Here is a 144,179-nt window from a genome sequence, read left to right on the forward strand (position 1 = left end):
GCAAGAGAATAATGCTTTTATACTTGCCCTCTTAATATCCTCATCCTAATTCCTTTATAAAGGGTTTATGTTTTGAAAGCAATGTTCAGGTTAAAATACACAAGCAGGTCCCTGCTTGAAAGTTGACAATCTTTCGCATGATATGAAAGAGGCGAATGGTTGGAAAGAAAAAGGAAAGCAAGCAAATGCAGGCACCATTTTTGATAAACCAGAGAGCTGCCAGTTTTTTCCTGCCCTGCTTCCTGTCCTTATTTATTTTGAAAGAAGAGCCTCACATTTTTAAAAAGCCACTTTGTCCAGCATTTTGTCTCTTGCCAAGAAAAGTCTTTGGTTTAGGCTTCTCTTAAGGGCAAACCAGGAGGATCAGTGGAAAAACGAGCAGCCGCTCTTTATGATGCTGTACAGGTCTATCGGAAATCCTTTGAAAGCTTCTTCTTTAAAGAAAAGGAATACTAAACATAAGACTTTTAAGCTGCATAATAGGGATGTTTTTTTAACTAGGAGAGTTCAATTTTTTCATAGCTGGGATCTATAGTCCAGCCAATCTGCAATGCCAGTTTAGTGAATGTTCCATAATGGTTCCTACTGGCTGTTGGGAATTGTGGGGGTTGAAGTCCAAAACACCTGGAGGGCGGAAGTTTGCCCATGCCTGGTGTAGATTCACCCAAAGCCTGTTTTGCATCCTTTTCATCTTCCTATACAATGTTCTGTTTTTCTCTCTCTCCTCTTCCGACTTTCCCCATTTGCCTTCAAAGTACTTCACAGGTGCAAACTGGGTTCAAAGTGAAAAAGTAGTTTGCACTCATTTAACTCAGCACAGGGAAATGGATAGGAGGGAGGACAGAACCGTGCCATTCCCAGTAAGATCGAGCAAAAGCAAACTGCTACAGCCTCTTCTATTTTGCGTTTTCTTCTCCCTTAATAATTTTTTTCACCTTGATGTTTCTGAGCTTCACGTTTCCTGAAATCTACCTGTGAAATGTTGGACATATTACCCGTGTTCTGGGGAGGAAAAAAATTACTCTCAGATGGACGCTTTCATAAACATTACACAATCTTGGCTCCTGGGCCTGTGGGAAAAACCAGTTCCTCTCAAGCATGCCTGGCTAAACTGACAGCTCCGAACATGCCAGATCCTGCCTGGTTTTGCTCATGTTTATAGTCCTTTTGGTTTCCCTTGGGAAATCTCTGGGAAATCAAGGCTACTCTGGGAAAGTTGTATAGATGGGAGAGAAGAAAAGGATCCCTGCCTCTTAATTCTAAAACATTTTTGAAAAAGAGCACCACAGCCTAGAGTGGGAACATTCTCTCTTTTTGCAGCATTCAGATACTGAATTATCACTTGTCACATACTCTCCAAATGTCCCAGTTTGGTTGGGACAATCCCAATTAATCCTCCATCATCCCACTTTTTGGTTACTTTTTAAATGACCCCGTTTCCATCTCCTTTTCCCACTTTACTCCTTTGTCCCTGGCTTATTTCAGTTCCTACAAATTGGTTTCAAAGTCCAAAAAAGCTGCACTCAATTAATTCCAGGATAAAGCAGAATGTTGCATTTCCAGTAGGCTTAGGCAAAAGCAAAATGCTGCAGCCTCTCTTTGCTTGTGAGTTCTTCAACATCAGTAATTGTTGTCACCTTGAATTTTCTCTGATGTCACTCAGCTACACATAGTAGATTTAAAAATGTCCCAGTGTCTCTCTCCTCTTCCCGTTGTCCTTCTTTGTCCTAAGTTCACTTCAAATTGGTGCAGAAGCAGTTAAATGAAGGGTTCGAGAGGAGTGGAGAAAGTGGAATCTTCCCTTTTCCCAGTCGACTCAGGCAAAAGCAAACTGCTGTAGTATTGTTGGGGCTCAGCAACAGGATGCTAGGGAATCCTCAGAGGACGAGGGGATGATGGTTTCCCTACTGAGTCTGTGTGTGATCAGGCTGAAACACAGGCTGGATTGCAGGCCTTAGATCAGAGAGAAATGTTGGCTGTTACAGAGATGTTTGGTTGGAGAGTTTTCCCATGATATCAGATTAGGACTCCTCACGAAGGGAGTGAAGGGTAGATTAATTAGACAGCCAGAAAGACTCAGTGAGAAGCCCTTGAAACTCCATGAGAAGTCTCCAGGTGTAAAAGAGATGGCTTTTGGCTTCTTGGTAGGGCCTGAGCTTAAATTGTAATGTTTTCTTGGGAGTTTCCACGCTATCATAGAATCAAGTTCCTGGACCAGCTGTCATTATCATAAATTTTGTCGCCTATGTTTTCCTATGTTCCTGTAAGAGTTTTTCTTTGGAAAAGCTACTGTTTTAATGCTTATGAATTTATGCCTATGATCTTGATTTCCTGGATTCCTTGTACCTTGCCTTCATGGGCTATTGAACTTTGTATATATGGACTACTATTATTTTATAGCACCTTTTCTACTGCTTTTGGGGAATTTCCTATTTCCCCTTTTGTACATGCTTTTCTAAATAAACTGCTGTAATTAGATACTACCGGACTCTAGTGTGGTGCTGGGGAGGAAAGAGTGATCTCAATGCTAGAGTGCAACAGGTAACTTCCGGTTTGTGTGCTCTTCATCCTAAATGGCTTTAGCCATTCTGAGCATATTCTAATGTTTCTTGGACACACATGTAGTTTTCACAAAATTCGAAAGGGTGTGTTGTTACAAAAGTTTTGTTAAATAGGAGTAGTAGCAGAACACATTTTGATTGTATTCTGCTACATTTGCGCGACCAGAGATGGAGAGACATAGCCATATGGGACCCAGCTGCACAATTCGCCTGATGGGTGGCACTGGGTGTTGCCCGCACACAAGCATGGTATTTTGTAGATGAATTCACCCCTAAAGCCAAAGTAGAATGATGTCTTTGATGAGGTCTGTTATTTTTGGAAACTTAACAACTAAGAATAGGGTAAAATAGGAAGCAATTAAGGTAGAACATAGATGCTGGCCAAAGAATAGATTTGTCTTATGTGTCTTTAAGCAATTCCTGATTTAAGACAAGTTCTCACCAGGGTTTTTTGGCATGATTTCTTCAGATCAAGGGGTCCCTTTGGTTTCCTCTGAGGCTGAGAGAGTGTGACCTTGCGCAATGGGTTTCCATGACTGAATGGAATTCGAACCCTAGTCTCCAAAGTCATAACCGCTCAAACCACTACATTATGATGGCTCTTGGTATTAGAGCAGTGGTTCTTAACCTTCCTAATGCCACAACCCCTTAACACAGTTCCTCATGCTGTGGTGACCCCCAACCATAAAATTATTTTTGTTGCTACTACACAACTGTAATTTTGCTACTGTTATGAATCGTAATGTAAATATCTGATATGCACGATGGATTTTCATTCACTGGACCAAATTTAACACAAATATCCAAATACATCCAAATTTGAATACTGGTGGGGTTGGAGGGGGATTGATTTTGTCAATTGGGAGTTGTAGTTGCTGGGATTTATAGTTCTCCTACAATCAGAGCATTCAGAACTCCACCAATGATAGAACTGAACCAAACTTGGCACACAGAACTCCCATCACCAACAGAAAACGTTGGAAGGGTTTGGTGGGCATTGACCTTGACCTCGCAACCTCTAAGGATGCCTGCCATAGATGCAGATAAAACGTCAGGAGAGAATGCTTCTGGAACATGGCCATACAGTCCAAAAAACTTACAACAACCCATTGACCTTCAGTTTTTGAGTTGTAGTTCACCTACATCCAGAGAGCATTGTGGACTCAAACAAACTTGGCACAAATACTCAATATGTCCAAATGTGAACACTGGTGGATTTGGGGGAAAATACACCTTGAAATTTGGGAGTTGCAGTTGTTGGGATTTATAGTTCACTTACAATCAAAGAGCATTCTGAACCCCACCAATGATAGAATTGGGGCCAAACTTCCCACACGGAACCCCCATGACCAACAGAAATACTATGTTTTCTGATGGTCTTTGGTGACCCCTTTGACACCTTCTGGTGACCTCCTCAGGGGTCCTGACCCCCAGTTTGGGAAACGCTACATTAGGGCTACAATATGAAAAAGTTTGCAAATGAATCTGAAAAAAAAATCAAACTTTTAATTGTAAATTGAAAAGAAATGTAAATGAATGTTGCCAGTCAAACTGTTGGGAAGCAAGAAGTTTGGCTGGGTTTCTAATTTCTGTTCCCCCACTTCGGCACAGAATAATGTTATATAATGGCGAGAACAGCTTTCTGAGCATGTACTGAACGGGTTTGATCACACTGCTCAATAAGGTTAGATCAATCACTTGAAATCATTAGATTGCACATATATTTGGAGTTCCAAATACATTTACGATCTAGGAATGTCAAAACTTCAGATGAGAAGGTGAAACCTGCAGCAAAAAAGTCAGCCTGTTCCTATAATTCTTCTCACGTGTTTTCAGCTCCTGGGTGTTGATTTACAAACACACATACACACATATCTTCTTACTAAGAAGGTGTTCTTGTGCAGAGAGAACATGCAAATTTGAATTTGCATTTCAAATATGAATGTCATCTAAGCCAGTGGGGTGGTGGCGGGGGACAGAATGCGGAAAAGTTGACTTCTTTTGATGAGTGATCCTAGAATGACTTTGGCACTTAAAGATTGTGGACATTATATTCCAATAAAGTAATTTTCCCCAAGCGTTCACGGTGGAGGAGGAAAACCATATCAACCTTGGAGAGTCTATTCTGTCGTTTACATTTGAGTAGCATTTAGCTAGTTTTGGGGGGTGGAGAATATTGAATCAGTCCCTGTTTAGAAAGAAGAGTGGAAGAAAGGCAAGGCAAGTGAGATAGCAAAGCCAGCAAAGATTTAAGCCAAGGTCCTGAACAGAAGCCACATCACTCGATACAGCTGGAAGATCAAGGGTCATTGTATATTATCGACTGCTGATAAGAGGTGAAAGACAGGGATGGAGCGAGCACCCTGGCAAACAAATGGGAGGGGAGCCGATTGAAAATGCGGAACACACAACGGTGATAACATCTAATCCCAACCACACAGATTTACAGCTTCGCAAGCCAAATCAGGTTATACAGTACAGTCCAAGATTCACCTCAAATTCTTAGCATGCAAAGTTTGAACAAAGGATTCCCCCAAGCAGGAATCAGCCAGCCCTTGAAGCTGCAAGGCTTTGCAGTCCTAACAAAGTGATTAATTGCAACATTGGAGCCCCTGGTGGCACAGTGGGTTAAACCCTTGTGCCGGCAGGACTGAAGACTGACAGGTAACAGGTTCGAATCTGGGGAGTGCATGGATGAGCTCCCTCTGTCAGCTCCAGCCCCCCATGCGGGGACATGAGAGAAGCCTCCTACAAAGATGGTAAAACATCAAAACATCCGGGCATCCCTGGGCAACATCCTTGCAGACGGCCAATTCTCTCATACCAGAAGCAACTTGCAGTTCCTCAAGTTGCTCCTGACATGAAAAAAAAATGCAACATACACTTGCCTCGAATAGACAAGAGTTCTTTCTCCCACCCTGGACTTTCCACAAATATATAAACCTCCTTTGCTTAGTTTCCTATATATCTCACAACATCTGAGTATGCCTGCCATAGATGTTGGTGAAACGTCAGGAGATAATGCTTCTGGAACTTTGCCATATAACTCAAAAAATTCACAGCAACCCAGCACAACCTTTTGAAAAAAATACTTTTTACCAAATAGGTTCCATAATAGAGTGAACAAATTCTATAGCCAGACTGATGTGAGATTTATGGGAACCTTGGGTTTTTCAAAAAGGATTTTTCAGTTCTAGGCTTCCTTGATCCCATGGCCTGGCCTCTCTGCTTCGGTCTCAGGCCAATGAGGATAAATCTCAGAGTGAAAAAAGGGGTATATAAATATATTCATTTGCTAGACGTTACATTTTTAAATTATTTGCATGGTGTACTTTGTAGGAAATCAGGAAATCAGAAGACGCTTACTTCTTGGGAGGAGAGCAATGTCCAGTCTCGATAAAATAGTGAAGAGTAGAGACATCAGACTGGCAACAAAGATCCGCCTAGTCAAAGCCATGGTATTCCCTGTAGTCACCTACGGATGTGAGAGCTGGACCTTAGGGAAGGCTGAGCGAAGGAAGATCGATGCTTTTGAGCTGTGGTGTTGGAGGAAAGTGCTGAGAGTGCCTTGGACTGCGAGAAGATCCAACCAGTCCATCCTCCAGGAAATAAAGCCCGGCTGCTCACTGGAGGGAAGGATATTAGAGGCAAAGATGAAGTACTTTGGCCACATCATGAGGAGACAGGAAAGCCTAGAGAAGACAATTATGCTGGGGAAAGTGGAAGGCAAAAGGAAGAGGGGCCGACCAAGGGCAAGATGGATGGATGGCATCCTTGAAGTGACTAGACTGACCTTGAGGGAGCTGGGGGTGGTAACGGCCGACAGGGAGCTCTGGCGTGGGCTGGTCCATGAGGTCACGAAGAGTCGGAGACGACTGAACGAATGAACAACAACAACTTTGTACTATGATTCATACTTAAGATATTGATATCTTCAAATGTTTTTAACAGGACATATGTGACAACCAACATCAGAGTGTAGAAAAGATGGCAATGGTTATTCACAATTCACAAGAGACATGCTCCGGCAGTTTCCTTTTGCTTGAGCCCTCTGGGAAGGATACGAAGAGAAGGATTCCTCTGCTGAGTGCAAATTACTTTTGCTCCTTGAGCTCCGTTTGCAGCAATTAAAGTGTGCTGAATACCAAAAGGGAAAACAGGAGGAAAGCAAAAAAGAACCATTTTAAACACAACTGAAAAAGTGGAGGTTGGAGGATTAATTGAGGCCATCCCTGCCAAACTGGGTCAGTTGAAGGAGTATGAAATATCATGATTAAACACTGGTAGAGTTGCTTAAACTGAGGAAAAGTGGGCGTAATAGTGTAACTATATATGAATAGTGTATGTTTATATGAATCAGTAAGAGCACCATCTAGAAAAGTGTTTATGGGCATATAATCCTCCACGGTGGCGCAGTGGGTTAAAGCACTGAGCTGCTGAGCTTGTTGATTGAAAGGTTGCAGGTTCGATTCCGGGGAGCGGCGTGAGCTTCTGCTGTCAGCCCTAGCTTCTGCCAACCTAGCAGTTCGAAAACATGCAAATGTGAGTAGATCAATAGGTACCGCTCTGGCGGGAAGGTAACGGCGCTCCATGCAGTCATGCCGGCCACATGACCTTGGAGGTGTCTACGGACAACGCTGGCTCTTCGGCTTAGAAATGGAGATGAGCACCACACCCCAGAGTCAGACATGACTGGACTTAATGTCAGGGGACTACCTACCTACCTTACCTAATCCTTCTATGGCCCCTTCAAAACTACCATATAATTATTATTATTATTAAACTTTATTTGTACCCCGCTAGCATCTCCCGAAGGACTTGATGCGGCTTACAAAGGCCGAGGCCTCAACATAACAACAACATAAAACAATACAACTCAACGCAAATCAAAAACATAAAGCAACATCAACAAAACATTACATCATAAACACAGTAAAACCAAGGCCGGGCCAAGTAGTGGGTACAGATTAAAAGTGCTGGGTGTGATAGGTGGCATATTGGATTTCAGGGCATGTGCAATGTGCAGAGGATCTTAAAACTCTAATAAAGTGCTTCTGGGATGTAGTGCTGAAGTTTCCTATTTCGGGAAGGCACATCGGAACAGCCAGGTCTTCAAGCTCTTCCTAAAGCCTGCCAACGTGGGTGCTAATCTGATGTCTTTGGGGAAGGTGTTCCAAAATCGGGGGGCAACCACAGAAAAGGCCCTATCCCTCGTCCCCACCAACCGCGCTTGCGATGCCGGTGGGATCGCGAGCAGGGCCTCCCCGGATGAACAAAGGGAGCGCCTGGGTTCATAGATGGAGATGCTGGTTTGAACTGGATTGTATCGTAGTGTAGGTTGGTGGTTCAAATCTGGGCATTATATTTCAATAAAGTAATTTTCTCCAAACATTCACTGTAGATGAGGAAAACCATACCAAATTGGGAGAGTCTATTCTAAGGAAGAAACCCCTGGTGGTGCAACAGGTTAAACCGCTGAGCTGCTGAACTTGCTGATTGAAAGGTCAGCTATTTGAATCCAGGGAGTGGGGTGAGCTCCCGCTGTTAGCCCCAGCTTCTGCCAACCTAGCGGTTTGAAAAAATGTGAGTAGATCAATAGGTACCGTTTTTGTGGGAAGGTAATGACACTCCATGCAGCCATGCTGGCCACATGACCTAGGAGGTGTCTATGGACAACACCGGCTCTTCAGTTTAGAAATGGAGATGAGGACTACCTCCCAAAGTTAGACATGACTAGATTCAATGTCAGGGTAAACTTTTACCTTTACTTTTAGACTCATACAATCCAGTTTCAAAGCAAATAATGTGGATTCTCTGCTTTGGTAATCTGGATTATATGGCAGTGTAGATCCAGCCTTGGTTCTTGCTATTTAAACAGTATACTCTGAGCAAAAAGAGAATGTGGTTTAGTAATTTGAGCATTGGTTATGGAGTTCGGGGTTTCATTCCTGGCTCAACCATGGAAGCTCACAGGGTCATACTCTCTCAGCCTCAGAAAAGGGGAAAGAGAAACCCACAAATTATTCTTGAGACATAGGTTTTGCTCCAAAATATCAGGATAGTTCTGACTTGGCAGCCCTAGTAAACAAACATTTATTAACACACCTGGAATCGGCCTAATTTGAGGTTGATGTGTTGACCCAGGGAGAACTGATAGATAAAATAGGAGGCATGTGCAGCCTACCTTTGGGCCATACATCTGTTGCTTATACCAGGAGTATTTTACACAGTTTTGTCTCTGAATTAGTACCTTCCATTTCTTCTGGTATAGCTATACCCAACAATATTTCAGACAGCACCAGAAATGGCAGTCTCCACACATATAGTTATAGATTTGGGTTGCTATAATTTTTCTGGGCTGTATGGCCATGTTCCAGAAGCATTCTCTCCTGACGTTTCATCCACATCCATGGCAGGCATTCTCAAAGGTTGTGGGGTTTGTTGGAAACCAGGCAAGTGAGGTTTATATATTTGTGAAATGTCCAGGACAGGCCATGCAGTCTGGAAAACCCACAGCAACCCAGTTATTCCGGCCATGAAAGTCTTCAACAACAGCTATGGATTTGCTTTTACATAAACATTTCAAGGTTGAAGGAGATCCAGGAAACACATGAGAGGCTGGCTTCCATGACTTGAGTCAACATTTGAGAAAGGAGAGGAATTGTGTTCATAGTAAGACTGGAGGAAAGAATGGAGGGCGTGAGAAGGCGGATGAGGATCCTTTCCATTATTCTCTGTGGATACATTTGAAAACCGCACACATTAGTTTATCTAGTCAAGAGGAGGTTGGCTCAAAACATTTTGCTTCCTGATGGAAATGACCAAACGGCATACCATTCTGCTCCCCAGTTCTGTGTTCAAAAGCTAAGAAGTCTCAGAATACCATATGAACAAACCAAGTGTCCTTCAATGTGTTTTTGTTGTTTATTAATTCAGTCGCTTCTGACTCTTTGTGACCTCCTGGACCAGCCCACGCCAGAGCTCCCTGTTGGCCATGGCCACCCTCAGCTCCTTCAAAGTCAAGCCAGTCACTTCAAGAATACCATCCATCTTGCCCTTGGTCAGCCCCTCTTCCCTTTTCCTTCCATTTTCCCCAGATCATTGTCTTCTCCAAGCTTTCCTGTCTTCTCATGATGTGGTCAAAGTACTTCATCTTTGCCTCTAATATCCTTCCCTCCAGTAAGCAGTCGGGCTTTATTTCCTGGAGTATGGACTGGTTGGATCTTCTCGTGGCCCAAGGCACTCTCAGAATTTTCCTCCAGCATCACAGTTCAAAAACGTCTCTCTTCCTTCGCTCTGCCTTCCTTATGGTCCAGCTCTTGCATCCATAAGTTTCTACAGGAAATACCATTGCTTTAACTATGTGGATCTTTGTTGCCAGTGTGATGTCTCTACTCTTCACTATTTTATCAAGACTGGTCGTTGCTTTCCTCCCAAGAAGTAAGTGTCTCCTGATTTCCCGGCTGCAATCTGCATCTGCAGTCATCTTTGCACCTAGAAATACATTTTCTTTCTGTATTTGCTAGTTATCAACCAGTCTGGTTGCCACAATCTTGGTTTTTTTTAATATATGTATATTTTACTGAAACCCAGCTTTTGCACTTTCTTCTTTCACCTTGGTTAGAAGGCTCCTCAGCTCCTCCTCACTTTCAGCCATCAAAGTGGTATCATCTGCATATCTAAAGTTGTTAATGTTTCTTTCAGCAATTGTAACTCAAGCCTTGCATTCGTCAAGCCTTGCAAGTCACATGATGTGTTCTGCATACAAGTTGAATAGTATACGGCCTTGTCGTACTCCTTTCCCAATCTTGAACCAGTCTGTTGTTCCGTGGTCAGTTCTTACTGTTGCTACTTGGTCCTTATACAGATTCCTCAGGAGAGAGACAAGGTGGCTTGGGATGCCTATACCACCAAGAACTTGCCACAATTTATTATGATTCACACAAAGGCTTTAGAATAGCCAATAACAGAAAACAGAAATGGATGTTTTTTCTGAAACTCCCTGCCTTTCTCCATTATTTAGCAGATATTGGCAATTTGGTCTCTCATTCCTCTGCCTTTTCTAAACCCAGTTTGTACATCTGGCAACTCTCTCATGTATTGATGGAGTCTACCTTGCAGGATCTTGAGCATTACCTTACTAGCATGTGAAATAATTGCCACTGTACAAAAGTTTGAGCATTCTTTAGCATTTCCCTTTTTTGGTATGGGGATATAAGTTGATTTTTTTCCAATCTGTTAGCCATTTTTGTATTTTCTATATTTGCTGGCATATGGCATGCATCACCTTGACACTTTCAATGTACCAACGAGTATCTGGGGACAGTAGGAAAGCTCATGTAACACTTATTATCATTATCATTATTATGTTTATCACGTTTATTTACTTACTTACTTAGGTGATCCCTCATAGTCCAAGGATGATGGTCCTCCAAGTTTGGTGTCCTGGGGGTGGGTTCGTAGGTGGCTGCATCTTCTACCACAGTGGGGGTATTGGTTTCCAGGTGGAAGGCGGTCTCGGTCGGGGTTGGCTTGACGCACCTTCCTCTTGGCACGTTTCTCTTTCACCTTCCAAATTCTCTTCAAATTCTGCAGCACTGCTGGTCACAGGTGACCTGCAGTTGGAGCGCTAAAGGGCCAGGGCTTCCCAGTTCTCAGTGTCTATGCCAGAGTTTTTAAGGTTGGCTTTGAGCCCATCTTTAAATCTCTTTTCCTGCCCACCAACATTCCATTTTCCGTTCTTGAGTTCAGAGTAGAACAACTGCTTTGGGAGACTGTGGTTGGGCATCCGCACAACGTGGCCCGTCCAGCGGAGTTGATGGCGGAGGACCATTGCTTCAATGCTGGTGGTCTTTCCTTCTTCCAGCACGCTGACGCTGCACCCTGCACACACGCACACATGCTTATTTAACACAGGGCTGGGCAATTGTGAAAGGCTGGGAGAGTACACAATCCCGAAGGAGACCTGGGAGAGTCATACCCTCACCCACTACAACTGTTACTATATATATATATTAGTAACAGTAATATTATTTGGCAATATAGATGAATATATATATGCATGCCCCTAAATGCCCTCTATGGCACAGGTGACACATTACTGACATGTTGCATGGCTTTCCTGGTCCTGTATTTGGAGAAATGTGGGGACAAAAAATATTTTTTTTAAAAAACACATTTTACTGAAGTGGGAGGTTGACGCTCTCCATGTATGTTGGCACATGTTATCCACTGAATGTTTGCTGTATATGTGTATTGTGATCCGTCCTGATTACCCTTTGGGGTGAGAACGGTGGAATAAAATTACTGTAAATACATAAAGTGAAAATGCAAGACTACTGAATATGTCCCCATGAGTGTTACCAGGGTCCAAAAACAGGTGCGTACTTTTTTTCATATTACTTAGGAAGAAGGGCCCAACATGGTTTGCCCATGAGGGGAAAGAACATATTTGAAATTAGGGTGATAAAGTCCAAGGCGTGGAGAAAGGTGGAATGTTTCTGTCTGCATCACTTCTGCTCTGTTGAAATTTTGTAGACTTCTAGGTTGCTGCATGTATTATTGCACTTGTTTATTGACAGATGGTTCCATAATGAAACACCTCCACCTTGTGGTTGCAATCTGAAACTGCACCACAAAACTGTAAACCAATACAAGCATATATGTTTGTGTCTAGTTGCAGATATTTTTGTAAAAGTATCCAAACAACTTTTCTATTGCCCCAGACTATTTTCTGGCAGTTCCCAGCTGCAACATTCTATTCCATTCCTTAAGTAGGCTTTATTTCAAAACATATTCAAACAGTAAAACTTCCTCTTGTCTTTGTTTACATTTTAATGGGATGTGTTTGTATCTTTTTATTAGGTATTTATTATGTTTTATAAACTGTTTTATTGTGTGCTTTAAAAACATAGTTGCTGCCTTTGTTGTTTGCATGAATTATTTCTTAGGGTACTTGGGTTTAACATGTTTTTCTCTCTTTGCTGGGAGAAAAACAGAATATTAATTAATTGAAAAAATAACACTATATAACACATTTTTTTCCTGGGTTATAAATGTCATTTCCAAATTGGTTCTAGCATAAAAACATCAGTATGCTTTTTGGACTTTGATGGAAGCAGATGTCATTTGGACTTACAACAGTTTTGCTTTGAGAAGCAGGAGTACAATTACGGTATACAATTTGGACTTTCATAAGATCTATACTTAAAGACTTTGGACTACGGACTATTGATTAAAAATGATGCCCTGTGTTCTCAACACAGAGAAAACACATCCTATCTATAGCTGAAGTTTAATAAGAAATGTGCCTGTATATTGAATTAATACAATATGTTTGTGAGTAAAGACGTTATTTTTCAAAGAAGACTTTTTTTTTATCTCTGAGTGCATATTTTAAACTAAGAGGTTTCAAGGGACACTATATGTTTGGGGCAACTGTAATTTCAACTTCAGCTTCAAATAAACATTTTTTTGTGTTTAATATTTTTTATTGAATTTCATTAGTTTGTGACACCGAAAGAGGGGGAACAATACGTAGATAGGAAAGCTTGGAAATTTAGTCCTTAAGGTCTATAGGAGCTTTAAAAGGGTAAAACATAAGGGGGTTAGGGAAGGGGGGGGGGGAGTGAAGTGAGAGGGGAAGGGTGTTGGGCAGGGAAATTGGGGGAAGGAAAAATGTTAGATACTTCCGTTTGGTCCACAGATGGATTGCATATTATAAAATATTGAATTGTCTTCTGTTGATTTGAATTCTACGTTTTCTATTGTTTATTTAGCTTATAATTGTTATTATTTGTCTTTTATTTCTGAATATTCTTTAGGTAATCTTTACAGTAAATCCAGTTAGTCTGTCTCTTATTTTCCATTAAACACGATAGCCTATCCAAGTCCATAAATTCTATAACCTTTTTAGTCCATTCATCCGCCGATGGGATTTCTTTGGTTTTCCACTTTTGGGCAATTAGCATCCTTGCCGCGGATGCGAGGTAGAAGAAAAATTTTTCCTCGTTGTTCTTCAGGGCCGAGTCTGTCATGTTAAGCAGGTAGTATTCCGGCTTCATTTCTAATCTTGTTTTGATTATTTTTTGTGCATGTTTATGGACGGTTAACCAGAATTGTTGGATTCCCTTGCATTTCCAGAACATGTGATAATAGGTCCCAGTCTCCTTCTTACACTTCCAGCACAGGTTCTTGTGGTTTTTATTGATTCTGGACAACAAAGCTGGCGTTAGGTGCCATCTATAGAACATCTTGTGGCAATTTTCTATGATGGATGTGGCCTTGGTGAGTTTAGTTTTCTTTTTCCAGATTAGCTCCCATTCTCTGAGCCAAATGGTCCTACCTATGTCTTTCGCCCATTTGTTCATACAGTCTTTTATTAAATCCTTTTCGTTGTTCCATTCCAGTAGGTTTCTGTATAATGTTGTGATCACCTTTTTTTCTTTTTTCATTATCTTTTCCCAAATGGTCTCAGTCTCGGAGAATCCTTTTTTGCTATCCTCCTTAAAACGTTCTCTTGCTTGCATGTAATGGAACCAACCTAATTCTTCATCTGTTTCTCTAAGTTCATCTATTGATTTGAGGCGCCATTGGGTGTTATCTCTTATTAGAAGTTGGTTATACCTGAGCCATCTTTTCCTAGGTAATTCCTTCTTATGGAAGGCCTCCGATGGCGATATCCATCTGGGTGTTTTCATATAAAAGTAGTCTTTATACTTTTTCCATACTTTCAAAAGGGCTGATCTTATGTAATGGTTGTTGAACGATCTTTCTATTTTGTCTTTCTCATACCAAAGGTATGCATGCCAACCTCTTCTTGTGTTCCATCCTTCTAGGGTTAGCATCCTTTGGGGTTCAAGATTGGCCCAGGCCACCGTCCAAGATAAAGCACATGCCTCAAAGTAGAGCTGTAGGTCCGGCATTGCCAGACCTCCTCTTTCCTTCGCATCAGTTAGGGCTTTGAATTTGACCCTCGGTTTCTTCCCCTCCCAAACAAAACTCAGGATATCCTTATTCCATTTTCTAAAACATGTGTTAGTTTTAATAATTGGAATCGTTTGAAATAGAAAGATCATCTTGGGTAATATACTCATTTTTATAACTGAAATTCTTCCTAGCCAGGATAGGTTGAGATACTTCCAATTTTTGAGCTTCTTCTGGATGGATTCCCAAGTCCTCTCATAATTGTCCTTAAACAAATTCACATTTGATCCCGAGATGGTTATTCCTAAATATTTAAACTTTTTTACTATTTCTAGTCCTGTCTCTTCCGTGATCTTGATTTTCTTCTCTGCGCTGACATTTTTGGTTAATATTTTGGATTTGTTTCGATTTATCTTGAGGCCAGCTAGTCTCCCGAACCTTTCTATCTTCAGTAGCCATTTTGTTGTTAGTTCCGCCGGATTTTCCACGATGCATACGACATCATCTGCGAAGGCCTGTACTTTGTATTCTTCTGAGGCAATCTTTGTTCCTTTTAAGGTGTCGTCCATCCTTAGATCATCTAGGAGGATTTCCAATACCATTATAAACAGTAACGGAGACAAAGGGCATCCCTGTCTGACTCCCTTCTGGATGTGGATTTCTTCTGTAAGTTGATCATTTACAATTATTTTTGCAGATTGTTTGGCATAAATGGATTGTATTACATTTATTAACTGGTGTCCTGCATCTATTTCTTTTAGCATGGATATTAAGAAATCCCAGCTCGTATTGTCGAACGCCTTCTCTGCATCCATAAAGAGAAGGCCGACTTCCTTTTGTCTATTTTGATCATAGTATTCTACTATATTTAAGATGCATCTGATGTTGTCCTTCATTTGCCTTTTCGGTAAAAACCCTCTTTGGTCCTCCTTGATTCTTGCTTTAAGCACTTCTTTGAGTCTATTGGCAATAACCATTGCGAAGATCTTATAATCGCAGTTTAAAAGCGAAATAGGGCGATAGTTTTGTACATTCGATGGGTCGGAATTTTCTTTGTGAAGCAGTGTTATATATGCTTCTTTCCATGATTCCGGCATATCACTCCCTTCTCTTATATTGTTCATAATTTCATTTAAGTATGTTACTAATTCTTCTTTGTGGAGTTTATAATATTGTGCCGGGAAGCCATCTGGCCCAGGTGCTTTGTTGCCTGGTGTATCGTTTATGGCTTTATTTATTTCCTCTTTTTTGATCGGGGCATTTAGGAGTTCTCTTTCGTTGTCGTTTACTCGAGGTATCTTTTGCTCTGATATGTATGCAATTATGTCTTCTTTCTTAGTCAAATCTTTTTTGTAAAGTTTTTTGAAGAATTCCCTAAATTGTCCAGCGATCTCTCTTTCCGTGGTGTAATTTTTTCCTTCTTCTATTATCTGTGTTATTATCCTTCGCTGTTTCTTCCTGGCCAGTTTCCTTGCGAGGAATTTCCCTGGTTTGTTAGCTTCTGTAAAATAATTTGCTTTTAGATATTTCAGGTTGCGGGCCATTTGCTCTATCTGTGCAGCGTTCATTTCTTTTCTTAGTATGTCAACTTCCAGGAGGATTTTTTTGTTTTTTGGCTGCTTCTTTAGTTGATTTTCTTTCTCTTGTAATTTGGCTTCCAATTTTGTCCTTTCTTCTCTCCTTTTTTTGTTTTTCATGGCTCCCTGTTGGATGTAATGACCACGCATGACAGCCTTGCTGGCCTCCCATACTATCTCTAACTTAGTGCCCTTATCTATATTGTCCTCAAAGAAGGTTTTTAACGTCTTTTTGCTGAGTTCTATGTCTTCTTTTTGGCTGATTAAGGCTTCGTTCAACTTCCACCTCCTATTTCGTGGACCAATTTTTATTTCTATTTTTAACGGACAGTGGTCTGTAATGGTTCTTGTGAGTATTTTGACCTTTCTGATTTTGGTTGTTAACGAGTTAGTTACCCAGCACATGTCTATGCGGGTCCATGTGTGGTGTCTTGCTGAATAATAGGTATAATCTTTGGTTTCTGGGTTTTTGAGACGCCAGATGTCCTGCAGCCCTAGGTCTTTTTTCAGTTGTAAAAAATTTTGCGGGAGTTTCCCGCATTTGGCTTTTTTCTCAGTTTTGTCCATCCTGCCATCCAACACCCCATTGAAATCACCTAGTATCATCAGATTGTCACATATATGTTCAGCTATCTTCCCTCTCAATTGTTTAACAAATGCCGTTTTTGCTCGATTGGGGGCGTAGATGTTACATATGAGTATATTCAGGTTATTAATTTTAATTTTGGCTCCTATCATCCGCCCCTCGTTGTCTTTAAAGGCTAATTCGGGATTCAAATTCTCCTTTATGTATAATGCTACTCCTCTCTTTTTTTCAAGGGAGGAGGAGTAGAATAATTTTCCCAAGCGATTATTTTCTAAATGTGGACTGTGTTTTTGGGCTATGTGTGTCTCTTGGATCGCAATAATATCACATTTGAGACTTTTGAGTTGATTGAAAATTGATTTTCTTTTATTGGGTGCATTCAGTCCATTTACATTGTTAGACACGATCCTCAGTTCCATCTTTGAGATTTATATCTAGTTCTATCAAGTCCTTCATTGTTTGATTTCTATGGTGTTGCTTGGGGTAATCCTCTGGGGATGTGTGTCTAGCTCTTTTCTCTCCTTTTTTCATTCCGAATTCTTCTGAGGGCTGTGTGGTTTCCATATCTTTCTCTTCCATCTGTGTGCCATCCTTCATGGTTGATTCTCTTGGTTCTCTTCTTTGTGTTTTAGCCTCTTGATCTTGTTCTCTTGTAATTCTCTGGTAAAGGTCCTTCGCTTTTTCCACTGATGTTATCCACACCTTTTCCCCTTTTATTGTCGTCATTATCCCCTCCTTCCTTTCCCATCGGAATTTGATTTGTCGTTTCTTAAGCTCATCTGTCAGGAAGTAATATGGTTTTCTTTTTCTCATGATGATAGCTGGTACTTCTCTTAAAATGGTAAATTTTTTGTCTTTATAGTATGTTGGCTGCTTGGCGTTGTTTTCCAGTATCTGGTCTCTAAGGTGTTTTCTTGTTAGGTGTACTACTATGTCTTGTGTTGTTCCATGTTTTTTAGCGTAGTTAGTTTGTACTCGATGTACTTTATCTATATTTAGGTCCATCTCCTCTATTGGCATACTTAAGATTTTAGAGGTTATTTCAGTTATTATACTTCTTAAGTTTTCCTGATTGTCCTCTGCTATATTCCTAATTCTTAATTGATATTCAGATTCCTTTATTTCCATCATCTCTTGTTGTCTGGTAAGTCTCGTTGTGATTTCTTCCAGTGTATCCAGTCTCTTCTTAGATCTCCTCAATTTTTTTCTGAACTTGGCTATCTTTTTTCATTACACTAATTTCATTTTGGATTCCCTCCATTTCTTTTTTGAAAGTGGACAGCTCTTCCTTAATCTCCTCCTTCACCTTCCCCATCTCCTCTTGTATCATTTTTTCCATCCTGGCCTGTTGCTTTTCCTGTGAGGATCTCATTTTCTCTTGAGTTTCTTGTAGTTTCGTTTGTGTCTCCTGCATCTTCGCTTGAGTCTCTTGTATTTTAGTTAGCTCCGTCATTAAGTCTTTTAAAGTCAATTCCTTTTCTTTTTCTTTTGGGGGTGGGGGAAGGTCCCCTTGTATTGAGTGCCGTCTTGCTGGCACCAGTTTGCTTTGTTTTAATATATTGGGTTTTTCCATCTCTGGGACACTTTTATTATTCTTTTACTTCTGCTCTTCCTATTCCTTCTAGTTCTTGATGTCTCCCCGCTTTGCTTGTGTTGTTTATATCACATTTACTTTTCCAGTATATAAGTACAGATTGTGCTCAAAAAGTTAAATTTGTATGTGCTATTACATGTTATACATTCCCTTAATTGATAACTTGTATTACATTTCAATTTTAGGTACATTACCATATAAAGCTGCATTTACACTTCCAGTCTGGATTCAATTGATTCAATGTTCTATTATGTTTCTATTTGTATTAGTAAGATTATTCTACAAAGTTCAATTCCAATATATGTATATATATATTATTAATGTTATCTCACAGTATATTCTTCTATAATTGTATTAGACTTATATTATACAGTTGAGTTAGGATTGTTGTCCACAATTAATAATCCACAATTAATATTAAATTAAATTAAATTAAATTTACTCACGTTATCTATGTGCAATATGAGGTAGTTGGCTTCTTAAATCGTCCCTTTCCCCAGTTGGGGTTCCTTTTCTTTTTCTTGAGCCTTGATTGGCAGCTCTTCTTTAGGATCTAATATGTTCCTCTGTTTGTATAGTCCTGTTTGTTTGATCTGAGTGGACCTGTTTGATATAGTTTAGTATAGTTGTTTAGAAGTCTTGGTCTTGTCTTGAGAAAAGAGAGGAGGAGAGGTAAGAACTGGGAAGAGAGGGAAGAGAGAAGAGAGAAAAAGGGAAGAGAGAAGAGAGAAAAAGGGAAGAAGAAAAAGAGAAGAAAAGAAAAAAAAGAAAACAAAGAGAAGGAGAAGAGAGAAAAAGGAGAAGAAAACGAAGAAAGAGAAGAAAGAGAAAGAAAGAGAAAAGAAAAAAAAAGAAAAAAAGAAAAAGAAAAGGGGGGGGGCTTCTTTAGGGCTTTCTTCTTATCGTGCTCTGCCCCGTCTGAGGCCTCGATCCAAAACTCCTCTCTCAATCTTCATCGCTGGTTTTCCCCGTAGTTGCTTCTCCAACTTCTCTGGCTCTGAAGGGTGAAGTGTATGCAATGTAGGCTGGGGGAGGTGGTGGAGGGCAGTGTAGGGCAAAGTCGGCCACGGTTTCACCCACTTCACCCACTTCTTGCTTTGGTCTTTGGTCTTCTCCTTCCCTTCCTTGCCTCTGCCTCGTCCCTCCTCCTATCCTCCTCCGTGCTCCAACTTTTTCGACTGTTTACTTCATTTCCCTGCCTTTCGGCTCTCCATGTGCTTTCCGGCTTTCCGGCAGCGTTTTCGGCGGCGTTTTCGGCGGGCGGGCGGCGTTCGGCGCTCAGCGTTCGGCGTTAAGCCGCGTTTTCGGCTCCTCGCCTGGCTCCCTTACTCGTCTCCGCCCGCTCAGAGTTTCGTCTTCTAATGGGCTGGTAGGTATTTTCTCTGGGTTTCTGTAAGGTTGTATTGTATTGTATCTAGGCTGCTAACTCTTGTCCTCTGTGTCCTTTATCTTGTTGAGGAATTGCTGGTTGTTGCTTTTCTCATTGTCTAATGAGGCGGTAGGCTGCTTGCCGTCCTTGCCGTCCGGCGTCTTCTCCCAGGGTCGTTCCTTTAGGGTTTTCAAGGAGTGTTTGAAAGGGTTCTTTGCCCCCTTCTCGCACCCCCGAATCTGCCTCTAAAGGTAGTTTACCAACTCGACTCTCCAGTCGTTGTTGGGGAGATTCTTGTGGTCTCTAGACCCTTTCTTGGGGGGAAGATTCAGCCCTGGGCTCTAAGAGCTCAGAGTTCTGCTGCTGCCTCCATCTTGCCTCACCGGAAGTCCAGCTTCAAATAAACATTTTAACACTCTGCTAGCCAAATATATTTTTGTGCAGTGGCATGTCTTTGTCCCTGGCAGTTCAAAGACATGGCTTATCAGTTTAACAGCTGAGTTACCTGTGTGCCATTACATGAATGCTTGTGAACATCATTTGTTCAAAGGGTTGACTTCTAACAAGGTTATGCCTTTCCTTGACTAGTGGTTTTCAAAAGGTGGTCTCTAGATGTTCATGGAGATCCACATTTGCCAAAAGGATATCACATCATTTTTCCTTTTCAAAAAGGTTATGATTGCCATTTTTTCCAAAATGCACATTGAAAGATTAAAATGACATATTTTCTGGAAAGAAATACTAACAAACTCTTGTCCTTATTAAATACTAGAATTTGCTATGCTAAATTATGGAAAAAACACAAGATACCAGAAATAGAAGATTGGCTAGAAAAGATACTTGATATAAGAAATATAGACAGACTCACCTATTTGATGTCAAAAAACAAAGGAAAACCGATAAAAGAAACAGATTGGAAAAAAATAACAGAATATCTAAAAGACAAAAATTATAAGATATTAACATAAATCGAAGATATTGACCCCAACCGAAAGAAAGGGTGATAGAAAAGGAAAGGAAGGAACAGAAGAAGGGCGAAAAAGAAAGAAAAATCTATTTGGGTGATGGGTAATAAATCATTGATTGATTGATTGATTTGGGTAATGGGTCTTTTGTGTGTGTGTGTGTGTGTTGTTGTTTTTTTGTTCTTTCCTTCCTTTTTTCTTTTTCTTTGATTTTATATAATACATTTTAATGAAAACTCTCAATAAAGATTTTTTTTAAAAAAAGAGAAAGGTTAAAATGGCATATTTTCATCAAGCAACATAGGAGCCGTGGTGGTGCAATGGGTTAAACCCTTGTGCCAGCTGAACTGCTGACCTGAGGGTCGGCAGTTCGAATCCACAAGACAGGTGAGCTCCCTTCTGCCAGCCCCAGCTTCCCATGTGGGAACATGAGAGAAGCCTCCCACAGGATGATAACACATCCGCGTGTCCCCTGGGCAATGTCTTTGCAGATGGTCAATTCTCTCACACCAGAAGCAACTCCAATTCGTTTCCGATCAAAAAAATAAAGCAACATTGCAAACAAAAGTACTACCCTCAGTCACAAAAAATAAATTTCTCGAATATAACAATTACTTTCAAAGTATGTACTGAAGAATTAAACAGGAAATAACCATTTCAAACCAGGAACAGAAAATTTTCAAATTTTGTGTAATTCTATATGAATCAATGAGATGGCACTTTTGCTATAAGAAAACTTTAAAAATTCAGAGAGGAGGACAATTGTTCTTCAAAACATAGAGACACCTCAAACTCCAAACTCGGGGTCTTTAAAAAAAAACGGAACAGGGCTGAAGACCCAAGAAATCAGTATTGAACTTCATCCAGTCTAACTCTTATGAACTTCATCCTTCTAACTTTATGATTATCTCAGCACTATCTGGAGAGTGAGAACTGAGTTAACCGAGGGCTTGCCCAGCAAAATCCCATTTTATTTGAAAGTCCACCTGAATAACAAGAAACAAGACCTCACTACCTCTGAGGATGCTTGCCATAGATGCAGGCAAAACGTCAGGAGAAAATGCCTCTAGAACATGGCCATATAGCCCAGAAAAACCTACAACACCCCAACAAGAAACAATGTTTATTTCATATTTTTAAAAAAGAACATTCACATACAAAATTCTGGCTACCCTGAGTTCCAGACATTCACCGGATAAGACTATCTGCTTTTTAATTCAGTTTTGAAATCTCAAGGGTAAAATGGAAAACCATAGTGCAATGGAGCCTTGAAAGAAGTATAATGGACCACAAGGCTGGGAAGGCAAGGTCTGCCAATGGAAACAGTTGCTGCAAAGCAGGCCCAAAGGCTGCTTAGAGCCAAAAGTTAAAGAACGCTGCATTACTTCATATAGGTACAGGTGGTGGAGATCCAGAATCGACAACAGCTGATGCATTTGACTGCCGTCTGGTGTCTCTCCTTTCATCTTCCTTCTTCAACTACCATACAGTGGTCTTGAGGTTGTTTGTACCCCATGGATAAATCACACTGCCAAGGCGGGAGTTCCTTCCGATGCCCTGGAATTAAGCTGAAGGAGACATGGTCCAGAAGAGAAAGCGTGTGGCTAGGCAGGTGCATCTTGGATTCCACACTTGAGGTTAGCAGGCACTGCAAAATCTGCAGGTGATGACAAAGAGTGAGCATGAGATCCCACATGATCAAGAGCAGTGTGGTGCATAAAAATATATGAGAGATGTATGGTTGGGGTCTTTATAGTCTAGAGATGCCATCCTAAGATGAAGCCTGGATGGACTGTAATTAAAACTACAAGAATTCATGGACTGTAATTAAAAGTTTCTGATGAGAACAGTGACAAATAAATAACTGTAAAACAACATGTTTTACACGTTATCAAAGACAATGGCTCTTTAAGTTATTTATTATTAATTTATTTACGATATTTATAGCCCGCCTTTCTCAGCCATATGGCGACTCAAGGCGGGTTACAGATTGGCACAATTCGATGTCAGGCATTCATAAAAGTGTCATTAAAAACCATCAACATTACAGTATAAAACATAAATAAAAACTGTTAAAGCATATAGTCATTGGGGTCATCTTGTTAAAAATGTTTTCCAGTAACATTGTCTGGTCATTCCATGTTCATTATTCGTAGTTCCGTTATATCTATTTCGCTGCATTCTCAAAAGCTTGCTCAAAGAGCCAGGTCTTTACTTTTTTTGGAAAGTCAGGAGGGAGGGGGCCGATCTAATATCTCTAGGGAGGGAGTTCCATAGCCAGGGGGGCACCACTGAGAAGGCCCTGTCCTTCGTCTCTGCCAATTGTACTTTCGAGGAAAGTGGGATTGAGAGCAGGGCCTCCCCAGATGATCTGAAGCTCCTAAATGGTTCATAGGAGAAGATATGTTTGGACAGGTAAGCTGAGCTGGAATCGTTTAGGGCTTTATAGGCTAAATCCAGCACTTTGAATCGTGCTTGATAGCAAATTGGCAGCCAGTGAAGCTAACGCAACCGAGGAGTAGTGTGTTCCCTGAGCGCCGCTCCTGTTAGTAACCTGGCTGCCCTCCTTTGGACCATTTGAAGCTTCTGAACAGTCTTCAAGGGCAACCCCACATAGAGTGTGTTGTAGTAATCTATTTGGGATGTAACAAGAGCATGGACCACAGTCGGCCAAGTCAGACTTCACAAGGTACAGGCACAGCTGGGCACACAAGTTTTAACTGTGTAAATGCTCCCCTGGTCAAGTTAAGGAAATGTTTACAAGGTTCCTTATGTTAAGAAGGAAGTCAACACAAGGCTCCTTAGGTTTATCAACACCAATTAAGGAGAGTCAATATCTGCCCGGAACTGAAATGAAGCTAGGATGTTTCAGGCTATAAAAACATCTATCATTCATTTACAATTTTAGAACAACATCAGCAAGAAATATTCCTATGTAAGAGACCTTCTAATATTCCACAAGTGTAGCGGACTGGAGGAGTCTGGTCCATCCACCACTTTTCTCCATGGGAAGGAGAGAGATGGTATATCTTTGGGAATGGCAGATCTGCAATGGAATGTGCAGTCTGGTCACTTGCTCCTTTTCTCAAGGGAAGAGAAAGGAGTGTGATTTTGGAGTCAAGATACATTTGCAGGGGGATCAGTTTCTGCTGTAAGGACCGTCTGTGCAGGGTTCCATATTTTGCACTTTAACAACACAACCAGTCAATGCTAAGGTTTCCCGCCAAAATGGAATTGCAGAAGAGAGTCTACTGAACAAGCCAGTACCTGCTGCATACCAGTACTGCCATCTGTTGAGGAGTTACGAAGGTGGAGGCATTACTAGGTTCTTGTGGGTTTTTTCAGGCTATAGAGCCATGTTCTAGAGGCATTTCTCCTAACGTTTCGCCTGCATCTATGGCAAGCATCCTCAGAGGTAGTGAGTTCAGACCTCACTACCTCTGAGGATGCTTGCCATAGATGCAGGCGAAACGTCAGGAGAAATGCCTCTAGAACATGGCTCTATAGCCCGAAAAAACCCACAAGAACCTAGTGATTCCAGCCATGAAAGCCTTCGACAATACAGTGGAAGCATTACTTTTTTTTCAACCCTTGTAGTTAGATAGTTTAGACCCCACCTTTCCTATCTAGAAAATGTAGTTCTTTGTTTTGAATAAACCTTTTGAAATGTTAAGGCTGACTCTGCTGCTTGTGGCTTAAGCTCAATGTGCCTTCTGCCACATGGATGCCTACTGTTGTGTGTGAGGCATCTGCTGTGCTTTGTATGGAGGACAGAGAAGATTTGGCCTTGGCTCCTCTCCCTAAACTAGAGAATTGAAGCTCACCGATCTGTTTGGGTTTGGGCAGATTCAGATTGTTCATCAGTTCCACAAAAGCTTCCTGCGGCAAGGTCAAACGAGGATTCAGGGTTCTCTCTTCTTCCACCGTGGAAACAGTCTGGCCTGCAAGAGGAAGGAGGGATTATAATTCATGAATAGCAGGACATTTCCCCCTATAATCCACAGATAATAATACAGACCAACCAAAAAAAATTTTTTCCTTGATGTATTCATTTCTAGGCCTGTTCCTGGGGTTATTTCGGATGTCAATTCAGAAAATTGCATTGGATAGACTACTTGCTCTAGATTATTAAATATGGTTTTTTTGTGGGTGAGCAGATGGTGACTACTGGATGTCATATGTTCTGTATCAGAAGTTGGAGCTGATGTGGTCTATCCAATGCAATTTTCTGAATCAGCAAAGTTGACCAAAAACTAATTTGTAACCCTTTTGATACTAACGTTGGAGCATGGTCCCTGGTCAAAGTGTTTCCTGGTCAAAAAAAGGTTGGGAACCGTAGGGAGACCAAGGTGCTTGTTTATAAAGCTACTGTCCTCCCAACCCTGCTATATGCCTGCGAAACGTGGACTATCTACAGACATCACATGCAACTCCTGGAATGATTCCATCAGCATTGCTCCCAAAAAATCCTGCAAATCTCTTGGGAAGACAAGCGGACAAATGTAAGTGTGCTGGAAGAAGCAAAGACCACCAGCATTGAAGCGATGGTCCTCCGCCATCAACTCCGCTGGACCGGACACGTTGTCCGGATGCCCGACCACCGTCTCTCAAAGCAGTTGCTCTACTCTGAACTCAATAACAGAAAACTGAATGTTTGTGGGCAGGAAAAGAGATTTAAAGATGGGCTCAAAGCCAACCTTAAAAATTCTGGCATATACACTGAGAACTGGGAAGCCCTGGCACTTGAGCGCTCCAGCTGCAGGTCAGCTGTGACCAGTAGTGCTGTAGAATTTGAAGAGGCACAAATGGCGGGCGAAAGTGAGAAACATGCCAAGAGGAAGGCGTGTTAAGCCAACCCCGACCGGGACTTGATCTTTGACTATTTATCTGAAATGTTTTAGGACTAATCTGCAGCCAAAGAGCCTTCCAGTGTGGTTTACGTGAGCTCAATCATAAACAAATCTAGTGGTTGAAACCAGAAATTACAAACCAGCAAAAAGTTTTTATCATGTAATTACTGGAGATTTGTGGTTTAAAAAAAACTTTCACCTCTAAGAAATAGATCAGGAGCAGTCTTTATCTGCATAGTCTCAGAGCTAGAAATCATCCAGTGGAACAAGCAATGAGACAAGGGAATATGTATTTCTTCAGATGTCAATGAGATAGATGATGCTTCTGATCTGATCAGGCTACGAAGGCAGGTGGAATTGGAGTCCAACTTCAGCTAGAGAGCCATAGTTTCCCCAAGCTCTGCTCCTGCACGGGATTCAGAAACTCACCTGTATAGTCGTGGGCAGGGTAGATCAAGCAATCTCCAGGCAGTGTGAAGATTTTCTCATGGACCGACCGGTAGAGGGTATTTGGGCAACCTGAGGCAACAAAGGAAACCAACTAGGTTAAAAGCCTCCAAGGAGTTCTTCCTCCAACCTTCGCTCCTTTGGCAAATCAGAACACCCACTCGGCCAAAAAGTTTCACTCATTTCTCCTGAGCTTTCCAACAAAGAGCAAATGAGTTCAGTGGGCCCCGCTCTTGACTGTGTGTCCCTGGCCTTGCTCCTGATCAGAGTTTGGAAAAGTCCACTGTGAGGCTACAACAGCCAGAATTGCTTGACTAGTGTATCCATCCCAGTGGCTCTGGAAGTTTCCCAATAGATCCAGCCCCACAAAGAAAGCCCACCTAGCTAGGAACATCTCCACTCAACTCTTCTAAGCAATGCAGTGGTTCTCGGGCTTTGTCCCTCTAGATCAGGCATGGGCAAACTTGGGCCCTCCAGGTGTTTTGGACTTCAACTCCCACAATTCCTAACAGCCGGTGGGAGTTGAAGTCCAAAACACCTGGAGGGTCCAAGTTTGCCCATGCCTGATCTAGATGTTAAAATCTATTATTTGGCCATGCTTCCTAAAGTTAAGATCTGACATGGTACCCATTTGAAAGAGTTCAAGTTGAAGGTGGAGCAAACTTGTTTTCTGCTGCTCTAGAGACTAAGACATAGAGTGATGGATTCAAACTACAGGAAGAGAGAGGGCAGATGACCATCTGCCAGAAGTGATTTGATTGTGCACTGCTGCATGCTTGAATAGATGGCCCTTGGGGACTTTTCCAACTCTGTGATCGACTAACACTGTAGGTTGTCGAAGGCTTTCATGGCCGGAATCAATGTGAGTTTTCCAGGCTGTCACCTTTGATCGCCAGAAACATGTCTTCGCATACTACGTATGTAAGGAAAAAGGGAGAATAAGAAAGAGGAAAACACACACAGAGAGAATAACAAAGTGATCCATAAAAATAGAGATCAAGGCCATTGTCTTGTCAAAGGCTTTTATGGCTGGAATCACTGTGTTGCTATTAGTTTTCCAGGCTGTATGGCCATGTACCAAAAGCATTCTCTCCTGACATTTTGCCCACATCTATGGCAGGCATCCTCAGAGGTTGTGAGGTCTATTGGAAACTAAGCAAGTAAGGTTTATATATCTGTGGAATGTCAGGACAGTAAATAAAGAGCAAAACTCAGGACAGTAAATAAAATCGGGACAGTAAATAAAGAGCAACATTCAAAAAGCTGGGGAATTCCAGACAAGAATCAATCAGGGCCAACTAACACCTCTCAACAAAGGATTCCCCCAGGCAGGAAGCAGCCAGGCTTTGAAGCTGCAAGCCATTAAATGCTAACCTATTGCAACATTCATATCTGTCTCAAGCAGACAAGAGTTCTTTCTCCCACCCTGGACATTCCATCTATATAAATAAAAATGTAATGTTCGTTTGTGGGATTAACATAACTCAAAAACCACTGGATGAATTGACACCAAATTTGGACACAATACACCTATCAGGCCAAGGAGTGAGCATCACTAATAAAAACACTGGCAAACACAGAAGAGACTTAAAAAGCCAAAAAATAAAAAAATACGTTACAATGCATGTGCAAAACCACATATAAACACATGCACACAAATATATACACACATATATGCACACACATGCAGATTTGGCCACAGCAACGTGTGACAGGGGACAGCTAGTAGATATATATACTTGCCTAGTTTCCAACAAACCCTTCAACCTCCAAGGATGCCTACCATAGAAACGTCAGGAGAGAATGCTTCTGGAACATGGCTTTACAGCCCGGAAAACTCCACAGCAACCCAGTAACACTGTCGGACCTCCATACCTTGCTGAAAATCTGTCCGTCCACAGCCTCGGATCAGCAAAGCATCCCCAGTGAAGGCCATCCCTTTGTCATTCAGCACATAAGTCAAGCAGCCATTTGTGTGCCCAGGGGTGGCACGGGCCTCCAAGGCCTGCAAAAAACGCAAGGCATAGCAAGACATTGAAGCCTTAAGTGCTGTTTCTACACCAGGATGATCCCATTGCCCAAAGTGGAATCCACGACATGCGAGTGTGAAGAAAAGTAAACTACAGACCACCTGCTGCAATGCAACCTGAGCCCTGCTACATACATAAAGGAGGACCTTCTTGCGCCAACACCAGAGGCACTCCAAGTGGCCAGCTACTGGTCAAAGGACATTTGTTTAATCAACTACCAAGCTTGCAAACTTTGTGTTTTTTGTTTGTTTGTTAAAAATGCAACACAACTGTTTGGTTTGCTCCTGACAGGATAAACAAAAAATGGAAAAGTATGAGGTAGATCCTATTAAATAAGAGGGCAGTGAGTGGGGTTGAGCAGGAGGTTATGACTCTCATAATCTGTCAGCCCAAGAGTTGTAGTCCAAATAAGTAAATATTCTAAGCTTTGCTTTGAACCCCAGCAATCATATTGGGTTTCAGAGATATAAGTGACGTACAAATGCCCCAAACTTCAGGAGATGCCCTTCCTGGATGAGGATATCGGCAGAAGCACCGCTGTCTTTGGCAATGACACTTCGGCAGCCTGGCAGAAGATCCTTCAAGAGTCCTGTGCCTGTGATGTGATCAGCATGGCAATGGGTGTTGACTGGGAAAGAGAAGGAAGAGAAAGAGGGAAACCTTATTTTATTGCAGAATCATAGAATCAAAGAGTTGGAAGAGACCTCATGGGCCATCCAGTCCAACCCCCTGCCAAGGAATATTGCATTTAAATCACCCAATGCTGGACCCAAAAGTGCAGTGGCAAAATCTGGTCCCCTGGAATCCCAAATTGGTCCCAAAGAATTTCTCAAGTGGTCACATCCAACTCACAAATCCAAGATTAATAGGTAGTTCCTGCATTCAAATTTTCTCACCTAAGTAAAGGTAAAGGTTTTCCCTTGACATTAAGTCTAGTCGTGTCCAACTCTAGGGGTGATGCTCATCTCAATGTCTAAGCCGAGTCTGCATTGTCTGCAGACACCTCCAAGGTCATGTGGCCTGCATGACTGCATGGAGCGTCATTACCTTCCCACCAAAGCATATCTATTGATCTACTCACATTTGCATGTTTTATTATTATTTTATTATTATTACTATTTAAACTGTTAGGTCGGAAGAAGCTGGAGCTAAGTGCAGGAGCTCACCCTGCTCCCCGGATTTGAGCCACTGACCTTTTGGTCAGCAAGGTCAGCATCTCAACAGCCAATACAGTCTTAGACACTTAGGAAGTGTCCGACATGTGATCCAATACAACAGCCAGCAGAGTGATCTTGTCTGCTGTGGACTCATCTTGTTGTGTTTCTAATAATAATAATAATAATAATAATTATTATTATTATTATTATTATTATTATTTATACCCCTCCACCATCTCCCCAAGGGGACTCGGGGCAGCTTACATGAGGCCAAGCCCAACAATGCAATACATCAATATACAACAAAACACAGCAATGGAATATACAGAATAAAAAACAATACAAAACCATTATAAATAGTACATCAACAATATAAAAATCACGACATTTAAGACAAGGAAATCAACTTCATTTCTATACCACCCTATCAGGGAAGTACAACAAAAGATTGGCAAACATTCAATGCCTGAGAAACATAGTATAATGCAGCACTTCAAATAATAAACAGGAAAATAGGCAACATCAGAATATATTTATAAAATAACTCAAAATAGCAGGTGAGAAATTTAAATATACAACATAATTGGGACACATTTCTCTAATAAAATAATTGGGACACATTTACACATAAGGCACATTTTAAAAGCAGCTGAAAAAGGTGGGATTTTGGTAGGGCTCAACATGAGACAAAACTCACCTGCATAGATCAAATTAAGCCCTAGTTGCTTCACCAGGGTTGAATCTCTCTTGGCCGTCTCCAGAACTGGGTCTATCAGAACTGCCTCCTTGGTTGTCACATCTGCCAGCAAGTAGGTATAGGTGAAGCTTGCTGATTCAAAAAGCTTGTAGGAATGGAACAAAAAGATATAGGATTAGCCCACAGATGACACGGATGGGAAGCTCTGGTGACACACAAAAATGGACGTCTGCTCACTTCCTGAAGAAACATTTGATTTAGAGTTCTGAATGAGAAAAAGTGTAAAATAATATTTGTTGTTGTCGTTGTGTGCCTCCAGGACACTTCTTGACATTCTCAGGCAACCATATCACAGGTTTTCATTGGCAAGATTTGTTCAGAGATGCCATCATACTCAGAGGCTGAGAGCTTCGGACCCGCCTACCTTCATAACCGTATCTCTCTCCACGTACCAACCCGGGCCCTTAGATCTTCGTGGAGGCCCTCCTTTCACCCCTACCAATCTCATAAGCTTGTCTTGTGGGCACAAGGGAAAGAGCCTTTTCTTCTGTGGCTTCCTGACTTTGGAACTCATTACCTGGAGAGATCAGGGAAGCCCCTTCACTAGAATAATTAAAAAAGAACCTTAAAACCTGGCTCTTCCTCTGAGCCTTTGGCGAATAGGTGCACAATATGACACCATTGCACCCCTCAATGCTTCTGTCACTGGAATACATGCCCTCCAAATGGGAAGTTTAGCTTCACAACTCTGTGTGTTTTTACGAGTTCCCTGCAAATTTATTTATTTATTTATTTGTTGCGTTTGTTCTAACAGAACAAAGCAAACAAACAGATAAAATACAACATTTGTGAGTTTGGTAGTTGGTTAATGTCCTTTGACCAGTATCTGGCCACTTGGAGTGCTTCTGGTGTTGCTGCAAGAAGGTCCTCCATTGTGCATATCCTGTACATGTGCCCTGGCCCATTGTTATTGTGATTTTGCTTATTGGAATGTTATTTTATGACTGTGTGTGTGTGTATTCCCTTTATGTAATTTTGATGATGTTGGTTGTTGCTTATGCTCTGGTTTTATTTTGCTGTAATATGTTGTCTGGGCTTGGCCCCATGTAAGCCGTTCCGAGTCCCCATTGGGAGGATGGTGGGGGGGTTTAAATAAAGATGATGATGATGATAATTATTATTATTATTATTATTATTATTATTATTATTATTGCCCAAGGTAACCTAATGAGTTTCTGTGCCCAAGGTGAGATTCGAACCCTGGTCTTCGGAACCATAGCCCAACACTCAAATCATTACACCATGCTGGCTCTTCTAACAGAATACACTTACATCCTCTATATTTATTTGACGGATTTGTATCCTGATTTTTTATAAACAAAACATATCCTCATTGAAGACTTGAACAATGATATCACACTGCTTTTAATCTAAGGACATGCTTAGTTTGGTTTCCTTGTTGTTGCCGTATACCTTCAAGTCATTTCCAACTTATGGCAACCTAAAAGTGAATCGATTATGGACTTTTCTGAGGCTGGGAATGTGTGACTTCCCCAGGGTCACCAAGTATCTTTCCATCGCTGAGTGAGGAAACAAACCAAGATCCCTATAATTCAACACTCCGGGCATTATACCATGCTGGGATTGATACCAACATTATTATTTTTTCAGAATTTGCATAAAAAATTAAAGACATTGCAATTAGTTAAATCTGTAATTGCCGGTAGCTATTTCATTTCATATGTACATAAGTCTCTTGATGTGGCAAGTTTTCTGATGTTGGCAATGAACTTTTCTAATGCTTCGAGCTTTATCTTCAGACATTTTACAGCCTCCTCCTATCAGTATTTTCCAGCGTTCGTAAATATCCATATCAATGTTATCACACATAATTTCCCATATGTTGAAGTTGAATGGCAAATGAATTGAGATGATATACTTAATCATCACCCAAATTCTATCACACCATGAACTGAGCAGATAATTGAGATGTTAAGAGGCTGCATAATATTATGCAACATGATTTTTGTTCCCAGGTTATAAATGTCATTTCCTTATTGGTTCTATTATAAAAACATGTGCGTAAGGTAAAGGCAAAGGTTTCCCCTGACATTAAGTATAGTCGTGTCTGACTCTGAGGGTGATACTCATCTCTATGTCTAAGCTGAACAGTTGTCCATAGACACCTCCAAGGTGATGCGGCCAGCATGACTGCATGGAGTGCCATTACCTTCCTGCAGAAGCAGTAACTATTGATCTACTCACATTTGTATGTTTTCGAATTGCAAGACTGGCAGAAGCTGGCGCTAACAGAGGGAGCTCACCCTGCTCCCCGGATTTGAACTGCCCACCTTTCAGTCAACAAGTTCACCAGCTCAGCGGTCTAACCTGCTGTGCCACCAGGGGCATTGAATGTTTGCCTATCTGTGTATGTTGCAATCTGCTCTGAGTCCCCTTGGGGAGATAGTCAGAATATAAATAAAGTGTATTATTATTAATCTGGTGCTCCTCAACGCTATCTTTGTAGTCCTCAACATCTCCAAATTACCCTTTTTTCTGGGGATGGGGGAGGATGGAGGAGTGAATAAAACATATTTCTTATTTCAAAATGACAGGTAGAATTCCAATTGACTCACTTTTAGATTGGGGAACTTTTGGCACTGCGCGGAGGGTTTCAGGAACAGGCCCATCCCACTTCAATCCAACAGCAATGTCAAGGAATATTAAGAAACTGCAAACTCAAAAAAGTTTCTGGGAGATGAGTGGAAAGATTTTAAAATGTAGGCAATTCCCTAGTTTTGAACAAGATAACTTCTGTAGGCTTGCTCTTGAATTAGTACGTATATATGTTTAAATGTTACTCCAGCCATATAGTTTTAGACAGCATAGGGAAGGGTTAATATCCCTTCGGTGTTTGTTTTGCTGTCTCTGCCCCTGTTCAGAAGATTTGCTGCACTTTCTCTCCCTGTAACAATAGGATTTTGAAAGATCTGGTTTGTTATGGAAACAAGGATTGGGGATAAATCTTCAGTTGAGACACTTTTCCTCCATAATAACTCTTCCAGGAGCGAATTTCCCTTCCGATGGGGAGATTTCTCTCACTTCCTGTTGTCTCATCCCCATTCTCAACTATGAGTAGTTTGTATATATTTATAACCAGGAACTGTATATATTTATAACCAGGAACTGCCTGTATTTGAAAAAAAAATGAAAAATTGGTTTGTTGTCATCAGGAAACCCTGATGGACTCTCACGGGGCTTTTTGATCATAAAGTTCCTCCTTGCTACAAGCTCCATATCAACTGCTGGATCTAGCTGTTCCTTCAACAGCCTGACTTTACACCATTTATCTCACTCTAACATATCTTCTCTCATGAGCTTTGCTCCTCCGTCGTCCTTGCTACCCTAGAAGGCCCCTTGATCCCTCTGCCCTTTCTTCCCCGGGGCACCCAAGGCACCTGAGCAATTCCACTTCTACAACCCACTCTGCACAAACCATATTTTCAGATAATCTGGAGTGCAGCTTGGAAATATGCAACATTCTGGGTGCTGTTGGATTGTACCTCCTAGCATTATTGGCATGTTGGCTAAAACTACTGGAAGTTGCAGTCCAGCAACATCTAGAACAGTAGTTCTCAACCTTCCTAATGCCGCGACCCCTTAATATAATTCCTAATGTTGTGGTGACCCTCAACCATAAAATTATTTTTGTTGTTACTTCAAAACTGTAATTTTGCTACTGTTATGAATTGCCATGTAAATATCTGATATGCAGGATGTATTTTCATTCACTGGACTAAATTTGGCACAAATACCCGATATGTCCAAATCTGAATAATGGTGGAGTTGGGGGAGGGATTGATTTTGTCATTTGGGAGTTGTAGTGGCTGAGATTTATAGTTCACCTACAATCAAAGAGCATTCTGAACTCCACCAATGATGGAATTGAACCAAACTTGGCACATAGAACTCTCATGACCAACAGAAAATACTGTAATGGTTTAGTGGGCATTGACCTTGAGTTTTGGAGTTGTAGTTCACCTACTTTGAGAGAGCACTGTGGACTCAAACAAAGATGGATCTGGACCCAACATGCCACAGATACTCAATATGCCCAAATGTGAACACTGGTGGAGTTTGGGGAAAATAGACTTGACATTTGGAAGTTGTAGTTGCTGGAATTTATAGTTCACCTACAGTCAAATAGCATTCTGAACCCCACCAATGATAGAATTGGGCCAAACTTCCCACCCAAAAACCCCATGACCAACAGAAAAGACTGAAAGTGTTTGGTGGGCATTGACCTTGAGTTTTGGAGTTGTAGTTCACCTACATCCAGAGAGCACTGTGGATTCAAACAATGATGGATCTGGAGCAAACGTGGCATGGATACTCAATATGCCCAAATGTGAACACTGGTGGAGTTTGGGGAAAATAGACTTGACATTTGGGAATTGTAGTTGCTGGGATTTGTAGTTCTCCTACAATCAAAGAGCATTCTGAACCCCACCAACGATAGAATTGAGCCAAACTCCCCACGACCAACAAAAAACACTGTATTTTTTGATGGTCTCTGGCTATCTCTTAGACACTCCTTCACAACTGTCCCCCCCCCCCCCCCCAGCGGTCCCGACCTCCAGGTTGAGAAACGCTTCTCTAGAGGGCTGCATGATATCCATCCCTGCCTCAAATTTGCATGTTTATATGCATTGTATGTCTTACTCAACACTTAACCAAGGGCTCTTCCTTGATAAAAGACCTTAGCACTTTGACACCAATTCTATGCTAGTTTCTTTTCCTTTTCTGACTCCTCTGTGCCTCTAGATTTTGAAAAAAAAAATGGCTTGTTGTAGAAACCAGGATGGATGGCAATGCTTCAGTGGAGACACCTTTTCCCTGTGATAATAACTTCTTCAAGAATGAATTTCCCTTCCTATGAGTAGATTTTTCTCACTTTCTGTTGTCTCTTAATTATGAGTCATTTGTAAGTCAGATGTTTGTAACTCAGAGACTGCCTGTATTGTATTGTATTGGAGAAATATTATTATTGTAAGAACTTGGAAAAAAGGTAATAAGACTGGAAGAGCTAAGATGAGACATTTTGCTACCCGATGCATCGAAAAGCACCCTCCTCCAAATATACAAATTCAGAGTCAAGACAAGGTAATATTTACAGGACTAGTCAGGGACATGAGAGATCTGAGTTCGAATCCTTGGAATCATGAAATTCGCAGGCTGATCTCGAATCTCTCGCAGACCTACCAAACAGGGATGTTGTTATGAGAATAAAGTGAGTCAAGAGATAAGAGTTATGTGTCACCTTGCCAGCACTGGAGGAAAGTGCTGTTATAAATGTAGAAATAAAACAAGCGCAAATAGACACAGCACTCTAAGGAAGTAAAATGATTTTGTTGCATGATGCAGAAAAATCCAGAAGCCATTTCACTGCTCCTTGCAGAAAAGATAAATACAATCAAAGAGCATTCTGAACTCCATCAACGATGGAATCTAATTAAACTTGGCACACAGAACTCCCATGACTAACAGAAAATACTGGAAAGGTTTGGAGGGCATTGACCTTGAGTTTGGGAGTTATAGTTCACCTACACTGTGTGGACTGAAACAATGATGAATCTGGACCAATCTTGGCACGAAAACTCAATATGCTGAAATGTGACAACTGGTGGAGTTTCGAGAAAACAGACCTTGACATTTGGGAGTTGTAGTTGCTGAGATTTATAGTTCACCTACAATCAAAGAGAATTCTGAACCCCACGACAGAATTAGGCCAAACTACCTCCACAGAACCCCCATGACAAACAGAAAATATTGTGTTTTCTGATGGTTTTGGCGATCCCTCTTACACCCCCCTCGTGACCCCCCCCCCCCCGGGGTCCTGGCCCTCAAACGCTGCCCTAAGAGATTTGAATACAGAATCGGAAGTCCACAATTCCTAATGTGTTTTGTCAATTGAACTAGCCAAGACATCTGATGTTGTTTTTTTTGGTCTGCTCTAACAGGCATGAGCATAATGTATACAATTCTAGACATCTATCTTATAGTGTATATGCAAATAGTCTAAACTCCAGAAAAAAAATCTGAAATCCCAAATATTTCTGCTTCCAAACATTTCAGACAAGGGTTACTCAACCTGTATATGGAATTCTTCAAAGAGGTTGCAAATTGAGAGCCACTCCCTACTATAAGAATTCTATGGTCCTCATTCAATTTCCCTTCAATTCCAAATATTTAACACTGTAGTACCTTGAAGCTTCAGTTCAGCATTTAGAAATGCAGCAGAGGACTACAAAGAAAAGAGCCAAGACATGCTACCAAACAGAGCAATTAGAATAGCTTCAGGGTGAATGATTTGCAAAGTCTTCTTCTTGGCAACGCTAGAAAAAACTTATTTTGAGGGATGCTTTTGGCTTCTATAGCCCTCAACTACTCCTCCATATATATACTCCTCGGGCTGCAATGAACATGCAAAACAGTGTAGCTATATGTTGAACTAGGATTTTCCAAGTCCGGACTTTGGATTCAATGAAAACTCACTGAATAACCTTGGGCAGGTCACTCTCTCTCAGACCCAAAAGGGGAATGCACTGGCAAGCTTCCTCTGACGAAACCTTGCCAAGAAAACTCTAGGGTCACTGGAAGGTGAAGTCATCCAAAGTGACAATGCATAGGAACATGATGCAAGTTTTAGGAAGTGAAGCGAAATCTCCATCTCCTGATTACCAGCTCCACCCTGCACCAATCTGCCATATCCTGACCTTAAACCAGAGCTTTCCAAACTTTCCATGTTGGTAACACGCTTTTTAGACATGCATCCTTTTGCAACACAGTAATTCAGTTTTTGTACCAAACTGGAGGTTAAACCAACCCCTTATAAGAGTTTAATACTACGGAATTGGCACACAGAGCCCCCATGACCAGCAAAAAAAATACTGGAGGTCTTTGGGGAAAATTCACCTTGATTTGCGGGAGTTGTAATTCACCGACGTCCAGAGTGTACTGAGAATCCAAACACTGACGGATTGGGACCAAACTTGGCACACATACCTGATATGCCGAAATGTGATTACTGGAGGGGTTTAGGGGGAAAAGACGTTATTTTCTGGGAATTGTAGTTCAGCCACAAACAGAGAAACTGGGACCTCCACTGATGATGGACCTGGACTAAACTTAGTACACAGAACCCTCCTGACTAACTCAACCTACTGAAGGGGTTTTAGGAGACTGAACTCAACATAGTGGGGGTTGTAGTTTAAGCTACATCCAGAGAGCACACTGAACCTCACCGACAATGCATCTAGAGCAAACTTGCCCAACATAATGAACTTTAAATACTGATGGAATTTTTCGGGGTTAACCTGGCATGATGTGAGTTGTAGTTCACCCACAACCTTATGCATTTGGTACAATTAAAAACTGTCTTTTTCAAATAACCTGGGCAACACTGGTACCCACGCTAGTATCAAATAATCTTTACTATATAAATGATGTTTACACTTCTTATGTACTAAAATTGATTCTTTTCTAAACGTTTCCTTTCTAGCCGCTCCATAGGGTTCCTCATAAACATCAGTGTCAACAAATTTTATTTTCTTAATTAGTGCTAATCACTTGCAGCTCAATCAACAGATGGTGGAAATTACAAAAGTTACAACAGTGTCAGAGGGGTCACCAAAGGTAGTGTCAGAGGGGTCACCAAAGACCATCAGATAACACAGTATTTTCTGTTGGTCATGGGGGGTTCTGTGTGGGAAGTTTGGCAATTTTATCATTGGTGGGTTTCAGGATGCTCTTTGACTGTAGGTGAATTATAAATCCCTGCTAACTACAACTCCCAAATGTCAAGGTCGATTTTCCCCAAACTCCACCAGTGTTCACATTTGGGCATATTGATTATCCGTGCCAAGTTTGGTCCAGATCCATCATTGTTTGAGCCCACGGTGCTCTCTGGATGTAGGGGAACTATAACTCTAAAACTCAAGGTCAATACCCACCAAACTCTTCCAGTATTTACTCTTGGTCATGGGAGTTCTGTGTGCCAAGGTTGGTTCAATTCCATCATTGGTGGAGTTCAGAATGCTCTTTGATTGTAGGTGAACTATAAATTCCGGCAACTACAACTCCTAACTGACAAAATCAATCCCCTCCAACCCCACCAGTATTCAAATTTGGGTATATTGGGTATTTGTGCCAAATTTGGCCCAGTGAACGAAAATACATCCTGCATATCAGATATTTACATTACGATTCATAACATTAGCAAAATTACCATTGTGAAGTAGCAATGAAAATAATTATGGTTGGGGGTCACCACAACATGAAGAACTCTTAAGGGGTCATGGCATTAGGAAGGTTGAGAAACACTTATCCACACTGTAGAATTAACACAGTTCGACACCACTTGATCTGCCGTGACTCGGTGCTATGGAATCATTGGATCTGCAGCTTGGTGAAGCAGCCACCACTCAATAGCACAGAAGTCTAAAGACTTTGTGAAACTATAACTCCCAGAATGCCATAGCTTTGAACCAGGGCAGTTACTGTAGTGTCAAACTGCATTAATTCTACAGTGGCCATACAACCTGATATGAAGGTAAAGATGATGGGACTTTGCCAGTGCAGATTAGGCCGTAGTAACATTTCTTCTTAGGGCCCTTCGAGACAGGCCCTACATCCCAAGATCTGATTCCAAGTTTTCTGTTTATCCCAGATTATCTGGCAGTGTGGACTCATATAATCCAGTTTAAAGCGGAATACCTGGGATCAAATCCTGGGATATAGGGACTGTCTGGAAGGGCCCTCAATCTGGATCTACACTGCCATATAATGTAATATAATCCAGACTATCCACTTTGTTTTTCCCAGATTATATGGCAGTGTGGACTCATATAATCCAGTTTAAAGCAGAAAACCTGGGATCAGATCCCAGGATATTGGGTCTGTCTGGAAGGGCCCTCAGTCTGGATCTACACTGCCATATAATATAATCCGGATTATCCAATTCATTCATCCCAGATTATATAGCAGTGTGGACTCATATAATCCAATTTAAAGCGGAATACCTGGGACCAGGTCCTAGGATATACGGCCTGTCTGGAAAGGCTCTCAGTCTAGATCTACATTACCATATAACAATCTGGATTATCCTCTATGTTTATCCCAGATTATATAACAGTGTGGACTCATATAATCCAATTTAAAAAGCAATATCTGGCATCAGACCCTGGGATATAGGACCTGCCTGAAAGGGCCCTCAGTCTAGATCTACACTGCCATATAATATAATCCGGATTATCCACTTTTAACCTGGTTATGAGTCTAAACTGCCAGATAATGCAGATCAAATATGATAATCTGGATATTCTATGGCAGTGCAGAAGAAGCCCTCAAAGTCTTTCAAAGGCCCCATCTTTGAAAGGGCACTGAATGCATCCACACTGTAGAATTAACACAGTTTGATCCCACTTTAAGTGCTCTGCCTCAACGCTATGGAATTTGGGTTTTGGTGAGGCACCACGGGAGGGCTACAGACCTTGCAAAAGCGCAACTTGGCTGATTCCACGGCAACGAGACAGGGCAGTTCCAAGTGGGGTCAACCCGTGTTGGGTCTAAGGTGTAGACGCGCCCTGGGATGCGGCTCACCTGTCGGAAGAGCAGCCCCTTGCGCTGGGCGGAGAGGACGACGAGTCCCCTCCGGCAGGGCGGGGATAGGCACGGCGGGGGGCTCCGGAGGACGGCGAGGAGGCCAGGCGGGCATCTCCTGGGCGGCCACATCAGGAAGGGATTCATTCTCTCTCTGGGCGGCCAAGCTCCCAGGACAAGCAGCAGAGCGACGCCCTCCTCCAGTTCGGAGGCTTAGGCAGAGAGGGCGGAGCGCGGAGGGGGGGTGGAGGGAGGAGGGGCGCAGGCGGGGCGCGCCTCCTTAAAGGGCCAGGCGCACAGGGCAAACTCAGGCCCCCCTCCGGGTGTTTGGGACTCTGTTAGGAATTGTGGGAGTTGAAGTCCAAACACCCGGTGGGCCGAAGTTGGCCCTTGCCTGATCGTGAACACATAAAGCTTACAACACCTAGGATTCCATAGCATTGAGCCATGGCAATTCCACCCATCCATCTGTATCTATCTATCCATATATCTATCTATCCATCTGTCCATCCATCCATCTACTTATGCATCCATCCATGTCTACTTACCTATCTATCCATCTACCTACCTACTTATCCATCCATTTTTCTATCTATCCATCCATCTATCTATCTATCCACCCACCCACCTGTCTACTTATCTACCTACCTATCCATCTATCCACCTATCTGCCTGTGTTCATCCATCTATCCCTACAAGATTTATCTGTCCACTTATCTCTCTCTCTCTATCCATCCATCCATGCATCCACCCACCCATCCATCTACTTATCTACCTACCTACCCATCTATCCTCCTATCTGCCTGTGTACATCCCTCCATCTATCCTTCCACCATTTATCTGTCCACTTATCTGTCTGTCTGTCTGTCCACCCACCCACCCACCCATCTGTCTACTTATCTACCTATCTACCTACCCATCTATCCATCTATGTGCCTGTGTTCATCTATCCATTTTTCCCTACAAGATTTATCTGTCCACTTATCTATCTATCCATCCATCTGTCTACTTATCTACCTACCTACCCATCTATCCACCTATCTGCCTGTGTTCATCCATCCATCTATCCCTACAAGATTTATCTGTCCACTTATCTATCTATCTGTCTATCTATCTATCTATCTATCTATCTATTGATCTAACTATCCATCAATCCACCCACCCATCCATCTGCCTACTTATCTACCTACCTACCCATCTATCCACCTATCTGCCTGTGTTCATCCATCCATCTATCCCTACAAGATTTATCTGTCCACTTATCTATCTATCTATCTATCTATCTATCTATTGATCTAACTATCCATCAATCCACCCACCCATCCATCTGCCTACTTATCTACCTACCTACCCATCTATCCACCTATCTGCCTGTGTTCATCCATCCATCTATCCCTACAAGATTTATCTGTCCACTTATCTATCTATCTGTCTATCTATCTATCTATCTATCTATCTATTGATCTAACTATCCATCAATCCACCCACCCATCCATCTGCCTACTTATCTACCTACCTACCCATCTATCCACCTATCTGCCTGTGTTCATCCATCCATCTATCCCTACAAGATTTATCTGTCCACTTATCTATCTATCTATCTATCTATCTATTGATCTAACTATCCATCAATCCACCCACCCATCCATCTGCCTACTTATCTACCTACCTACCCATCTATCCACCTATCTGCCTGTGTTCATCCATCCATCTATCCCTACAAGATTTATCTGTCCAGTTATCTATCTATCTGTCTATCTATCTATCTATCTATCTATCTATCTATCTATCTATTGATCTAACTATCCATCAATCCACGCACCCACCCACCCATCCATCTGTCTACTTATCTACCTACCTACCCATCTATCCACCTATCTGCCTGTGTTCATCCATCCATCTATCCCTACAAGATTTATCTGTCCACTTATCTATCTATCTATCTATCTATCTATTGATCTAACTATCCATCAATCCACCCACCCATCCATCTGCCTACTTATCTACCTACCTACCCATCTATCCACCTATCTGCCTGTGTTCATCCATCCATCTATCCCTACAAGATTTATCTGTCCACTTAACTATCTATCTAACTATCCATCAACCCACCCACCCACCCATCCAGCCAGCCGTCTAATCTACCTACCCATCTATCCTCCTATCTGCCTGTGTACATCCATCCATCTATCCCCTCCACCATTTATCTTTCCACTTATCTATCTATCTATCTATCTATCTATCTATCTATCTATCTGTTGTCTCTGTCTCTATCCATCCGTCCTCACTTATCCATCAATCCATCTATCTAGTCCTCCATCCATCCATCTACCTGTCTACTTATCTGTCTATCTATGTATCCACCTGGCCATTTAATCTGTCTACTTATCTACCTACCTACCTATCCATCCATCCATCCACCTATCTACCAGTGTTCATCCATCTATCATTTATCTGTCCACTTATTTATTTATCTATCTGTCTGTCTCTGTCTCTAGCCATCCATCCATCTAGCTTATCCATCAATCCATTTATCTATTCATCCATCCATTCATCTACCTGTCTACTTATCTATCCACCCATCCATCCACCTTTCTATCTAGCTATCTATCCATCCCTCTGTCTACTTATCTATCTACTTGTGTCCATCCACTCATCTATCTATTTATCTGTCCATCTATCTGTCTGTCTGTCTCTCTGGCTATCTATTCATCCATCCATCAATCCATACACCTATCCATCTATCTGCCTTTTCATTCATCTATCCATCTGTCTGTCTGCCTGCCTGCCTAGCTAACTACCTTTCTGGCCATCCATCCATCCACCTATCCACCTACTTATCTATCTGTCTGTCTATCCTTAGATCTATCCATCTGTCTACCTTTCCATCCACCTATCAATTCCATCCATCCCTCCATCCAACCATCCATCCCTCTATTATCTACCTAGCTATCTATCCATCTATCCATCTATCTATCTATCTATCTATCTATCTATCTATCTAACTATCTATCCATCCATCCATCCATCCATCTAGCTATCTCTGTGTGTATATACACACATAGACATACTCAGAAATACAAATAAGATACTTTCTTGGTTTGGAAACACAGGTCAGATAAATACCCCATATCCAGAAATCCAAAATGCATCAGAATAGAAAAATTGCCTATGGCCCCATCTACACTGCCATATAGTGGAGTTTAGCTGCATTGAACTGCATTAAATGAGTCAATACTGATCATATCATGCAGCTCAGTGCAGTTAAACTGCATTATTTGCAGTTTATCTGCACTGGGTTTCTATGGCTGAACAAAGATTCAAGCTCAGCTCTCTAGAGTCACAGTCCAACGATCAAACCACACTGGCTCCCAAGAGACAAGAAGAAAGCATTGAAAACTTTAGTGCTCTTTCAAATTAAACATTTCAAGATTCCACAGGATGTTGCCATGGCAGTTAAGACAGAATCATAACACTATCTGCAGGGTTCTGAAAAAGGCTTTTCAACCACAGTCGGCAAAGGATGGAGTTGTATTTTGTGCTGTTTTTCTACTGCTTTCTGTTAGCTTTTTTTGAGACATCAACATTCTAATCAACAGACTTTGTTGAAACGCCATTAAAAATGCCCCAGAAATCATTTTGGCTGCAATTTGAATCTACTACTCGGGGATTTCTTCCTCATTACACTGTTTTGGGTGCAGTGGCATTTTGCCTTCCTTATTCATAAAAGTAACTACGTGCGGTTAACCACACAGTTTGTGACTTATTAACTTCTGAACTCTTTTATACTTTCCCAAAGAAAACTTGAACTCGTGTGCCCAAGCAACAGCAGAGTGCGGCCAAGATGACAAAAGCTATTTATTTATGATCTGTGACCATATACACTGCCATATAATCCAGATTATCTGCTTTGAACTCGATTATATTAGTCTACACAGCTATATGATCCAGATCAAAGCAGGTAATCTGGATTTTATATGGATCTGTAGAAAGTACTAAGATGATATAAGGCTGGATCTAAACTGCCATATAATCCAGATTATCAAATCGGATAATCTTAATTATCTGCTTTAATCTGGATTATATGAGGCCCATTGTAGCCTCCTCTACAGTGCCATATATAATGCATATTATCTGCTTTGAACTGGATTATATGGCAGCGTAGACTCAGGGCCCTTCCACGCAGCGCTATATCCCAGAATATCAAGGCAGAGCACCCCACAATATCTGCTTTGAACTGGGTTATATGAGTCCACACTCAGATGTGGGATTTCTCGCCTTGATGTTCTGGGATATAGGGCTGTGTGGAAGGGCTCTCTGATAACCCTGTTCAAAGCAGATTGTGGATTATCTGCTTTGATATTCTGGATTATATGGCAATGTAGAAGGAGGCTCAGTTACACTTCAAGTCCTAGTATTCCATAGCACTGAGGCCTCTTTTACACTGGCATAAAATCCAGATTATCAAAGCAGATAATCCACATTGTCTGCTTTGAACTGGATTATATGAATCTACATTGGCATATAATCCAATTCAAAGCAGATAATCGGGATTTTATATGGCATTGCAGAAGTGGCCTGAGCCATGGCAATTAAAGTGGTGTCAAACTGCATTCATTCCACAGTGTAGATGTATCTTTATCTGACTATAACAAACATATAGGCAAAAAAATAGGAAGACGAATTATTATACTCCACTGTTCACCTTCTTTGTTCAAAGGGCAAAGTGGTGTTTCTATTTTACAAGGCTGAAAGTGCTTACTTAAGTTGGTTTTACTGCAATTGAAATGTATTTCAGAGATACAGTGACCAAAGATGGAAGGCTGGGCTTGTGTGTGCAAGGTAAAGGTGTGGAGTGTATTATCGCAAGCAGTCACACCCAAGTGCACTCTCTTAGTAAAATATAATATAGGGATTTACAAAACCATAATTGGAGGTACATCTAGATGTAAAGCACTTTGCCACCATGTTAACTGCCCTGGCTCAATGCTATGGGACCCTGAGAGTTACTTACTTACTTACTTAGGCAATCCCTCGTTGTCTGAGTAGGGTAGGCTTCCAAGGTCAGTGTACTAGTGGTGGGTCCATAGGTGACTGTGGAGCCCTATTCTTGATCTGCATCTTTTCCCACAGTGAGGGCATCGGTTTCCAGGTGGAAGGCGGTCCCAGTCGGGGTTGGCTTGACGGGCCTTCCTCTTGGCATGTTTCTCTCTTTCGTCCTCCATTCTTGCCTCTTCAAATTCTACAGCGCTGCTGGTCACAGCTGACCTCCAGCTGGAGCGCTCAAGGGCCAGGGCCTCCCAGTTCTCAGTGTCTTTAAGGTTGGCTTTGAGCCCACTTTAAATCTCTTTTTCCTGGAAAGATAAAACAAAATGGACTCTGATGAATTGGTATAAGTATATAGTTAATTGTTGTTATTGTTAGGCGATCCCTCGTAGTCCGAGTAGGATTGTCATCCAAGATCGGTGTACTAGCGGTGGGTCCGTAGGTGACTGTGGAGCCCTATTCTTGACCTGCATGTTCTCCTGCAGTGAGGGTATTGGTTTCCAGATGGAAGGCGGTCCCCGTCGGGGTTGGCTTGACGCGCCTTCCTCTTGGCACATTTCTATCTGTCGTCCTCCATTCATGCTTCTTCAAATTCTGCAGTATTGGAGATCAGCTGTGATCAGATCACAGCTGATCTCCAGCTGGAGCACTCTAGGGCCAGGGCTTCCCAGTTCTCAGTGTCTATGCCAGACTTTTTAAGGTTGGCTTTGAGCCCATCTTCAAATCTCTTTTCCTCTCCTCCAACATTCCGTTTTCCGTTCTTGAATTCGGAGTAGAGCAACTGCTTTGGGAGACGGTGGTTGGGCATCCAGACAACGTGGCCACTCCAGCAGAGTTGATGGAGGAGGACCATCGCTTCATTGCTGGTGGTCTTTGCTTCTTCCAGCACGCTGACGTTTGTTCGCTTTTCTTCCAAAGAGATTTGCAGGATTTTCCAGAGGCAATGCTGATGGAATTGTTCCAGGAGCGATGTCTGTAGACAGTCCACATCTCGCAGGCATATAGCAGGGTTGGGAGGACAATAGCTTTATAATCAAGCACCTTGGTATCCCTACGGATGTCCCGGTCCTCAAACACTCTCTGCTTCATTTGGAAAATAGCTGCACTCGCAGAGCGCAGGCGGTGTTGTATTTCAGTTTCAGTGTTGACTTTTGTGGAGAGTTGGCTGCCAAGGTAGCAGAAATGGTCAACATTTTCTAATGTTATAGTTTGTTGAGAGTTATAGTTCGGTGAGGCACTAGGACTTATTTGGCAGAGAAGGCGAAAGACCTTGGAAAACTACAACTCCCAGCATCTGAGCCTGGGCACTTAAAGTGGTGACAAACTACACTAATTAATTCTATTATTGATTCACCCTCTAATTGCAAGGCAAGGGAAGCCTAAGGGCCTTTTCACACAGTCATATAACCCAGAATATCATCCACAAATGGGTTATTTGAGTCCACACTGCTATATATTCCAGTTCAGAGCAGATAATGTGGGATTTTATTCAGCTGTGTGGAAGAGGCCTGAGAATGAATGGGAGAAACACCATTCTAATATTATTGTCTTAGTAAAACTGGGGGTAATGCCAAACAGAACACGCCTCCTTGTAGGCGAACGCGAACCGTACAGTTTTGTCCTTTCCTAGCCACCGTTGGGATAGCCTTCCGCGGCCTCCTTCGTTGGGCAAAACCATTCGACAAAGGAAGGAAGGGGGGAGGGGAGTAAATCCTTGAAAGTGGTTTCGCCCAGGCGCAGATTTGCTCTGCTGCCTCTGCTGCAGGTTTGTATATATATATATTTTGTTGTACTGTTAACACTGCTTCTGTTTAATTGCGTTTGCTATGCTGGATTGTGTTGTTTTTCTTCTTCTTATATGTAATTCAGGCGTCTATTATTATTATTATTATTATTATTATTATTATTATTATTATTAATTCTTCCAAGCAACCCAAATACTTATATGCAAAAGCAAACTGCTGCAGCTTTTCCTAACTTGGGTCTTCTTCCTCCTTAAGAACTTTTCCCATCTTGATCACTTTCTATTTTTCCTACTTTTGATAGTTTATACTAGTATAGTCACTATATCTTTTTTTTAAAAACTACAGTGGGTCCTTGGTGTCTGTTGGGATTTGTTTCCAGGACCAACAATTGATACCAAAATCTATGGATCCCCAAGTCCTATGATAGACAATAGTGTTCAATAGGGAAATATGAACCCTTTAAAGGAGAGGGTGGATGGCCATCTGTCTGGAGTGCTTTGATTGTGTCTTCCTGCATGGCGGAAAAGGGTTTGACTAGATGGCCCCCGGTGGCGCAGTGGGTTAAAGCACTGAGCTGCTGATCGAAAGGTCGCGGGTTCGATTCTGGGGAGCGGCGTGAGCTTCCGCTGTCAGCCCTAGCTTCTGCCAACCTAGCAGTTCGAAAACATGCAAATGTGAGTAGATCAATAGGTAACACTCCGGCGGTCATGCCGGCCACATGACCTTGGAGGTGTCTACGGACAACACTGGCTCTTTGGCTTAGAAATGGAGATGAGCACCAACCCCCAGGGTCAGACATGACTGGACTTCATGTCAGGGGACTACCTTTACCTTTAACATCTCCCGAAGGACTCGGTGCAGCTTACAAGAGGCCAAAGCCCAACACATCTGTGGAACACCCTTCCCGTGGACATCAGACTGGCTCCTTCCCTGATGATATTCCGCAGGAAACTAAAGACTTGGCTGTTCAAGAAGGTGTTCGAACAAGAAGTGCAATAAGTGGTAATGACGACAGGAATGGAACAACGGAAAATGATACTGGATTGTGGTTTAGACGATGACACGACGTGGAATGGCTTTTGTAGTATTGATGATGTTTTTTGATGATGATATTTTTGGTTAATGCTGGACTGATTATTTTAGATTGTGTCTTGAATTTTGAACCTTGTTCTTTCTATGTTGTACACCGCTGTGAGTCGCCCCCGGGCTGAGAACAGCAGTATATAAGCAAAGTAAATAAATAAATAAATAAACAATAGCATAACAAATACAACCATAAATAAACTCATAAAGCAAAGCAATAAACACTAAAACAATAACAATAAGCATTAGACAGTAACACCACGACGCATTTAAAAACTGAGGCCGGGCCAAATGTAATGAATAAAATTTGAAAAATGCTGGACATGACAGGTGAAAGGGATAGGTTTTTGGAGATAGGTGCGGTGTGCAGACGATCTTAAATCTTAATCTTAATCTTTCAACAGAAAGGAGGAAATCATGAAAATGAACAAGATCTGGCTACCAGTATGAAAAAATTCTAAAATTGCAACAGCAAAAACAGCAGAGAGGAAACAGGCAGGGATATCTAATTACCTTTCAAGAAGAGTTTGCTCCAGGCACAGTCAGCCCATTGTATGCTAATCAAGGTGGTCAGTTGAAATATTCACACCTAGCCCAACTGACAAAAGTCCTTTGTCCCACCCTGGTCATTCCACAGATATATAAACCCTTTTCCCCAGTTCCAACAGACCTCGCTACCTCTGAGGATGCTTGCCATAGATGCAGGCGAAACGTCAGGAGAAATGCCTCTAGAACATGGCCATATAGCCCGAAAAAACCCACAATAACTTAATCTTAAATCTCTAGTAAAGTGCATTTGGGATATGATGCTAGGAGTTTCCTATTCTCGTAAGGCACACTGGAACAGCCACGTCTTCAAGCTCTTCCTAAAGACTGGCAACGTTGGGGCTTGTCTGATGTCCTTGGGGAAAGAGTTCCAGAGTCGGGGGGCCACCACAGAGAAGACCCTGTCACTCATCCCCACCAAACGCACTTGCGACGCAGGTGGGATCGGGAGCAGGGCCTCTCCAGATGATCGGAGAGATTGTGTGGGTTCGTATAATTGATACCGAAATCTATGGATCCCCAAGTCCTATGATAGACAATAGTGTTCAATAGGGAAATATGAAGCCTTGGAATCCATTGGAGTCTCATCTGCAGTTTTTAAAGGAGAGGCTGGATGGCCATCTGTCTGGAGTGCTTTGATTGTGTCTTCCTGCATGGTGGAAAAGGGTTTGACTGGATGGCCATTGGAGTCTCTTCCAACTCTATATTATTCTATGAAGTCTGTCTGTTCTTATTCTCAAATAGATTAAAATTTTCATTGGTTGAAGCACAGAGTTGCCGAACTCTTGTAACAGGAATCTTTACTCTCATAAGAGTTTATAGCAGGGGTCCTCAAACTCTTTAAACAGAGGGCCAGGTCACAGTCCCTCAAACTGTTGGAGGGCCGGATTATAATTAGAAAAAAACATAATTTGAATTCCTATGCACACTGCACATATATTATTTGTAGTGCAAAAACACTTAAAAACAATACAATAATTAAAATGAAGAACAATTTTAACAAATATAATCTTATTAGTACTTAAACTGGAAGTATGGGCCTGCTTTTGGCTGATAAGATAGGATTGTTGTCGTTGTTGTGTGCTTTCAAATCGTTTCAGTCTTAGGTTGACCCTGAGCGAGGGCCGGGTAAATGACCTTGGAGGGCCAAATCCGGCCCTGGGGTCTTAGTTTGAGGACCCCTGGTTTATAGGGGTTTTTTGGGGAGGAAAAAAGCTGTTAATGGTGTATACATTTCGAAGGACATGCAGTATATGTGTGTGTAATATATACATATGTGTGTATTCATGGTGTAACCCCATTAATTTCTTAGGGTTTTCGTAGGAAGTACTCAAAGGTAGTTAACCAGTTATTTCCTCTGAAATTTAGTGACATATTTTGTGTAGAGCAAGACAAAGAAAGAGAATACACACATACACATACAGCTGCTCTGAGTCCCTTTGGGGAGAGAGGTGCAGGTTAGAAATTTATTATTATTATTATTATTATTATTATTATTTTACTGACACAAAAGCACAGTGTGTCACAGCAAACGAGATCTTTATGGTGGATTTCGTATCACAAAATCACAAGTCAAACACTTCCCAAGTGTCTAGGACTGTGTGATGTATGTATGTTATTATAAACACAACAAGATGTCCACAGCAGACATTCTGCTGGCTGTTGAATTGGATCACACGTTGGACACTTCCCAAGTGTCTAGGACTGTGTGGTGTATCAGCAAATAATGCGTGCAGATCCCAGTAAGGTGGCCTTCTGCAGCTGGCAGATCGTAATTTTGTCAGCACCGACTGTGTTTAAGTGCAGGCCAAGGTCTTTAGGCCCTGCACCCTGTGTGCCGATCACCACTGGGACCACCTTTACTGGTTTGTGCCAGAGTCTTTGCAGTTCGATTTTTAAATCCTCATATCGTGTTTGCTTTTCCAGTTGTTTTTCTTCAATCCTGCTGTTGCCTGGGATTGTGACATCGATGATCCATACTTTGTTTTTTAACACGATCGTGAGGTCAGGAGTATTGTGCTCCAAACTCTGTCTGTCTGAATTTGGAAGTCCCAGAGTAGTTTGATGTGTTCATTTTCAGGCTTGTGATCCCACCAGTTCTTTGTCACAGGCAGATGGTATTTGTGGCACAAGTTCCAATTAATCATCTGAGCAACAGTGTTGTGCCTCTGCTTGTAGTCTGTCTGCGCGGTCTTCTTGCAGCAGCTGAGGATGGGATCTATTGTTTCATCTGCTTCCTTGCAGTGTCTACATTTGGGATCTGTTGCTGACTTTTCAATTCTGGCTTTGATGGCATTGATTCGAATGGCTTGTTCTTGGACTGCCAGAATCAGGCCCTCCGTCTCTTTTTCCAAAGTTCCACTTGTGAGCCACAGCCATGTTTTTTCTTTGTAAATTTGGCTCTCAATTTTTCCCAGGAACTGTCCATGAAGAGCCTTCTTTCGCCAGTTTTCCCTTCTGCTCTGCATTGTGTTTTTACGGTATTCACTCTTTGTCTTTGGACTTTAAACAGTTTACTACTATTGACTTCCTTCAATGTTGGTTCTTGACCGCCTTTCACATAATCTGCCAATGCATGTTGTTGTTGTTGTTGTTGTTAGAAACACAACAAGATTAGTACACAGCAAAGAAGATCACTATGCTGCTGTTGTATTGGATCACACGTCGGACACTTCCCAAGTGTCTAGGACTGTGTGATGTATCGGCGAATAATGTGTGCAGATCCTGGTAATTATGTATTAGTATTATTAAAAGTGCATTATTATAATAATAATTATATTATTATTATTTGAAACACAACAAGATGAGTCCACAGCAGACACTCTGCTGGCTGTTGAATTAGATCACACGTCGGACACTTCCCAAGTGTGTGATGTATCGGTGAATAATGCGTGCAAATCCCAGTAAGGTGGCCTTTTGCAGCTGAAAAATAGTAATTTTGTCAGCGCCGATTGTGTTTAAGTGTAGGTCAAGGCCTTTAGGCACTGCACTTAGTGTGCCGATCACCACCGGGACCACCTTGACTGGCTTGTGCCAAAGTCTTTGCAGCTCGATCTATTTGTTTTATCTTTATTATTATTGTTGTTGTTATTATTGCCTAATTCTCTTCCCCTGTCTATAAATATTTTGTCTTATAGCATCTCCCAATCCCCAAACCTGCCTGTCGGTTAACCGAGAGTCTTCTGTATATATGAGTGTGTGGGTATGTTTGTATATATGATATATGTGTGCATCTCTCTCTCTCTCTTTATCAGTGCATGTGCCTAGATTGGAAGGAGGCAGGCAGACCCCACTCCCCTCCCTCCCTCCGTCACAGTGACGTCATTGGGTCTGCTCTCTGTTCTCTGCCCCTCCCTCCTGGAGGAAAGGACCCTTCCCTGTTTCCAGCCTCTGCTTGGGGATCCTCTGCTTGGCCGACCAGGGCCGGGATGCTGGGAGGCTTCCAGGCTTGGCCCCCCGAGGGGAGGAGAGCATGACCCGCCGAGATCGGCTCATGAAAGGCAGACCCCAGAGGCAGCCCGAGGCCAGGGGTGGAAAGGGGCCCGGTGAGTGATTGCAGACAGAGATAGAGGATGGATGATGATGGAAGAAGGGGCAGAAGGCCCAGCTGGGTTGCACGGATGCTGCAATCCTGTGCAATTGTGGGATGCAATGTGGGAAGGAGGGGAGATGCAGTTTGGATTGGGGGGTTAATAATTTGGATTCCTGCTTTGTATGGAAGGAGGGGAGGGGCAAGGCATTTCCCCCTCTCTGTCTGGATCTCCAAATAATAAAGTTTGAGTTTTTGCAAGTTTTTCGAGCTCTATGTCCACGTTCCAGAAGCATTCCCTCCTGACGTTTTTCGTCTGCATCTATGGCAGGCATCCTCAGAGGTTGTGAGGTCTGTTGGAAACTAGGAAAATGGGGTTTATACATCTGTGGAGGGTCCAGGATGGGAGAAAGAACTCTTGTCTGTTGGAGATAGGTGTGAATGTAGCAGTTGGCCACTTTGATTAGCATTTGACAGCCTAGCAGTTTTCAAGGTCTGGCTTCTTACTGCCTGGGGGAATCCTTTGTTGAGAGGTGATTAGCTGTTCTTGTCTGGAATTCTCCTATTTTTGAGTGTTCTTTATTTACTGTTATGATTTTAGAGGTTTTTTTAAAAAAAATACTGACCACCAGATTGATCTGCATGATATGGTCAGTATAGACCAGGCATAGGCAAACTTGGGCCCTCCAGGTGTTTTGGACTTCAACTCCCACAATTCCTAACAGCCTACCGGCTGTTAGGAATTGTGGGAGCTGAAGACCAAAACACCTGGAGGGCCCAAGTTTGCCCATGTCTGGTATAGACCCAGGTACACTGCCATATAATGCAGTTTAATGCATTCAGCTGGATTTTATGCTGGATCCAAACGTCCCTACATCCCAGGATCTGATTCCTGGTTATCCTGAAGACTCATATAAGCAGATAATATGGATCATTTCCTGGGATATAAGGAAGTAAATATCAATCCATAGAATCATATTATTATTATTATTATTATATTATTATTATTATTATTATTATTATTATTATTGTTACCCCATTTTATCTCTCCCAAAGCGGCTTAACATAAAAGCATTAGCATACAGTTTAAAACACACCAATATGCAAAACATTAAACATCATAGAGTTGGAAGAGAGGATACTGAGTATGTTCAGCCTGCAGAAATGTAAACGCCCCCAAGGAACTCTGTTGACTCTGGGAAATTGATGCTTCTGTTTTTATGTTCTATGTTTGTTTTATGTCTGATATAATAGGTTGTTTACATTTTATTCTCATTTGCTAAGTTATAATTTGTTTTTATATATTGTGGTGTTTAGTTTTTGTTATTATGTGTTTATTAGTCATTATGTTCAGACATTAAATGTTTGCCTTTTTTGTGATTGGAATCTGTCCTGAGTCCCTTTGGGAGGATAGGGCAGAATATAAATAAAGTATTATTATTATTATTATTATTATTATTATTATTTTACTGACACAAATACACAGTATGTCACAGCAAACGAGATCTGTATGCTGGATTTCGTATTGCAAAATAACAAGTTGAACACTTCCCAAGCGTCTAGGACTTTGATGTATTATTATTATTATTATTATTATTATTTAAGGGAAGGTTGAGCAGAGACATGTCTAAAGATGTGAAAGGATGTCATTATTATTATTATTATTATTATTATTATTTAAGGGAAGGTTGAGCAGAGACATGTCCAAAGATGTGAAATAATGCCATTATTACTATTATTATTATTATTATTATTATTATTGTTATTATTTAAGGGAAGGTTGAGCAGAGACATGTCTAAAGATGTGAAAGGATGTCACAAGGAAGGGGGAGCTTGAATGTTTTCTGCTGCCCTGAAGAATAGGCTTGGAAACAATGGGTTCAAATGACAAGAAAGGAGATTCCACTTGAACATGAGGAAGAACTTCCTGACTGTATGAGCTGTTCAATAGTGGAACTCCCTGCCTCGGGGTGTGGTGGAAGCTCCTTCCTTGGAAGCTTTAAAACAGAGGCAGGATGGCCATCTGTTGAGGTTGCATTGATTGTGTTTTTCCTGCGTGACAGGGGGATGGACTAGATGGCCCATGTTGTCTTTTCCAACTCTATGATTCTATGATTCTACATGGGTCATGCAGGAAAAGCACAATCAAAGCACCTCTATCCAGTTGCTGACCAAAAAGGTTAGCGGTTCGAATACGGGGAACAGGGTGAGCTCCCATCTGTCAGCTCCAGCTTCTCATGCGAGGACATGAAAGAAGCTTCCCACAGGATGGTAAACATCCAGGCATCCCTTGGGCAATGTCCCTGCAGATGGCCAATTCTCTCACACCAGAAGTGACTTGCAATAGGGTTTGCTGTTATCCATAATTCCTAAATTCAGAAACATATCCCCTTCTCTTTACTCTTAAAATGATTTAAGAGGAATACAAGGAGCTACATCAAGTTTGCTTATGCCCCCAGGAAAAAATGGGGTGAAAATTAGAAAAATCTGAGTGAAAATTAGAAAAAAAACCCACAACAACCTGGAAATTATTCTTATGTATATGTTTTACGATTGCATAACAACAACAACAAAAAAACCACATGTTGGCATTTCCTTTTCTAAAAGACTCTTAAAGATACAAGAGTCCTCTCCTTTTTTTCAATCTAGCAACTTTACAGAACAATTAGCTTTTCTCAGTGTGATTTTGCAGGTGGAGCATTCACATAAAATCTGGGCCCTGTCCTTCTTACCCTGTTTTCCCAAAAATAAGACATCCCCTGAAAATAAGACCTAGTAGAGGTTTTGCTGAATCTATATAAACAAAAATGTAATGTTCGTTTGTGGGATAACATAACTCAAAAACCACTGGACGAATTGACACCAAATTTGGACACAATATACCTATCAGGCCAACAAGTGACCATCACTCAGAAAAACGCTTAAAAACACAGTGGAAGGGACTTAAAAACCCCAAAAAGCAAAAAGACGTTACAGCGCTTGCGCAAAAACGACTCCCTGGGCAAACAAAACACACAATAGCATATCCTCATTCTCTTCTGGACTACAGCTCCCAGCATCTCCGTGACCGCATTTCCATCTACGAACCCACACGCTCGCTCCGGTCATCTGGGGAGGCCCTGCTCGTTATCCCACCTACGTCGCAAGCGCGCTTGGTGGGGACGCGGGACAGGGCCTTCTCTGTGGCGGCCCCCCGACTTTGGAATGCCCTTCCAAAAGAGCTTCGTCAGGCCCCTACTCTGGCAGTTTTCAGAAGGAACCTAAAAACTTGGCTGTTCCGATATGCCTTCGCAGATTAGGAATCCCCATCTCAAGTCCTAGATGCACTTTAGCACAACTAATGCTGCTGCACACCGCACTTTTAATCCTACGTTCCTCCTGCCATCTCAGCACTTTTAACCCTGTACCCCATTGCGCTGGCCGAACCAGTTTTAATAGTGTCTTGATGTATTGTCATTGTGGTTATTTTGCTTAATTGTTTGATTTGCTTTGTTTATTGCTGTGTTATGTTTTCTATTGTATTGTGTTTTGTGGCTTCGGCCCGTGTAAGCCGCATCGAGTCCTTCGGGAGATGCTAGCGGGGTACAAATAAAGTTAATAATAATAATAATAATAATAATAGACCAGGCCCTTTAGGAGAAGGGGATGATCCAAATGTACTGCTTCCAAGATGCAAGCTTTCTTCTCCTTGGATTTCCTTGAGAGCATCCTAATCCTTGCATATTTCCAATTTCCTATTCTTGGACTGCAACTCCCAGCAATCCTCCAGACAGATCGATTAGATAGAGATAGGCAGGCAGGTAGGTAGATAGGTGGATCAGGAGGACTGCTGGGAGTTGCAGTCCAAGAATAGGTAGAGAAGGAAGAAAGGAGAGAAAGAGGAAGGAAAAGAAAAGGTTCGTGTGTGAAGGGGAATGGAAGGGAAGAAGGAGAGAAGGAAGGAAGTAGAGAAAGAAAGAAGAGAAAGAGGGAGGGAGGGAAGGTTAGCCACAGCAACACGTGGTGGGGACAGCTAGTCTATATAAATAAATATGTATTATTCGTTTGTGGGATTAACATAACCCAAAAACCACTGGATGAAGTGACACCAAATTTGGACACAATACACCTATCAGGCCAATGAGTAACCATCACTCAGAAAAACACTGAAAAACACAGCGGAAGGGACATAAAAAGCCAAAAAACAAAAAATACATTACAATGCATGCAAAAAAATTAAAAATAAATAAACACACAGATACACAAATATATATACACAAATATACACGCACAAAACACATGTACACAGACTGGGCCACAGCAACGTGTGGCAGGGGACGGCTAGTTGCTAAATATAAGGCTTCCACTGAAAGTAAGACCTAGCAAAGTTTTTGAGCTCCCTCTGGTGGTCGGAAACTGCAGTACCGTCTCTGCTGTGCAAGTGGTCCAGGAACTGCTGTGGGAGATCATTACAGTCTCCAGACAATGTGTGGGAGCCAGGTACTTTATAGCCCTTATTTTTTGTGTCCTTGTATGTGAGTCAGGCAACCAGTGTGTCCGTTTGATTCTTTATGAGGTGTCTGCTTTTCTGGTTTGTGATGACAACTACTGTACAGTATATAATAAATGTTTTACATCCCCTGAAAATAAGACCTAGTGCATCTTTGGGAGTAAAAATTAATATAAGACACTGTCTTATTTTTGGGGAATCAGAGTAACTGACATATGATGCAGATCTCTTTCCTTTTCCACTTTTGCACAGGTTACGTTCTCACCCGCCCAACCCTCGTCCTGATGCTGGAAAGAGGGGAACAGCCCTGCATGAGCAACACCAAGAATGGAGTGGTCAACCACCCTCTGAGTAGCAGCATTGTGGGTAAGAAAGGACTGGGATGTTCTTGACTTGGGGCCCATTCACACTATTTGTTTATTTACCTCATTTATATCCTGCTTTTCTTACCCAGAAGGGGACTCAGGGCAGCTTACAACAAAGGGCACATTTTGATGCCTTGATACATATAAAAATAAAACAACATATTATTTGAAATCACATAGTTAAAAACATATCAATTTTTAATTGTAATAAGTAATAAAAATTACTTTAAATCTGCCCATATATGCAGATTTTATACACATTTTACCAATATATGCCAGTTCTATGCAAATTTTGCTCACATATGCCGATTTTATGGCAATATCACCAACATACGCAAATCCACAACATATGCGAATTCCATGCATTGGGGCATTTTATGCAAAATTTGCCCATATATGCAGATTTTATACAAATTTTTACCAATGTATGTTGATTCTAAGTTTTGCCCACAGATGCCGATTTTATGCAAATAGCCAATATACGCAAATCCACAATGTATGCAAATGCCATGCACTTGGGCATTTTATGTAAATGTTATGCCAATTTTGCCAAGATAGACAAATCCACATCGTATGCAGTTTCTATAAACTTGGGTATTTAACGCAAATTTTGCCATATATATATATATGTGTGTGCGTGTGTGTGCGTGCAATATTTATGTAAATTTTGTCCATGTATGCATTTTATACAAATTATACCAATATATGCACATTTTATACAAATTGCATCCATATTGCTGTTTTTAAATTGTTTTAAATTGTTTTAAATTGTGTTCAATTTTAGCCTGTTCTTGTAAGCTGCTCCGAGCCCCAGGGGAGTGGCGGCATATAAGTTCAAATAATAAAATAATAAAATAAATAAATAAATATATGAAGATTGTGTGCACTACAGAATTACAGAATAAAAATAAAACAACATATTTAAAATGTATGCAAATTCCATGCACTGGGACATTTTATGCAAATTTTGCCCACAGATGCTGATTTTATGCAAGCTTAACCAATATACGCAAATCCACAATGTATGCAAATTCCACACACTTGGGCATTTTATGCAAATTTTATGCCAATTTTGTCAATAGAGAGAAATCCGCATCATACGTCGATTCCACGCACTAGTGCATTTTGTCCAAATTTATTTATTTATTTACTGTATTTATATACAGGCTTTTCTCAGCCCAAAGGCGACTCAAGGTGATTTCCACATATATACAAATTTTATGCAGATTTTGCCTATATATATATTTTATACAAATTTTACCTACATATGCAGATTGTGTGCAAATTTGTGTGCACTACAGAATTATAGGGCTATGATTCCACTTTATCTGTCATGTGGCCATCCTATGGGATCCTAGAATTAACAGTCGAGGTAGGGACCAAGGATGAAGAGGCAATACAATGGTTCCCCCAGTTGCTGGCGCAGGTTTTTAAGCAAACAGTGGATTTGTCAGATTTTTTCTTCTTCTTCCAGATGCACAAGCCCTGAAGGAGAACGCCAAGTCACCTTCCCCGACGGCCTTGTCATCTCCGCCCACCACGGAGTCCCCCAAGCCGCCCCGTCCCCGCCGTCCGCGGCCGCCTGCGGTGCTGCCCTCCGACCGGCCCTACCAGTGCAAGGACTGCGGCAAGCGCTTTGTGTACCGCTCCAAGCTGGCAACGCACCAATGGACCCACTGTGCTGAGCGCCCTTACAAATGCCCTGACTGCCCCAAGAGCTTCAGCTACCCCTCCAAGTTGGCCGCCCACCGCCGCACGCACACCGGTGAGCGTCCCTACCCCTGCACACTCTGCCCCAAGCGCTTCGGACACCGTTCCAAGTTGGCTGCCCACCAGTGGATCCATACGCCCGAGCGACCCTACAAATGTGCTGACTGCCCCAAGAGCTTCTGCTACCCTTCCAAGTTGGCGGCCCACCGCCGCACGCACACGGGCCAGCGACCCTACCCTTGCAACCGCTGCGGGAAGAGTTTTTGCTACCCCTCCAAGCTGGCGGCCCACCAGCAGATCCATGCAGCAGCTGCGGCGGGGCGGCCTTACCCCTGTATGCGCTGCAGCAAGAGTTTCCGTCAGCTCCGGAACCTCACGCTCCACCAGCGAGTGCATGAGGATGGGGAAACGGAGGGTGACTTATCCCAAAACAAGGGTCTCAGCAATGGTGAGAGGCCTTAGAGCAAAGCTCTCAAGAATCTGGACAACTTAAAGGCAAGAGGAGGAAAATGGATTATTTGGACACAACGGCGAATGTGCTGGCATCATTGTAAATAGCGGGATATATCAAGGGAGGGATTTGGGGGTTATACAAAACTGCCCTTTGGCATCCCAGTTCATGCTGTTTATGGTCTTACCACTGCTTCTCCAACTCACTTTGCCTTTCAAATTTGGAGACCCTGCCCAGTTCCCAAAGGCCAAGCTGTGTATACCATGCTGAAAAACAAACCACATTGTATGTTAAGTGAACATCACGTATGTTCCGAGAAGTGGCATATTCTTCAACCTTGGGGTGTTATGCAAACATGTACATCTTTGTGGTTATCTCAAGTCTGCCATATGATTGTCATACACACATTTGTATGGAGGCACGCATCTGTCTGGACATTGCATACACAACTCCCCCCCCCCCCCCCAAACCCACTAAATAACCTTTCATCAAGAAGCTTGTGCACATTTGCAAAAAATTGAAGCCATATGCACAATCTGTTCACAGCAAGCAAACATTGTATTTGATTTGAGCAGAGGCAAAATATCCACCACTGGTCAGATGATGTATATTTTTAATGCTCAGTTGGCTCATGGTTGCGTTGGAATGTAGAATGCGACATCCTCAGAATCTAAGGTTTCATAAACACATGGAAGAAAAGCAGAGAAGACTGGAAATATCCCATAGATGTGATGTAGAAAAGAGACAGTCTCAGGATGTTGAAAAGAGATACAGTATTCTGGGATAAGAGCTTTTGGAAAAAAATACTTTTTGGATACTATACATGCTGGATTGTTGTAGGTTTTTTCAGGATGTATGGCCATGTTCTAGAAGCATTCTCTCCTGACGTTTCACCTGCATCTATGGCAGGCATCCTCAGAGGTTGTGAGACTTCACAACCTCTGAGGATGCCTGCTATAGATGCAGGCGAAACGTCAGGAGAGAATGCTTCTAGAACATGGCCATACAGCCCAGAAAACCTACAACAACCCAGTGATTCCTGCCATGGAAGCCTTCAACAATACACTAGACATGCTATCTGAATATTCTGGGAGCTATACTCCCAAAAATAATTTTTTCCAGTGCATGTGAGCCTGGGAATATTCTTAAGGTCGTGCTGTTGCAAGGGAAAGAGACAACACATTGGCAACAAGGATAATAAATTTGTACATATGGGAAACAGTGCTTACAGTCTAGAATTCCTTCAGGCTGATTTTAAAGCTATAAGTATTATTTTGTATTTGTGAAAGTTTATTTTGCTTACTATAATTTTTTTTAAAAAAAACACAATATTGTATTTACTGGGTTGTTGTGAGTTTTCCGGCAGTATGGCCATGTTCCAGAAGGATTATCTCCTGACGTTTCGCCTGCATCTATGGCAGGCATCCTCAGAGGTTGTGGATCTCACAACCTCTGAGGGTGCCTGCCATAGATGTGGGCGAAATGTCAGGAGAGAATGCTTCTGGAACAAGACCATACAGCCTGGAAAACTTACAACAACCCAGTGATTCCGGCCATGAAAGCCTTTGACAAAATATTGTATTTAATTTGATAAAAGTTATACACACATTGTCGAAGGCTTTCATGGCCGGAATCACTGGGTTGTTGTAGGTTTTTTTCAGGTTATATGGCCATGTTCTAGAGGCATTCTCTTTTGACATTTTGCCTGCATCTATGGCAATCATCCTCAGAGGATGTTTGCCATAGATGCAGGCAAAATGTCAGGAGAGAATGCCTCTAGAACATGGCCATATAGCCTGAAAAAACCTACAACCCAGTTACACACACACACACACACACACACACACACATATATGTATATAAGTTATACATATAATTGGATATAAGTTAGACATATAATTGATTTTGCTGACTGCAACTTGTCTCTCATTACAACTAGTGTTACCAGTGTGTTGTCGTCTTTTCTTTGAACTGTTCCCGAGGAAGGTCATATTTTAGACCAAAATATATTGGGCAATCCTCAATAATATTATAAACCTCTTTTTAACATTATAAGACTTTGTCTCTTTTGTACATCACATTTACAAACTTGCGGACTGGGTTGCACATCAATTGCATTTAGCTGGTATCTTGTGTCTCTTTGCGGGAATTTTGTTACATGTTCATATGTAAACATAGGTTTGTGGGCATTAGAACTGCACAGTTGTGTAATAGCCATATTCTCATAAAGATCTGATGTTACATTACTGTGTAGCACTACCGACAAAATGGCCAATGTCCATCACTGCAGATCAGTTCTGTTGCACATCAGGTGCTCTTGCTGGTATTCTGTTATTCATCTTCGCAATTTAGGGGTTTCTTAGCATTTTTGCACATACCTGGGTGCCCATAAAGTTCCACAACATAGTCAGTTGTATATGATTCTGGCTATTTCCAAATGGAGTTCATTCAGCCTTCCTGAGGACATGGGTGCTTTTTTATTAGCACATATGTCGCACAAATGTCTGAAAATGTGCTTGTGATATCCAGCTACTTCACCACACTAGAGAATGGATCCACTTAAAATCAGATTTCTGCCTCCTGCAGAATTCTGGGGTTTGTAGTTTAGTGAGGCTGTTAAAGGCTCCTCCCTAAACTAAAAACCCCAGAATTCTGCAGAAGGCAGAAACCGCATTTAAAGTGGATTCATTCTCTAGTGTGATGAGATCCCAAGCAACACCAGGGTGAAGAATACCAGAGTCAGTTGAGTATATTTGTGTTGGGTGTTGCTGTAGTTCCTTCCCATTACGCAATTGTAGGATATTTTTACAAATTCATACGTTGCCTAGAAGCTGCCAAAAGAGTTTCCCTGTTAAATATTACTAGGGTATTTTTGCAAATTCACGTGTGGTGCAAAGGCTGCCAGATTCTTTGCTTTTCTTGGCATGAGCATCGCACATGGAACTGCTGGCCAACTAGTGACGTGAAAACTAATGACACCTATTTTTATTGCACTATGGCTTAGACACATACATCCACATTGTACAGGGAAAGTTGATTTAAGTAGTCAGATTTCGCTTTCTACTTGCATCTTGTTTTTCATGACTTGGTATATACAGCTTAATAGCCTGCTCCTTTTTATTCCTGCTGTGTAGCAGTTACACAGCACATTAACAGCCTGTTTCTTCTCCTCTTTGGACTTCGTACTCTTGGTTTAAATTTTGGATTTTTCTCCTTCTTTGTTGTTCCTTCTCCGGTCTTCTATTCTCTGTCCAGTCTTCCATCATAATTCCTGGACTAATTATAAACATACGAACTCCCACGTTCCTTCTAAAACTTGCCAACCTGTCTTCCTTACAACCCATTGTAGATTTTACCCTCCAAGTATCTGGGCAGGCAGTTGTTGTGAATGAAGAGGAGCTAATTGGTCCATGGTATGTAGTTGATGACTTTAAAAAAGTGAGACTCCACAGTAAGCCTCGTTTTTTTTTGTGTTTTATTTTTTCTTGGAATGTTAATAAAATATTAAAAATTAATTTTAAAGATGACATTGGAGCATAATTTTTTTAAAAAAAACTTTTTGTTTTTTTATGGTGTTGGTAAGGGAGGCAATGTATCCCTTGGAAGACAGGAAGTCTTCTAATGAGAGAAATGGGGAATTGTTTGCACTCTCCAAAAACACAAGAGAGAATGGCTAATACAGTGTTTCTCAACCTGGGTGTGGGAACCCCTGGGTGGGGGTCACAAGGGGAATGTCAGAGGGGGTCACCAAAAACACCTATTTCTGGTAGTCTTAAGAATCCCTTTGGCAGAGAAGGCTGAAGATCTCTCCACCTATACATCTCTTCCTTTTTGGTGTTGGTGAACTACAACTCCCAGAATTCAAAAAACAGCCCCCCGCCCCAATCCCACCATTATTCAATGTTGGCCATGAAGGTAGTGTGCCAAGTTTGGTGCAGATCCATTGTGGGTTGGGTTCAGAGTGCTCTTCGATTGTAGATGAACTATAAATCCCAGCAAATACAACTCCTAAATGATAAGTTCCCAAATGATAAGATCTGGTGGAGTTTCCCAAAACTCCACCAGTGTTCACATTTGGACATATTGACAATCTGTGCCAAGTTTTGTCCAGATTCATCATTGTTTGAGTCAGAGCCCCTCCCCCAGCACCAACGGCCGCTCTGGGGCCAGAATAAAGGGGAGCTGGGAAGACAGTTCCATCTTGTCTCCTGTGACATCAGATTCCCTCCCCCAGCAACAATATAATGTTATATAATAATATTATGAATGATGTCCCAGTACTATGCTAATAATGTAGTATGTTGTATGTGCATATGACTTGTAAGTTGCTCTGAGTCCCCTTCAGGGTGAGAAGGGTGGCATATAAATGCCATATATAAATAAAAAAATAATAGTAAATAATAAATAATAATTACACATTGAGCCCAGTGAGCAGTAGCAAACAAATGCAAGTTGAATATCCCTTATCCGAAATACTTTTTGTCATTATCACTTTGAGATTGCGGTTCCCTATTTGTTCATTTTTGCAGCAGAAGTGGGTGCTCTCTTTGTTGCCTTGTGTTTCATATGCAACCCAAACAGTGAACTAATACAATGTGAGGCTAGAGAGAGATGTGAGGATCTATGAAACGGCAAAAGGCACAGATACCTGCCATTTCAGAGATAACTGGATAAGGGATAGTCAACCTGCATTCCAATTTCCTCTAAATAAAATCAGAGATATTGCTGCAAATATTATATTCAATGATCAGGAAACAAAAGAGCACCCAAAGCCTTGTGTTTTGTTTTATTTATTTATTTATTTTAAAAAACACAACAAACCCTATTGCTGGGGTTTGGGAAAGGAAGAGACATGGATACATCCCCGAAGGTATTTTTGTCACCACTTCTGAAGCGCTGGATGCTAACAATGATAACTTGTAGAAAACCAAAGCCCTTGGGTCATGGAGCACAAGAGTTGCAATACAAACCTGGTTTAAACTGCTGCGCCATGGCTCCCTGTCCCTCCAAATGGTAACTACTTCCCCTGTTGAGAAGTTTGACCTGTTGGACACTTTCCACGTAGGAATATACTCCATTAGTAGCACCTAGGCAGGGAGGGAAGTGCAATAAAGCACCTGAAGTGAAACATTTCCGAGTTGAAGAATGCTAATGCTTGAGAAACTTGATTTTTCACGCCAAAGAGGCCATCATCTGATTGAAGCTGGGAGTCCTCTGCTTTATATCTTACTGCTAACAGCAGGAATTAAAAAAAGTCTTCAGTTTTCCCCTCACTGGTTTGATTTGTTCAACAATTTTAGACCTGAAGGACACAGGTTGGAAGCATTTCTGGACAGTCCTCCCATCAACATTAAGGATGGGGAGAGAAATCTCAAAGTTGCAATATGGCACCTTAAAGCAACCTTCTGCAGGGATGGGATGGAGACGACACTATAGATCAGGCATGGGCAAACTTTGGTCCTCCAGGTGTTTTGGACTTCAACTCCCACAATTCCTAACAGCCTACCGGCTGTTAGGAATTGTGGGAGTTGAAGTCCAAAACACCTGGAGGACCAAAGTTTGCCCATGCCTGCTATAGATGCTACTGCTAGGAGCAAGAGTCGCCTCCCTAGGAAAGCTGTGATATACACTTTCAGTATCTTTACAAAACTGCAAAGCTCCCCTGAATCATCTGTTCTTTTACTGCGTTCGGTACATGAAAACAGGAGAAAACATTTGGACATGATGCCCAATACTGAGAGCAACAACCAGGGCAAGAATAAGCTGTAAAAACGAGGTAGATTATTCAAAGCCTCTCAGTCCAGTTCACAGCCGGTAGGAAGAAGGAGCACGAACTTGGACAAGCAGGGAAGGAGGCTGTAGCACCTATACAAGTATTTTTAGGGAGACAGGGATTTAGTTTTTACTGGTTTGCTTTAGTGAAGTCTAGAGAGACGCATGTCAAACAGAGGTCCCTTCCACACAGCCCTCTATCCCAGAATATCAAGGCAGAAAATCTCACAATATCTGAGTGTGGACTCAGTTCTCCTTCATGGTGTCTGTTGAAATAAGCACATGTGATATTTGATGCACCTGTGCAGCAATCATTGGAAACTCTGACAAGCTGAGAAGGCTTGTGGCTGCCTTCCCCGCCCCTCTTCCCCATGAGGCAATATATGCCAGATGAGGGGCTGAAGGTGTACTTCCTTTTTTTTCCAGCCGCCTAAGCAGCAGCATTTGGGAACCTTTCTGACTGATTTTTACCTACGACTTGGATTGTTTCTTGACTATTCTCTCCTCTCCTACCTTGACTTGGACTGGCTATTCGATTCTCCTACTCTCTGGTGCCCTGACTTGGTCTGTATATTATGGCTATGTTTAAAAAGTGTGTTTCTTGTGGGGGAGTGCTCCCTGCTACAGATGCTCACGCTATGTGTTTGCTTTGTTTGGGAGAATCCCACTCTGTGCAGACCTGCTCTGCCTGTAAGGCTTTTACGCCTCAGGCACGGAAGTCCAGAGAGCGGCAGCTTCAGGCTGCGCTATGTGAACAGGCTCTCCTCCCTTCTACTTCGGATAGAAGGCGAGCGGCTTCAGAGCCTCTTCAACTCCCCCTTGTGCAGCCGCAGCTACTTACCTCCAAGAGGAAGAGTGTGCCTGCACGGAGTTCTTCGCCACTGAAAGCAGGGGGAAAGAAGAAGCAAAAGACGCGTGGCGTCTCTGCCTTCCAGCGCCCTTCTTCGCCTGGCCGGCACTCTGTTTCGGCAGCGCCACAGGCTCCTTCCCTGGAGCAGGCCTTGCTGGCGTCCTCCTCCTCCGGCCCGTCTCCGGCTTCCTTGCAGGACCACATGGCGCAGGCGCAGGAGGCACTTCCGGTGTCAGCCAGAAGTGCGGGCGGGGCTTCTCCTCCTCCTCCGGAGTTAACGCCTCAGCCCAGCAGCCATGTGCAGCCCTCTGTGGGCTTGCAGGCTCCAACAGGGCACCGGCCATTTGCCCATTCAAGCCCCTCGCCCAGCCCTGAGCGGGAACTCCCTCTTCCAGCCACTGTGCTGGTGCAGAGGTCGAGCCGGGCGCAACGGTCTCCTTCGCTGGCCTCCCGCAGCTCCTGGCATTCCAGAAGTCCTTCTCCAGGTCAGCGTTCTTGGGCCTCTCGAGGCCGGAGCCCAGGGCCATGTGGCCATTATGCCATCGGAGGATGCTTCTGCTTTCTTGGCCCTTATGATACGTCTGTCTAAGGCCTTGAATTTGACTCCAAAGGAGCAGCAGCCAGTTGAGGATCCGATGTTTCCTCCTCATGAGCAAATTAGACAGCCTTTGGCGCCTACCTCTTTGCCAGCCCTTCCCTATTTGCTCCAACTTACTAAAAACCCTGATCAGGCTCCGTCAGCGGTGCCAGCGGTTTCTAGAGCATGGGACGCACGCTACCGCATTGATCTTAGATCTGCGGACTGGGTGGCACGACCCCCCAAACCCAACACGGTGGTGGTGAAGGTAGCAAAATGTAAGCAGTCCCATAAGACGCAGCCCACTCCTCCAGACAAGGAGGGTAGAAAGCTGGAGGACATGGGGAAGAAGGCCCACGCCAATACCAGCCTCACGGCTCGAATGGAGCATTATGGAGCATATATGTCCTCCTACAATACTTTTTTGTGGAATAAAATTGGGCCTTTTCTAGATCTCCTTCCACTTTCCCATCAGGCTGTGGCTAAGGCTTATCATCATGAGGCCCTGATTCTCACTCGTGCCCATAAGGATATGGCTCAACACTCTGCCGACACAGCAGGAAAGTTGTTCTCCCTTGCCACATCCATCAGACGACATGCATGGCTGCGTACCTCCACCCTGTCAGAGGAAGGATGAATATTGGCAGAAGACATGCCTGCTCATGATGACGGGTTGTTCAACCCTGGGACTGATACTAATCTGAAGGAGTCTCAGGAAGTGCTTCAGGCAGCCAATAAGTATGGCTTTACTCAGCCTTCATCTCGCTCTCGCTCCAGAGGCCAGCAGCCTTCTACCTCTTATTCCAGAAGGTCTTTTCCATCTTCTTCTTGCACTTCCAACCCACCAGGAGCTCCACGCTCCCCGAAACGACAGACGCAGTCTTCCACGCGTCAACAGGGTAAGGGGAAGTTTCCACCCAAGGGCAAGCGTCGTTTTTAGCGACGTCTCCCCTCTCCCTCCTCCTCCATCTCCCCTTCTTCACAGGGTGTCTTCACTTCCACTTTCTACTCAATCACCACTGCTTGTGCGCTTCGGCACGCGTTTGGCCGGCTTTTACGAGGCATGGAGATCTATCACCACCGATAAGGTGGGTGCTGGATGTGGTTCGCCACGGATACTCTATTGAGTTCAAGAGTACTCCACGCCTTGGTTTTGTTCAAACTACGCCGCCTTCGGATGTCCTTTTGGATGAGGTTCGCACCCTCCTCCAGAAAGGGGCAATTGTGTTTCCTTCTGCGTTTTTCTCCACCTATTTCCTAGTCCCTAAGAAGGATGGAGGCCAACAGCCTATTTTGGATCTGCGTGGTCTTAACCACTACATCCGACCACGCAAGTATCGTATGCTGACTCTCCAAACCATCTTGCCACTTCTTCCTCGAGGGGCGTGGTTCGCCACGATAGACCTCAAGGATGCTTACTTCCACATGGCCATCGCGCCACGCCACCACAAGTGCCTCTCCTTCAAGATAGGCGACAAGGCTTATTCTTTCCGGGTTCTTCCGTTCAGAATCTGTACTGCACCTTGGGTCTTCACCAAGGTCATGGCACCGGTGGCGGCTCACTTACGGGTGAAGGGCGTTATGGTGTTTCCTTACATTGATGATTGGCTGGTCGTTGGGGCCTCTCGCTCGCAACTCCTCCAACATCTGGACTTCACCCTCTCTTTGCTTCAGAGTCTCGGCCTCGTGGTGAATGTGCAGAAGTCCCACCTCGAACCGACGCAAGACATCCGGTTCATCGGTGCACGTCTCAATTCCATCGAGCGCAAGGCGTATCTTCCGGAAGAGAGGTTTCACAACCTCCAAGCAGCTGTGCAGCGCATTCGTCACTCGTCTTCTGTGCAGGCCAAACATGTTCAGTCCACACTGGGGCATATGGCTTCCACAACTGCTGTAACACCATTTGCCCGCCTGCACTTTCGACCACTGCAAGCATGGTTCATCAGAGTGTTCGACCCTCTCCGCCACAGCCAGCACCGCATGTTACATCCGCCGGACTCTGTCCGACACACCCTCCATTGGTGGACTCTCCGCGACAATGTCTGCGTGGGCATGCCATTTCGCCCTACAGGGCCTTCAGCAGTCGTCACCACCGACGCCTCTCTTCAAAGCTGGGGAGCGCACTCCGGTACCCTCTCCATCCAAGGTCTGTGGACGTTGGCCGAGACCAAGCTCCATATCAACATCTTGGAGCTCACTGCTGTCCAGAAAGCGCTCTGAGCATTCGAGCACTCCCTTCGGGGCCGTGTGGTCCAGGTTCGCACGGACAACACGACAGCCACCTGGTACCTCAACAAGCAAGGAGGGACACGGTCCCGTTCTCTGCTCCAGTTGGCTCTCGACATCTGGCACTGGTGCATTCCCAGGAGGATCCATCTTGTGGCGTTACATCTGCACGGTCAGGACAACACGGTTGCGGATCACCTCAGCAGAGCTGGGCCCACCAGCCACGAGTGGTCACTGCACCCTCACGAGACTTGCCTTCTCTTCCGACGGTGGGGATGGCCGGACATCGACCTGTTTGCAGCACCAGGCAACGCCAAATGCAAACGATTCTGTGCCAGGATGCCACAAGGCACTCCGCAGGGATGCCTAGGGGATGCCTTCCTGTACAGTTGGCACAGACCCCTGTTGTATGTTTTTCCACTACTACCTCTCCTCAGCAGAGTGGTGGCCAAGTTGGATGCGGACAGAGCCAATGCCATCCTGATTACACCATGGTGCCCAAGACAACCCTGGTTCGCCCTTCTCCAGACCATGGCTCTGGGCGACCGTCTCACACTGAGCAGTCGGCCGGACTTGCTTACGCTCCAGGACGGTTGTGTCCATCACCCAGATCTCACCCTGCTCCGTCTGACGGCATGGCGAGTCAAGCCGCACCATTCCCCCCACCAGTAGCGGCCATCCTTGATGCTGCACGCCGACCATTAACACAGCGCTCCTATAAAGCGAAGTGGAAGCGCTTTGCTGCGTTTACACGCCAGCATGGTGTGCACCCTCTGCAGGCCCCTACTTCTCTCCTTCTCCAGTTCCTTGCGACGTTGGCAGACGAGGGCCTGGTGCTTTCTTCAGTCAAGTGCTACCTTGCTGCACTCTCAGCATATTGCCGCAGGGACGGTGGCTCCTCGTGGTTTCAGGACCTTTTTGTTCAACTTTTCCTTAGAGGGTTCCGGAATCTCCGACCACCAGTCTCCCCTCCACCTCCCTCTTGGCAGCTTGATTTTGTGTTGTGAGCATTGATGAAGCCACCTTTTGAACCTCCGGCTAAGGCCGATCTTTGTCACCTTTCATGGAAAGTTGCTTTTTTGGTGGCAGTCACCTCAGCTCGCAGATCTAGCGAGTTGTGTGCGCTCCGTGTTGATGAGCCCTATCTCCGGTTTCATAAGGACAAGGTGGTCCTCAGAACCGACATCTCCTTCCTCCCTAAGGTCGCTTCGGCGTATCATTTGGCTCAGGACATTGTGCTTCCAGCATTTTTTCAAGCTCCACAAACAGAGCTTGAGCGGTCACTTCATCTTCTCGATGTCCGCAGAGCACTCTCCTACCTTCACAGGACGAAGGACTTCCGGCAGTCTTCTAGACTTTTTGTAAAATATCGCACTGACACTAAGGGTCAGCCTGTTTCCCCCCAACGCTTCTCGACATGGGTGGTCTCCACCAGTAGGCTTGCCTATCAGATGGCGGGCAAGGATCCGCCTCTGCATCTGAGGGGCCACTCCACAAGAGCAGTCGCTACATCGGCAGCTTATCTTCGTGGAGTTCCATTGGACGACATCTGTCGGGCGGCGATCTGGACCACTCCATTGACATTCGCCACCCATTATAAGATGGACGTCCAATCGAGGAGACATTCTGCGTTTGGCAGAGCGGTTCTCTTTTCGGCAGTGGCATGACGCCCACCATCCAAGGTTTGTGGCTTGCTAGTCTATCACATGTGCTTATTTCAACAGACACCACGAAGGAGAAATGATGGTTGCTTACCTGTAACCATGTTTCTTCGAGTGGTGCTCTGTGAAATTAGCACATCCCCACCCTTCCTCCTCGCAGATCATGCCTCCAGCCTCGTGCCGCTGCACGGCGGTGGGGAACTACACCTTCAGCCCTCATCTGGCTTATATTGCCTCATGGGGAAGAGGGGCGGGGAAGGCAGCCACAAGCCTTCTCAGCTTGTCAGAGTTTCCAATGATTGCTGCACAGGTGCATCAAATATCACATGTGCTAATTTCACAGAGCACCACTCGAAGAAACATGGTTACAGGTAAGCAACCATCATATAGCCCAGCTCAAAGCAGATATTGTGGGATTTTCTGCCTTGATATTCTGGGATGGAGGGACGGGGATTTGTATTTTATTGGTTTCCTGCAGTGAAGTCTAGAGAGACACATGTCAAACGGAGATCCCTTCCACACAACCCTCTATCCCAGAATATCAAGGCAGAAAGAGTGGACTCAAATAACCCAGCTCAAAGCAGATCTTGTGGGATTTTCTGCCTTGATATTCTGGGATAGAGGGCTGTGTGGAAAGGCCCTGATTAACACCTTGCTGAAATTAACCTATCCATAACAATGTGCATTCATTCGTGAATATCTTGCGTCCCCGATCTGAATATTCCCAATACCAGGAGTATATTTCATAATGGACCTCTGCACGCCTAGAATAACCAGCTATATATTTTAAGACTCAAACGGCGTGACACCCCAGCTTCGTTCTGCATCTGCAGAACCATCATGGGAATGGGTTTTGACCCACAGCGGCTGCAATACAATCTTAATACAGCACAGTTTCTTGAAACGAATGTTTCCAAGGTGTTTTGTCAATGAGAGAACTTTCGGCGTTAAAAAGAACTTGGCATTTGGGCCAAGCACACCCTGAAAAACACCCACTTACCTATCATACCCTTAATGGGAGATATGCAGAACTGAACATATGCAAACAACTTAGAGGTACATGAACTAGAATGTGGAATTTGAAAAATACCAGCCAGTATTGAATGTTGGGCTGGTTAGTTAGGCTGTTATTGTCGTTAAGCAGTGGTTCTCAACCTGTGGGTCCCCGGATGTTTTGGCCTAGCTGGTAAACTGGCTGGGATAATAATAATAAATAATAATAAACTTTATTTATTACCCCGCCACCATCTCCCCAATGGGGTCTCGGAGCAGCTTACATGAGGCCAAGCTCAAATGACAATTATAATAATTGGGATTTCTGGGAGTTGGAGGCCAAAACATCTGGGGACCCCCAGGTTGAGAACCACTGTAACGTTAAGTGTTCTGCAGAGAAGTAAAACAGAAGATAAGAAATGCACGCAGAAAGTAGTACATTTTCGAATAATAAAGACTTGGCTAGAAAGTAGGCATACATATGGATGTCTTCAAGTTCACCAGCGTACCCCAATGGAAGCAGTAAACATAGTTTAGAAAAATGTTAGGTAATCCAGTCTACGCTAAGTAGATCAGGTGACTGCTTGTAAAACCATGTGCAATCCATCAGAACAGGAGAAAAAACACACTGTTCTAGGTGTTGTTTCAAATATTACGGAATTAGCTTCCACATGGAAACACACATTCAGTAAGGACATGTCAAGTTTCCTATGAAACGTCTGAGGGGGAATAAGGAGAGTAGGGATAAGAAACAAAAAGAAAAATGTAAATACAAGAGTGAAGAGAAGATCCCAAAACAACAAATCACGGAAGTGTGAAATATGCGTGTGTTTATACATCTCCCTTTCTCAGTTCAGTCCTGGTCCCTGAAACTGAAACTCTTATAATCCCACCTTCCAAACCCACAGAATTCATACTAGGCCCAATCTGGAGCAATACACAGCAAGGCCATGGAGCTTTTGACCCTGATTCTGCAGGACAGCAATTGCTTTCCAAAGCAAATTCTGCTCTGATGCAGCCTGAGGTAACCGCCAAAAGAGCCAAAGACATTCAAAGATGTCACTACGTTGGAAGAAGTTTGCAACCCCAGGCCTTCAAGACAGGTTGGAACCCTCTGACAAGAACTAGGTGTGGTTTGGAGGCCAAGTGGTCCACAAGGAAGGAGGATATAGTTCAGTGGGAGAATGGAAGATTCATAAAAGCCTGCAAGAAGGCCTCCTACAATCGTGGCACCACAACATACGGCTGGTGAGGGATCAGTTTCTGCCTCTCGTTGCAGTTGTAGATCCAGCGGGGACGCACAAAGGACAGGTTGGCGTTCTCGTTCAGAGCCTGCAGGACACATTGGAAAACACTCAGTGCTCTTGATTTACACTATCAAATAATCTCTAAGAGAAGTTCTAAAAAATTATGTTAAGATGGAATTTAATCCCACCTCCAAAATAATAAAAATTGTTTAAAGGTAAGGGTAAAGGTTTCCCCTGACATTAAGTCGAGTCATGTCCGACTCTGGGGGGTGGTACTCATCTCTGTAGACACCTCCAAGGTCATGTGGCCAGCATGACTGCATGGAGCGCCATTACCTTCCTGCAGAAGCAGTACCTATTGATCTACTCACATTTGCATGTTTTCAAACTTCTAGGTTGGCAAAAGCTGGGGCTAAAAGCAGGAGATTACCCTGCTCCCCAGATTCAAACCGCCAATCTTTCAGTCAGCAAGTTCAAGTAGCTCAGCGGTTTAACACGCTGCGCCACCAGGGGGCCCAAGAATGTATAAAGGCAAATAATAAATGTTGGAAATGAAGTTCATAAAGGTTGCTTACTACCATTTGCACTAGACCTGTGAAAAGGCGCAAAATTTCTGAAAGCCAAGATTTTCCAAGGAATTCTTAAGATAATTTACATGACCAGAACTATTGCATGACTAAATAAAAAGGAACATGAGAGAATATTGTAGTACATGCTAACAGCAGCAAGTATCATATATGCTCAAAAGAGGAAAACAATAGAGATACCTGTCAGAAATATTAAAAATTAACTGGGTATTTTTGATTTAAAAAGTGTGAGTCAAGCACTGAAAGAGTTGGTAGGCCAAAGCCTGTTAGAGTCAGTGGACCAAAGCTAGTGTCATCCTGAGGAGTGCGAGGTAAACCTCTGTGTGTGAAAGAAGCACCAGGTTAAAGGCCTTGTGTGTAAAGCTGTGTGCAAAGCTACTATGTGATGCTCCCATGTAATTGCAGTGTGAGAAGAGGCTCTGTGAGAGTGAAGCTGTTTCTCTCCATAAGAAAGAAGCCCAGCATGGAAGCAAAGAAGGAAGTATGAAGGACTCTGTGTTGTGGAAACCTTGTTATTGTAAATAATGCAACTATATTATTTTACTACAAAGAAAAACCTCCTATGGAAGACAACATTGGCCTGTGTGTTTTTGTTCTTTTTGTCACTTTGGGCTACTGGTTGCTGGGTCACACTGCTGCTGTTACTCTGCTGTGAATTTATGAGGAGGGTCTTTTGGTAATAAGCCCACTCGTTCAACAATACCAACTGTAGTACAGTGAAGATGTGGTAAATAATTGAAATTGACAAATTAACAATGTTGTTGGAAGGAGAATTGGACAGTTTCAGCAGAATGGAAACCATTTTATCAGCATTTATCTGAGGAAAAGGAATAGGCTTTATGTATAGATTTGGAGACCTAAAATGCTGGGATAGTCACTTGTAAATGTTAAAAAAAACACAGAAGTAAACAATTGGCTAGATACAAAGTAGAAAAAAAAGTTAAATTTATATAAAAGGAGACAAAAACAAGGCTGAAAATAAACTTTTAAAACTAATTTATGTAGGGCCAGGCTTTAGCACAGCAGGTTAAACCACCGGCTGTAGAAAATCTTGCCGACTGAAAGGTTGGCAGTTCAAGCCCAGGTGGAGTGAGCTCCCGCCGTGAGCCCAGCTTCTGCCTACCTAGCAAATCGAAAACAGTAATGTGAATAAATAAATAGGTACCACTTTTAGCAGGGAGATAATAAAAAGGTGCCCATAAAGAACATGTCGGCAATTCAATCTGGGAGGACATCTATGGACAAACAAAGCTCCTCCGCATGGAAGATGGAGCGACAGAACCACCCTGCGGCCTGAGACAAGCACAACCTCCAGATGCCAGAGATGGAAAAAGATGGGAAAGCCTATATACCTCTGTTTATGTATTTCTGTCCCTGTTAATTGTATAATGGCACTGAATGTTTGCCGTATGTGTTCTGTAATCCCTCAGGGAGATAGAGCAGAATATAAATAAAGTATATTATTATTATTTTAGAGTTGTAAGTAGATATGTATGTTTGTTAAGCAATCATTGTCTAAGTATGCCTATGTTTATGTACTCTTTGTGTGTGTGTGTTTTGTCATTGAAATTCACCTTAAGAACAAACATACAGAACTTATCTTGTCCATAATCTGGGAACTGCCTGTACTTAACTGGGATGCTACAGAGATCATGTAAAGCTTCAAACAGCTGAAAATATCATGTTTGCATATATATGCCCTATCGTTTTCTCCTAAAGCAACCTCTGTCAGATTTATACATTTCATCTGTTTCTGTTTTGTAAGAACTTTTGGGATCAGGCCAAGATAACCCCAGACAAGCAGGCCAGGCTTTCTCACCTCCTCAAAAGTGTCATCCCACTCTTGAGCCGTGATCACGTAATTCACTCGCTCGTTCATGTAGTCCTCCACTTCCCTGGAAATGAAAGATTTATTTATTTATAACAATCTTGCAGGATAATCCCACCCACCCCAACTTCGTCAAAGATCATGACACAATGTATTTGGAAAAGAACTGATTTAACATGGATTAAAAAGCAACACAAATGGGGCTGTTGTGTGTGTTTAATATTCATCTCAGTGCAGTAGATATTATGTGAATAAACATGGTCACTCCATTTGTGCTGCTTTGCAACCAGTGTCCTCGAGGTCCACATTCTGGGGGAAAGGTTAAGTAGAAATGGACAAAATAAGTAATAAATGTTCTCTCTCTATAGCTTGCCATCCCACAGACACAGAAAACACCTTTTTTCCAGATAAATATAAAGTTTTAATGTATTAATATGCAATCCCAGTTTGCAAAATGCTGCCACATACTGACCAGTTCTGCATTCTATTTTAAATTTCAGAACTCTAACAAAACTTTCAAAATGGAATTATTATTTCATTATTGGTGATTTTTTTATGACAGAACCAATTAAGAACTGCTATTTATAATGAAATTTTGAGAGTTTTGTTAGAGTTCTGAAATTTTCATCACCAGAATTTTAGTGTTGTAAGTACTTTAGAACCATTTAGAACCATGGATTGACCAGGCCTACATCATTACTTTTTTGCTGTTCCCAGTTATAACACAACCAATATTACATCACCTAGGATGTAGCAAACATGTATGTTAGCACCTGTAAGATGACCTACCCATTGAAAGCTATGATGTAGCGGTTCAGGAGGCGTCGCTCGTTAGAAGGGAATTCACCGTAAAGGAAGAAGTGCTTTCCCTCAAATAAATCTGGCAAAGAAAGGGTTCATTCAGACTTGCTCACCTGAACAACTTATACATAAAGGTTACAGTATTCAGACGTTAATTCTGTTAGACACATCTCATTACTTAGGTCCCCTGTTTCAGAACTCTGAACCCAACCGACAATGGATCTGGACTAAACTTGAAGCACATATTTACTTCCAAATGACAAAATCAATTTTTTGAGTGAATTACATACATTGGGTTGTTAGGTGTCTTGTGTCCAAATTTGGTGTCAATTCGTCCAGTGGTTTTTGAGTTCTGTTAATCCCACAAATGAACATTACATTTATATTTATATATATAGATTTACCACATTTGGTAAATAAATAAAGGCCTCCCCAGACAATCTTAGCCTCCGAGGTGGATCATAGAGGGAAATACGTTCAGACAGGTAAGTTGGGCCAGAACCATTTAGGCTTGTATAGGCTAAAGCCTGCACTTTGAATTGTGCTTAGTAGCAGATTGGCAGCCAGCGGAACTGGCTGCCAGCGGAACAGGGGGGTTGTACACTGCTCCGGCAAGCAATCTGGCTGCTGCCCATTGGACTACTTGGAAGCCTCAGAATAGTCTTCAAAGGCAACCCCACATAGAGCATGTTGCAGTAGTCTATTCAGGATGCAACAAGCACATGGACCAACTTAAAAAACTGGTGGGTTTGGAGAGCAATGACAGAGGACAATGGCAATTGTTGTTAACCCATATCCTTATAGTTTTTCTAATGTGACCATTCATAACATCCAAAAAACAAAACATAACTTCTAACAAACAGTGTTACAAATTACTGAGCCCGGGCATCCCTGTGTACTAAAGCTAGCATTTGATATTTGTATTCCCTCTAAAGAGGAATAACCATGACTTTAATGTCTAGCTCCCTTTTAAAAGATCATCCATTTGCACAAGTTAAGCAACCAATGATTTAGTTGACTCAAGGTCCTAGACCAGGGTTCCTCAAACATTTTAAACAGAGGGCCAGGTCACAGTCACTCAAACTGTTGGAGGGCCGAATTATAATTTGAAAAAAAAAATGAATGAATTCCTATGCACACTGCACATATCTTATTTGTAGTGCAAAACCCACATAAAAACAATACAATAATTCAAATGAAGAACACTTTTAACAAATATAAACTTATTAGTATTTCAATGGGAAGTGTGAGCCTGCTTTTGGCTGATGAAACAGGATTGTTGTTGTTGTGTGCTTTCAAGACTTAGGTTGACCCTGAGTGAGGGCCGGGTAAATGACCTTGGAGGGCCATATCCGGCCCTCGGGCCTTAGTTTGAGGACTCCGGTCCTAGACTATTCCTCCACCTCAACCCATTCTATCAGTTCTGTCATACCAGGCAGTTCTGGAATAGGTTGATCTGGCTCTTCCTTTTCTTCAACATCTGTGTTCTCATCTGTGGAACCAGCATATGGATCATCATCTGGTTCTGGAACAGCCCTCCGCCCTCCTTGTTGTTTTTTGCGATGTTCTTCTTCCACTCTGAAATGAATAAAAAATGAAGTCAATTGAGAAAACAGACCTCCCCTTTCCCCACAATCAGCATTATGCCCCTTGTTCTCACAATTAAGATTTACACTGGCAATTTCTATTGAGATCTTAGAAACCATGTATAATCCACATCAAGATCTTCCACAGGTCAGACGGAAGAATATACGGTTATTCGATTTCCTGCAATTCCATTGCACTCTGCAAAAACCCTCCTTACTCACTTGTAGATATCACAAGTAGCTAAAAGTCCCCACTGCTCTTTCCAACCTCAACCAACCTTTGAGGTCTTGATTGATGGAAGGAACCACCACTACAGTCTATGTTTGACCAACCTCCTCAGCTCATCATCAGTATCACCGGACTCCTCATCTCCATTGCCTTGAACACCTAGGAAGGGCAGAAGAAGAAGAAGGATGGGAGGATGAAAATTAAGTCATAAATATGTTTTTGCTGCTCTATTAAATTAGCATGGGGTGAGTATGACAAACATGATCTAGGTTTGACCCACATTCCAAGAGATATCTTTTGTGTCTTCCACTTCAGGATGCAGACTACCGTATTTTCCAGAATACAAGGCGACTGGGGGCTTAAGACGACTCCCCAACTTTTCAACACAAAATACAGAGCTAGGGATATACTCGCTGTTTAAGACGACTCCGCATTTCATGGAGGTTATGGCCTGCTGGGCTGTCCTCGCGGCCCCTGCCGCTTTACCCACTCTACTTTCAAGGCCCTCCTCCACCCCGCCGCTCACCTCCTTCGAAGGCCACTGAGCTCACCTTAGGCCCAAGGAAGCACCTCCGGAAGATGACTCCCAGCAGCCTCGGGCGGCGTCGTGCCTGGGATGTGCTTGCTGAGGCATTTTGGGAGCCGTAGGAGCCAGGGAACTATGGCTCTCAGAATGCCTCAGTGAGCACATCCCAGGCACGCCACCGGGGCTGCTGGGAGTCATCCGAAGGCGTTTCCTTGGGCCTAGATGAGGTAAGTGTTGTGTGCAGGCAGAGGAGGGCCATGAAAGTAGAGCAGGGAGAGTGGCGGGGGCCACAGGGACAGCCCAACGGGGGATCACCCCCGGCTGGGCTCCATGGCAATACGGTCTGCCACTCCTCCTCCCTGTGCCCTCTCTCCGCCCTCCTCCTCCTCCCCCCTCCTCCCAAGGTAGTTGTATTTTTTTTTCTTTCAATTATTATTATTTTTATTTTATACCCGGCGTACTAGACGACCCCCGACTTTCCATAAGATTTTTCAGGCCTAAAAAGTTGTCCAGTATGCTGGAAAATATGGTAGCTTTTCTCTACAGTAATACAGGGTGCAGCAGCATAATTTCCTTTTTTCAAAACTTAATAAAACTCATTGTATGAATCAGATTTTTTAAAAAAATAATGTAGCTGCATACCTAAAGTTTTATTTTATGTAGTTTGGAAGATCAAATTAGGTAGGTGACATCCCCCATTCTCCATACACTGAGTAAACTGATTTCTGGCATTTGTCATGACTTTTGCCAGCATAGCAGGTGTTATGTTGGCAATTTCTTCCTGGATGTTGGTCTTCAAATCTTGTAGGGTCCTTGGACGGTTCACATAAACACAGGATTTCAAAAAACCCCATACAGAGCCAACCTTAAGAAATGGGGCTACAAAATGGAATCCACGACATGCGAATGTGGAGAAGAGCAAACCACAGACCCACTGCTGCAATGCATCCTGAGCCCTGCCACATGCACAATGGAGGACCTCCTTGCGGCAACACCAGAGGCACTCCAAGTGGCCAGATACTGGTCAAAGGACATTTAATCAACTACCAAGCTTGCAAACCATGTGTTTTGTCTGTTTGTTTGTTTTGTTCTGTTAGAAATGTAATACAATTGTCCGGTTGCCCCTGACACGATAAATAAATAACTCCATCAGTGGTGACTTGCCATGAAAATTACCAGGACTTCCACATATGTTGATGATCATCCCCATCCTCCACCTCCTCCCAGGAACGTCCTAGAAGTAAGTCAGCATTTTGGCAGTAGTTCCACCCCTCATGAGTGTGCATGACCCAGCATGGTACCCATCTTATGCTGCTGAATAAGAATGATCCTTTTTCAGTTTTACCTGTGGGGTCTTCATCATCAGTAGATGCTGCAGAATCGACTGCTGAAACCCGTAAATTGTTATGGACGCTGCTATTCTGAGAGGTGCTGGGCTCTTCCTCCTTTTCAGGGAGCACTCTCCTTGCTGCTGTCGAGGTTACTTTAGGGCTGGTAGGGGCTTTGGGCTTGTGGTTGGAGCTGGGAAGGTTAGCTTTCTGCAAAGGAAGAGCAGTTGACTGAATGAAAGGGAAGCTTATTTTATTTATTTATTTCCTATATTTATACCCCGCCCTTCTCCCCCTAAAGGGGGACTCTAGGCGGCCTAACAAAAGCATCATATGATGCTAGCACCATAAAAACAACCACAGTACAATCAAAATATTAAAAATTAAAACAACAATTAAAACAATTGATTAAGACACATCCATTAAAATCAAAATCCAAAAACCAGTCCGGGTCAATTCATTGCCATTAAGTTATGTGATCTTCTTCCACTTGCTGCTCCCTGATCAAACACTTAGTCCCATAACCAGGTCTTGTTTTTCTGTCTAAAAGACAAGAGGGAGGTGGCCAATCTGATATCTCTAGGGAGGGCATTCCATAGGCGGGGGGCCACTGCTGAGAAGACCCTGTCTCTCGTCCCCATCAACCGTGTTTGCGATAGTGGTGGGATCGAGAGCAGGGCCTCTCCTGAAGATCTTAAACTTCATGATGGTTTGTGGCAGGAGATACGTTCGGACAGGTAGTCTGGGCTAGAACTGTTTAGGGCTTTATAGCTTAAAACCAGCACTTTGAATTGTGCTCGGAAGCTGATCAGTAGCCAGTGGAGCTGGCGTAACAAAGGAGTTGTATGTTCCCTGTACGTCGCTCCGGTGAGCAAACTGGCTGCTGACTATTGGAGTAGTTGAAGCTTCCGGGCAGTCTTCAAAGCCAGCCCCACATAGTGTGTGTTGCAGTAGTCTATTCAGGATGTAACAAGAGTGTGGACCACTGTGGCCAAGTCAGGCTTCTTGAGGAACGGGCGCAGCTGGCGCACAACTTTTAATTGTGCAAAAGCTCTCCCGGCCATCGCCAAGACCTGGGATTCCAGGCTCAGCGATGAGTCCAGGACCACTCCCAAACTGCGAACCTGTGTTTTCAGGGGGAGTGTAACCCTGTCTAACACAGGCTGTAACCCTCTCCCCTGTTCGGCCTTTTGACTGACCAGGAGTACCTCTGTCTTGTCTGGATTTAGTTTCAATCTGTTCGCCCTCATCCAGACCGACACAGCGGCCAAGAACAGATTCAGGACCTGCACAGCCTCCTTAGTGACAGATGGGAAGGAGTGATAGAGCTGAACATCATCCCCGTACAGATGACATCTGACCGAAAACTCCGGATGATCTCTCCCAGTGGCTTCATGTAAATGTTAAATAACATGGGGGACAGTACTGATCTCTGCGGGACCCCACAAGTCAATGGTTGTGAGGACGAGCAGGTATCCCCAGCAACATTTTCACTAATTGGCTAGTTATTTTAGAAAGCCAAATCTGTCTCTTTAGTATCTTAGGTGGGATACAGGTAAAAAAATATATTTAAAGAACACTCTACCATTCTGAACACACCAAATGCTCTCTAATTTGGGCTTGATTAATATTTGGAGCTCCCAGTGGTGCAGTGGGTTAAACCACTGAGCTGCAAAATTTGTTGACCGAAAGGTTGTAGGTTCGAATCCGAGAAGGGTGAGCTTCCGCTGTCAGCCCCAGCTTCTGCCAACCTAGCAGTTCGAAAACATGCAAATGTGTGTAGATCAATAGGAACCGCTCCGACGGGAAAGTAAAGGCGCTTCATGCAGTCATGCTGGCCACATGACCTTGGAGGTGTCTACGGACAACGCCAGCTCTTCGGCTTAGAAATGGAGATGAGCACCAACCCCCAGAGTCAGACAAAACTGAACTTGAAGAGGGGCCGACCAAGGGCAAGATGGATGGATGGTATACTTGAAGTGACTGGCTTGACCTTGAAGGGGGGTGGGGGAGCTCTGGCTGGGCTGGTCCAGGAGGTCACAAAGAGTCAGAAACAACTAAATGAATAAACAACTGCTAAAGTTGAGACTACAGGATCAGATGGGACTAACGGTCCCATGGCATGCACTTTTCAACTGATAAGGATTTGTGTCCTTATTTATTTATTGTGTCAGAAGCGAGTGGAGGGTGCAGTTAAAATGCACTTAAAAACACAAACAAAAGTTTTTTAAAAAAAGAACTCGGCATTATGCCAAATGTCCTTTGACCAGAAGCTGGCCACTTGGAGTGCCTGAAAAGTCAGGATATAAATAAATAAATAAATATTTAACAACTATATAAATAAACTAGCTGTCCCCTGCCACGCATTGTTGTGGCCCAGTCTGGTGATCTGGAAAATAAAATGAGAAAGTGTTGGTTTCTAATATGTGTAATGTCTTTCTGCTTGTGGGTAAACAGTATTTCTTGTTGTTTATCAGTGTTGATGTGTCTGGTTTGCCTACTCTGGAACATGCAAATATAATTGTCGTTCTTTAGGGGTCCCTTTCAACTCTATGATACTGTATCTCTGTGTGTGTGTGTGTGAATTTTATATATCTATCTCTATGGCTGGATGGCTCTTTGTCAGGAGGGCTTTGATTACGTTTTCTTGCCCTAGCGAAGGGAGTTGGACTGGATGGCCTTGAATATTTTCTGTTGGTCATGGGGGTTCTGTGTGGGAAGTTTGCTCCAATTCTGTCATTGGTGGGGTTCAGAATGCTCTGATTGTAGGTGAACTAAATCCCAGTAACTACAACTCCCAACTGTCAAGGTCTATTTCCCTCAAACTTCACCTGTGTTCTCATTTGGACATATGGAATATTCGTGCCAAGTTTGGTCCAGATCCATCATTGTTTGATTCCACATTGCTCTCTGGATGTACATGAACTACAACTCCAAAACTCAAGGTCAATGCCCACCATACCCTTCTAGTGTATTCTGGTGATCATGGGAGTCTTGTATGCCACGTTTGGTTCAATTCCATCATTGGTGGAGTTCAGAATACTCTTTGATTGTAAGTTAACTATAAATCCCAGCAACTACAACTCTCAAATTACAAAATCATTTTTTGAGTGATGGTCACTCCTCAGGTTAGTAGGCGTCTTGTGTCCAAATTTGGCAATTCGTCCAGTGGTTTTTGAGTTATGTTAATTCCACAAATGAACATTATGTTTTTATTTATATAGATATAAAAATAAAAATAAATGATTTAAGTACACATAAAAATCTGATTTATCAGTGCTATCAAGGTAGGAGGCATTAAATCAAAACAAAGCAAGTATCTCAGAAGATCACATATATGACATTCCATTACCTGTTGATGTTTAAGAGGCTTCTGGTGTCGGACAGAGACTTCCTCTTCATCGCTCTCATCTTCCTGCTCACTGCTGGAGGATTCAGAGCTGACCATCAGGTAGCTGGGGGGGGGGGGGGGGGGGGAGCAAAAACAGTCACTACAATAGACACCACCAAAAACCCTGCCACAATCCAAGACAGAGGAAACTTTGGGGGCTGGCCCTCACTCTCCTTGCCTCCCTCATCCTCAAACCTACCGTTTGCAGGGCAGGCATCGCTTCGTGCGGTAACAATCCAGGATCCACTCCTTGCGCACAATGATACCCCCGAGCCCCTTCACCTGGCTGTATTTGGGGGTGTTGGCAAAGGCACAGCTAGAAGAAGAGCACAAGAGAACAGAGTACTCAGTACAAAGCAACTCACAACTGATGTGAGCAAGTTAGAGTCTTTGGAATTACGCAGACTCAAGATGTACAAAAGGGAAAAGAGCGCCAAGCCTTGGCTAAGGCAGTAATACTTGCAAGACACCTACATGAGATGAGTGCTGTCAGGGGTCCAGTCCGGCCGGTACTTGGCCCCCATCTCGAGGGCTTTGTCCCGCAGCTCCGAGCGGAAGGGGTTCTGGAATCCGCTCAACACAAACACGGTGCCCTGAAGGAGATGCTGGAAAGAGCCGTTTGCCGTCCCTTCTGAAGCTTGTGTTTGTGGGGGCTTTTTGGAAGGTGGTGTCTTTTGGGAAGCTGGTGCTGATGGGGAAGCTATGCAAAGGAAGAGGTGGATAATAAACGTAATTTAGGAGAAAGAGGAGAAGTCCAAGTCACCATTCATTCCTCTTGTTGGACTTCTTCCCTGGACTGCACAAGTCACCAGTCCTCAATGAGTAGCTAGACTTAGATATAGGATATTGGAAGCTTCAACTAGTCCAACGGGCAGCAGCCAGATTGCTCACTGGAGCATCATACACGGAGTACACCACCCCGTTGTGTCAACACTTGCTGCCGGTCCATTTCGAAGCACAATTCAAAGTGCTGGTCTTGGCCTATATATGACTCCGGCCCAGCTTACTTGTCCAAACTTGTCTCCCTCTATGTTCCGCCTCGTAGTCTAAGATCCACCGGGGAGGCCCTGCTCTCGGTCCCACTAGCTTCGCAAACGCGTCTGGTGGGGATGAGGGACAGGGCCTTCTCGGTGGTGACCCCCCCCCCCCCGGCCGCTTGTGGAATTCGCTCCCCAGCGAAATTAGATTGGCATCCTCCCTCCTTTCTTTCAGAAAAAAACTAAAAACGTGGTTTTGGAACCAGGCTTTTGGCTAGCAGGCACAACGGCACTGTGAACATTGAATCGGACCATATGATTGTTATAATGGAAATGGCTTTACGACTGTATAATTAATGTGCATTTTTAATCTATTGTATTGTATGATTTTATCTTGCTGTTATAATGTATTATTTGCGGCATCGAATTGTTGCCATTGTTAGCCACTCTGAGTCCCCCTGCAGGGCTTGAGAAGAGTGGGGTAAAAATGTTGTAAATAAATAAATAAATAGGATTAGAGTGAGGGATTCCTTTCCCCACATTCCTATGCATTGTTTTCCGAGAAGGGGCTTTGTCTTTACTCTTCTTGCTTGCCACTATCTACTCCCCCTTTGGAAGATATAGCAATGGAATCTTTGTGAGGGATGAGGTAACTTTCTCTTTAAAGGTATTTTAATTGCCCTGGGTTTTGGCCATGTGGTCATTCTCCATTGCTTTCTCTTCTGCCTTTGTCTTCCTTCCAGTAAGGACACATTTTGTCATTCTCCAGGCAAAATGTAGCTGCATGGATACTTTTGTTATTTTATCCTTTTACCTTCCTTAATAAGCTACAAGGGTTGAATGAAAAGTAATGCCTCCACTTTCGTTACTTGGGTTTGGATGGGAATATTTTAATAAATCAAACGCAGAAGTAATCCTTAGAATGTGCGCTTTAACTTTCACTATTCACTTTTCCACATAATCACCAGACAATTGGATACATTTCTGCCAACGATGAACAAGTTTTCTGAAGCCATCACGGAAGAAGTCGACACTTTGTTTATGCAACACATCGTGCACAGATCTTCCGATAGCCAAGCAAAGCAATAATGTGACTCACATGTTCCTGTGAAATGCCGATTATGCTTGAAATTTCTCTCTGTGTGATATGACGATCGTCCTGAATCTGCTTGTGAAACTCGGTGGTTGCTGTCACAGGACGTCCAACTCTTTGTTTGTCACGCAAGTGATCTCAACATTTTAGTTACTCACCCAACAACGCATGGTACTCACCTCAACACAATCACCATAAATGGCTTACATTCTCTGATTAATCTCCTTTGGGGTGACACCTTCTGCTAACAAGAATTTAATGACTGCACATTGCTTAAGTCACATTGACCGACCATCTGTGCAGGGTTCCATACTTCGCACTTTAACAATACAGCCATTCAATGCTAAGGCTTTCCCACCAAAATGGAACTGTAGAGGAGAGTCTACTGAACAAGCCAGTACCTGCTACACACCAGTACTGCCATCTGTTGAGGAGTTACGAAGGTGGAGGCATTACTTTTAATTCAACCCTTGTAGTTAGCTCCAAGACCCTTTTTTAAAATCTAGAATGGATTTCCTTTTCTATCTAAAATGGATTTCTTTTTCCTTCAATAAATATATTTCAGAACCTAAATTTGTGAATCCATCCTCTTGAATGAAAGCTAATCCAATCTCACCACACATAAGTTTCTGCTGGTTATGAACTGTGCTTCTGGCACTCTGCTATATTTTTGTGGAATTGCCCCAAGTGAGGGTTATTTTGAGCCTAACGGGTCCGATTCCCAAAACTTCTTTATAAAACAATTAAAATATGATCCAGAACAATAGGTTTCTAACTCAACTTGCAATTAGAATCAGAGCTCTGAGAGGTGGATATTAGATGAGAAAAGATCCCTGAGCAACCTACCTAATTAATCATTCTCCTGCCACATTGTTTCAATATGAAATATCTTTGTGGAAACAGGACATTAAAAGCATACGAACAATATGTGATAAACTGCTTGAAGTCAGACCAGGTGGGAGAAAACTCAAAGGATCTTCCCAGATATTAGTAAGCTAGGTCATCTCCATAGCTTTGCTCTTTGTAGAGATTCCTAGAAAGACAACATTAAATAAATCTGCCAAAATCTAACACACATATGTGGAGGGCCGATTCTAATGTGAAGAGAGTTATTTCTGAATACATACAGTTAAATCTACACTGACTTTCAACATAAGCTTCCATCCCTACTAGAGTAAGGGAAAATATTTTTTCAAAGTTCTCTTTTACCCAACCACATACTTTTGTGTTTCTTGGAGGGTGGATTCATAGGGCGGGGTGTATCAGGGTCTGATTTCTTGGCCACAGATGAGACACTGGTATTTTCCTTGCTTAACTCATACTTCCTCTTGACAGGCGTAGGGTCCTGAAGGGAGAAGAGAACTAAAGCTGCATTCCTATACAGATTAACCAAGGAGAAACCCTCTTGAACAGGCAAGAGTTGACTTTCGTAAACTCTCGTGAGAAGCTCTGTGTTGACGGAACATAAATCTCCTATCTAACTGCTCATTAGTCTGTCCATCTGGATTTTCATTTTCATCCTCTGAGTTCAGTTCTGTTTCTGACCTTGCTTCCCTAGCGATCTGCCTTTCTAGAATGTGGTCTTCAGACAGAGACTGTTCATTTTCAGGGCTTAAAATCTCTTGCTGGCTCTCTTGCTGCACCTGCTGATTTGCAGACCCGGAATCCCTACTGACAGCAGGCTAACAGGCCTAGAATCCCCAGAAAGATCAGGTGCAGGCACAATCCAAGGCTGGACGACAACACTAGCCAGGCCCGTAGCCGGGTGTGTGTGTGTGTGTGTGTGTGTTAAAGGTTCGACCCCCTCCCCAAATCTGATTTAATCAAGAATTTCAACTGATTAACCAAGTTATGAGTAAACCAGGTTTCTTTTTTAACCTGACACATTTTAGGGAAGGGTTGAGCTTTTAAACCCCCTCCCCCCAGCTATGGGCCTGACACTAGCTAAGAATGTATTCCTATTACAAAAGAAATTTTTCACATCCAGCCCATTCAGAAGACGGACAGACTTTACCTTGGGAGAGATTTTGGGAGTGGGTTTTTCTGCAGCTGATGGCAAAAGGTCAGGGGAACTGGACATGCTGGTTTGCAGTGAAGCAGCAGCATAACTGGGTGAGGACTGGTCATTCTGAAGGGCTGTAAATACATGGGGAAATGAACAATAGTTTACAACCTGGCAAATATGTATTTCAAAAAACAATGCTGATTCTGAAAATCAGATTATTTTGTGTTTTCAAGGTTTTGGGTTCAAATCAGACTCAACGGAGAAGTTAATACATCATGCTTCTCGTTTCAGTTTTTAACAGTTCCATAGATTCTTTTTGGACATGGATATTGAATAGGTTCAAAAGTTACTTTTAGACTATAACTCAGATAATTTCTCTCTCCCCCCCCCCCCCCCCCCCCCGGGACCACAGAATCACAGAGTTGGAAGAGACCTCGTGGGACATCCAGTCCAATCCCCTGCAAAGAAGCAGGATAATCACTTTCAAAGCACCCCCGACAGATGGCCATATGCCCTCTGTTTAAAAGCCACCAATGAAAGAGCCTCCACCACACTCCGAGGCAGAGAGTTCCATTGCTGAACAGCTCTCACAGTCAGGAAATTCTTCCTAATGTTTAGAACAGGGGTCCTCAAACTTTTTAAACAGAGGGCCAGGTCACACTCCCTCAAACTGTTGGAGAGCCGAATTATAATTTGAAAAAAAATGCATGAATTCCTATGCACACTGCACATATCTTATTTGTAGTGCAAAAAAAAACAACACATTAAAACAATACAATAATTAAATGAAGAACAATTTTAACAAATATAAACTTATTAGTATTTCAATGGAAAGTGTGGGCCTGCTTTTGGCTGATGAGATAGGATTGTTGTTGTTATTATTTGCTTTCAAGTCGTTTCAGATTTAGGTTGACTCTAAGCAAGGACCGGGTAAATGACCTTGGAGGGCTGTATCCGGCCCCCAGGCCTTAGTTTGAGGACCCCTGGTTTAGATGGAATCTCCTTTCTTGTAGTTTGAAGCCACTGCTCCATTGCGTCCTAGTCTCCAGTGCAGAAGAAAACAAGCTTGCTCCCTCCTCCCTATGACATCCCTACACATATGTATCCATGGCCTTCATCATGTCTCATCCCCACCTTGCCTTCTTCAGGCTAAACATGCCCAGTTCTTTAAGCTGCTCCTCATAGGGCTTGTTCTCCAGACCCTTGATCATTTTAGTCACCCTCCTCTGGACATGTTCCAGCTTGTCAACATCTCTTTTCAATTGTGGTGCCCAGAATTGGACACAGTGTGGTTCCAGGTGGGGTCTAACCAAGGCAGAATAGTGGAGTAGCATGACTTCCCTGGATCTAGACACTAGACACCTATTGATGCAGGCCAAAATCCCGTTGGCTTTTTTTGCCGCCGCACCACATTGTTGGCTCATGTTTAATTTTTTGTTTACAAGGACTCCAAGATCTTTTTCACACATACTGCTCTTGAGCCACGCATCCCTCATTGCTATCGGTCAAGTTGCATAGAGGATTCTGAAAGTAGCAGATTTAAAAAAATAACTTTTCACAGGTTTGACTAAGACTCCTGAAGGTTAAATGGAGCCTTTATGTCCAAGAGCAGGAGAGCACTTGGTATTAAGTGATGGAAGAGCAGTTGCCTTCATATCAGTTTGGTGGCATTTGGGAGGCAAATGGCTGGCCACAAATAGTAACAGACTACTGGACTTTTGGTTAACCCAGAAAGGTTATTATATTATTAGTCAGATGGAGGCAAGATATTGGATTCAATGGTTCAATATAGCTACCTTTAGGTGGGGAGGCCAAAGGTTTGCTGGCACGGCTGAAGAACAAAGCACCGGGTTTCAAAGAGCTGGAGTTGCTGTCATCGTCCTTCACCTTGAACTGGCCCAACTTGGTGACCTTCTGCAGGAAGAGGAAGGAATGAGGGTCTTAGGTTGGTCAACAAACAACAGCTTAGAACAAAGGAAAGACAACAGATAGGTTACTGAGATACTTACTGGTGAATTTGTTTTGGAATGAATCTCATTGTTGTCTGGAGGCGAGTGGAACCTCACAAAGGAAAGGCCGTAAGCTATGGACTGAAAGAGAGAAGCAAGACGTTTTAGTGAAAGAGAGGTGAGATTCAGCTGACTTTCCATTACCCTACTTGACCTTATATGTAAAATCATACCTTAAAAAATTCCCAAAGGCACAATTGGGGTCCTAAATAACCTTTCCTCCCAAAAACTAAAACTCAATCTCTGGATACTTCTAGTTTGAAAAAATGAGTAGTTGCAGCCTGAAGTAGTCCAGGGAAACTTATTAAAATGCTCTATTTCTTTACCCCTTTTGGAGTTGATAGAAGCAATTTTATTAGGATTTCGAACATTCAACTATTGTCTGTTTGAGGCAAGTGTGAATGTTGCCATTGGCCACCTTGATTAGCATTTAATGGCCTTGCACCTTCAAAGCCTGGCTGCTTACTGCCTGGGGGAATCCTTTGTAAATAAAGAGCAACACTCAAAAAGAAGGAATTCCAGACAAGGATCAATCAGGATCAGCTAACACCTCTGAACAAAGGATTTCCCCAGGCAGGATGCAGCCAGGCTTTGAAGCTGCAAGGCTATTCAATGCTAATCAAGGTGGCCAATGGCAATATTCACACATGCCTCCATCAGACAAGAGTTCTTTCTCCAACCCTGGACCTTCCACAGATATATAAACCTCACTTGTCCTAGTTTCCAGCAGACCTCACAACCTCTGAGGATGCCTGCCATAGATGTGGGTGAAACGTCAGGAGAGAATACTTCTGGAACATGGCCATACAGCCCAGAAAACTCACAGCATCCCAGTCATTCCAGCCATGAAAGCCTTTGACAACACATTTTGGGATGTCTTTACCAGTATTTAACTCGTTTGGAATTCTAATCTGGCAATGAGGAAAAATTTGATTATTTTTACGACACCTCTAGATAAATAATCCACAAGGATCTGTGTTATCTATAAAGAATAAACACATGCATCCTCTGCTTGTAAAGGAAAAAAAAAAGCAATGAGTCATGTTTCCAAACTAGAGGAGGTACTTTTCATCAATCTTACACTGTTATTCCTAAAATTTTCAAAATGTTCAAAATGCAAAGTGTCTTTTAACCTCTCCATCTAAATGCTCCTTTCATACAAAGCAATACAAAATATATTTGACAGACAACAGAGAGAGATGGCGACTATCTTTCTAGCTAACTAGCAAGCGGGTGAATGTATACAAGAGTCCTGAAGTGACACTGGCAGACATCTCCACATACAAACCTTGGTATAGGGCTGAGTACAAACAATTTTCACCCGGTCCCACTTCTTCTCAGCTGCGGCCTTCACAAGCTTATCAGGCCCAAACATACGGACCCTGTTCAGGTTGGTTCCATTCTTGCTCTCTGAGGGGGACATAAAGGAGGACGTGACCAGCAAAACCTGAGGCCAAAGGAAAATATTATGGTGAGGATCATGGGTACAGACTTAAAAGGATCACACTTATTCCTATTACTATGTCCCAGACCTAACTCCAAAATACTCTCCCAAAGAGCTTGGAGGGAAGATGCAGACACAGAACTAGAACTAGAATCTAAACATCAGTGAGATAAATATCGCCATACTATAGGAACTGCCATGTTCAGAAAAGCAGAACAATACAGAAGTTTGACTTTTTGGCTCTGTAGTACCCTATCATAATTTCCATCCATTACGTGGTTTTAATTCAGCCAAATCTACTTATTCTTTTTTTTTTGCAAAACTGCTATAGAAAATCCTGTTTCAAGCTCGGGGTGGTAAACAAAAACCCCTAAAAACATTCAGCTCATTTCTCTCACCTCATAGCTTTGTTCACTGGGAGATGCAGAGCTTCCGGCCAAGACTTCCACAAATGCAGAGCCCTCATTGCCAATATCGATGCTGTGAATCTGCTCCTCTTTTTCAAACTGTTGGGAGACAGGGTAGTAGTGTAGCATTTTTACAAATGATAATATGTACAAATTGTAATCTTTCCTTGAGGATCACTTCCAGTAGGTGTTGCTGGGGGTCACCGGTTTGTTCCCAGAGCTCTTGTCCTGTGGTGTCCCGTAGGGTTCAGTAATCTCCCCCATGTTGTTTTAATATCTACATGAAGCCGCTGGGAGAGATCATCTGGAGTTTTGGAATTCAATGCCATCTGTATGCAGATGACGTCCAACTTTATCAGTCTTTTCCACCTACTGCTAAAGAGGCTGTCCTGAACCAATGCCTGACAGCTGGGACTATCTGGATGAGGACAAACAAACTGAAATTGAATCCAGACAAGATAGAGGTACTCCTGGGCAGTCGCAAGGCCGAACGGGGTATATAGGATTACAGCCTGTGCTGGATGAGATCACAGTCCCCCTGAAATCACAGGTTCACAGCCTGGGAGTTCTCCTAGATTCATCACAAACCCCAGGTTTTGGTAGTGGCCAGGGGAGCTTTTAATATAATAATAATAATAATAATAATAATAATCTTTATTTATACCCTGCCACCATCTCCCTAAAGGGGACTCGGGGTGGCTAACAAAAGGCCAAGCCCGAAAGTACAATACAGCAAAATATAATACAAGATGAAGACAACAATATTACATCAAAATAAAATACGTACAGCAACAAAATAAAAAAAATAAAGCAAGTTTAACAAACTATAAAATTGAACAGAATGGGCGGGCCGAATGGAAGAGATAAAATGAGAAAACCCTGATGAGGTAGGACAAGAAAATATGTAATTGATGGGATCACAAAAAGGATAAACAGTGTGAGGTAGGCTTTCAGTTTAGGACGGGGGAAAGTGCATCATAGGGACAACACTATAGATGGAGCAGACCGAAATGGGATAAATGGTCACTCTCCGAAGGCACGTCAGAACAGCCAAGTTTTAAGGTTTTTCTTGAAGTCTGCTAAGGTGTGAATGTTTCAACTGACCACCTTGATTAGCATTTGATGACCTGGCAGTGCCTGGGGCAATCTTTTGTTGAGAGGTGATTAGATGTCCCTGATTGTTCCCTCTCTGTTGTTTTGCTGTTGTAATTTTAGAGTTTTTTTTAAATACTGGTAGCCAGATTTTGTTCATATCTGGTCATTCCACAGATATATAAACCATTTTTCTAGTTCCAACAGACCTCACTGTCTCTGAGGATGCTTACCATAGATGCAGGCAAAATGTCAGGAGAGAATGCCTGTAGAACATGGTCATATAACCCGAAAAAAACCTAGAACAACCATATGTATTGTATTGTTTTTAATGCATTGGGTCTCTTTTTTTAGAGAAATAAAGTGGGATATAAATATTATAACAACAACAACAACAAAAACAACAACAGGGTTTCTGTGAGGACAAAATATATATGTTGCCTTCACATTTACTGGAAGATGGACAGGATACTGGGCTATCTCATAATAGATATAATCCTATAGTAATTTTTAGGCCAGTTGCAAATAGAGACATGCAGGAAATGTCACCTGTAATATGACAGAGATTTGTTTCTCTCCGGCCTGGGCAGCCTTCCACTTGCGATAGGTGTCCGCTTTGAGCAGGTTCTCAGCACAGTGAGTCTGGAAGCAAAGAATAGTGGGAAGGGAAGGGGAAAAAATGATAGAAAAAAAGCACAGAAATACTTCAGTTAATGAAAGAGATACGTTCCTTGACATGAATTCCTAAATAGCAAACTTGGAATTGGGGCATTAAAAACATGGGAAGTAAAATGATAGTTTTCTACACTACATAAAAGACTACTTTGAAGTGTTTCAGCAAGCTTTTTTATTGAAAACTAATACTATGTGCATGAGAAATGAGACAAATGAGTCAAGTGAGCCTTGAATCAAGAAGCAAAAACACTCTGAAACTCCCAACCACTTGAAAGGTGTTTTTCTCTCTCCCCCCAAAATGCATTCAGGCATTGTTTTTCCTTTCATCATCATCTAGTATTCTCATGATTTTCATTTCAATGACCAGACTCTTATTTCACAATGGAGTGCTGGTACAATTTATCACTTGAAATTCTATGTTTCTCTAATGCCACCGCCATCTTTAAAAAAACTGGTTTAAAAACCTTCCAGACAGAGCAAGGCCAAGGAGAAAGAATGGGGACTGGCAAATATAGAAAGACTTTATAAAAAGGAGCCAATTTGTCAAAGGTTTTGGGTGCATCTACACAGTAGAAATTACGTACTGAGACCCCACTTTTAACTGATATGGCTAAATGCTATGTAATCCTGGGAGTTATTTATTTATTTATTTATGGCATTTATATGCCGCCCTTCTCACTCCGAAGGGGACTCAGAGCGGCTTCCAAGATATATTTTCATACAATATATTATATTATTAGCATAGTACAGAGAGTTTCATCTATGCAGATGATCGTGCCATCACCGCTCAAGCAGGGAGTTTTGAGATGGTTGAACAGAAGCTCTCCGAAGCTCTAGGTGCTCTTACTGCCTATTACAGGGGAAACCAGCTGATCCCTAATCCATCTTAAACACAGACATGTGCTTTTCACCTTAAGAACAGACAAGCATCCCGAGCTCTAAGGATTACCTGGGAAGGAATCCCACTGGAGCATTGGAGTGCACCCAAATACCTGGGAGTCACTCTCACCGTGCTCTGACCTACAAGAAGCACTGCCTGAATATCAAGCAAGAAGTGGGTGCTAGAAACACTATAATACAAAAGCTGACTGGCACAACCTGGGGATCATAACCAGACACTGTGAAGACATCTGCCCTTGCACTATGCTACTCTGCTGCTGAGTATGCATGCCCAGTGTGGAACACATCTCACCATGCTAAAACAGTAGATGTGGCTCTTAATGAGACATGCCGCATTATCACGGGGTGTCTTCACCCTACACCACTGGAGAAATTACACTGTTTAGCCGGTATTGCACCACCTGACATCTACCAGGAAGTAGCAGCCAATAGTGAAAGGACCAAGGCAGTGACATCTCCAGCTCATCCCCTGTTTGGATATCAGCCAGTACGCCAACGATTTAAATCAAGAAATAGTTTTCTAAGATCTACAGAGACACTCGCTGGAAGACCCCAGCAAGCGAGAGTCCAAAAGTGGCAGGCTCAAACACAGAACCTTAACCAATGGCTGATACCAAATGAGAGACTTCCTCTCGGGCACACAGAAAACTGGGCGACTTGGAAGGTGCTGAACAGACTGCGCTCTGGCACCACGAGATGCAGAGCCAACCTTAAGAATTGGGGCTACAAAGTGGAATCCATGACATGCGAGTGTGGAGAAGAGCAAACCACAGACCACCTGCTGCAATGCAACCTGAGCCCTGCCATATGCACAATGGAGAACCTTCTTGCAGCAACACCAGAGGCACTCCAAGTGGCCAACTACTGGTCAAAGGACATTTAATCAACTACCAAGCTTGTTAACTTTGTGTTCTGTTTGTTTGTTTGTTAAAAAATGCAATGCAACTGTTTGGTCTGCTCCTGACACAATAAATAAATAAATAGCATAGTAAAATATCAGTATTATATATTACTATATTTCACTATACCATTATATTGTAATATTATTAGTAATATTGCACGTAATGTAAATATATAATTATAATTATAATATTGTATTATTATTACTAGTATTATATTGTATTACATTATGAAAGGTCTTTCATCTTCTCTGCCAAATAAATGCTGGTGCCTCATCAAATGATAACCCCACTGATACCACAGTATTTATTTATTTACTATATTTATATACTGCTTGTCTCACCCCTGGAAGGACTCAAGGCGGTTTACAACATATTAGTCGCAAAAATTCAATGCCAACATGCATGTAGGAAGGAGCATATAACTATAAATTAAAATCACTAAAACCATTAAACATAAGGCATAAACAACATTAAGTATTAAGACAAAGCATTAAAAACATCTATTATACATATTAATATCACATGATCCAAAAATTGTACACTCTAGCCATTCCGATTGTCATTACACATATTTCCTAATCATTCTTTGTACTGCATTATTGAGCTATGGCTCTTAAACGGGTATCAAACTGCATTAATTCTAAAGCCTGGAGACACTCTACATTTACGACTGCACTTCCAGATCAGCCATTAAATTCCCTCAGTTATGACATTCTGAACCTTACCAAACTTAGTCTTACTTAATGAGATATTATCTCTAGCATCCTGCAATGTACATCTTTCTACCACTGGTCAGTTACAGATGATTTCAATATATCACTATATCCATTTTCTTATTGTGATACATCCCATTGCTTCTTGAACTGTGGGTCCTGCCCCCAAATAGGGTCCCTTCTGTTCAATGTTGTGGTCCCCAAAAAAATTCTGAACGTCACCTAGTAGTTGCTTTAGATATATACATGAATTGGTGTTTGCAGTGGACTCAGACTGTTTAGCAAGTCTTGCAAATGCTGATTTACTATCGATAAATGTTTGATTTTTGCCTATATACATGTAAAAAAAATTAAGGTCAAAAAGGATCCTGAATGAAAAATTTAAGATGCCCCGATATATCAGATTTCCTCAAATCTAATGCACCATTGAATCTAGTGCGCACCTCAATATTCAGAACCCTGAAACCAAAAAAGAAGTGTGTTCAGTTCTTGTGGGTTTTTTCGGGCTATATGGCCATGTTCTAGAGGCATTTCTCCTGACGTTTCGCCTGCATCTATGGCAAGCATCTTCAGAGGTCTGCTGGAGCTGGGAAAAAGGGGTTTATATATCTGTGGAATGACCAGGGTGAGACAAAAGGCTTTTGTAAGTTGGGCTAAGTGTGAATCTTTTCAACTGACCACCTTGATTAGCATACAATGGGCTGACAGTGCCTGGAGCAAACTCTTCTTGAAAGGTGATTAGATGTCCCTGCCTGTTTTTCTCTCTGCTGTTTTAATTTTAGAGTTTTTTAATACTGGTAGCCAGATTTTGTTCATTTTCATGGTTTCTTCCTTTCTGTTGAAATTGTCCACATGTTTGTGGATTTCAATGGCTTCTCTGTGTAGTCTGACATGGTGGTTGTGAGAAGTGTGTTGTCGAAGGCTTTCATGGCCAGAATCACTGGGTTTCACCCACATCTATTGCAGGTATCCTCAGAGGTTGTGAGGTCTGTTGGAAACCTAGCTACACGAGGTTTACATATATGTGCAATGTCCTGGGTGGGAGAAAGAACTCTTGTGTGGTTAAGGCAAGTGTGAATGTTGCAATTGACCACCCTGATTAGCACTGAATGGCCTTGCAGCTTCAAAGCCTGGCTGCTTCCTGCTTGGGGGTTTAATGCACAAAAATATGTACATTTTTTTTTAAGAAATTGCCTCTGGCTATGTGTGTATGGCATATATGAAAACCGCACATAAGGTCAATGCCTGGCAAATCCTTGCAGTATTTTCTGTTGCTCATAGGAGATCTGTGTGCCAAGTTTGGTTCAATTCCATCATTGGTGGAGTTCAGAATGTTCTTTGATTGTAAGTTAACTATAAATCCCAGCAACTATAGTTCCCAAATATCAAGGCCTATTTTCCCCAAACTCCCAAATGACAAAATTAACCCCCTCCCAATGCCACCAGTATTCAAATTTGGGCGCATTGGGTATTTGTGCCAAATTTGGTCTAGTGAATGAAAATACATTCTGAATATCAGATATTTACATTACAATTCGTAACAGGAGTAAAATTAAAGTTTTGAAGTAGCAACGGAAATAATATTATGGTTGGAGGTCACCACAACATGAGGAACTGTATTAAGGGGTCACGGCATAAGGAAGGTCGAGAACCACTGTCTCAGAAGGCTACAACTCCACTGCAAACATACATACACACATTCTCTGCAGTTATGAAGTAGCAACGAAAATAATTTTATGGTTGGGGGTCACCACAATAGGAGAAACTGTATTAAGGGGTCGCAGCTTTAGAAAGGTTGGAACCACTGATCTATAGTATATCTATAGCTGGCATTACACTTCAAACAGGAGCCCCTGTTGGCATAGTACAGTGGTTCTCAACCTGGGGTCCCCAGATGTTTTTGGCCTTCAACTACCAGAAAGTCTAACAGCTGGTAAACCGGCTGGAATTTCTGGGATTTGTAGGCCAAAAAGATCTGGGGACCCCAGGTTGAGAACCACTGGCATAGTTTTGATTTGTTTTTTTTGTTGTGTCAGGAGCAAGTCGCTTCTGGTGTGAGAGAATTGGCTGTCTGCAAGGACGTTGTTCAGGGGACGCCTGGATGATTTGATGTGGGAGGCTTCTCTCATGTCCTCGCATGAAGAGCTGGAGCTGATAGAGGGAGCTCATCCACCTCTCCCCGGACTCGAACCTGTGACCTGTCGGTCTTCAGTCCTGCTGGCACGGGGGTTTAACCCACTGCGCCACCGGGGGCTCCTACTGGCATAGTAGGAACTGCTGAGATGCTGAGCTTGTTGACTGAAAAGTCGCAGGTCCAAATCCAGCGTAAGCTCCCTCTGTCAGCCCCAGCTTCTGCCAACCTAGCAGTTCAAAAACATGCAAATGTGAGTAAATCAATAGGTACCGCTCCGGCGGGAGTAAGCTCCCACTGTCAGCCCCAGCTTCTGCCAACCTAGCAGTTCCAAAACATGCAAATGTGAGTAGATCAATAGGTACTGCTCCAGTGGGAAGGTAACGGTGCTCCATGCAGTCATGCTGGCCACATGACCTAGGACAGTGGTTCCCAACCTGGGATCCCCAGATTTTTTTTTTTTTTGTCGTGTCAGGAGCGACTTGAGAAACTGCAAGTCGCTTCTGTTGTGAGAGAATTGGCCGTCTGCAAGGACGTTGCCCAGGGGACGCCCAGATGATTTTTGATGTTTTTATCATCCTTGTGGGAGGCTTCTCTCATGTCCCCGTATGAGGAGCTGGAGCTGATAGAGGGAGCTCATCCGCCTCTCCCCGGATTTGAACCTGCAACCTGTCGGTCTTCAGTCCTGCCGGCACAGGGGTTTAACCCACTGCGCCACCAGGGGCTTCAGATGTTTTTGGCCTTCATCTCCCAGAAATCGTAACAGCTGGTAAACTGGCTGGGATTTCTGGGAATTGTAGTCCAAAAACATCTAGGGACCCAAGGTTGAGAACCACTGACCAGTGCAGCCTTGACCAGGACCAATACAGGTCTCACAGATTAAACAGCTCCCTGTGAAATGAAACAGAATAACATACATATTTTACAAAGACACATTTATGGGTTCAGCTTTTGTGGATTTGATTATTTGTGAATGCTAAAAGGAGCCCCCGGTGGCGCAGTGGGTTAAAGCACTGAGCTGCTGAAGTTGTTGACTGAAAGGGAGCGGCGTGAGCTCCCACTGTTATCACCAGCTTCTGCCAACCTAGCAGTTCGAAAGCATGTAAATATGAGTAGATCAATAGGTACCACACCAGCGGGAAGGTAATGGCGCTCCATGCAGTCATGCCAGCCACATGACTTTGGAAGTGTCTATGGACAATGCCAGCTCTTCAGCTTAGAAATGGAGATGAGCACCAACTCCTAGAGTCGGACACGACTGGACTTAATTTCAAAACCTTTACCTACACTTCAAAACGGTACCTGTTCCAGCTTACATACAAATTCTCCTAAAACTTATCTTGTTCGTAAATCGGGGATTACCTGTATTTGGATATAATTTGGGGGGGGGGGGGCAAACTCAAACTATTTGGTCTTCAGCATTCCCTCTCTTCAATGTATTGTCGAAGGCTTTCATGGCTGGAATCACTAGGTTCTTGTGGGTTTTTTCGGGCTATAGAGCCATGTTCTAGAGGCATTTCTCCTGACGTTTCGCCTGCATCTATGGCAAGCATCCTCAGAGGTAGTGAGGTCTGTTGGAATTAGGACAATGGGTTTATATATCTGTGGAATGGCTGGGGTGGGGCAAGGAGCTCTTCCCTGCTGCAGTTAGGTGTGAATGTTTCAGCTGATCACCTTCATTAGCATTTGAAGGCCTGCCTGAGCCTGGGAAAATCTCTTGCTGAGAGGTGTTAATCTGTGCCTGGTTGTTTCCTCTCTGTTGTAATTTTAGAGTTTTTTAATACTGGTAGCCAGCTTTTGTTCATTTTCCCTCTCTTCATTGTCTTCTCTGTTCAAAAGGATTCCCCCTTCACTTCCTGCGGAATGGGCTCTTCCAAATGAGAAGTTAACACACACATACACGCCCCCCCACCCAACCTGGGAATGGTTTCGTCCAAAGGGAGCCGAAAGGCCCCTCCCCTCGGCAAATGGCCAGGCCTCTCCGCGAAGGAAGGCCTCCACAGGCCTGCCTCCTCCCCGCCATCGCCTTCCATCCTCACCGGGTCGGAGCTGCTCGCGGACGCCACATGTCGGATCCCAATCTCCGGCATCTCCCCGCCACTTTCCGTCGACGACGTAACCCCGGCAGCAAAACTCCGCCCGTCACCCGGAAGCAATGGTGGCGCCCCCCCCCCCGAACTCAGCCTCTGCTTACCTCTATGGTCTCGCTCTCAGCCGGCCTCCGGGTGTTTCTACGCATGCGCGGGGCTGCTGGCGCTGTCTATGGTGTTCCTCTGCAGCTCCAAAGAGGCGAGTCTCTCCCTTCCAGACATCTGCATGACATCTAGGAGTCTCCTCATTTGCATGGCTATAGTTTCCTTTCCTTTTGAAAAAAAAAGAATATATATATATATATATATATATATACATTTTGTATTTTTGAATCTTTTCCTTTCCTTTTGAATATCCTCTTGTATTTTTGATTTATATTATTTTCAGCCATATGAACCTAAAAGTAATATTGATTTTGAGTCAATCTTATTTGAAAATGAATATTAATTGTAAATTCATATTATTTGGTATTTTAATTTTTAATTCATATTATTTTCAGTCATATGAAGGTAAAAGTAATATTAATTTTGAGGGAATATTTTTACAATTAATATTAATTATAAGTTATTATTTGTATTTAACATTTTAATTCATTTTATTTTCAGTAATATTAATTTTGAGAGAATATTTTAAAAATTAATATTAATTATAAGCTATTATTTGGTATTTTAGTTTTTAATTCATTTTATTTTCAGTCATATGAAGGTAAAAGTAATATTAATTTTGAGGGAATTTTTAAATAACTAATATTAATTATAAGTTATTATTTGGTATTTTAATTTTTAATTCATATTCTTTTCAGTCATATGAAGGTAAAACTAATATTAATTTTGAGAGAATATTTTTATAATTAATATTAATTATAACTTATTTGGTATTATAATTCATTTTATTTTCAGTCACATGAAGGTAAAAGTAAGATTAATTTTGAGGGAATATTTTTAATAATTAATATTAATTAAAAGTTATTATTTGGTATTTACATTTTAATTCATTTTATTTTCAGTAATAATGTCCATATTGATATTATTTTAAAATTGATATTAATTGCAGCTTACAAGATATATATGCATACAATATATTTTATTGTTAGCATAGTACAATATCAGTATTATATTTTACTATATTATACTATGCTATTATATTGTAATATTATTAGTAATATTATACGTAATATCAAATATATAATTATAATATCATATTATTATTATTATTATTAGTATTGTATTACATTATAATATTATAAATATTATATGTATATACATTATATTATATTATATTATTAGCATAGCACAGGAGACAAGGTGGAACTGTCTTTAATATTATTAAATATTAAATTATTTTCAGTAATATGAAGGTAAACGTAAAATTAATTTTGAGTCAATATTTTTAATTAATATTAATTGTAAGTTAATATTTTGTATTTTAATTTTTAATTCATTTTATTTTCAGTAATAATGTACATATTGATATTGTTTTAAAATTTATATTAATTGTAAGTTGATGTTATTTTTTGTTTAATTTTTAATTCATATTATTTTAAATAATATTACATATTAATATAAAATTTCTATTAATTGTAAGTCAATATTAGTTATGTTTTAAAAGTCAATTTATATTGTTTTCTGTAATAATGTACATATTGCTATTATTTTAAGACTTATATTAATTGTAACTTAATAACATTTTGTATTTTTATTTTTATATTACTTTAAGTAATATTAATGTAGATCTTAATATTATTTTAAAATGTATATTTATTGGAAGTTTATTATTTTGCATTTTAATTTTTAATTCATATTTGAAGTTATTTTAATATAAAAGCAATATTTTAAGTCAATATTATTTTAAAATTCATATTAATAGTATTTAGTTTTTGTGTAATATGAAGCTAATATTTTAATTTTTTACTTAAAATAATTTTAATTTTAATTTATTACTTTAGATTACTATTTCTCCATTTTTATTTTTAATTGAATTATTTTAAAGTTCATCTTATTTTACATTTTTATTTGTAAATAGATATTGGTTTAACATTATTTTAAAATTAATATTTTATATTAATTCAATGCTTATATTTTGTATTTATAATTAATATTAATTTGCTAATATTTTTTAAATTAAAATTAATTTATAGTAATATTATTTTTGCATATTTGTTTTTAACTCAAATTTAAGTTAAGCTAATACTTTTAAATTAATAATATTTTAAATTAATATTGTTTACATGTTTACTTTTAAACTAATACTAATTTAAAATTAATTTAAAATTAATACTATTTTAATGAATATTATTTTTATTAGGAACTTTCAGTACATTAATGGAAGAAAATATATTATGTAACTATGGTAGATATTTGCAACAAATTAATTATCGGGCACTTTGGATTCATGGTTACTTATATCAATACTATTGATATTTTGTTATTATGGAAACACATATTGTGGCTGTTATTAACTTGGGCATCTTTTCCACAAATCTGGTACTTAAGGGGACATACATATTAAGATACAGGTTGAATAGTCCTTATCTGAAATGTTTGGGACAAGATGTATATTGAATTCCGGAATTTTTGTTTTGGGTTTTGGGATATTTTCATACATGAGGTTTTCATATATGTTATGTACACATAGCCTGAAACAATTTATTCCACTATATTTTACATAATTTTGTGCATTAAAACATTAGAAAGCAAAGGTGTCATTATGTTAGCCATTCTTGTAAACAATTTGAGATTCAGTTTGGATTAGGAACTCTCAACTAGTACAAAAGGGTTTTTGTGTGTGTGTGTGTGTCAGGAGCGACTTGAGAAACTGCAAGTCGCTTCTGGTGTGAGAGAATTGGCTGTCTGCAAGGATTTGCCCAGGGGATGCCTGGATGTTTTACTATCCTGTGGGAGGCTTCTCTCATGTCCCCGCATGGGAAGCTGGAGCTGACAGACGGGAGCTCAACCCGCTTCCTGGATTCGAACCGAAGAAGTCCTGCCGGCACAAGGATTTAACCCAGGGGTCCTCAAACTAAGGCCCGGGGGCCAGATATGGCCTTCCAAGGTCATTTACCTGGCCCTCCCTCAGGGTCAACCTAAGTCTGAAATGACTTGAAAGCACACAACAACAACAACAATCCTATCTCATCAGCCAAAAGCAGGCTCACACTTCCCATTGAAATACTAATAAGTTTATATTTGTTAAAATTGTTCTTCATTTTAATTATTGTATTGCAATTAAGTTTTTTTTTGCACTACAAATAAGATATGTGCAGTGTGCATAGGAATTCATTCATGTTCCCCCCCCCCCCAAATTATAATCTGGCCCTCCAACAGTTTGATGGACTGTGACCTGGCCCTCTGTTTAAAAAGTTTGTGGACCCCTAATTTCACCCATTGCACCATTGGGGGATCCCAGTACAAAAGTAACAATAGTAAACATTGTCGAAGGCTTTCATGGCCGGAATCACTGGGTTGTTGTAGGTTTTTTTCCGGGCTATATGGCCATGTACTAGAGGCATTCTCTCCTGACATTTCGCCTGCATCTATGGCAAGCATCCTCAGAGGTAGTGAGGATGCTTGCCATAGATGTAGGCGAAATGTCAGGAGAGAATGCCTCTAGAGCATGGCCATATAGCCCGAAAAAACCTACAACAGCCCAATAGTAAACATTTATCCATGCCAGACAAAATATTCTTTAATAATTGCAGAATGCTGATGCCTTGCCAAACTACAACTCCCAGGATTCAATAACATTGAGCCATGGCAATTAAAGTGGGGTCAAGCTGCATTAGTTCTGCAGTATAGATGCACCATGAGTCAGATATAGAAACTTTTAAATGTGATGATTCTCCTGCAGGAATGATGCAATCCTCCAATGTTTGGGATCACATTCAGAAATTCCTCTACTAAGTTCACATTATTCATAGTTGGCTAATGTTGGATGCTTAGAAAAAACAAATAGGCTTCTTTGAAAGGACTCCCTTCTTCCTCAAAGTGATGATGGACAGCTCTCATGGTCTGTCCCAGTTCCTCTTCTTTAAAAACAAGAAGCCCACTTAACAGCTCAGATTGCAGCCAGGCCATTAGAATGCCTCCGGTACTTTCAACGCCTAACAATGGGGTTTTGTTCTCTTTTCTTTGGGCATGTAAATTTGCTGTTTCTGAGCTATTTCTATATTAGGTTGCTAAGGTTTGTACAAATTCTAACCGTATCCCCAGGAATAGGAAGCAAAATGAATGAGGAGGAGATCAGCCTCAGGTTCCCAGATCTAAAGGTCTCCAGATCTAGGCATCCATCTCAAGTTCTCAGGATTGAAAAGGGGGAGGGAATGGCAAGGTGAGAATTCTCCTTTGCCAGGTCTCTGGTCCTCAAGACCTGGTCCTCAGGGCGAGAGCATGGTATTGAAAGATATGTATGTGTATAATTCATTGGCTAGACTTAGAATCATAGAGTTGGAAGAGATCTCGTTGGCCTTCCAGTCCAACCCCTTTCTTCCAAGAAGCAGGAAAATTGCATTCAAAGCACTTCTGACAGATGGCCATCCCGCCTCTGCTTAAAAGCCTCCAAAGAAGGAGCTTCCACCACACTCCGAGGCAGAGAGTTCCACTGTTGAACAGCTCTCACGTTAGGAAGTTCTTCCTAATGTTCAGGTGGAACCTCCTTTCCTGTAGTTTGGTGAGTAGGTGCACAACATGACACTGCTGTTCCCCTCAACGCTTCTGTCACTGGAGTACACGCCCCCCTAATGGGAAGTTTAGTTTCACAACCCTGCGTTCCTTTATGAGCTCCCTCCAAATAAGTTGCTTCTATTCTTATCTCATCCGAGTTTTTTTTAACATCTTATCCTGTACATGTGTCTCTGCGATTGTGTTTATTGTAATGTTATTTTATTTCTGTATTCATATGTTTTTCAAAATGTAATTTTGATGCTGTTGCTTGTTGCCTCAACAACAATTACCTAAATATTTCAAAACAATTGCGACATATTAAAATAGAGTTAAAGCAGATTAAAATTTAAAAACTTAGAAAACATGCCATCCAAAGTTCATGGTCTGAGTCCATTCCAAATTGCACAAGATTTCAGTTCAAAATACTGCATTGCCCTGATTTCCAAAGGCCTGCTCATAGAGCCAGGTTTTGTCTCTTTAAATGCCAATAGGGAGGGAGTTCCACAAATGAGGGGCCACCACTGAGAAGGCCATGTCTCTCATCCCTGCCAGCCGTGCTGATCAGCATGAGGCGTACAGACAGCACTTCTGCTTCCACAGACTGCCACCCCCCCCCCCCAGCTTTTGTAAACCTTTATATATCCTCAAGTAAACAATAACATTTTTGTCATGGAAAGTACTTTGACCTTTATTCTTACTGTCTTATCAACCTCTTGATGGAAAGTACCTTTCTGCTCCTACAGACTTCACGCTTAACCACAACCCAATTTCTTATGTAAGCTCGAACTTTGTATGACCTCTACGTGTCACCTCTTGTTTTTTAAAAAACATTTTCTTCCCTGTTGCTCCTTTATTTATTTATTTATTTATTTATTTACTTTGCTTATATACCACTGTATCTCAAGCCCGAAGGCGACTCACAGCGGTTCACAAACAGTAAAAACAGTAGAAACAGCAGTGGTTCCATACAACATATAACAATTGACTTAACACATTATCCATAAATTACCAATAAGCAATTACAATGCACAATTATTACAAAAAACAACCATACCCAATCTTCTCATCATCCAAGCGTAGTCCAGGTTCGTCGTCCATTGTTCCATTCCTATGTTCCATTACCAGATTGCACTAAATTACTCAAACGCCTGCACAAACATCCAGGTCTTCACCTTTTTGCGGAATACCATTAGAGATGGTGCTAGTCTAATGTCCGTAGGAAGGGCGTTCCACAGCCGAGGAGCCACCAAGGGTACATTTTTCCTTTGTTGCTAATTTCATTCAAAGCCCCTTACTTAGCATTTGCAAGCCCCTTGCTTAGCATTTGCTAATTTCACACAAAGACCCTTTCATCAACACCTACACTTTTGTCCATTCAAAGCCTTTCTGTCATATTACAGTGGCTATGCTTGTATTATTATTATTATTATTATTATTATTAATTTTATTTATACCTCACTTTCCTCCCTATCTGGACTCAAGGCAGCTAATGTCCTGGTTTCTTTTGCTGTATTTTTTCCCCAATTTCAAGTTGCTTTGAGGAGGGTAAAAACAAAGCGCTGCAGCCGCTCCTAGCTTGTCTGTTCTTGCCCATTAATATTACAGACCTGTAACATGTATACTGACTTTATAGGAATTCTAAATCCAAAAATGATTTGCTCTATCATGTACAGTGTTTTCCGCAACTTGCTTTGACATTTTTCTTTCGTAATATATGACTGGGTAAGATTTCTTAAGGGAATAAATCAAATGCAAGAAAGAGGTTCAAGCCTTCCACTAGACTTTCAAAACAATTGACTGATATTAAAACGCAAACATCAGTTCAAAAGCACTACAAGAAATCGCAGTAGAACAGCATCAGAACTTAATCAAAACTGGGTAACAAATCAATTTACTCTCTCTCTCTCTCTCTCTCTCTCCCCCTCCCCCTCCCTCTCTCTATATATATAAATTGCGAAAGAGCCATGTATGGTGCAACATTTTTATTGTCATTTTGAATTCTACACCACAAAATAAATTTAAAATAACTATAGTATTGGGAAAAGGGAGTGTGTGTGGTTCATCACAAGCTTGTGCAGCTTTTACCTTTTTGAACCAGATACCTCCTGGTCTTCATCTGAGCCCCAAGTGGCGCAATAAGTTAAGCCAGTGTTCCTCAACATAGGGGTCGGGACCCCTGGGGGGGGGTCGTGAGAGGGTGTCAGAGGGGTTACCAAAAACCATCAGATAACGCAGTATTTTCTGTTGGTCATGGTGGTTCTGTGTGAGAAGTTTGGCCCAATTCTATTGTTGGTAGGGTTCAGAATGCTCTCTGATTTTAGGTGAACTATAAATCCCAGCAACTACAGTTCCCAAATATCAAGGCCTATTTCCCCCAAACTCCACCAGTGTTCACATTTGGGCATATTGAGTATTTGTGCCAAGTTTGGTCTAGATCCATCATTGTTTGAGTCCACAGTGCTCTCTGGATGTAGGTGAACTACAACTCCAAAACTCAAGGCCAATGCCCATCAAACCCTTCCAGCATATTCTGATGTTCATGGGAGCCCTGTATGCCAAGTTTGGTTCAATTCCATCGTTGGTGGAGTTCTGAATGCTCTTTTATTGTAGGTTAACTATAAACCCAGCAACTACAACTCCCAAAATGACAAAATCAAATAATCCCTCCCCCAACCCCATCACTATTCAAATTTGGGCATATTGGGTATTTGTGCCAAATTTGGTCCAGTTAATGAAACATGAGGAACTGCACTAAGGGGTTGCAGCATTAGGAAGGTTGAGAACCATTGAGTTCATAGAATCATAGAATCAAAGAGTTGGAAGAGACCTCATGGGCCATCCAGTCCAACCCCCTGCCAAGAAGCAGGAATATTGCATTCAAATCACCCCTGACAGATGGCCATCCAGCCTCTGCTTAAAAGCTTCCAAAGAAGGAGCCTCCACCACACTCCGGGGCAGAGAGTTCCACTGCTGAACGGCTCTCACAGTCAGGAAGTTCTTCCTAATGTTCAGATGGAATCTCCTCTCTTGTAGTTTGAAGCCATTGTTCCGCGTCCTAGTCTCCAGGGAAGCAGAAAACAAGCTTGCTCCCTCCTTCCTGTGGCTTCCTCTCACATATTTATACATGGCTATCATATCTCCTCTCAGCCTTCTCTTCTTCAGGCTAAACATGCCCAGTTCCCTAAGCTGCTCCTCATAGGGCTTGTTCTCCAGACCCTTGATCATTTTAGTCGCCCTCCTCTGGACACATTCCAGCTTGTCAATATCTCTCTTGAATTGTGGTGCCCAGAATTGGACACAATATTCCAGGTGTGGTCTAACCAGAGCAGAATAGAGGGGTAGCATTACTTCCTTAGATCTAGACACTATGATGCAGGCCAAAATCCCATTGGCTTTTTTTACCGCCACATCACATTGTTGGCTCATGTTTAACTTGTTGTCCATGAGGACTCCAAGATCTTTTTCACACGTACTGCTCTCGAGCCCCATTCTGTATCTTTGCATTTCATTTTTTCTGCCAAAGTGGAGTATCTTGCATTTGTCACCGTTGAACTTCATTTTGTTAGTTTTGGCCCATCTCTCTAATCTGTCAAGATCGTTTTGAATTTGAGTTAAACCCTTGTTCTGGCAGGACTGAAGATTTACAGGTCAGAGGTTCGAATCAGGGGAGAGTGTGGATGAGCTCCCTCTGTCAGCTCCAGCTCCCCATGCGGGGGCATGAGAGAAACCTCCCACATGGATAGTAAAACATCAAAACATCCAGGTGCCCTTGCAGACAGCCAATTCCCTCACACCAAAAGCGACTTGCAATTTCTCAAGTCACTCTTGACACAGAAAAGCAATAAATCTGGGAAATGTCTATCCATTTGGGTTTATGCCAAAGTTGCTGTATTCGGTGGCAATACTGGAAATTACCTGTATCATAGTTTAACTTTTTACCTGGGAAAAAAGCAGGATACATATGATGATGATGATGCAAAGAAATCATGCTACAGCTAAAGTTCTCAAATTGCTGAAGATCCACCTTTCAAGTATGTAGTGAAACAGATCTCCTAAATACTAGCCATAAGTGGGGAAAATAATTTGGGGAGATCAGTTTTTGCTGACTGCAAAATGCTGCTTTGTTGTGCCAAATGTCTGTCCTGCTGTGCCAAAAGTGTACCAAAAAGCGAGCTTGTGGTGATTTGATCCCACCGAAAATGGCAACAAGCTCCAGAATAACCTTTCGCTGGGAGAGGGGGCATCCAAAAACCAAACAAAAGCTGGCTTTATAGACAGGGAAGCATTTCTTATTCTCCTTACTCTCTTTGTATTCCTCAAATTGAAACTTAAAGCTGTCTGCTTCCTTGCCAAGAACAAGAGAAGTTGGGGAAAATGGAGGCGGTTGTGTTCCCTTGGTTGTCGTAGGGGCCAGCTGCCTGACAAAGGGGCTCCTTGAAGGGATCAATAAACAAAGAGAATTGGCTATTGGGAGTTTCAGGGATGCACTGGAGTTTTAAGTGTATTTTGGCTAAAGCCAGGTATCCAATGCCAAGCTCATATTTGCTCACTCATCCCCTTACGTAATCAGCCGAGCTTATAAACTTCTGCCATGTTTCCACATCAATTTAGAAGCGACAGATCTGCAAAGGTCCTGCCATCTATCATCCGCCATGAGAACTTTGACAACTTTGGTTGTTCTGACCACTCTTCTGGCTGGAGGTGAGTCTATACTGATTTTTTTTGCATTTTCCCTTCAAAAGTGAGATAGTCGTATTCAAAGCTGGATATATGTTTTTGCTGGGAACCAAAGTTCAGTGCATGTGGCTTGCTTGCATGTGAGGTACGATGGCATAACTGCCAGTATTTTATAGATGAAAACAAGGGCATATTCAGCCAAGCAACATCAGAGCATGGCTAAGGTGGCAAAAGTATTAATGAGAAAAAACAGTTAAGCTAGGAAAGGCTGCCGGACTTTCCTTTTGCCTGAGTCTACTGGGAAAGGAAATATCTTCCCCATTTCTCTCTCACTGAGTCAACTGACTACTAACTACTATTACACTTGGAACTCAGCTATGCATGTTGGATAGTACAGTAGAGTCTCACTTATCCAACCTTCGCTCATCCAACGTTTTGTATTATCATAGAATCATAGAGTTGGAAGAGACCTCGTGGGCCATCCAGTTCAACCCTTGCCAAGAAGCAGAAAATTACATTCATAGCACCCCCGACAGATGGCCATCCAGCCTCTGTTTAAAAGCCTCCAAAGGAGCCTCCACCACACTCCAGGGCAGAGAGTTCCACTGCTGAACAGCTCTCATAGTCAGGAAGTTCTTCCTAATGTTCAGGTGGAATCTCCTTCCCTATAGTTTGAAGCCATTGTTCCGCGTCCTGGTCTCCAGGGCGGAAGAAAAAAAAACTTGCTCCCTCCTCCCTATGACTTCCTCTCACATATTTATACATGGCTTTCATGTCTCCTCTCAGCACTCTCTTCTTCAGACTAAACATGCCAAACTCTTTAAGCCACAACACAGTTTGCCTCCTGCTCAGATCCACAGCTGTTTCAACACATTGTGATGTTTTGGTGCTAAATTCATAAATACAGTAATTACTACATGATATTACCATGTATTGAACTGTCTTTTCTATCCATTTGTTGTAAAGCATGATGTTTTGGTGCTTAATTTGTAAAATCATAATGTAATTTGACATTTAATAGGCTTTTCCTTAATCCCTCCTTATTATCCAACATTTTCGCTTATCCAACGTTCTGCCGGCCCATTTATGTTGGATAAGTCAGACTCTACTGTAATCAGAATCAATAGTTTCAATTCAGTCTCCACATGTCTTCCATTACTACCATCTATTGCAATCAAACCACATAAGAGCTCAGTGTTTGTAAACACTTCCCTTTGCCCCTTTGGGAATTGCCTTTAGAAAACTGCATTTCCAAAGGATGCCAGTGTGGATGGCAGAGAGATTCCAAGATTTAAGGACCTGCATTTGTGATGTGGGAGAGATAAACGATATCACACACTATGTATGGCCACTTCTATCTGTCCCTCAAAAAGAGATTCTTGGGACAGATTTTGGCTTTTTTAAGGTGAATGCTCTTGTATGAAAATAAACTGGCTACTCTTGGAGTATAACCCATATGTCACTTTAAAAACATTTATTGCTAAGACAGCAGGGCTTCTTACAGACTCAATAGCAATATGTATACTTTAGATTTCATAACTATAGATATTGCTATTGATTATGTAAGGAGCGGCATTTAGTGAATTGCAATGAATGAACAAGTGAACTTAGTTTATAGCCATTCAAGCCACGAACAAAGAGGGACAGTAGGAGGAGGAGAAAAAAACTGGGATATTTTTTAAAGCAGCTGATAAGTGCAATGTCAGTAAATGATTTGGTTCTGGCTCTGGCACACTGAGATAGAATTAATCCAGTCTGACCCCACTTTAACCCCCATGGTTCTGTGCTATGGAATCTTGCGAGTTGTTGTTTGGTTGAGCACCAACATTCTTTGGCAGATTAAAGACCTTGTAAAACTACATCTCCCCAATGTTCCATAGCATTGAGTAGGACAGTTAAAGCGATGCCAAATTGCATTAATTCTACAGTGTAGATGCACATCTGCAGAGAAACATTTTAAGGTAAAGATTTTCCTCTGACATTAAGTCCAGTCGTGTCCGACTCTGGGGGTTGGTTCTCATCTCCATTTCTAAGCTGAAGAGCCGGTGTTGTCCATAGACACTTCCAAAATCATGACTGCATGGAGCACTGTTACCTTCCTGCCGGAGAGGTACCTATGGATCTATTCACATTTGCATGTTTTCGAACTACTAGGTTGGCAGAAGCTGGGGATAGCAGCGGGAGCTCACACCGCTCCCTGGATTCGAACCTGTGACCTTTCGGTCAACAAGTTGAGTAGCTCAGTGCTTTAACGCACTGCGCCACTGGGGGCTCCTTTTAGCATTCACAAATAATCAAATCCACAAAAGCTGAACCCATAAATGTGTCTTTGTAAAATATGTATGTTATTCTGTTTCATTTCACAGGGAGCTGTTTGATCTGTGAGACCTGCATTGGTCCTGGTCAAGGCTGCACTGGCTTGGCTCAACCCTGTGAAACCCACGAAGACACCTGCCTCACCTCTATCGGCATGAACTCTTTAGGTGCGTTAAGTAAAGTAGTCGTCAAGTCTCTTTCAGGTTAGTTTGGTAACTTCAAGGCAAAGCTAGCACAGGATTATCTTTGCACAATTTATTCAGAATTATTTAGGTGCGTTGAGTAAAGTAGTAGTTAGGTCTCTTTCAGGTTAGTTTGGTAACTCCAAGGCACAGGATTGTCTTTGCATGATTTATTCAGATGAGTTTGCTATTGTCTTTCTAGAACAGTCGTTCCCAACATTTTTTTTACCAGGGACCACTCTCCAACATTAGTACCAAAAGGGTTACGAATCAGTTTTTGGTCATCTTCAGATTCAGTTTGCTTCTTTGGGGTGCTGATTCAGAAAATTGCATTGGACAGTCCACATCAGCTTGAGTTTCTGATGCAGAACATATGCCATCCAGTAGTCGCTATCCAGTAGTCACTTGATCTCAGAAAATCATATTTAATAATCTAGAACAGATGTGGTCTATTCAATGCTATTTTCTGAATCAGGACCCCAAATAACCTCAGGAACAGGCCTAAAAACAAAGACACCAAGGCACCCCTGCTTCCAGGTGCCACATAGAATGGCTCCACTTACGGGGAGGGAGGAGGAGGAGAAGCAGCAGTCAGGAGGCTTGTTGCCGTGCCTTTCGTGGGTTGTCAGCCTCTCCCCTCCTGACATCCCCATTGACTCGGCATGTTTTTTATGTCAGGAGCACCTTGAGAAACTGAAAGTCTCTTCTGGTGTGAGAGAATTGGCCATCTGCAAGGACATTGCCCAGGGGATGCCCGAATGTAAAAGGGTTTTGAGAACCAGTTGCTCTTGTTGCAACAGTGTAGTAACAGTGAGGCTGCGGACCATATTTTAGTTCTTGCTGACCACTGGTGGCCCATGGACCACAAGTTGGGAACCACTGTTCTAGAAGGTGAAATCATGTTGCTCAATGGATTTGCATGGCCAAGTGGGAATTTGAACGATGGTCTGGTACAGAGCTTTCCCGACTGTGTATTGCGACACAGTAGTATGTCTGCTGCAGTGTGTAGGTGTGTCACATGAATATAATGAGAAATGACAAAAATCTTGGAAATATATCTTATCATCTTCCAACTCAAGGTTTTCATGATTTATTGCAGTCGATGACTAGCACCAACGTAAGATATGTTGTGTTCCTTTACATTTCATTATTACAATATGTGTGTGTGTGTGTGTGTGTCCATATCTCTTATAAAGGGCTGGTTTAACCTCCAGTTTGCTAGTAAAACTATATTACCGTGTCCCAAAATGATGCAAGCCTAAAAAGTGTGTCGCCAACATGAAATGTTTGGAAAATTCTGGTCTACTATTTTTAGATCATCACATCATACTGGTTCTCAAAGTCTGAGCAAAGATGAGCATGCAGTTTCACTCCTGGCTCAGCAGAGGGAGAAAGGGAGCTGTGTTATTTTGTGTGCCTTCAAGTTGTTTCCGACTTATGCTGACCCTATCATGGAGTTTTCTGAGGTTGAGAGTATGTTTACATAGCCAAGCAAAGAATTCAACCCTGGTCTCCAGAATCATAGTCCAATGCTCAAACCACTACGCCATACGTGACTGGAAACCACTCAAAACCTGTATTGAATACGCAAAAATAGGCATTTATGAACTTGAGTGGAAGATCCCATTTAAATTTGTAAGGTAAAGGTAAAGGTTTTCCCCTGACATTAAGTCTAGTCATGTCCGACTCTGGGGTGTGGTGTTCATCTCTATTTCTAAGCCAACGAGCCGGCATTGTCCATAGACACCTCCAAGGTCATGTGGCTGGCATGACTGCATGGATCGCTGTTAAATTTGTACTTTGGTAGAAAATAGAGACTACAAAAGTATTTAGAGCAGTGGTTTTCAACCTTCCTAATGCTGTGACCCCTTAATACAGTTCTTCATGTTGTGGTGATTCCCAACCATAAAATTATTTTAGTTGCTACTTCATAATTTTGTTACTGTTATGAATCATAATGTAAATATCTGATATGCAAGATGTATTTTCATTTATTGCACCAAATTTGGCACAAATACCCAATATGCCCAAATTTGAATAATGGTGGGATGGGGAGGGAATTGATTTTGTCATTTGGGAGTGATAGTTGCTGGGATTTATAGTTCACCTACAATCAAAGAGCATAGTGAAACTCCACCAACGATAGAATTGAACCAAACTTGGCACACAAAACTCCCATGATCAGCAGGAAACACTGGAAAGGTTTGGTGGGCATTAACCTTGAGTTGTGGAGTTGTAGTTCACCAACAACCAGAGAGCACTGTGGACTCAAACAGTGATAGATCTGGACCAAACTTGGCACGAATCCTCAATATGCCCAAATTTGAACACTGGTGGAGTTTGGGGGAACTAGACCTTGACATTTGGGAGTTGTAGTTGCTGGGATTGATAGCATTCTGAACCCAAAATTGGGCCAAACTTCCCACATAGAACCCCCATGACCAACAGGAAATACTGTGTTTTCTGATGGTCTTTGGCAACCCCACCAGGACACCCCCCCAGGTTGAGAAGCACTGATTTAGAGTATCTGAAATATGTGTATGAGAAGGGACTGCACAATCCTAACATGCTTCATTAGTTTAAAGTGTTTTAAGATTTTAATACACCTAGAAATAGCTGACAGTTCAATTTGCTACCAAAATATACATTCAAATGTGAAATGTCTGTCAAAAATACTTGGATGTTTTTGCATGTTTATTCTCTCTTAATTGTACTTTTTTTGTTTTTTCAGGGGGAAGCAATAATATAGAGACTCTCAAGGCCTGTGTTGCTGCTGAGGACTGCTATGCTGGCTCCATCAGCGTCACCACCAATGCTGGGTTGCATCTGGAGAGCATTTCCAGTTGCTGCCACGACAACCTTTGCAACCGCCAGGATCTGAATTGTACGGAACAGTCTCCTTTTCTCTCCCAAGCAAAAACAGCATGAACAAGCAAATTGTAGCCTTCTTGATGGTGGTGGACTGCAGCCCCGCTTATCCTTTACCATTGATTGTGTTGGTTTGGGATGATAAGACCTTCAAAAAGATCTGGAAGATCTTTGCTATAGTAACTTTCTTAGAAAATGTGTTTGTGGGTGTATGTGCTTTCACAGTATCGTCGAAGGCTTTCATGGCCAGAAACACTGGATTGTTGTAAGTTTTTTGGGCTGTCTGGCCATGTTCCAGAAGCATTCTCTTTTGACGTTTCACCTGCATCTATGGCAGGCATCCTCAGGTTGTGAGGAGCTTACAACCTCTGAGGATGCCTGCCATAGATGTAGGTGAAATATCAGGAGAGAATGCTTCTGGAACATGGACATACAGCCTGAAAAACCTATTGCTTTCAAAGTGTTTATGGACTGTGTATTGTCGAAGGCTTTCATATCTGGAATCACTGATTTGTTGTAGGGTTTTTGGGGGCTATATGACCATGTTCTAGAGGTATTGTTTCCTGACGTTTTGCCTGCATCTATGGCAAGCAACCTCAGAGGACCTTCCAGCCTCTGAGGATGCTTGCCATAGATGCAGGTGAAATGTCAGGAGAGAATGCCTCTAGAACATGGCCATATAGCCCAAAAAAACCCTACAACAACCCAGTGTCTATGGACTTTTGGTGACCTCATAAATTTCATAGGGCATTCTTAGGCACAGGATACTTAGATGTGCCTTTAGCAACTTCTTTTGAAATATAGCTTAGGGAACTTGGTATTCATTGGCAATCTCCTATCCCAAGTATTCGCCAGGGCCAATCCTACTTAGCTCCCAAAATCAAAATGATTCTGGTGATTTTAGGATATTTAGAGTATACCCCATCTTTAGGCTCCTCTGGTGGCACAGCAGGTTAAACCACTGAGCTGCTGAACTTGCTGTCCGAAAGGCTGGTGGTTCAAATCCAGGAAACGGGGTGAGCTCCCGCTGTTAGCCCCAGATTCTGCCAATCTTTACCTTTACCTTACCCATCTTTGTTCCTTTGGAAACATTTCTTTCCGCCTGTTTGCATGCCCTGTTTCAACAGCTGATGGGCCGCACACATCCCTTCTTCCAGAAGTTCTTATAAAAATATTGGTCCCAGCTGAACAGCATTTTTGTGCAATATTGATTCAGATGGTGATTCTAGGGATCTGCTTTATTTCCCATTCTATCCTGTGGGGTTGTAGTTGTTTTTCTGATTACATACTCAAGAGGCTGACAGTGTAAGGAAAATCGAAAGTGTCTGTAGATTAAAACCACTGAAAATAAAACTGAGACAGGTGCCTAAAAAACACGAAAGCAAAAAAAAAAAAAGGCTATTATCCAAGGAAATTTCTGTGAGTATACAAAGGACTTCATGTGCAAAAAGAAAATGGATTCTTTTCCACCTCAAACACATATATACACATGTCATTCTGGTAACTATCATGGTAGTGTTTTGGAGGGATCAAAATCATAAAGTTTTTCAGCTGCTGCCCAAACTGCACACTCAATAATCTGTGTATATAGAAGAGCAAGGATCCTGAATGAGAGCAATTCAGTTCAGGATTGTTTGCATAAGCAACAACATTTCAGTAACACAAAAGGGAAGGACAGCTGAAGCCCATAATAATAATAATAATAATAATAATAATAATAATAATAATAATAGACAGAGGCATAACACCGTTGCTCAGATGATTCATTGGAACTTGTGCCACAAATACCATCTGCCTGCAACAAAGAACTGGTGGAATCACAAGCTAGAAAAAGTTACACAGAATGAACACGCCAAACTCCTCCGGGACTTCCGAATTCAGACAGACAGAGTTCTGGAGCACAACACTCCTGACCTCACAATTGTGTTAAAAAACAAAGTATGGATCGTCGATGTTGCAATCCCAGGTAACAACAGGATTGCAGAGAAACAACTGGAAAAGCTGATAGGATATGAGGATTTAAAGATCGAACTGCAAAGACTCTGGCACAAGCCAGTAAAGGTGGTCCCAGTGGTGATCGGCACACTGGGTACAGTGCCTAAAGACCTTGGCCTGCACTTAAACACAATCAGTGCTGACAAAATTACCATCTGCCAGCTGCAAAAGGCCACCTTACTGGGATCTGCGCGCATTATTCACTGATACATCACACAGTCCTAGACACTTGGGAAGTGTCCGACATGTGATCCAATTCAACAGCTAGCAGAGTGATCTTGTCCATTGTGGACTCATCTTGTTGTGTTTCAAATAATAATAATAATAATAATAATAATAATAATAATAATTATTATTATTATTATTTTATTTGTTACCTGCCTCTCCTCACAGCTTGAATGAACTTAGATCCAGGTTTTATGAAGGACCAGATTACCTAGACTTGAGTCTAAACTATTCAGAAGAGGCCCTCATCCAGCCATCTTTATGGATATATCTCATGTCTGAATAAAGAAAAGTCCTTGTGTTGATGAGAGAATAGCAAGGGGAGAGCTTCCAAAGTCTCTCCTAAACCTCTCCAGTATTTTCTGTTTGTCATGCAAGTTGTGCGAAGTTTGGTTGAATTCCATTGTTGGTGGAGTTCAGAATGCTCTTTGATTGTGGGTTAACTATGCAACTACAACTCCCAAAAGACACAATCAATCACCCCCCCCCCCCCCCACAACCCTACCATTATTCAAATTTGGGCATATCAGGCATTTGTGCCAAATGTGGTCCAGTAAATGAAAATACATCCTGCATATCTGATATTTACATCACGATTCATAACAGTCGCAAAATTGCATTGTGAAGTAGCAACAAAAATAATTTTATGGTTGACAGGGGTCACTACAACATGAGGAAATATAATAAGGGGTCACAGCATTAGGAAAGTTGAGGACCACTGGTCTAGGGGCAGCCACTGAGAAGGTCCTCTCTTGTGTTCATATCTGTGAAGGTGGTATGGCTGGGGAAAGGACCTCTCCTGTGGATAGCAGGTCCCGATCACATTTTTCATATCACATAATGTTTGAGAAGTGCCGAATGAAGGTTTCTATGTGTTTCCCTCTCCATAGTGCTACCTGTAAACCTTACTGCTAATGGGCTGGAGTGCCCCGTGTGTTTTGCCTTTGGGTCTGATCACTGTGAGGGGACAGAGTTTCTGATTTGCACCGGAGAAGCAAGTTACTGCATCACAGTGTCTGGGACGCTACGTGCTGGTAAGTTCCTTTCTCTTAACTCACCCTTTCACAAAATTCCTACCTTGAAGTTTTTGGAATGCACTCACCACCATTGTAAATATAATTCTCTTACCACTTTGAATTGCAACTACAAAACAAGCAAAATAACTCTGTTACTGTACTTCGGATAAATTGTGAGATGACAAGACTCATTAGAAAATATGATGCTTGAAGTGGAAAAGAGGAAGATCACATGATAGGTGGGTAGACTCAGCAACAGTTTGCAAGACCTGATTATTGTTCACAATTAATATTCCGTGGCTACTACGCAATATGCATTAGCTTAGCTTTGAAGCTTTCCTGCTCTCTTAGGATTCCCCACTGCCAGCAAAGTACAGATTATTTAGACTTTCCTTTTTTGTAATTTTGCAAGTTTACATCATTTAGAGGGATTTTAAGAGGGATTGTCAAAACATATGATAGGATTTGTTCAGCTTCTTATAGTGATTCTTTTTATAATTTCGGAAGGCAGGGGCAGCTGATGGTTCCCTTGTGTCGGGTGGTGAATGCAGCTTGGACTGCTGTGAGTTTTCTGGACTGTGTGGCCATGTTCCAGAAACATTCTCTCCTGACATTTCGCCTGCATCTATGGCAGGCATCCTCAGAGGTTATGAGGTCTGTTGGAAACTAGGCAAGTGGGCTTTATATATCTGTGAAATGTCCAGGGTGGAAGGAAGAACTCTTGTTTGTTTGAGGGAAGTGTGAATGTTGCAACTGGCTGCCTTGATTTAATGTCTTTGCAACTACAAAGTTTGGCTACTTACTGCCTGGGGGAATCCTTTGTGGAGAGGTGATTAGCTGACCCTGATACTTCTCTGGATTTCCCCTGTTTTTGAATGTTGCTCTTTATTTATTGTTTTAATTTTAAGGTTAAACCCCTGTGCTGGCAGAACTGAAGAGCGTCAGGTTGGAGGTTTGAATCTGGGGAGAGGCAGATGAGCTCCCTCTATCAGCTCCAGCTCCTCATGCGGGGACATGAGAGAAGCCTCCCACAAGGATGATAAAAAAATCAAATCATCCGGGAATCCCCTGGGCAATGTCCTTGCAGACAGCCAATTCTCTCACAGCAGAAGCGACTTGCAATTTCTCAGGTCGCTCCTGACATGACAATTTTTTTTTTTTTAGCATTTTTAATACTGGTAGCCAGATTTGGTTCATTTTCATTGTTGCCTCCTTTCTGTTGAAATTGCCCACATGCTTGTGGATTTCAGTGGCTTCTCTGTGTAATCTGGCATGGTGGTTGTTAGAGTGGGATTCCCCAGGGAGTAAGCAGCCAGACATTGAAGCTGCAAGGCCGTTCAATGCTAAGCAAAGGGAATTCCAAAGAAGAAATTATCAGGGCCAGTTAATCACCTCTCCACAAAGGATTCCACCAGGCAGTAAGCAGCCAGACCGTGAAGTTGCAAGGACATTAAATGCTAATCAAGGCAGCCAATTGCAACATTCACACTTCCATCAAACAAACAAGAGTTCTTTCTCCCACCCTGAACATCCCACAGATATATAAACCCCACTAGTTTCCAACAGACCTCACAACCTCTGAGGATGCCTGCCATAGATGCAGCAAAACATCAGGATAGATTGCTTCTGGAACATGGACATACAGCCTGGAAAACTCACAGCAACCCAGTGATTGCGACCACGAAAGCCTTCGACAGTACTCTGTGTTTTGTTTTGAACTTCAACAGAACTATCTAAGGTTCTGAACCTATTTTGTTAAATACCATGGATAGATCCTCTGACATTCAGAGCAAAATCCAGAGCAGATTCAGAAGCAGTGGCAAAATCTATGATCCTCGACTAGCTTGTTGGTTCCATAAAGTAACCTCCTAGGCTCCTAATGTGTCTCAATTTTCTGCTCAAACAGGTGGTCTCCCCTCTTCCTTTGCAGCAAGAGGCTGCAGCACAGAGATTGCCTGCACCCTGCCCCTGAAAACGGCCCTTTACACAACAGGCCTTGTCTTTAACCTCGACAGCATGGAATGCAGTTCAGCCCTAAAAGCCAGGAAAGGCTGAAGGTCAAAAACCCAAAAGCTTGGCACTCACTGTCATTTGCGTGCACCGCTTCTTAGGTCTGCAAGCTCTACAGCGTCCAATTCTCCCAGATTCAAATATCTAAAATCCATAGTACATCTTAAAAGGTTTGCTGCTGTACATGTTCTTTACCTCCTGTATCTTCATGAAAGAAATGCTTACTAGATAACAGGGATGAAAATAAATATTTTACAATATTCATAATATTGTCCCAACAGATGTTTTTTGAGCATTGAGAAATCCTGATGAGAATCATCATGGACTGATGAGCGTATTCATGGTTCAGGATATATTATGTCAAAAAATCACACTTTTTCTGTGCAGGAGATAGCATTTCTGTGCGGAAATCTTATTGCCTATGCAGAAAATATTGATTAGGTGACAATGCTACAATTGGGGATTTATGCTGTGCAAAATTTCTGTATGTTGGATGTGCATGGAAAACCATGATTTGTACAGGAAATAATATTGATTGATATATTGATGTATTGTGGGCTCTGGCTCATGTAAGCCGCACCGAGTCCCTTGGGGAGATGGTACCGGGGTATAAATAAAGGTATTATTATTATTATTATTATTATTATTATTATTATTATTATTATATTTCTGTGTTAAAATATCTCCTATGCAGAAAATATTTTAGATACCAAACCACAATTTGTGAATTTTTCACAGAATAAGTCCCAAATGGCAAACAGGCTTCAAAAAGTATATTTTCACAAACACCATGTTCAAATATCTTTTTTGCAGTGGGGAGAAAATGGTTAATATTGCTGCTGTCAACAACTATGAGCAGAATACCTTTGATTCACAATGGTATGTTGGATGTGCATAGAAAACCATGATTGTACAGGAAATAATATTTCTGCACAAAAATATTTCCTGTGCAGAAAATGTTTCCTATACAAAACCACAATTTGTGGATTTTTCACAGAATAAGTCCCAAATTGTGAACACGCTTCAAAAAATGTATTTCCACAACCACCATTTTCAAATATCTTTTTTGCAGTGGGGAGATAATGGTTAACATTGCTGCTATCAACAACTATGAGCAGAATACCTCTGTTGCACAATGGTAAATCATTTGCTTCACATACATAATGTGATTTGCACTTACATATTTCATTCACAGATCTCCAGCCAAAATCTTTTTCTTCCAGTGTGTAGTTCCCCAGACAAGTGACTAACTCAGTCCTTTATAAATACTGTATATACTTGAGTATAAGCCTAGTTTTTCAGATCTTTTTTTAGGCTGAAAAAGCTCCCCTCACCTTATACTCAAGTCAAGGTTATTTATTATTTTACTCTATTATTAATTTTATTATTATTGTTGTTGTTGTTACATTTACATTATTTTACTTTATTATTGTTATTTTATTTATTATTTATTGTTATTATTACATTTATTTTTACTCTATGTATTATTTTATTACATTTATTATTTTTCTCTATTGTCATAATTTTATTTATTATTTTACTCTATTATTATTACATGTATATTATTTTACTCAATTGTTACTATATTTACTATTTTTATTTATTATTGTTATTACATTTATTATTTTATTTTATTATTATCAGAAGGATACATAAGCACATTTATATTGAAGAAAGTTAGAATAATCAGAGTTAGAGTCTTTTCTTAAATTACAGTTTTATGTAGATATCCAAAAACATTTAACCTACTGATGCCTCAATTAATGTAATTTTATTGGTATCTATTTTTATTTTGAAATTTACCAGTAGCTGCTGTATTTCCCACTCTCAGCTTATACTCGAGTCAATAAGTTTTCCCAGTGTTCTGTGGTAAAATTAGGTGCCTCGACTTATATTCGGGTCAGATTATACCCAAGTATTATAACGCTCCATGTAGTCATGCTGGCCACATGACCTTGGAGGTGTCTACGGACAATGCCAGCTCTTCGGCTTAGAAATGGAGATGAGCACCAACCTCCAGAGTCAGACATGACTGGACTTAATGTCAGGGGACAACCTTTAACTTTACCTTTTTATACTCGAGTATATACAGTATGTGTCTTTTGATCAATCTGCGACAAAGAGTGGTAAAATAAGATTGATGGACTACATTATTCAGAATCCAGAGGTTCAACATAAATTGCGATCAAGCTTGTGAGGGCATTTTGGGAGCTGTGGCCAACAAAGTAACTTGACTAGGCTTTGGTCAACATCATCTGCTCGGTACAACAACTTGCAGCCACTTTGTGCGTGAATGACCAGCTGCCAGGAGATAAGAAACAGTGGGAGAAGCGTGTGCCTTTCAATTTCATATCCAAACCTCAGAAATGTGATAAATGCCATGCCTTTCCCTCGAGGCGTACCAGGAGGTTCCAGGAAGAAAAAGACTTATATTCTTTGTTTATTCTGACTTGAGCAAATGAAGTCATTTCAATACTGCAGGGCCAGCCCAATTATTAGTCAGAGTGAAAATGTTGCTCAAAGCAACTCATTTTGGTTGTCATGCAACACATGAAGTCCTGGGGTGGCAACTCCAATGGCAACTGGTGGCTTTTATGCAGGTGGGTTGATGTATCTATCAACTCTGAGTTTCAGTCTGAACATGAAATGAGCTCTCTGTGGTACTGATCCTATTCAAGCCCTAAGGTTTAACCCCGTGGATACAAACAGTCCAGATCTAAATCTGGAGCAGGTTTAAGTCAGTCACCCTATATCCACTTGGAGAGGAGTAAGAGCAATTGACTTAGCCCAGCGTTTATCAACCTGAGGGTTGGGACCTCTGGAGGGGGATGGTCATGAGGGGGATTCAGAGGGGTCACCAAAGACCATCAGAAAACACATATTTCTGATAGTTTTAGGAACCCCTTCAGCAGAGAAGGCTGAAGATCTCTACGCCTCTCCTTTTATTTTTTGGAAACAGATGGCAAATGCTCCCACCGAAAGCCCTTCTCCCCTATGATTGGCCAGCCTCTTGGCTGGCCTCTTGGCTGGCCTCTTGGCTGGCCTCTTGGCTGGCCTCTCAGCCAAGGGGAGGGCTGTTTCTGAGACCCCAAGTGGGGAGGGGAAAGCAGGTGTGCTCAGCGCATGGTAGCATGGTGTACATGTGTGAATGAGGGAGAGCATGCGAGGCTGGAGGGAGGCTCGTACCAATAAGTCCTCTCAAGGCATGGGGGTTCTGTGTGGGAAGTTTGGCCCAATTCTATTGTTGGTGGGGTTCAGAATGCTCTTTGATTGTAAGTGAACTATAAAACCCAGCAACTACAACTCCAAAATGTCAAGGTTTATTTTCCCCAAAACTCCACCAGTGTTCACATTTGGGCATACGTATTGGTCCAGATCTCTCATTACTGGGGCAACAGTCCTGTCTGGATGTAGGTGAACTACAACTCCAAAACTCAAGGTCAGTGCCCACCAAACCCTTCCAGTATTTTCTGTTGGTCATGGGTGTTCTGTATGCCAAGTTTGGTTCAATTCCATCAATGGTGAAGTTCAGAATGCTCTTTGTTTGTACGTGAAGTATCAATTCCAGCAACTACAACTCCAAAATGTCAAAATGAATTCCCCCAACCCCACCAGTATTCAAATTTGGGCATATTGAGTATTTGTACCAAATTTGGTGCAATAAATGAAAATACATCCTGCATGTCTGATATTTACATTCCGATTCAAAACAATAGCAAAATTATGAAGTAGCAACTAAAATAATTTTATGGTTGGGAATCACCACAACATGAAGAACTGTATTAAAGGGTTGCAGCATTAGGAAGGTTGAAAACCACTGCTCTAAATACTTTTGAAGTCTCTATTTTCTATCAAAGTAAAAAATTACCCGCGCTCCATGCAGTCATGCCAGCCACATGGATATTTGTGCCAAATTTGGTTCAGTGAATGAAAACACATCCTGTATATTAGATACTTACATTTCGATTCGTAACAGTCGCAAAGTTAAGGTTATGAAGTAGCTATGAATTTGAACAAGAATCAAGATATTCTGTTCAATTATATGATAACTGCAGTCAGAATTGTGCTTGCAAGACATTGGAAGACAAGAGAAAGAAGAAAGGAAATTAAAAATAATGGATATAAAGAATATGGGCAGACTAACTTACTTCTTGAAAGGACATTAAGGCAAACCCAAATGCTCTACAGATTGGATTTTACTAGACAATTAAAAAAATAGATGGATATGATGCAACTATGAGAAGACGGAGAGATTAATTACAACGTATATGTAAGAGACTAACTTCCCGTATAGGAAAAGAATTCGGAAGCCAACATGAAGATTTTATTTTTATTTTTAACATATTTTTGGCTATTTTTTTTCCTTTTTTTCCCCTTTTGCTTTTCATTAAGGCTTTTTCTTCTTTTTTCTTTTTTTCCCCATTTTTACCCCACTTTTTTTACCTTTCCTTCCCTTCTAGCCACTCCACTCCCATCCCCATCAGGAGGGACATCTCTATATGCTTTCAAACATAGTTAGCTTTCCCCTCTTCCCTCTTTCCTACCTGTGAATTTTTCCTACCCCACATTACCCCTCTTTTCTTTCCCTCTCCTTTCTTTTTCCTTTTCCCCTTAAAAATTCAATAAAAATATATTTTTTAAAAAGATCATGAAGTAGTAACGAAAATAATGTTATGGTTGGGGGTCACCACAACATGAGGAACTGTATTAAGGGGTCATGGCGTTAGGAAGGTTGAGAACCACTGGTTTAGTCCAAAATGGGCATTGATATGATTTCCTTTGGAGCTGCTTGTTCTGATTGTAGGCTTGGTTGTTGGCCAAGAGAAATTCCAGAGACAAGAGGTCGGAGCATGTAGTTTTATTGTCTAGCTCATATTTGGCTCTCATTTTACAAAGTGACTTACAATAAAAGACTGTAAACATTTACTGAGCCATAAAATCATAGCAATAACCATAAAACCGATCACCACACTCATAAAACTAAAGACATCAAAGGCAGATAAAAGGCTGAAGAAGCAAACTATTGTCAACACCGTAAACTATCATTAACAGCTCTGTAGGTGTATTTCTAGATCTCACAAAATTTATGAAGCATGGAAAGCTGTCAAAAATCTTAATCTTTTAAAAAATGGAAAGAAAAGGGGAACAGGTTAATGTTATATAGTACTATGGAACCTGGCAATAGAAGAGTTTTGAAGTTTGACTGTAGAACATGAAAAAGTGTATCCGTTTCCCCCCGTTCTTCTTTCAAAACAGATAATCAAATCTAGGCAGGTGACCATTGTAGTTCTTGGGGTTCTTTCATTCATAGGTCACCATAAATCAAAGTCAACTTGATGGCAAACGTTAGCAACAATGTGTTGTTGAAGGCTTTCATGGCCAGAATCACTGGGATGTTGTGAGGTTTCCGGGCTGTATGACCATGTTACAGAAGCATTCTCTTCTGACATTTCACCCACATCTCTGGCAGGAATCCTCAGACATTATGATGTCTGTTAGAAATTGGGCAAGCATGGTTTATATATCTGTGGGATGTCCAGGGTGGGAGAAAGAACTCTTGTCTGTTTGAGGCAGGTATGAATGTTGCAATTGGCCACCTTTTTTTAGCATTGAATAGTCTTGCAGCTTCAAAGCCTGGCAGTTTCCTGCCTAGGGGGTAGCAAGAACAGCCAAGTTCTTGTTTTAAGCTGCTAGTCTGTAAGCTTCACCAGTGTGCTTGTGTGCAGAACTTTTGGAAAAGCAGGAAAAGAACCTAAGCTTTTCTAAAACAATATATCGATAAAGGCTTTCATGGCTGGAATCACTGGGTTGTTGTGCATTTTTCGGGCCATATGGCCATGTTCCAGAAGCATTTTCTCCTGACGTTTTGCCTGTATCTATGGTAGGCATCCTCAGAGGTTGTGATACTTCACAACCTCTGAGGATGCCTGCCATAGATGCAGGCAAACATCAGGAGAGCATGCTTCTGGAACATGGCCATACAGCCCAGAAAACTCACAACAACCCATTTCCTAAAACAGCCTGAGATGCCAACAAATATGATGAAAATGCTCACAGCATCCTCCAGAGAGCATCGAGGGGTATTTGAGGGCCAAAATTGATTCTTTTTTTCAGTGTGCAGCTGAGATGGGTATAACCCATGAAATTGAAGTCGAACATGACCCCCCCCCCAATAAAAGATAGTAACTTATAGTTTTGCTAAGGACAAGGATCTCAGACTGGATAAAAAGGGTTAAGCCTTGGTCAATTTGCTAAGACACTAACAACAAGGACCCTTCTCATGTTAGATAGTGTGTACATTTAATCTTTGGAAGCTTTTAAGCAGAGGCTGGATGGCCATCTGTCAGGGGTGATTTGAATGCAATATTCCTGCTTCTTGGCAGGGGGTTGGACTGGATGGCCCATGAGGTCTCTTCCAACTCTTTGATTCTATGATTCTATGATTCTAAGGTTTTATGCCCTAGGTTTCATATATAGCAGAAGGTAACACATTTATTACTGAGAAACCACTTCCCTTTACACTTATGCACTCTCTTGAACTTCTCTATGGGACACTGGGGGGAGGGATAAGTGGGTATATTTTCCGTATCGTGATTTCTATATTTTCATATTTTCTCCCTGTGTGTCTGACCTTTTCCTGACCCTTTTGCCCCATTCCCCCTTTGGAAAATTTTTTATAAAAATGTAGGGAAGCCGCCCTGGCCCTGGAAAGGAATTACCAGCTGAAAGAACCCTTATCAAAAGACACTCTTTGCATGGACAATAACAAAGGCTCGTGACCTCTGGCCTCGGAGGTTTTGACCACCAGAGGAAACAGCCACTTGGCAACTATTAATTATATCACAATGGGACAGAGGGGAGCCTTCGGAAAGCTCCACCTCTTCCTGATCTGTCACCTATTCAATCTCTCTCACTAAAACATCCCCCATTGTTCCTCTGTCTTGGCATGGAAGGAAATCCCGATTATGGCGGTATCGCCAGATATCAATGTTTATTGCAGCCATTCAGGACAATCGTCTGGCTAGCTTGTAGGCCTTTAGGACTCGCCAGCCCCTTGGACATTTCCTGAATTTCCATAATCCACTTAAAAATGCATTGTATTCCCTTGTCCTGCCTCCCTCCCTCCTGATTTGTTGAAGCGCCGAGGCGACAGAAGCCCTCTGATTGGCCCAGGCACGCAGCAGAAACCTTGTGATTGGCCCAGGTGCTCGAGAGGCGGCTGAGCCTCCTCCCAGCTGTTGAAGCGCCGGCCAATCACCTTCAAGCCGGGCGGAGGGTGGCGAGCAGGAGATTCCAACTGGACAAGTCTGTTTCTCTATAAAAATGGCTTTTATTTGTACTCATGTATGTTTAGCTTGGTGAAATATTGCTGCTCTGCATCCTTTTCAGCTGAATCGCAATAAAATCATCTCGGTGGCGCTTCCTTCAACTTTGGTGAGATTTCTTTTGGGAACTTAGGAAAAACCTTTTAAATTGAGCTTCTCTTTGATCACCATTGTAGTGAGCCCTCTTTGGTAGGTCCTCATGGTCTCTCCTTCAGGGCCAGATCCTTCTAAATTCCTCAATGATTTCAAAGTCTCTTGGTGACCAATGAAGCCCCAGTTGCTGACTGTTTCCCAGTCTTGCTCTCGCCTGTCTTTTTTCTTCATGAGTCAAGTTCAAAGAAGCAAATGGGTCTTCCATCTTTTTCTGTGAAAGGATGTATGGCAGCTGGGAAACTCCCTATGCTGAATCTGATAACCAAAATTTGCATGAGTCCAAAGTCCAAGGCAGAAATTGATGGAACCACAGAGGCAAATATTTACATCTCTAAGGGACAAATATTGCATCGATATACCCTTCATTAGGCACAATCTCAAAAAAAAATAATCAACACTTTCTAAAATAAGGAGGGACACCAATTATTCTAGGATTTTGCCTCCAAGAAACCCTCTTGACACATTTTATCAGTAAAATCTCAAAACCAAGAAACCTCACTCATTTTATACTTTAAATTCCTGCTTCTTGATGCAAGACAGAGTCCTTTCAACTGGTGCCCTTTAGGTGTGTTACTACCTCATCACACTAGAAAAATCACACTAGAGAATGAATCCACTTAAAATCTGCTTGCTGCCTTAACAGCCTCACTAAACTACAAACCCCAGAATTCTGCAGGAGGCAGAAACTGGATTTAAAGTGGATTCATTCTCTAGTGTGATTTTTTTTGTCGTGTCAGGAGCGACTTGAGAAACTGCAAGTCGCTTCTGGTGTGAGAGAATTGGCTGTCTACAAGGACGTTGCCTAAGGGACACCCGGATGTTTTGATGTTTTACCATCCTTGTGGGAGGCTTCTCTCATGTCCCCATATGAAGAGCTGGAGATGACAGAGGGAGCTCATCCGCGCTCTCCCCGGATTTGAACCTACGACCTGTCAGTCTTCAGTCCTGCCGGCACAGGGGTTTAACCCACTGCGCCACCGGGGGCAAGTGCAATAAAGTAGTTAGACTACAGCACCATCAGGATGGACACTAGATGGACACTGAATACCACTGAAATATACAAGCTGAAGATTTATTGTTTTAGTCTTTTCTCAGTCAACAGCAGGATAATTTATGTCTCAGGAACACAGGCCTTAATCTGAGAGTTAGTTCTGCTTAACTAAATGTTTTTTGATTCCCCATTCAGCAATTGATTGAATGGGACTACTTTAGTTGGGACAAACCAACAAGACAACAGCCTAATATTATGAAAGTCAATTGCCACTTTTTCATTCATTCACCCATACTAGACTCTTTAAATCCTTCTAAATGAGAGAGTGTCAGAGGGGTCACCAAAGACCATCAGAAAACATGGTATTTTATGTTGGTCATGGGGGTGCTCTGTGGGAATTTGGCCCAATTCTATCATTGGTGGGGTTCAGAATGCTCTTTGACTGTAGGTGAACTATAAATCCCAGCAACTACAACTCCAGAACTCAAAATCAATGCCCACCAAACCTTTCCAGTGTGCCACGTCTGGGTCAATTCCATCGTTGGTGGAGTTCAGAATGCTCTTTGATTGTAGGTGAACTATAAATCCCAGCAATTACAACTCCCAAATGTCGAGGTCTATTTCCCCCAAACTCCACCAATGTTCACATTTGGGCATATTGAGTATTTTTGCCAAGTTTGGTCCAGATCCATCATTATTTGAGTCCACAGTGCTCTCTGGGTATAGGTGAACTACAACTCCAGAACTCAAGGTCAATGCCCACCAGACCCTTCCAGTATTTTCTGTTGGTCGTGGGAGTTCTGTGTGCCATGTCTGGTTCAATTCCATCATAGGGGGATTTCAGAATGCTCTTAGATTGTAGGTTAACTATAAATCACAGCAGAATTACATGAGATATTTGCATAGACAGTTCATAACCGTAGCAAAATTATAATTATGAAGTATCAACAAAAATAATGTTATGGTTGGGGTTCACCACAACATGAGGAACTGTATTAAGGGGTTGCGACATTAGGAAGGTTGGGAAACACTGCTATAGACCCATATATAAATCTAGAAATTTCAGTCTAAAAATCAAGCCAAATACCCTAGGTGAACTTATCCATGTCTCAATGTTGTTATCCTTAGGGGTGTGCAAATCTGTTCTGTTTTTGTTTCAAATTTTGGGTGCCCCCCCCCCTTTCTGTTTTCAGGAGGATTCTGGAGGATTAGGAGAGGGGCTGTTTATTTGTAATTTGGAACCCTGAGTTCTGTTTCCATTTCGGGAAGAATCTTCCCAAAAACAGAAGTGGGGCACATGAAAACAGAACTGATTCTGTGCCATTTCGCACACCCCTAAGTTTACTTATGCACTGCTTTTCCTCTCTACAAGGAGACTCACCTTAACATCTGTTTTGTAAAAGGAAGCAATCCTTTTTTCTGAGTAGAGTGGTGAATCAGAAGAGCACCTGAGCAATCAGCAGAGCCCCAGAGTTTAAGTTTCTGTTTCTTATAAAGATTAGCTTTCTGTTCTCCAGTAAGTTTCCATTTCCCAGATAGCCAAGAAAGTCACTTGGCAAAAACAATCTTCATTGATGCATCTAGTTAAAAGCATGGCTTTTTATTAAAGCTTTTACAGCCTCATTGAGTCCTTCTCAAAAATATGGAGTTTAAAACTGTTCTAATTTGTTAAATTGTTTAATATGTTTGTAGCCTGTTTAACATTGAAAATAACCCAAATTAATTGAAACAGCTTTTAACTGGGTTGTTGTAGGTTTTTTCGGGCTATATGGCCATGTTCTAGAGGCATTTCTCCTGACGTTTCACCTGCATCTATGGCAAGCATCCTCAGAGGTAATGAGGTCTGTTGGAACTAGGCAAAAGGGTTTATATATCTGTGGAATGACCAGGGTGAGACAAAGGACTCTTGTCTGCTGGAGCTAGGTGTGAATGTTTCAACTGACCACCTTGATTAGCATTTGATTGCCTGGCAGTGCCTGGAGCAATCTTTTGTTGAGAGGTGATTAGATGTCCTTGTTTGTTTCCTCTCTGTTGTTGTGCTGTTCTAATTTTAGAGTTTTTTAATACTAGTAGCCAGATTTTGTTCATTTTCATGGTTTCCTCCTTTCTGTTGAAATTGTCCACATGCTTATGGATTTCAATGGCTTCTCTGTGTAGTCTGACATGGTGGTTGTTGGTGTGGTCCAGCATTTCTGTGTTCTCAAATAATATGCTGTGTCCAGGTTTGTTCATCAGGTGCTCTGCTATGGTTGACTTCTCTGGCTGAAGTAGTCTGCAGTGCCGTTCAAGTTCCTTGATTCGTGTTTGGGCAATGCTGCGTTTGGTGGTCCCTATGTAGACTTGTCCACAGCTGCATGGTATACGGTAGACTCCTGCAGATGTGAGAGGGTCCCTCTTGTCCTTTGCTGAACATAGCATTTGTTGGATTTTCTTGGTGGGTTTGTAGATAGTTTGTATGTTGTGTTTCCTCATCAGCTTCCCTGTGCGGTCCGTGGTTCCCTTGATGTATGGCAAGAACACTTTTCCTCTGGGTGGATCTTAGTCTTTATTGTCGTGGCTTGTTCTTGGTCTTGCAGCTCTTCTGAGGTCTGAGGTGGAGTATCCAACAAATGCTACGTTCAGCAAAGGACAAGAGGGACCCTCTCGCTTCTGCAGGAGTCTACCGTATACCATGCAGCTGTGGACAAGTTAGCAGTATGAAGCCATGAGTTGGGTGATCTCCTGGCTGTAAACCCTAGCTTTTGCCTACTAGGCTTGGTTGATCAAGAAAAAAATTGGTTTTAAACTCGTTTCGTATCTAGGGGGCGCCCACGTTTCTAATCTGATAGGATTTCCGAAATTTCAGATTTCAAATTTTCGATATTTACGAAATTTCGTAAATATACGAATCGATTTGTTAATGGCAGACGCGATTGTGCAATACGCGAAAAAAAACCTCCAAATGGGACAGGGGGAATTTCTGAAGCTTCCCTCTCCCTCTGTTGTTGACTGTTGGTGTGATAAAACTAACAACTATATATATTATATTATATTATTATAATATTATATTATATTATTGTATATTATATTATTATAATTGTATATTATTATATTATATTATAATGTATTATATATTATATTATTTTATTGTATATTATATTATATTATTATATTGTTATTATAACAACAAAAATAGCTAGAAGCACTTAATTCAGTGTATCTATCTATCAAGAACTTAAAGTCTGTAGCAAATTGCTGTGCAAAAATGTAATTTAGCAAATAATCTGGATTATCCTGGGAAATAATCTGGGACAACAGAACGTTCAAGCAAACTGCTTCCAAATCATAGGGTTTGAAAACACAAGTAAACAAGGTGGAAGCAAGGAAAAGCGTTCTCAAAAAACTGTCCCAAGTCAGAATCAGATGTTCATCCAAAAACAATCCGAAGTAAGAATGGAGTCAGCACTTACAGGAAGCCAGTCTTTAAAACGCTTCAAAACAGCTTGTTTTAACCTGTCTAAACATCTTCCTGGCCCAGCAGCTTAAAACTATTATTATATTATTATTATTATATATTATATTATTGTATATTATAATATTATATTAATATAATTGTATATTAAAGCACCCCTGACAGATGGCCATCCATTCTTAATAATAATAATAATAATAATAATAATAATAATAATAATATTATAATAGTTTTAAGCTGCTGGGATTCCTGTAAGTGCTGACTCCATTCTTACTTCGGATTGTTTTTGGATGAACATCTCATTCTGACTTGGGACAGTTTTTTGAAAACGCTTTCCCTTGCTTCCACCTTGTTTACTTGTGTTTTCTAACTTTGTGATTTGGAAGCAGTTTGCTTGAACGTTCTGTTGTCCCAGATTATTTCCCAGGATAATCCAAATTATTTGCTAAATTATGTTTTTTGCACAGCAATTTGCTACAGACTTTAAGTTCTTGATAGATACACTAAATTAAGTGCTTCTAGCTATTTTTTGTTATAATAATATAATATAATAATAATATAATATAAAGTAATATAATATAAAGTAATATAATATAATAATAATAATAATACTATAATAATAATATAATATATATTATATTATATTATATTCTTATAATATTATTATTATATATTATATTATATATTATACTAGCTGTATCTGGCAACGCATTGCTGTGGCATAGAGTGATGGTATGAAAAATAAAGTAATGAGAAATTTTGGGCAAGAAGGATGCCAGGAGAAAGAGGAAGGAGGGGGGAATGTGGGATTTGCCAGCTGGAAGGAAGGAAGGAAAGAAGGAAGGAAGGAAGGAAGGAAGGAAGGAAGGAAGGAAGGAAGGAAGCCCAGTGCAGCCCAGAGTGAGGCAAGAAGAAGCATGAGGAAAGAGGAGGGAAGCAGCAGAGCAAAGGTGGCCGGCAGGAGGGGAGAAAGAGAGGAAATTCATCGGCTTAAGCTGAGGCCAGGGACCGGAAGTGGGGTAAATGCGCAGATTGCTACCGGGGAGGGAAGAGAAACTGCGAGATTGTAAAACTTGTAAAAAAAAAAACTTTCGTAATGGGGAAATTGTTTCGATTCTTAATTACTCCTCATACTATTCCTGCATGGCTCGATATTGGTTAGAAGCTAATTTAAATACGAATTCTTAACGACTTTAGAAACTAACAAACATGATCAACCAAGCCTACTGCCTACCTAGCAGTTCGGAAGCATGTGAGTAGATCAATAGATACTGCCTCAGTGGGGAGGTAAAAGGGTGCCCCATGCAGACATGCTGGCAAAACGATTGGAGAAATCTATGGACAACAGGCTCTATGGCATAGAAAAATGGAACAAGAGCACCTCCCCATGGCCAGAGTTGAGCATCATCTCCAGACGCCAGAGATGGAAGGGAAGGCCTTTATCTCTGTCTGTGTACTGCATGTCGTTGTTTACTGTGTAAAAAGGCATTGAATGTTTGCCTTATATATGTAAAACTGTAATCCTCTCTGAGTCCCTCCAGGGACATAAAGCAGGATATAAATAAAGTGTACTGAAAATTTACCATGTTTCGTTTCAGTAAGGGCAGGAGCTTGCTCTTTTGAAAACTGAATTAGACATATAAATTACCCATTAATAAAAAGGTTTTCCAAATGGTTATACTTACCTTAGAACTTATCACTCTTTCCTCCACCCAAATGGTTCTTTTCTACCCACCCAATTGATAACCAGTGTTTACTCATACCTTGCTAACACATATATATAAGAGGCTCAACACCCTCCGCTAATCCCTTTTTTCTAGTCAATCGAGAACGTGAAAAACAGAGAAGGAACCCAGGTAAGGAAGGAATGCTTTGCTATTGATATTAGCGGCCTTTCTAACCAGAATGTGGAACTTTTCAGTTGAGATGCCTGGCTTGTAAAAATAGCAAAAGTGAGATATTTGGGAGTGTTAGAATTAGGCAGATTTGTGAGCTTCTTGAACTTTGAGACTCTTCCAGTGCTGACATATTTGTTCTCTCAATGCTTCTTTCATGGAAACACTGTAAAGGATCCTGAAAATGTTCTAGGTCAGCACATCACAAACTATCTGACGGGGAACTAGCATTTTTTTCTTCCTTCAGTGGTACCATAGTTGTACCCACTGGCTCCAAATGATTCTTGGTTTCCTCATCACACGAGAGAAAAAAATCCACTTAAAATCCGGTTTCTGCTTCCTGCAGAATTCTGGGGTTTATAGGGAGGAGCCTTTGGGAGTGAAAGGAATGAAGATAAGAGGCAAATTGGGGGGAGGGAGAGAAAGAGAAAGAAGGAAAAAAAGAAAGAAATGGTAGAAATTTGGGGCAGCAGTAATGGCCAATCTCCTTCTCCTGTACGATTCTGTGTAACCTAGGCTAATACTGCTCCAAATTGCTGTGCATGGACAAGGACCCTGTACCAGCCACTTCATCATACTAGAGAAAAAATCCACTTAAAATCCGGTTTCTGCCTTCTGCAGAATTCTGGGGTTTGTAATAATAATAATAATAATAATAATAATAATAATAATAAGGATTTTAAAATCGAACTGCAAAGACTCTGACACAAACCAGTAAAAGTGGTCCCAGTGGTTATCGGCACACTGGGTGCAGTGCCTAAAGACCTGGGCCTGCACTTAAAGGAAGGAAGGAAGGACAAGGAAAAAGAGGAGGAAGAATGGAAGGAAAGAAGGAAGGAAGCAAGGAAGGAAGGAAGGAAGGAAGGAAGGAAGGAAGGAAGGAAAAGGAAAAAGAGGAGGAAGAATGGAAGGAAAGAAGGAAGGAAGCAAGGAGGGAAGGAAGGAAGGAAAAGGAAAAAGAGGAGGCTGACAAAATCGGCGTTGACAAAATTACCATCTGCCAGCTGCAGAAGACCACCTTACTGGGATCTGCATTATTCACCAATACATCACACAGTCCTGGACACTTGGGAAGTGTCCGATGTGTTATCCAGTACAACAGCCAGCAGAGTGTCTACTGTGGACTCATCTTGTTATGTTTCAAATAATAATAATAATAATAATAATAATAATAATAATAATAATAATAGATCTTGTTTGCCGTGACATACTGTGCTTTTGTGTCAGTAAAATAATAATAATAATAATAATAATAATAATAATAATAATAATAATATCCCGCTACCATCTCCCAGAGGGAATCAGGGCAGCTCACAAAACACTCAAGGTGTGACATGCAAAATACAACAGGTACAAAACAAAACATATGAGTAAACAATAAACAATCAAGACAACATCATAAATTCACAGTACCCCCTGGTAAAAACAATAAAATACAGCAATTGCTGTAGATAAAACAGCGGTATTCTATCTCAGAAGTATAAAGTGCTAATAAAGAATCTAAAGTTCCTCATATATATTATTAGAAAGTATAAGCATAGTTGAAGGCTTGTCAGAAAAGCCAAGGTTTGAAGGATGGGGGTTAGCCTATAGGAAATTTTGCATGGACAAAAGTCAGCCGTTCAGTAAACCTTCTGTGAACTTTGTTAAATGTCTCAGAGCCATTCCACATAGCCATATTACTCAGAACATCAAAGCAGATTATCTGAGTCCACACTGCCATATAATCCAGTTCAATGTGGATTTATACAGCTGTGTGGAAGGAGCCTCAGTGATGCAACTCACTGTAAGCTAATACAGTTCAAGTGGAAATTTGCCCTGTAACAGTGTAGTGTGAAAGAGTCCAAGGAGAAAATGGACTGAGGACAAAGGGGGGAAAGTGAGAGGAAGGAAGTGAAACTGGGACACTTTAAAAGCAACTGTGAAAATGGGACACTCGTGGATTAACGGGGAACACCCATGCCAAATTTGTACAGCTGAGAGAAGTATAATTTTCCTAGTATAGTCATATTCCAGAAAATATGTACAGGCAGAGGAGCAAGGGATGAAGGGCAAGATACAAGCTGTGTTGTTAGAGCCAGTGTAGCTAGGTGTGATGGCTATCCAAAAGCTCAAATGTAGCAGCAGCAATCAGGGCAAACCAAAGAGTAAAGATAGGAAAAGAACAGCAGTATCAGCCCTTATCAGCACTTACGTCTGAGCAACTCTGATAAACAAGCATGGAACTCCCTTTCTGGAGAGTCAGGGCGGCTGGCTACATTTTGGGTCAGGCCCTGAGTAAAGAAATGATATGAGGTTGAAAATAGAGGTTAACCTGAACAGAAACTAAGTTTCACAGGTGTAGCCAACCAAGCACATATGTCAACCTCAAGTCCATGAAAGCTTTAATATGTTTTTCAGTCCCCTTTGATTTCTCCCCAGATTTGTCATCAGTCACCATGACATCTATGTTTGATAGACGCTCTGCATTTTAAGTCAAGGGGAATCTGCCTAAATTCTTTGGTTGGAGTAGATTCACTGTATCAATTGGATTTAGCTAGCTACATGAACTAGAATCATAGAGTTGGAAGAAACCTTGAAGGTCATCCAATCCAACCCCATTCTGCCAAGAAGCAGGAAAATCACATTCAAAGCACCCCCTACAGATAGCGATCCAACCTCTGTTTAAAAGCCCCCAAAGAAGGAGCCTCCACCACACTTCAGGGCAGAGAGTTCCACTGCTGAACAGCTCTCACAGTTAGGAAGTTTTTGCTGATGTTCAGGTGGGATCTCCTTTCCTGTAGTTCGAAGCCATTGTTCCGCGTCCCAGTCTCCAGGGCAGCAGAAAACAAGCCTCCTCCCTATGACTTCCCCTCACATCATGTCTCCTCTCTGCCTTCTTTTCTGAAGGCTAAACATGTCCAGTTCTTTAAGCCGCTCCTCATAAGGCTTGTTCTCCAGACCTTTTATCATTTTAGTTGCCCTCCTCTGGACATATTCCAGCATGTCAACATCTCTCTTCAACTGCGGTGTCCAGAAGTGGACACAGTGTGATTCCAGGTGTGGTCTGACCAAGGCAGAATAGAGGGGTAGCATGACTTCCCTGGATCTAGATGCTAGACTCTGATGCAAAATCCCATTGGCTTTTTTAGCTGCTGCATGACATTGTTGGCTCATGTTTAGCTTCTGTCCACAAGGACTCCAATATCTTTTTCATACGTACTGCTGTCAAGCCACATGTCCCCCATTCTGTAGCTTTGCATTTCATTTTGCAAAGATGTTGACTGAGTCAATGGCATTACTTTAATTAGAATTAACCAATGGGATTTGGCCCTTGCTTGATAAAGAGCAGGTAGCTGATAAAACAAATTGTTGTCATTATTATGTGCTTTCAATTTCTCAATTTCTTGCAGAGGAGGTTGCTCTTGCCTTCCTCTGAAACTGAGAGAATGCAACTTGCCCAGCATCTCCAAGTAGGTTTCCACAACCAGGCAGGGATTTGAACCTTTGTTTCCCAGGGTTCTAGTGCAACATTCAAACCATTACTCCACATTGGTTCTAAAATTATTCAATCTCATTTAGTTGCTGTTTTGGCTTCCAGGGAAATTTGTGTGAGATGTTAAAACCATTAATGTATGTAGTATTTAAATGATTTACATAGTATTTTAATGGTGTGTTTTGTGTTGTATTTTTAATCTAGTTTTTATGTATGTATTTGTTTGTCCTATATGTGAAAGACCCAAGGTCTAAGCATTGAATAAACTACAAACTACCAGCTATCACTGAGTAAAGAATCATCTTCATGCCCAAAGTATCTATAAATTAACTATTGGGAGCAAAGAATGGAGCTGCCAGTGGCACAGTGGGTTAAACCACTGAGCTGCTGAGCTTGTTGACTGAAAGGTCACAGGTTCGAATCCAGAGAGCGGTGTGAGCTCCCACTGTTAGCCCCAGCTTCTGTCAACCTAGCAGTTTGAAAACATGCAAATATGAGTAGATCAATAGGTACCGTTTCGACGAGAACGTAACAGCGCTCCATGCAGTCATGCCAGCCACATGACCTTGGAGGTATCTATGGACAATGCCAGCTCTTCAGCTTAGAAATGGAGATGAGCATCCACCCCCAGAATCGACACTACTGGACTTAATGTCAGGAGAAAACCTTTACCTTTTACTGAGCAAATAATAATAATAATAATAATAATAATAATAATAATCTTTATTTATATTCTGTTCTATTTCCCCAAGGGGACTCAGAGCAGATTACAGTATACACATATATAGGCAAACATTAAATGCCATTTATACAGTGAACAATGACATACAATACACAAACAAAGGCAAAGGTTTCCTTTTCCATCTCTGGCATCTGGAGGTGATGTTCAACTCTGTTCATGGGGAGGTGCTCTTGTTCCATTTTTCCATGCCGAGGAGCCTGTTGCCCGTAGACCCTTCTGGTCGTGATTGCTGGCATGGCTGCATCGGCACCTTTTACCTTCCCGCCGAGGCGGTACCTATTGATCTACCCACATTACAAGCTTTGAACTGCTAGGTGGCAGAAGGTAAGGCTAACAGTAGGAGCTCACCCTGACTCACATCTATGAACTGCCAACCTTCCAATCAGCAGTTTATCTGCAGTTAGCAGTGTAACCTACTGTGCTACCATGGCCCCATTGCTCAAAGGAAAGAAAAATTAAGGTGGCCTCTCAAATAGCATGCACCCAGGAGCCCAGAGCAGCTAAACCTTCATTGTCTGAATTGCTTCCACACTGATAAGAAACTGCACCAGGGCCTATGTTTGAACTGTAAAAGGGCTTTCCAAGGTGTTAAAACTCTAGCTTCAAAACAGGTTCAATATGTTGACCATCTCCTTTAAAATGTTAGACTTACACCTGTAAACAATTGCATTTAGCTTGGCCCTTAAAGTACAGATATGCTTTGAGCTTGGGAAAAATGCCTTTTGCACTACAGGTCTCAGAAACCACACACCAGGATGTTTCCAAGCTCTGGAAATAAGGCAATCACTGTGCATTTAAGATACATGAGAGTACGTATCATGCAGTGCCCAGCCTGTCACGTCATGCAAACCAACTGGTGGTGTATATTTTGAAAATTTGATAACCCTCTTGATCACAGTATGTTTTATCTTGAAAGTCAAATAGCACTCTTGGATGTCAATAAGGACATGCTCTGCAGTAGCAAAGTAAATGCGCTCAGCATATTATAGGAAATTAAGAACCTTAAATAAAGAACTGGCAGGGGATTGGACTGGATGGCTCATGTGGTCTCTCCCAACTCTATGATCCTAGGATTCTAAATAAACTTTCACAGATATGTGATGGAGGTGCTGGTGTTGACATCTGTCACCCTGACATCCTTGCACCTTAATAGCAGGGAATGATCAGGGCTGTTCAGAAAGTTTCTGATTTAGTTTTGGTTCCCCCAGAAGATGTCAGAAACCCTCTTCTCTCTGAAATCCTGGGGCATAGATCAGGAATGTAGAACCTATGGTACATTGATACTGTACTGCAACTCATAACTTTGTAGAGCTTGTGTTGGCTGGGAATGAAGGAAGTTGCCCCCATCGATATCTGGAGGAGAGCCAGCATAGTGTAGTGGTTTGAATGCTGAAGTTGGACTCCACAACATCGGGGTTTGAATCCCTTCTCAACCATGGAAACATACTAGGTGACCTTGGCTGAGTCACATTCTCTCATCCTCAGAGGAAGGTAGTAAAAATTTCTTCTAAGTAAATCTTGCCAAGAGAACCTAAAGATAATTCATTTGAAGGCCTATAACAAACACAGTGTTTCTCAACCTCGGGTGGGGACCCCAAGGGGTGTCGCAAGGGGGTGTCAGAGGGGTCACCAAAAACAACAGAAGACACTGTATTTTCTGTTGGTCATGGGGGTTCTGTGTGGTGTTTAGAATGTTCATTGGTTGAACTATAAATCCTAGCAACGACAACTCCTGAATGTCAAGCTCTATTTTCCCAAAGCTCCACCAGTGTTCCTATTGAGTATTTGTGCCAAGTTTGGTCCAGATCTCTCATTGTGTGAGTCCACAGTGCTCTCTGGATGTAGATGAACTACAACTCCAGAACTCAAGGTCGATGCCCACCAAACCATTCCAGTATTTTCTGTTGGTTATGGGAGTTCTGTGTGCCAAGTTTGATTCAATTCCATTGTTGGTGGAGTTGAGAATGCTCTTTGATTGTAGGTGAACTCTAAATCTCAGCAACTACAACTCCCAAATGACAAAATCAATCTTCTCCCAAGCCCAACAGTATTAAAATTTGAGCGTATGGGGTATTTGTGCCAAATTTATCCAGTGAATGAAAATACATCATGCATATCAAATATTTGCATTACGATTCATAACAGTAGCAAAATTACAGTGAAGTAGCAATGAAAATAATATTATGGTTGGAGGTCATCACGACGTGAAGAAGTCTATTAAGGGGTCTCCACATTAGGAAGGTTAAGAACCACTGCTGTAACATCATGAGATGCACACGTTCTTCAGTTCTAGTGTAGACCTTCAGCTCTCAATTTTTAGGCCACCAGCCATCTGGAACATCAGTTCCCAGAATCCTTGATCACTAACTAAAACATATGGAAGATCAAATTTTGAGAATCACTGACATGGATAGTATCAAGCTAAATTAGTGGTTCCCAACCTTTTCTGACCGGGGAGCACTTTGACCAGGAACTACTTTGATTGTGGAACACTTTGACCAGGGACCACTCTCCAACATTAGGACCAAAAGGCTTATGAATCAGTTTTTGGCCAACTTTAGATTCGGTTTTGTTATTTGGGGTGCTGATTCAAAAAATTGCATTGGATAGACCACATCAGCTCTAATTTCTGATAAAGAACATATGCCATCCAGTAGTTGCCATCTGCTCACCAACAGAAAACCATATTTAAAAATCTGGAGGTGATGTGATCTATCCAATGCAATTTTCTGAATCAGCACCCTAAATAACCAAACTGAATCTAAAGTTGACACACCAGTACTTTTCTGAATATTTTGAAGTCATTTCTCAACTGGGGAATTTTTTGCCCTTTTTTCAAGCATTACAAACACAAATAATAATGACAGATGACTTGTTGTTGTTGTTGTTGTTGTTACCTGCTGTTATCTACTAGTTTGAGACTTCCCAATCACAGTATCATCAACTCAAATCTTGCAGGGCCATTTCTTTCTTAATTGAATCTAGGTGCCTGAAAGTAGTATCTGTTGTAAATCTTAAAAGAGTTGTAGAAAAACCTCCAAGTAATTGGTACTATTTGGTGTGGTCAAGAAACTACAGTGAAAAGTTCAAACTGCCGATGAAAACAGACATAGAGGAAAATAGCAAGATTCAGAAGATTGCTCCCTCCCTCTTCACCAGCCAGAAAAAAGCAAGCTGGGAAAAGTTACTTTCTTTTACTAAAGCAATGACCACACTAGCTGGGGGATTATGGGACATGTCAACTACAGAAGTAACTTTTCCATGGGCTAACATGATGTCTCTAATGCTTTGAACATGGTAAAGGGACAGAATAACTTTTCTCCCCAGCTAAATGTTAAATGGCTTTGTGAATGTCCTCCAAGGTATGTTGTTTGCTAGAGGATAGAAACTTCAGAGGTATCAAAACAAAGCTTTAAAATGGCCACATGATGGCATGCTGGAGCATACTAGTGGTCCTTTGTTGAATTGAATAACATCTGCTCTACCTTTCTTCTCTTTTCAGCCCTTCAAGTCAAAGAAACCTCCTGGTCAAATCATTTGTTTCCTGATCAGAGTAGGCATTACCAATTCCCAGAATCATGAAGCTGTTTATCCTCTTACTTTTTGCTACATTGGTAGCTACAGGTAAGTCTAATAGTACAGCGGCGAAGGCATTTGTATGATCAGGAGAACCCTTCAGATATCATTTCCTAGGGCTGCAGTTTCATGTGCCTCAAGCTGAAAAGGTCAGCTTTGGGCTGGGGATCGCATTCAGTAGTTCCTAACTGTAAACATAAATCTTCAGGTGTTATGAGGTTGGAAATCCAGTTTGTAATCCTGTGGCTGCTGACAACAGATAGAATGTGTCATTAAAGACGTTCATGGCCAGAGTCACTAGGTAGCTGTGAATTTTTTGGCCTGTATGGCCATGTTCCAGAAGCATTCTCTCCTGATGTTATGCCTGTATCTGTGACTGACATCTTCAGAGCAACCTAATAGATAGAATTTAATGGTAGCTGGGGCTTGTTGCTCCTGTGAGATGATGACTCTACTCCAGGGTTCAATCTGGAAAGCAGCTATCCAAGGTGCTGAGCACCTTTGTCATTTAGAGAATTGCCATTTTAGAGAACTGCTCCATTCATGAGGGGGAAGAGGGTGTTTTTGCTCCCTTTCAGCAAAGTAAGTGCCTAAGAATAAGAGTGAAGTAAGATGACACTATGATTATCGGAGGAGGTCCTTCTCTCAGTTCCACCCCCGTCCCAAGCATGGCTGGTGGGAATGAGAGAAAGGACCTTCTCCATGGCTGTCCCCCACCTCTGGAACTCCCTTCCTAAGGAGTTAAAGATGGCCCCCTCCCTCCCTGCTTTCAAGAAACAGTTAAAGACATACCTTTGCTCACTGGCTTACGAGGAGTAGTTGTTGGTAATACTTCCATTATACCTCTGCTTAATAGTTGCCATCCGTATCCATGACCTGCTCACTCCACCAGACCAATAGATATCTTGAGCAATGATTAATAAATTTGCCCCAAATTGGAAATTATTGTTTCCATTCAATGTTTGATGTTTTGTCTTATGTCTGCTATAACAGGCTGTTTTTTTATTTCATTTTAGTTGTTAAGTTATAATTCGAACTTATACATTGGGTTGTTTAAATTTTGTTAGTATGGATGTATTGTTGTTGTGTTTGGGCATTGAAAGTTTGCCTTTTATGTTTGGAATCAGCCCTGAGACCCTTCGGAGAGAGAGAGCAGAATATAAATAAATTATTATTATTATTATTATTATTATTATTATTATTATTAAAAAGTAGTCCCTAAGAAATAGTGGTTTATGTGGCACAGCCTGCTCTCCATTCCTGCATTGGCTGCTGAAGAGGAAGGGTTTGTCTCAGCTGCTCCATAAGTAGGGCAGGTAAGAGGGTTGGCTTGGCATGGCTGCCTGCCTGCCTTCTCCCTCGGCCCAGGAGTGCTAGGGATTCAGTACCACAGTCAGCGCCTCGGCCACAGTTCTGAGCTTGGGGAGTGGGAAACTTGGAGCTCCGTATTTCTGCTGCTACCCCATCCCAACTCCTATGGTTGTGTGGCAGGAGTGAGTAGCCCCTTCCCCTCATCTGTTTTCTGAGGCCAGTGGGGTGCTTTGCCATTTTGGGGGGCCTGCCAGTGGCACACGTGGTTGAGTGGACACCGTCATTTTCTCTTCCTGGGGACAGCAGGCCGAAGACCTGGAGGGTTCAGCCTCTTGGGTCTCCCTTCCTCTAGGCAGTTGTGTATCTGTGTGCAGGATTGGTTGCCCCCTATATCACTCTTCTCTTGTGGCTTGCCACGGCATAAGAGCCAGGTCCTGAGCTGCTGCCATTTCAGGCGGCTCTGAGGCTTTTTTGGCTTGAGTTGTGGGGGACAGGGTTTTTACCCGCCCCCAGTAGCATGGTGGAAGGGGGCCCAACTAGGCTGCATGTTTTGCTGTGTAGATGTATTCATGCTTCAGTTTAAAATATGCAAAGCCATCTCTCTTATTCTTTCCCATCCCTGCTCACTGGGGATACTGGCCCAGTGGCCTTAAAAATTATTAAGGTGGGCTCAGTCAGCAACATGGAATTAAAATAAAATAACACATAATAAGTTAGGTGAACTTTGTATAATATTTCATTGGGCCACTGGCAATGCCCAGATGGGACCCATGTGCTTATGGCTCTAGCCCCAAGATGAGTCCTAGGCTGGCAGCGATTTTGGGCTAGCCATGTGGCCTCCATGTAGGTGATCATCTTGGGGGTGACCATGCAGCTTTCAAGGGGTGGCCATTTTTAATAGGCCTCGTGCTTGACCAGCAGCAGCCATTTTGTATGCTATTTAGTTAATGGATCCAATGTGTTTTATGCTGAATCAATTTTGATATTAATCTATGTTGACTAAAGATTATATAATAGAGCTGATGATAACTTAGGGTACAATATGAAATGAACATACTATGAGGAATATTATTGATTAAAATAATTTTAACTTTAAGAGGCAGATAGATTTGGGATGCATAATAATGCAGCCTTAATGCATTAATCGTAAAAACTTTCCAAATAAAAGAAATATGTAAAGGAAAATGTGTTGGCTCTTACATTGCTTATGCCTTTGTAACCTGTGTTCATGACCAAGTATGGCTCCAAATAAGTGCAAGAGCCCGGCTTGGCCGGAGTCAAAAAGGCTCTAGCCAAGCGCCCGTCTGCTCCAAATACACAGTCAGCATAGGACGACAACAACTTTACAGCTGAAGCCTTCCATCCTCTCGTGCCCGAGTGGCAGTGCTGGAAATGCAGAGGGGGAAGCAGATCCACTCCTCCAGTTCTAGCCCGGCCCGCTTCGCTAGCACGTTTTTACATAGAAAGGCTTTCTCTTCCTGTATCTTCACTTTAGGAACACAGGACAGTGGGAAGGGGGGTGAGAGTTCCAGCCAGCCTGATGGTTTTTCCAAGACAGCAGAATCAATCCCACAGGAGACAAAGTCATCGCCCACGGAGACCAATACAGGTAACATCAATACAACCATTTGTCCTTGGGGCCCCTTGAATACACAAGCTGGCACGGCCCATGAGTCGGCAATGTCAGTGCCATAGCTCTGGAAGTTCCACCCCTCTGGCTAGCAAGCAGGATTTAGGACCATCCACCGATTTGCAGTCGAAATTGTGTGTTGTATTAAGACCTGCAGATTTCAACATTTTGACTCAAACTGCAATGGAGCACATTAATCCAAAACCTGCAATAGCGGAAAGCCCTTCAAAACCAATGAAAAGACAGTCGACCCCTCAAAAGGGACAAGGAGCTTCCCCTCTTTCCAAATGGCCCCACCCCCAATTAACTTACACCAACTTGAATTTTGGTAGGATCCCAATCCTGTCACCATAGCAGGTGAGTATTTGCATAGTGGCTTTAAGGAAGGCTGTCATTTCCACCCCAAGGACCACATTTATTTCCTGTGATCTGAAATCCCTTTTAAGTATGGAAAGCATCATACAATGAAAAATTGACAAGGTAGAAAAGAGGGCAGGATTTTTAGGGCCTTTTTTCTACCACCTAATATTAATATTAGTATTTCCCCCTTGGGAATTGTCCCCCCAAAGGCCAAGGAGAGATGACTGCACTGTTCACTATACATCCTTCGATTCTGCTGCCCGCCTTAATAGGAATCGGGGGCTTGCCCCCAATCTTGCCAAATGTGGCATCAAGTCGGCCTTTTGCCTTCTCCCAGTTCATCCCAAAGACACTGAGCTGTTTTTGCCTTTAATGGTGCTTAATCCATGGATAAGACCCTCTCTATGAGAGCTCAGTTTCCTGCATGGCCTTAGGAAAGCTTAGCACCTTTTTGGAATGTCCCCTCAAGTCATAGACAGATTGAAAGCAATGGTTCACCACCTCGATAATTGTTGCTATTGGGAAATCAGGGGCAGGAGAATGTGTTGCGTTGCTGTCCACATGCCGACAACTGACTTTGGAATTAGACTTCCCTTAGCGGCCAAAGACGGAGGGTCCGTTCACTCAGAGGACATCAAACATTACAGCTCACTTCCTGAATTCTCTCATGGGCCAGGTGGCAGTGGTGGAAATGGGGAGGGGGAAGCAGTTCCCCTCCTCCAGTTAGTTCTAGGCTGGCCCGCTTGGCTAGCCAATGCTTTCTTATAAAGGCTCTCTCTTCCTGTATCTTTGCTTTAGGCACAAAGCAGGACGAGGGGGGGAGCGGCACTTCCAAGTCGTCCCAGGAGAAATCTGATGGTTCTTCCAAGACTTCACAGGACACAAAGCCATCATCCAAGG

General features: G+C 42.0%; 5 protein-coding genes across 6 annotated transcripts in view; 3 read left to right on the forward strand and 2 right to left on the reverse strand.

Annotated features, from left to right (window-relative positions):
- Positions 1-21,685: 21,685 nt before the first annotated feature.
- LOC137095526 (persulfide dioxygenase ETHE1, mitochondrial-like) lies at positions 21,686-39,652 on the reverse strand. Its single transcript, XM_067462286.1, has 7 exons — positions 39,419-39,652; positions 29,759-29,903; positions 28,384-28,532; positions 27,750-27,879; positions 25,857-25,946; positions 24,402-24,518; positions 21,686-22,234 (listed from the first exon to the last, which is right to left on the reverse strand). The coding sequence occupies exons 1-7, from the start codon at positions 39,563-39,565 to the stop codon at positions 22,182-22,184; spliced, it is 831 nt and encodes a 276-aa protein (XP_067318387.1). The 5' UTR covers positions 39,566-39,652; the 3' UTR covers positions 21,686-22,181.
- A 6,438-nt stretch (positions 39,653-46,090) lies between these two features.
- LOC132780163 (zinc finger protein 575) lies at positions 46,091-59,271 on the forward strand. Of its 2 annotated transcripts, none has more exons than XM_067462007.1 (3): positions 46,091-46,229; positions 56,109-56,222; positions 57,696-59,271. In XM_067462007.1, the coding sequence occupies exons 2-3, from the start codon at positions 56,141-56,143 to the stop codon at positions 58,391-58,393; spliced, it is 780 nt and encodes a 259-aa protein (XP_067318108.1). In that variant the 5' UTR covers positions 46,091-46,229; positions 56,109-56,140; the 3' UTR covers positions 58,394-59,271. The 2 variants fall into 2 exon arrangements, with proteins under 2 accessions (XP_067318108.1, XP_060639706.1); XM_060783723.2 differs by lacking the exon at positions 46,091-46,229 and adding an exon at positions 51,113-51,383.
- Positions 59,272-63,167: 3,896 nt separating this feature from the next.
- On the reverse strand, positions 63,168-98,450 carry LOC132780161 (DNA repair protein XRCC1). The gene is made up of 17 exons (XM_060783720.2): positions 98,372-98,450; positions 91,561-91,653; positions 89,911-90,018; positions 89,357-89,515; positions 88,069-88,149; positions 87,856-87,973; positions 86,069-86,190; positions 85,276-85,399; positions 82,459-82,684; positions 82,184-82,300; positions 81,946-82,048; positions 78,611-78,803; positions 76,844-76,898; positions 76,357-76,502; positions 74,913-75,003; positions 74,115-74,190; positions 63,168-71,793 (listed from the first exon to the last, which is right to left on the reverse strand). Exons 1-17 carry the CDS (start codon positions 98,420-98,422, stop codon positions 71,680-71,682), a joined length of 1,977 nt encoding a protein of 658 aa, XP_060639703.2. The 5' UTR covers positions 98,423-98,450; the 3' UTR covers positions 63,168-71,679.
- LOC137095515 (phospholipase A2 inhibitor and Ly6/PLAUR domain-containing protein-like) lies at positions 98,399-119,004 on the forward strand. Its single transcript, XM_067462269.1, has 6 exons — positions 98,399-98,621; positions 107,693-107,782; positions 110,125-110,241; positions 112,988-113,140; positions 116,235-116,378; positions 118,267-119,004. Exons 1-6 carry the CDS (start codon positions 98,399-98,401, stop codon positions 118,413-118,415), a joined length of 876 nt encoding a protein of 291 aa, XP_067318370.1. The 3' UTR covers positions 118,416-119,004.
- Positions 119,005-139,980: 20,976 nt separating this feature from the next.
- LOC137095662 (uncharacterized) overlaps positions 139,981-144,179 on the forward strand; it is an 11,972-nt gene continuing 7,773 nt past the window's right edge. The window contains exons 1-3 of the mRNA XM_067462428.1: positions 139,981-140,026; positions 142,785-142,898; positions 144,078-144,179. The exon at positions 144,078-144,179 is cut by the window's right edge and continues 12 nt beyond it. Of these exons, the coding sequence (XP_067318529.1) occupies positions 139,981-140,026; positions 142,785-142,898; positions 144,078-144,179 (262 nt within the window). The remainder of the gene's footprint in view (positions 140,027-142,784; positions 142,899-144,077) is intronic.

This window comes from Anolis sagrei, chromosome Y (genome assembly GCF_037176765.1).
Source record: "Anolis sagrei isolate rAnoSag1 chromosome Y, rAnoSag1.mat, whole genome shotgun sequence".
NCBI lineage: Eukaryota > Metazoa > Chordata > Lepidosauria > Squamata > Dactyloidae > Anolis > Anolis sagrei.

Excerpts from the sequence above, each read along its gene's own strand:
- LOC137095526 (XM_067462286.1), bottom strand. The coding sequence starts at position 39,565 with ATGAATCCCTTCCTGATGTGGCCGCCCAGGAGATGCCCGCCTGGCCTC. Across the intron at positions 29,904-39,418 it reads AGGGGCTGCTCTTCCGACAG|CTTTTTGAATCAGCAAGCTT; the intron begins GTGAGCCGCATC and ends CATTCCTACAAG. Across the intron at positions 27,880-28,383 it reads TCCTGAAGTTTGGGGCATTT|GCCTTGGAGGCCCGTGCCAC; the intron begins GTACGTCACTTA and ends CGTTTTTTGCAG.
- LOC132780163 (XM_060783723.2), top strand. The coding sequence starts at position 51,311 with ATGACCCGCCGAGATCGGCTCATGAAAGGCAGACCCCAGAGGCAGCCC. Across the intron at positions 51,384-56,108 it reads CAGGGGTGGAAAGGGGCCCG|GTTACGTTCTCACCCGCCCA; the intron begins GTGAGTGATTGC and ends ACTTTTGCACAG. Across the intron at positions 56,223-57,695 it reads TCTGAGTAGCAGCATTGTGG|ATGCACAAGCCCTGAAGGAG; the intron begins GTAAGAAAGGAC and ends TTCTTCTTCCAG.
- LOC137095515 (XM_067462269.1), top strand. The coding sequence starts at position 98,399 with ATGTCGGATCCCAATCTCCGGCATCTCCCCGCCACTTTCCGTCGACGA. Across the intron at positions 107,783-110,124 it reads GACCACTCTTCTGGCTGGAG|GGAGCTGTTTGATCTGTGAG; the intron begins GTGAGTCTATAC and ends TTCATTTCACAG. Across the intron at positions 113,141-116,234 it reads CAACCGCCAGGATCTGAATT|TGCTACCTGTAAACCTTACT; the intron begins GTACGGAACAGT and ends CCCTCTCCATAG.
- LOC132780161 (XM_060783720.2), bottom strand. The coding sequence starts at position 98,422 with ATGCCGGAGATTGGGATCCGACATGTGGCGTCCGCGAGCAGCTCCGAC. Across the intron at positions 89,516-89,910 it reads CCAGTGAACAAAGCTATGAG|GTTTTGCTGGTCACGTCCTC; the intron begins GTGAGAGAAATG and ends CTTTGGCCTCAG. Across the intron at positions 86,191-87,855 it reads TTTGGCCTCCCCACCTAAAG|CCCTTCAGAATGACCAGTCC; the intron begins GTAGCTATATTG and ends ATGTATTTACAG.